The 117,928-nt window shown below is 43.4% G+C and overlaps 3 protein-coding genes across 4 annotated transcripts; 2 read left to right on the top strand and 1 right to left on the bottom strand.

The window, feature by feature from the left end:
* Positions 1–14,024: 14,024 nt before the first annotated feature.
* Positions 14,025–28,111, top strand: AQP7 (aquaporin 7). 2 transcript variants are annotated; one of them, XM_039247012.1, is made up of 8 exons: positions 14,025–14,302; positions 15,396–15,446; positions 19,208–19,325; positions 25,997–26,120; positions 26,550–26,687; positions 26,899–27,017; positions 27,197–27,414; positions 27,775–28,111. In XM_039247012.1, exons 2-8 carry the CDS (start codon positions 15,421–15,423, stop codon positions 28,049–28,051), a joined length of 1,020 nt encoding a protein of 339 aa, XP_039102943.1. In that variant the 5' UTR covers positions 14,025–14,302; positions 15,396–15,420; the 3' UTR covers positions 28,052–28,111. The 2 variants fall into 2 exon arrangements, with proteins under 2 accessions (XP_039102943.1, XP_039102944.1); XM_039247013.1 differs by having other exon boundaries at positions 26,902–27,017.
* An 11,529-nt stretch (positions 28,112–39,640) lies between these two features.
* Positions 39,641–113,216, bottom strand: NFX1 (nuclear transcription factor, X-box binding 1). The gene is made up of 24 exons (XM_039247047.1): positions 113,128–113,216; positions 107,660–108,658; positions 95,599–95,757; positions 93,751–93,828; positions 89,195–89,300; positions 84,830–84,901; positions 82,969–83,108; positions 78,760–78,859; positions 78,459–78,676; positions 73,218–73,315; positions 69,839–69,869; positions 63,508–63,587; positions 62,261–62,369; positions 58,411–58,530; positions 56,151–56,230; positions 51,694–51,924; positions 50,565–50,638; positions 49,644–49,745; positions 49,114–49,155; positions 43,929–44,027; positions 43,049–43,115; positions 42,026–42,171; positions 41,184–41,288; positions 39,641–39,956 (listed from the first exon to the last, which is right to left on the bottom strand). Exons 1-24 carry the CDS (start codon positions 113,150–113,152, stop codon positions 39,884–39,886), a joined length of 3,354 nt encoding a protein of 1,117 aa, XP_039102978.1. The 5' UTR covers positions 113,153–113,216; the 3' UTR covers positions 39,641–39,883.
* LOC120241725 (cyclin-dependent kinases regulatory subunit 2-like) lies at positions 100,661–101,253 on the top strand. Its single transcript, XM_039247048.1, has one exon. It carries the CDS (start codon positions 100,737–100,739, stop codon positions 100,974–100,976), a length of 240 nt encoding a protein of 79 aa, XP_039102979.1. The 5' UTR covers positions 100,661–100,736; the 3' UTR covers positions 100,977–101,253.
* Positions 113,217–117,928: the final 4,712 nt, after the last annotated feature.

A 117,928-nucleotide genomic window follows, 5' to 3' on the forward strand; every position in this document is an offset into this window, starting at 1 on the left:
CTAAGGAAGGGATGTCAGCCATAGGCATGATGGGAAGTTGTCCCCTGAGGCTTTCTCTTTCTCTTCCTCTCTGACCTGAGTGAGACATTCTACCACAAAGGACTCACTGGGTTGGGTGTGTCAGCCAGCAGGACAGCAGGCAAGTCTGGACAGGTGGACAGTGGAGCTTGGGCACCAGGATGTGGTGTGTGCATGTGCCGTGGAAAGTGGGTAGATGAGGTGTATTCCAGGCAAAGGTCAAGGATGGGAGCGGTGGCTCCAGCAGGCTGGCTGCCCTCACTTGGTGACAGCCTTCAGGAACTGCAGAGACAGAGCTAGGTTGGGCTAGGTTCCTAGCTCTGTCATGGGGCTGGGGAGGGGCTGGGGAGTAGAGAACAGCCCTTTGGTGAGTTCACTTCTAGGGTGGGAGCCAAAGTCCCTTTCTGGGAAGGAAAGGAGGTATCATGAAAGCAGGAGGGATTCAGGTAAGACTGTAGGAGGGGCAGGTGATGGTGAATCAGGGAGATGAGGTGCCTTGTTATTTGAGATGCTTCCCAGGAAGGAGGGGAAGAGGTGTTCCACTCGGCCCCTCCATGGGAGCGAGGACTGTCTTGTTAGTAGGCAGAGCAGATGGACAGGATGAGCTGGGGAACAAGGTAGCCTGCAGCCTGCAGCCAGAGTTGGGGCAATTCATAACTGAAGAGGAAGCCCTGGGACATTTAACCCTTGGGTCAGATACCCGCCAGCCCTGGAACTCAGTTGTTTCTCAGTGAAATGGGGAGAATCTCTTCAGGCCTTGCCTATCAAAGACAAAGTGTCCCCTAACCCGGTCACTGAGGACTAGGGAGTCTCTGTTGTAACTTGTCCTGGAAGCTAAGAGAAAACTCAGCTGAAATTTGGGCTGAGTGGGGTCCAGATGGGGAGTCTGGACCTTTTGGGGGCAGAGTGGTGCATTAGCGTGAACAGACATGCAGACATCCTCGCCTAAAAGCTCCCAAGACAACTAGGGAACATTCTCACCCTACTTTCCCAGACATTCTGAGTTCCTGGACTCAAGACCCTCTCATCACACCCCAACTTCCCTAATCTTGTCTCTTTTCCCCTGTGTCCCTCTGCAAGGCTCCTCAGCTCCTCTCTGTTTCATTCCGCGAGTATTTATCAAGTGCCTTCTATCTGCCAGGCATTTTCTAAGCCCCAGAGATTCAGAGGTGAATAAGATTGTTGGTCCAGGTGCTCATTCCCTCCCACCCCCATGCAGAGGGAAAACAAGCTTGAAAATAAGTGAGGTACCTTGATCTTCACAGGCCATGAAAGAGAGAAGCACACATGGCTGTGGGGACCCACGAGGCCCCACATCCAGCCTGGGGAAGGTCAGGGCAGAGTAACGGGACCCTGATTCTAGAAGGGCCAGTTGGTGTTTTCCAAGGAGGCTGTGGGAAGAGGTTTTGGAGCTCCCCCTCTCACAGGTTCACAAGAGCTAATTTTTAAGTTTGCAGATATTTTGCAAAGTGCTTACCACACACAGCCATTATTAATAATTAAACTAGGGGAGCCTTAGGGCGCCTGGGTGGCTCAGTCGGCTAAGCATCTGACTTCGGCTCAGGTCATGATCTCACAGTTCGTGGGTTCGAGCCCCACGTCGGGTTCTGTGCTGACAGTTCAGAGCCTGGAGCCTGCTTCGGATTCTGTGTCTCCCTCTCTCTCTGACTCTCCCCTGCTCACACTGCCTCTCTCTCTCTCAGAAATAAATAAAACATTTTAAAAAATTAAAAAAAAAAAAACTAGGGGGTCCTGGCTCATTCAATTAAGTGTTTGACTCAGTTTCAACTCAGGTCATGATCTCATGGTTTGTGGGTTGGAGCTCTATGTCAGGCTCTGTGCTGGCAGCATGGAGCCAGCTTGGGACTTTCTCTCTCTCCCTGTCTCTCTGCCTCTCCCTCACTGTGCTCTGTCTCCCTCAAAATAAATAAATAAAGCTTTAAAAATTAAATTATATAAATGTATAATTATGTAAACTTTTAAAATGTTTATTTATTTTGAGAGAGAGAGAGAGAGAGACAGAGGGTACACAAGTGGGAGGGGGCAGAGAGAAGGGGAGACACAGAATCCGAAGCAGGCTCTAGGCTCTGAGCTGTCAGCACAGAGCCCAATGCAAGGCTCGAACCCAAGAACCGTGAGATCATGACCTGAGCCGAACACTTAACTGACTGAGTCACCCAGGTGACCTGTAATTACGTAAATTATTAAAAAACAAAGGTAATAAATTCATCATGTTCTAATTGTTACTGCATTTTACTATTGTGTATATTCTTGAAGTTATTTATATCAATTGTATCATTTATTTTTAAAAAATGTTTACTTATTTTTGAGAGAGAGAGGAATCAAGGGAGGGGCAGAGAGACAGGGAGACAGAATCCCAAGCAGGGATCTTTCGGCTCAGGTTATGATCTCACAGTTCGTGTCATCGAGCTCCACATCAGGCTCTGCGCTGTTAGCGGAGCTTGCTTGAAATTCTCTCTTCCTCTTTCTCTGCCCCTCCCCGGTGCACACGCTCTCTCTCTCTCAAAATGAATAAAAAATAAACTTCAAAAAAAAAGTTTGTCATGTCTGTAGCCACTACATTGTGAATAACACAAAACCTTGAGGAAACATTCTTCCAATATTTGAGAACTATCATTCAATTCAGCAAAAAAGGTCACTTATATCATTGGCAAGTAAGTAAAGTTTCAACACATATCTTTGTTCTTTTACTTTTGTCTTACCCTTTAATATAAATAAAAATATCAACCAACATTTACATCAGAACTATACTCATTAGTCAAGGATGTGAAGACTTTTTTTGGAATCAGATAGTAGTCAGACATTTGTTCATAGTCTGATTTTGTCAAATCGTGGATGAACTGCAACCGAATTAACTACAGATATGAGAGTGGGCAAAAATTAAAGAAAGTATTAAATAAAGTAATTGGCATTGTAGAATTTACCATAAAGGTCACTGTATATTTTAGTGTTATTTGTAAAATGTGTTATTTTACAGCTTTGTACCAATAACATTTATAATAAACTCCTGTATGTAGATAGATGCACACATTTTTTCTCAGAGAGCCAGTTGTTAAGCATTTATCAGCACGTCATGGGACAGATGGTCCTAGGAAGAGAGGGCCCAAGGGAGTCCAGGTGTTCAAGACAAGGTGAGAGGGGAGATGGAGAGGCTGGAGCACTGGGTGGATGTGAGGGGCCTTTTGAGCAGGGCTAGGGAACCACACACCATCCTGAAGGCCATGGGAGCCATGCAAAGATTTTGAGTACAGGAGAGACCTCATCAGATTTGTGTTTAGATCATGTTGACAGCTATGTGAAGACTCCATTGTTAGAGACAGATGATAAGATGCTGAATTCAAGGAGGGAGAGAGAATAATAGGAGCAAACTCTTAGCACTTATTTTAGGCCAGCTCCTCTACTAAGCATTTCTTGTGAGTTATTCAGTCATTTAATAGATTGCAACAACTTCATGTGGTAGACACTAGTGTCTCCTTTTTACAGATGAGGTGACTGGGACATAGAGAGATGAAATAACTAGCAAGCAACAGACCTGGGATTTGAACCCAGGAATCTGGCTTCAGAGGCCATGCTCTCAACCATTATATGCCACAGTTTCAGACTAGAAAGATAGTGAGGCCTAGAGTGATGTCTCTTAATCTTGATGCACACGCAAAGTTGACTGTATGTTTATAGACACACCTGGAATATAGTAGGAGCTTGGTGACAGTCTTCAGATCAACAGGATTTGAGTCAGTGATAATAGATTACAAGGAGCCAAGGGAGGCAGGCTTTCCCAGCTTCCTCCATTTCCTGGGTGATACACTCACCCAAGAGGTGAGAATCATCCAGTTCTCTGTGGACTGCCCTATATCTTCAGAGAGCTCCTGTTCTCAAGAATAGACCCCTGAGCAGGTGGGAGAGGGCAATGGGGGACAGGGATTTCCCAGGCCCAGAGTTTGGCTCTTGGCTCAAGCTTATGCAAGCCTAGAGGAGTGAGAGGTGTGAACTATCACTGATAGGGAGGGCATAGAGACAGGCCTTGGGTTTGGACAGGGGAGAGGAGAGAGGCTAGATCCTGCTACCATCCTGGTTTTTCCCACAGGGCATCTGTATTTAATAGCAGAAATTTGATTGTAGCCCTTGAGGCACAGTGACAGGCAGCTCAGCTGCAGATACATATAAATTAAAAAATTATTTATGGGGAGCCAGGCTGGCTCAGTCGGTTAAGCGTCCAACTCTTTTTTTTTTTTAATTTTTTAAATGTTTTATTTATTTCTAGGAGAGAGAGAGAGAGACAGCGTGAGCAGGGGAGGGTCAGAGAGAGAGGGAGTCACAGACTCTGAAACAGGCTCCAGGCTCTGAGCGGGCAGTCAGCACAGAGCCCGACGCGGGGCCCAAACCCACGAACCGCGAGATCATGACCTAAGCGAAAGTCGGACGCTTAACCGACTAAGCCACCCAGCCACCCCTAGCGTCCAACTCTTAACTTGGGCTCAGGTCATGATCTCATGGTTCGTGAGCTTGAGGCTCGTGTCAGGCTCTGTGCTGCTGGTGTGGAGCCTGTTTGGAATTCTCTCTCTCTCTGCCCTTCTCCTGCTCTCTCTCCCTCTCTCTCAAAATATATATACATTATATATGTTTATATAATTGAACTTTGAAGGAGTAGAGGTGTCTTTCTGTGGAAGTGGAGGACTGGGGGTTGCTGGAGGTTGGTGGCAGGGCAGGCCTCACATCAGGTGTTGGTTCCCTGAGGCCACATCTGTCAGCTTGGGGCTTCCCATCCTACTGGCTCAGCAGGTCCCACAGGTTGGCAGGTGACTCATCCCCTTACCCTCATATGACCCTGGTCCAGGAAGGGGTAGGGGGAGTACAGAGTGGAACACCTGTGTGTTCATCTGTGTAGGGTATATGCTGTGTTACATGCTTGAGTCTGAGATGTGTGCCCATGTACATGTAGGCCGGTAGGTACCTGGGCACAAACAGCCCATGTGGGTTATGCAAAGCTGTGGGCCATAGGTGTGGAGGGTGGGTGCAGTATGAGGCAGGGGTGATGGGTGAACTCAGAGCTCTTCCCAGAACACATGTGCATGGGTGCAGGTGGCTCCCTGAAAGAAGAATGCAGCTTCAGAACCTGGTGAGCCATCAGAGGAGGCCTGGGTGGGTGGCAGGTGAGAAGGCTTCTCTGATGACAGCTTATCCTCCCCGAGGAGGGCTTGGCTGGACCAGCTGGCAGCACCGGGCATTCTAAGCCCATGGTGACAGCAGTGGTTTTCCCTAAGCTTATCCCTTAAGCCCCTGGCTGCAGGCCAGGGTAGCTCCCTCATGCTAACCCTGAGAGGGCATGTACACCCCACACTCCACATAGGTAGGTCAGGAGAAGTGAGTGTGACAGGTGGGCATCAAGCCAGAGCTTTTTCTCATCCCCTCTGCAGGCAGGAAGGCAAGAATTCTGGGTCTCAGTGGTGTATACTCTGTATGGATAGGAGGAAAGCATGTCAATCCCAGGTTGCCCATGCCCTCGGTGAGGGTGGTATTGTGTGTGCTGGCATGCAGTGTGCGTGCATATCCACGTCTGGGTGTGCTGGCCCCTGCCCCAGCGCCCGGGGCCTGGTGCCGCCTTTCCATCATGCCCCATGATCCAAGAGGTGCTTGAAGTGGGACAAAGAGCTTGGGCTAGCAGCCAGGAAGCCTCAGTTCTACTCCACGCTTTCTCTTAGTGACTTTGGAGTGGTCCCTTTACCCTCTCTGGGGCTCAGTTTTCTCACTGTAAAATGTGGAGAGGCAATAATCCCTGCAGGGCCACCCCTCAAGGCTGTTGGGTAACAAGCTTCTGGAGGTGTTTGAAAAGTTTGCAAGGCTTGGTCCTGGGGGCTTCACAAGGGGAAGGGTGCCATTCCCTGTGTTGTTCAGCTGAAGGACTAGGGGTTGAAAGCAGGTACCTCCGGGGGACTTGCATTCTGCCCTAGAAGGGGTGTTCAAACCTCCTGGAGAAGTGAGGTGTTCAGAGTTTTGGGGCTGAGCTTCAAAACCAATTAACACCACAGGCCAAGACCTGCCCTTGGTGAGGCTGGGAAAGTCTGTCCACCCATCCCTGCACCTCCCAGCCCTGCTTGCCTCCTGGAGGTGAACAGCAGTGCCCTTAGACTAAGGTTGGGAACAAGCTCACAGAATGCCCTCTCTCATTCTCCACACCCCCAATCCCCTCTCTGTCCTTACCCCCAACTTGCTGTCTTTCAGGCTCACACTTCCTGAGCTCACAGTTTCCATGCTGGGGCTGTAGGCTTAGCCAGAGCAAACAGACAGCACTAATGTCAACAAAACAAGGAAGCTGCAACAGATGATGTGGAAAAGAAAACTTGGAAGCCACAATGAAGGTGTGTGGGCTGGGCAGGATGGAGCAATGTGTCGCCCCTCAGAGCAGCACCCTAGTGCTAAGGCTGGTCCTGCCAATCTCTTCTGGGGTGTCTGAGGAGGGGGCTCGTGGTGGTGCCTCCAGTGGATTCTGGTCAAAGGAGTGAAGTTAATCATCAGCAGGGAATGCTAGTGCCCAGACTAATGAGTGTTGTAAAAAGGATGTGGTGGTTAGGGAGAGGGGGTGCTTCTGATCCTCCACCCCACGGTTGCTACTGCTGATTCACAAAGCAAGTGAGAGGCTACCTGGGGCCAGGGTTGTGGGTGGAAATAGGCAGGGAAGGAGTAAACAATCTGGAACAGGAGCAGCATTGAAAAGTTCATGGCTCTCTGCCTTGCTCAAGCTGCTTGCCCCAGGACTCAGGATTTTGGAGCCACAAATTCTGGGATTCCCAAAACACATCCCCTTGCCCCACCCACAGGTATAGTCGTTCTCCCTGACAACCTATTTCTCTCCCACTGAGGGCAAGTGGAGCTCAGCTCTCTTAACATATATCTGTTGTGCACCTATGCATACTTTGCTATGCAAGCTGGGGAATCCCTAGGAGGCTGCCTGCCCCAGGCCCTGTCACGCCTGAATCCCCCAGATAACTTTGTGAGCTGACTGCTTGTTTGATGGAATTAGTGATTGCAGGGTGCCTGGGGCAGCCCCGCCTCCAGACCCAAGGGGGCGACCAGGGAGTCAAGTCCAGATTGTTGAGCGGCCAGGCTGCAATGGGAAGGGCCAAGAGACCAGACACACCTGGCTGGAGCAGCCTGAAATCTGGGTGAGGGGCACCTGGGTGGCTCAGTCAGTTAAAGTGTCCAGCTTTTTTTTTTTTTTTAAATATTTTTATTTGTTTCTAGGAGAGAGAGAGAGAGAGACAGCGTGAGCGGGGGAGGGTCAGAGAGAGAGGGAGATACAGACTCTGAAATAGGCTCCAGGCTCTGAGCTGGCAGTCAGCACAGAGCCCGACGCGGGGCTCAAACCCACGAACCGCGAGATCATGACCTAAGCAAAAGTCGGACGCTTAACCGACTAAGCCACCCAGGCGCCCCAACTTTTTTTTTTAATGTGTTTTTTTTTTTTTTTTTTTATTTCTGAGAGAGAGAGAGAGAGAGAGAGACAGCGTGAGCAGGGAAGGGTCAGAGACAGAGGGAGCCATAGAACCTGAGACAAGCCCCAGGCTCTGAGCTAGCTGTCAGCACTGAGCCTGACGCGAGGCTCGAACCCATGAACCGTGAGGTCATGACCTGAGCCAAAGTCAGATGCTTAACCGACTAAGCCACCCAGGAGCCCCTAAAGTGTCCAACTTTTGATCTCGGCTTGGGTCATGAACTCACAGTTTGTGAGTTTGAGCCCCAAGTCCAGCTCTGTACTAATGGCCTGGAGCTTTCTTGGGATTCTGTCTCTCCCTCTCTCTGCCCCTCCCACAGTGCTCTCTCTCTCTTTCTCTCAAAATAAATAAACTTTGAAAAAATTGAAAAAAGAAAAATAAAGGGAGCCTGGGTGGCTCAGTCATTAAGTTTCTGACTTTGGCTCATGATCTCATGATTTGTGAGTTCGAGTCCCACATTGGGTGAGCTCGAGCCCTGTTTCAGGTAAAACACGAGTCCTGGGTGACCCTGCTTCTCTCTCTCTCCTTCTCTTTGTCTCTGTCTTTGTCTCTCTTTCTCTGCCCCTTGCTTACTTGCGCCCTTTGTATCTCTCAAAAAAAAAAAATCTGGGCAGAAGACCATTGGCTTTGGTCTTGCTGTCTGTGGAATGAGCACAATATACTCTGCCGTCAGACCTTCTAGCTTGGACCTGGAGTAAGACAAGAGTCGGTCAGGGCAGATGGGGTGGGGTGCAGGTCCTTTTCCACAAACAGGCATCCTCCCCACAAAGTGTTTAGTCTCTACCAGACACTTGCCTTGTCGCATATCAACTCAATCTATTCTCCTAACGACCCTGCAAAATGAAGATTAGTATATCTCCATCATACAGATGAAGACGTGCAATTAAATATCTTGCCCAAAGTCACCCAGCACCAGGTAAGAAGCTGAACTGATGGGAGATGGACTAGATGGGTAATGGGCATTAAGGAGAGCACTTGTTGTTGGGCTCCTGGGTATTGTATGGAAGTGATGAATCACTGAATTCATCTCCTGAAACCAGTACTGCACTGTATGTTAACTAAAATTTAAATTAAAAAGAAGCTGAACTGGATTTAAGCTCAGGTCTGCCTAGTTATAAAGCCTGAGCTATGAATACCATAGCACACCACCTGGATGGGGGAGCCCCTCCCTGTGAATAGCCTAACCCCAAACCAGCCCAAGACTCAGGCTCCAGGACAGGAGGTTCCTGGGTTTTCCACTGCTCTTTTCTGTCACCACCTAAGTCTTTGAACCTTCTCATAAAGCCTCCCCGATCCTGACTCCTGTGTTTGCTCTAATTAAGCTGGTACCTGACATCCCACCATTATCCAACCCCTTCTTTTCTAGTGTGGAAGGTTTTTGAAGTTGAGATTTAGGCAGAAATCAAAGAATGAAACCAAAAGGTGAATGGCTGACTGGGAACTTGACAATGGAGGGATCAGGCTGCCACTCTCTGGACCCATTGTTTGGTCAGCATCACTAAGGAACTGAATATTATCTCTGGATAGGACACAAAAGGAAGGCACATAGCACTGTCTATAAAGGATCCTCTGCCCGCCCCTCCCCCACCCGAACCTAAATAAAATCACACCATGAATGCTAACTTCCTGAATATTCTAAAAAATATAGGGGATGGAGGAAAAGTTAAATGGCACCACAAGAAGCAAACAGACAAATCCAGAACATGGACTTCCCACAGAACCATACTTACAAAACAAGTCAGTGACATGAACAGATAGATCCGAGGGAGAAAGAGGCACAGTTCATGCTTAAGAGAGGACTTACCCCAAAGTAATGTGTGACCTTGTTTGGATCCTGACTCAAATTAATGCAAAAAGATGTTTTGAAATAATGATGGGTACTCACTAATTCCATGGAATTGTTCATATTGTTGGGTCTGCCATCGTGATTAAGAAAATATTCATACATTGTATAGAAGAATTATTAAAGAATATAGGAGTGAAATGACATAATGCTGGAATTTGTTTTAAAATACTCAATAAAGGGGCACCTGGGTGGCTCAGTTGTTTAGGGATCCAACTCTTGATGTTGGCTCAGGTTGTGATCTTACAGTTGTGGGACGGAGCCCCGAGTTGGGCCTCTGCTCAGAGCATGGAGACTGCTTGGGATTCTCTTCCTCTCTCTCTGCTCCTTTCCTGCTTGCTGTCTCACTCAAAATAAATAAACTTTAAAATACTTCATAAAAAGAAGACTGATGAAGTTAGAGTGGGCAGATTTGGGAGAAGTTCTGATGAGGTTGGATTGAAACAGGGAAAGGTAGACATGTTTGTTAGATGAAGGAGAGAGAGAGAGAGAGGACAAGAGAAGAATGTTGGCTCATTTGTTCTGGAGCAGTGGGGTGCCACGTGGGCAGGCCTGGGGAGATGGCAGCTTTTTTGCGGTGGGATAGGATGCTGAGGATGTGTGGGGCTGACTTCTCCACTGGAAATGGAAGGTGCCATGTCTGCCAAGATGTTCTATTTAAGGGCCCACAAAAAGATGTTTTGTTTCATGAACTTGTTGGTTGAAGAAATTCTTTTAATACACAACATTGATATAGCTGTCTTTAGAACAACATGGTTACATAATTTTAATTTGATTTTTTTTTAACGGAGGAAGGGACCCACAAAGGCAAAAGTGGCAAGGGCCATGAATATCAGAATGTGCTAATAGGGTGGCGAGGAGACTGCCCAGAGATGGAGCCTGAGGGAGGCGGGAAGCCTCAAAATCTGCACCGTGGGGAACCACTGCCGCCCTGGTGGTCCTCCTCCTCCTGGGGGTCGTCCTTCTCCCTCTGTGCTCCATATTTGGATCTCCCAAACAAAGGTGTATTAGGGCATCCTCACACTGGGCTAGGTGCCAGGACATCTGGGTTTGAATCACCCTGGATCTTAGGCTGTGTCCAGGGGACCAGTTTAGGCAAGGGAAGACCCTCCATTGACACTGGGAGAGGCTTGGGAACTGGGAAGGCTCCACCTTGCCTGGGCTCTCTGTGTTTCCCTGAGCCTTCCTGGCTGAGGCTCAACACCTGTGGGTGCCTGCATCTCAGTCCCTCTCCACAGAGACCTCTCTACAGGCTCTACATACAATCACTGTGTTCCTGGAAAGCTATAAATTAAATCCCACCTTCGCTGGCCCAGTCATATCAAAGCTGCTTTCCTGCTGAAGCGGGGCACCCTGTGAGCATTTCCTCAGGTTCTGTGTGCGGGGAGGCCTCAGGATTCAGGCAAAGATGAGGGAGGTGGGAGGTACTTGGGGAGCGGCTGGTTTTACCCTTCTGGAAGCAGGCAAGGAGGTTGCCCCCCGCCTCGGGAGCCCCAGTATGCATTGGGAGAAGGAAAGAGGCATCACACTGGGGCTGCCTGGCCTCTGGGCCTGCTTCCTTTCTCAGGCGGAACAGGAGAATCAAGAGAGAGCAGCCTTCTCTGGGGGAGCTGAGATGGGCTCCCTGCCCACTCAAGCCCCCTGTGCCAGGTCCACAGCCCCTGACCAGATCAGATAGGGCACGTTCCTGCAGTGAGCTGCCCGCTGACTGGGACTAGGCTGACGCAGGCAGGAAAATATTAACCCAGTGGAATGGGCACATGTTCATGTGTGCATGACTCTGTGTGTGTGTGTGTGTGTGCGTGTGTACACCCACACACCCACAGAGAGGTTTTCACATGCAAGATCAGACACAGATAGGTAGGTGCACACACACAACTGCCCATTCACACATATACATATAGACATACACAGACACACAAATGCTTCTTCTTCTCTTCTTTTTTAGAGAGGGACAACTGGGGAGAGGAGCAGAGGGAGATGGAGAGGGAGATGGAGAGGGAGAGAGAGAGAGAGAGAGAGAATATCTTAAGCAAGACCCATGCTCAGTGCAGAGCCTGACATGGGGCTTGATCCCATGACCCTGGGATCATGACCTGAGCTGAAATCAATTCAGATGCTCAACTGACTGAGGCACCCAGGCACCCTCAAATACTTCTCACATGTGCAAATCTCTTCAGTATCATCTTCCAACTTCTGCCAATGAGATTGGCTCCTCTAAGAAGCCTTCCCTGATAACTCTAGCTCATACTGGAAAGTGGCAGGCTTGAACTCTACGCCTGGTTTCTTTCTTTCTTTTTTTTAAATTTTTAAAATTTTTTGATGTTTATTTTTGAGAGAGACAGAGTATGAGTGGGGGAGGGGCAGAGAGAGAGGGAGACAGAATCTGAAGCAGGCTCCAGACTCTGAGCTGTCAGTACAGAGCCCAACGTGGGGCTCGAACCCATGAACCATGTGATCATGACCTGAAGTTGGATGCTTATCCCACTGAGACACTCAGGCATCCCTCTTTTTTTATTTTTTTTTTATTTTTTTGATGTTTATTTATTATTGAGACAGAGAGAAACAGAGCATGAATAGGGAAGGGGCAGAGAGAGAGGGAGACACAGAATCCGAAGCAGGCTCCAGGCTCTGAGCTGTCAGCACAGAGCCCGACACGGGGCTCAAACCCACAAACCGTGAGATCATGACCTGAGCTGAAGTTGGATGCCTAATTGACTGAGCCACCCAGGCAACCCCTCTTTTTTTTTTTTTTTAATATTATGTTTGAAAGAGAGTGTATGTGCAAGTGGAGGAGGGGCAGAGAGAGAGGGGGACAGAGGATCTCAAATACGCTCTGTGCTAACAGCAGACAGCCTGATGTGGGGCTTGAATCCATGAACCCTGAGATCATGACCTGAGCTGAAGATTGACATTTAACGCACTAAGCCACCCAGGTGCCCCTACCAATTCTTTTTCAACCAATTTATCATTTCTACCAAATAAGATTTTGATTTACTGGGCTGCTGTGCCTTCATAAGCCTTTTCCTGGGCCTTGTCTGGATGCCAAAAGTAGTTGGGTCAGAAGACCTCATATCCTCCAACCCCATTTCACAGATGAGGAAACAGAGGCCCAGGGTCAGGACTGAGCCACTTCTCTAGTCTTCTGCAAGCCATTCACAGAATGTGTTTTGTTTTCTCACAAGCCCACTGGGTTTCAAATGGCTCCGAATAACCACCACTTTCCCACATTCTCTCGCTAACCTTGAAGGACTCAGCTTCCCTGTCATCTCTTCTAGATGATTCTTGCCCTGTTCCAGGTTAGCTTAGTTACTGCCTATATACCATCTACCCTATCACAGTGTATACTAAGTCATCTGCTGTTTATCTCTCCCAAGAGATAGATAGGATTGTGTCTTCTCTACATGTGAGTCTCCAGTGCCCAGCCTAGTAAATGAGCTCTGACTCTGATATGGATCCCAATTCTATCCCTCACTAACCTGATCCCAGCCCAATCCAACTGTACCCAAACTCTGACCTCATCCCAGACCCCAGCTTCGCTTTTGATTCTTACCTCATCCTGACCTTGACAGTACACACAGGAAAGGAATTAAGGCAGGTGTCTCCAATGTCCAGGGGTACATCTCATCTCTCTCTTCCTGAGGGAAGGACTCATTACACTGAGTACACTCACTGCAGAGTGACCTGCAGGCAGTTTGGGGCACGGACTGGAAAATGCGCGTCTAGACTGGCTTGGTCTATTGGCACCCTCTAGAGGACAGTTCTATTAACAGAGCTAGTTTTGGGCAACCAAATCCTATGTGGTGTCCCCACAGCCCAGGGGCTGCCCAGCTCCAGATGGTCCCAGGACTGACTGCCCACCATCCACCTGGCAGGTCTCCTCATAGTCTGACGATCAGTAACCACTCCCTGTGTCTCAGCACCAGGTCACTGGCTCAAATACCACACTGCCCCCAGCTTGGATGCCCAGCAGTTCCCTGGCTCCAGAAGTCTTCTCAGATGGCAGCTGATCCCTGGTTCACTCCTGACTCCACCTCAGTCACTAAGTTTCTGCAGCCCTGGGCCAGTGCCCCACATTCTGGTTCAGCTTTGGCTCCTTCATAGACGCCTCGCTTGCCATTCCCAAGGGAGATGTTTTGCTGATGATAGGACATAGGTGTCCCTTTTCCACTCAGACAGGGGCTCCCAAAGGATGAGGCCCATGCTTCTTCTCTCTCTCCTTCAGATTAGGGACCCCAGAGGACCAGGCTTGGCTTTCTCTCTCCCTTGTCAGATTGGTGTTTCCTGTAAATATGACTTATGTGTTCTCCTTCCCCTGAGACTGGGAGGGCCCTGTATTTCCCTTTCCTCCTTCAGAATTGGGGTTCCTTGAGGACTGAACTAGGGTCTTCTCCCAAACCACTCCATCTGGCTGTTGATCTTCTGATCTTCCCACCTCTGTTCCCCATTCTGCGCGGCTTTTCCCAGAACCAGGGGCTCTGGAGCCTCTGGAGCCTTCCCCAAGCCTGGGTCCCTGAAGTGTTTCCTCTGGCTTTGGGCTGGACACCTGCCTTGGAGGGTAGGCCCTTCCTCTGGGACCCACTCTGAGCTCTACCTCTGACCTCACAAGGGCTGCCTCAGAACCTGGTCTCCGTGGCGCTGCTGGCCAGAGAAGGGATGCTATTTTGGGCAGTGTGTTTGGACTTGGCCCAAGTGGCTTGGGCCAAACCCCTGCCCCACTGACTTCTCCCTTGGAGAAGCAGAACAAAGCGGTACGTGGGGCCGCCTGAGAAAGGCTGAGAGGCACACTCTAGACTTCGGACACAGGGCAGTGGAGCCCCAGCTAGGGGTGCAGCCAGAGCCTGGGACAGTCATGGAGAAACAAGACTAAGACTTGCTATAACTGAGAAGCCCCCAACGTGGACGCTGAGAAACAAGGCACTTTACCAGAGTGAGTCAGGCTCCAAGCAGGGCTGGGACAGGGGACCTCCCCTGGGGCCCAGGCCTCAGAGTGCCACTTCCAGGGGACCATATGGAGAGGAGGTGACCATGGGACTGTCTGGGGAAGGAGCTTCAGTTGGGAGTTGAAAGCCAGGATATTTGTTCTGGCTTAGTTCTGAGGTGCTATGTGACACAGACATGTCACATACTCTCTCTGGGCTTTTGCTTCCTTAACAGTAAATTGACTGTTGGGTGGACTGGCAGCGCAGCAGAGATTGGGAGGGTGTGTAAGGGCTGGGCTGTCAGTAGAGTACTGGCCAGGGGTTGAGGAGTGTGTGGAGAGTAGACACTGGACCAAAGAAGAAGAGAGAAGATCAGAGATATGGCTTGATTGCTGGCTTTGTGGAGTGGTTTCTCCCCTGGGAGTTCCCTCTTGAGAAGCTGGGGCTGGGGCTGGAGGGTGTCTGCAGTCAGGGCTAGGGACGTGAACTTGTGCGGTTGCTAGAAGGAATTTGGCTAGAGAACAAGGGGGACTTCCAGGATGGGGAAATTCAAGGGTTACATTTGTGTGGTGATTTGGGTGGAAAATGGGAATACACAGGGGAATTTTCAGAAAAGTAAGAGGGTAGACTTTGTTCTGAGTTAGAAGAATGGACTAAATGAATTCTTAGCACCTCATTTTGTGTGTGTGTGTGTGTGTGTGTGTAAAAAGGAAAAGGCCCTGGAAAATCGGAATCTTTCCTCAGCAGCAAGAAGTCAGACTAAAAGCAATAATACCCACATATGTGAGGGCGGAGCCGCTGAGAGGAGGCTGTGGGCATCTCCACTTTGGACAGTGGAGAAAGTCAGGAAGACCTGTGAGGGCCTGATCCAGGGGTCCCTGAGGCCAGCATGAGGACAAGGGGTGGGACTGCACGGCCTTTCTCCATTGGCTGAGGCACATCCACACCCCTCCTTGTCAGCTTCGCTGAGTTGAGAGATCGGAACTGGCAGGACCTGTCCCTGTGGCTTCTTCCCTGGGAAGCTGAGGTCTGATGGGAATGTGGGGCCAAGTTCTGTGCCCTCTGCCCCCCAGCCCTAATGACCTCTCTCTGGCTCTGCAGGATCTAAAAATCTCAAAGACAAGACATGGCTCAATCAGATAGGAAAAGGCGGTAAGCACCCCACCCATCTTCCTCCTCCAGCCACCCATCCTCCTACCCCTCCCAACACACCCCTGTGCCCTTCCTGCCCTACTCTCAGCCTCTCCCTCAAGGCAGCTGAGCCCTCCCCCCACTCTTTCCCATCCCTTTCCCCCAGGTCATGAGGCCCAAAAGGACCTCTCCCTGCTGGACCCTGGGCTGGGCCCTTGGGTGAGGGAGGCTCAGAAAGACCTGGGTGAGGGCCAAGGGGCTGGTGAGTGGGTTCCAACTGCCTTTATGTAGGTGGTGCTCAACTGAACTGAACTTACCGCCTCTCACTCTCACAGGCTCAGATCTTTAGGGTAAAATGAAAGCCAAGTCCTTGCAGTGGCCAAGGCCCTGCCTACCTACTTCCAGTTTCCTCTCTGACCTTCCACCACCCCATCCCTGCTCTCCTCCACCCTAGTCACACTGACCTCCTTTCCTTTCCTTCAAAGATGCTCAGAGTCCTTCTGGAATTTTCCCTCTGGCTGAAATGCTCTTCCCTCATGTCTGCTATCTTCTCTGGGAGGCTTACCCCACCTCCTTTCCCTTGTTGTTTTCCCCCATAGGCCATAGTACCTTCTAATATGCAAATGTACTTACTTACTACATTTCATTGCTGCCCACCAGCTCCACAAGAGCAGGGATATTTGTACACCTTTGGATAGAGAGAATGAATGACTCCCCTTTATGCCAGATTCTCTCTGGGGCTTCAGATTCTGTTTCCAAGTGAGTTCCACAGGCATCTCAGGCCCAGTTGAAAACTACCTCCATATCCCAAGGCTACTCTTCCTGTGGTCTCAGCTCAGCCAAGGATCCCCTTCGCCACTGCTCAAGCCAGAAGTCAAGACCTTGTTTGTCCTTGACACTTCTGCCTCCCCCATAGCTCTCATCTAATCACATCTCCTAATATCTAGAATGTTCTCACAGGCACTTTAGGCCACCACCTATCCATTCCTCAAAAGTCTCTGTAGGCCTCACCTCCCACCCTGGGCTCCCTGCCTCTGATGGTTCTGCTATCAGTTATCCATCAGAACCACTAGATGGAGGGATCCAAGGGTGGAGGCGGGGTTTGTATACTGTACCACTGGGACCCAGATGGTTTATAAATTTTTGGTTGACAGATAATTAAATGAGCTGGTGAACAGGACAGTTAGTTGGCTAAGTTGCTAGATTAATTAGTAAGTTGAAGGGTTGGTTGGTGAGTTGTTAGCTAATTAGCTCCTTGGTTGGCAGATATTACTTAGGTAATTATCTGGTTTGCCATTAGCTTCTTGGTTTGTAGGCCAGTTTTCTTAGATGCCCTTTTCTCATTCTACATCCTCTCCTTGGCCACATCTATGGCCAGCTATCAAATGCCCACCTATGATTCAGTGGCCTCTCGATGTGTATCTCTAAACAAGGCTACATGACCAACTGCCTCTTACAGGCTGTTTCCACCTAAATGTCTCGCAGGCTCTTCAAAGTCAACATGGCCCGAACGGACTCCTCATGCTCCTGACTAAGCCTGCAGCTTCTCTCCTGCACCTTGCTTGTCATTCTGCTGCTCTTCCTGAACCCGAAGGTCATCTCTTCTGTCTCCATTCTCCTCTTCAGTCAAACACTAACTGTGTCATTTTGACTGTCTTCTAATCTCCACAGCACCTTCTTGGCTCAGGCTGCCATCTCTGCTCAGGCTGTCTGTGGCAGAAGCTTCTTGATTGCTCACACCCCTACTCCGGCTCCCTCATCTCAGCCTCCATAGAGGAGTCAGTGCTCTCGTTTAAATCTTCCACCAAACCCCACAGCTCTTTGGGTTGAGTTCAGACTCCCTAACATGAACCATGAGCCCTTCTGCCATCTGGCCCTGTGCCCCTCTCTGACCACCTCATGCCACTTTCTCTCCTCTCTCTGGCCAGCCCATCCTTGGGGAGTTCATCTTTATATCACACACTGTCCTTCGCTGCAAGCCTCTGCCAAGCCATTCTGATGCCTTGAACTTTCCCCTGCTTCCCCTGATGCTCCTTCATCTGGCCAGCCTTCCATTCTCGACCTGTTTCCTTTCCTGTGGGAAACCCTCCTCCCCCTGCCTCTGGGTTGTTTCCTCTCTGCATTCCAGTAATGCTCCCCCTCACCTGTGGCAACAGTCCTCACACTTTATAGCAATTACTTGTTTTTCTTCTTGAGAGCAGGGATCATGACAATGTTCTTTACTACAGTGCTTGAGCATAGTAGGCATTTGGTAGATCTCTGGGTTAGTAGCTGGTTGGTGGTGATTTATTTATTGCTTGCTGTGCCTGCCGTGTGGTGGGAAAGATGTGGCCAGGGTTTGAAAATTCTCTTGGTGCTCTTGGCTTCCTGCTCTGTCATCTCTCCACTACTTTTGTGGTTCTTTCCCAGGACCCTCTTGGGTCCCCGTCTGCCTCAGGCTACCCACAGGCACTTCTTCAGGGCAGAGAGGCTGGTCATAGGGACAAGGAGACTCCCAAATAATGCTGCATGGAAGCTGGGGTGTGATAGGAGCCAGTAAATTGTCCAGGCAACTCTACATCTCCCTCCATATGCTCAGCCCTTGATTTTGTCTCCCTGGGTAGGGACAGAACAAGGACTGAGGTGGGTAAGATTAAACATAGGGTCTCAGCCAGAAAAATGGAAGTTGTTTCATCCATGCCTGACTTACATTTCTTACTTCCTCCACTTAATCTGTGCTGCTCACTGTGAGGGCAGGGGAATTTCAGGAAGCCTGGGGAGGAGGAGGGGGTGATGTTGTTATCCTTGCAGGATGAGGTAGTTGAGGGGCTGGTGTCAGCTTCAGGCGTTCAGCAGGGGGAGGGTCAGCAGTCTGAACAAGCACTAAAGCCACACTTAAAAGTAGCTGTACCCTTCCTCTTCTTCTTTAGCCTCTAGACCTCGTCTCCTTCCCCAAACCCCCACACCCCCAACGGATGATGGGGCCTATAACTCACTTTTTTGTCTGTCTATCCATCCAAACATGCATTTATTAAGGAAATACTTATCAAGCATCTATCATGTGCTGAGCATTGTAGGAAGTTCTGAGGATCTAGTGGAGAGTAAGACAGATGGATTCCCCAGTTGTCATTCATTTGACAATATATATTGCATACCTGCTCTGCATTTGGCACTGTCCTAGGCACTGAACATACAACAGGGGAGAAGATCCTGTCCCTCCTTTTCTCTCTCCTCTCTTTCATTTGTTTATTCATTCACTCACTCACTGTGTTGGCCCGGTTGCAGGGCCCTGTGCACTCGCAGATACTTTCACATCTGGCAGAACCCGTTGTATGTTTCAGGCCTCAGGGGTGTTTATAGAGCTCTGAGCAGACTTTGCTATACCCTGTGTTGTTTGTGGAGTGCTTCCCTATTGACAGGTCTTGCCTGCTGCCTGGCCTATGTTCCCAAAGATTTGGCCCCTGCACAGTCAGACAGACAGATAGATGGGACAGCTGGGCTTGACTTTTCTGCCTGCTCTCTCCCATCTGCTTCTCCTCTGAGACTCACTGGCAACACAGATGGCACTTTTTGGCTCCCCACTGCCCTCTCTGCAAAATGGCCTAGTGGGTGCACCTTTCCCAGGCTACAACCCTGTGGCTCTCAGTTGTTTCTGATCCCAGCTGTACCAGATGCCCCGGGAGATGAGGTGTGTGTGGCTAACCTCTGGGTTATGCATTAACTCAGCTATGAGTTGAAGGGCCCGTGGGCAGTGAGTGCACTTGAGCCTCTTTCCTGCCAACGGGCTTGGGCTGCTGCTCCAGGTCTACCCACAACTCCAAGATGGTCTCGTCACCCATGGTAACAAGGATGCAAGCAATAATGCAGAAGGAGATGGTGCGAGAGTTCCTGGGCGAGTTCATGAGCACATATGTTATGATGGTGAGTAGGTGGGTGGGACAGGGTGGGTGGGCTCCGAGGAAGGGACATGAACCCCAGGACCTCAGGAGGGTGAGGCTCAGTGAAGGCAATCCATGGCCCACTCCCCACCACTGACCCTTAGGTCACATATTCTGTTCTCCAGCCTCAGAGCTGGGAGCTGAAGGAGAAGGATAGGAAAGTAAGGAGAGAGCTCTGTCTTTCTCACTGTCTTCTTGAGAAAGAAAGGGATCATAATATGTGGGGGCAGAACAAAACTATGGGCTGGGGGACAGGTGTCAGGGGGCATGGCTGGAAATGGGGAGAAGGGAAACTAAGAGCACAGAGATTGGAGAGAAGTGTTATTGAGTGTCATCATGCTATGAGAATTAATCCTGAGGGCAGTGAGGATACACTGCAGGTTCTCAAGCAGGGGCGTGATGTGTTCAGATTTAGATTTTAGAAGATGGTTTGGTGTGCAGTGTAGCGTCTCAGCAGAACGGGCGAAACTGGTGGGAGGGGAAGCAGTTAGGAGGCTGTTGCCCTTGGATAGAGAGACGGTGGTGACCAGTCCAGGGATGAAGAAGAAAGCACACGCTTGAGGGAGCTGCAAAAGAATCGAGACTTTGCAAGTAGCAGATGAGGGTAAGTGCCAAGCGTGTGTGTGTGTGTGTGTGTGTGTGTGTGTGTCTGTCATTCTGGAGCCGAGGGCCTACTGTAGGGCAAAAAGTGAGGTCAGTTTGGATGCGATCAGGTGAGGTGCCTATGGAGACATCTGGGGGGTGGTTGGATATAGAGGTCTGGAGCTCAAAAGAGGGACTTGAGCTGAAGTAAGGAGTTAGAGCTCATCAGAATATGGGTGGTGGTTATAGAATTGTCCAGTGAGAGTATATATAGAAAGAGAAAAAAAATAAGTGTTTTCAACTGCTCTTCCCTGCCTCCTGTCCTCTTCCCTTCCCCCATTACCACTCTCCTGCTTTGACTTCTGAGCTGTGAGGACAGCAGCTGGATGGTGTCCAGCCTTAATCCAGGACAAAGTCATTTATTTATGACCAAACATTCCAGCCTCATGAGGGCTGTTAAACCTTGGAACCAGGGAGGTAGGAGGTTGTCTCCTCAGAGATCTCTTAGGAGAAGCAAGCACTACCCACATGCACTGGTGCCTTCCCGCATCCCTGTTTTTCTTCCCTTTGTTGAGATTATTATTGAGTACCTACTGCATGCCAGGCATGATGATGCCAAGCCCCTTACATACAGTATCTTCTTAAATCCTCACAGCAACCCTGTGAGGGAAGTTCTATTATTATCCCTATTTAACAAATGGTAAAACTGAGGCTCTGAGACTAAGTTACTTGTCCAAAGTCACATTTTAAGTTAGAATTAAATCCAATGCAACCTAATATCACAGTTTGACCCTTAATCTCTATTTACTCTCTTCCCCATAGCTTACTAAGGCAAGATTTCTAGTACCCTGGTTTGTTAATTCCCCCCAGCTGAGGCAAGGCCCTCACTTTCAGGCTTTTTGTAGTCTCTGGGCCTCAGTTTCCCCATTTGTAGAATGAGAGCCGAAACATTTGCCAGGCAGATTTGCTGTGAGGATTGAAGGGAAATAGCATATATAAAAGAACTCTTGAGGTTTAAGCTCATATAGGACATTGTGTTGTTATTTTCAGTGGTTGGGCCTGTGCCAAGAAGTGGGGGGCTTTTTCAGTTATAGGAAGCTCAGTGAGTCATCAGGGCAAAGGTTTTGCCAGAAAAGCTAGTGTGACCTTGGGCCCCATTTATTGCAGCCAGGATAAGGGAGGTGGACCGTTCCACTCTGTTCCACTCTATAGCCTCTGGGGATGTGCTCAGGGCTGGCCTTGAATGGGCTGGGCTACATTCACTGACCAGGGAGAAGAGGCGCTGGGCCATTAGAGCCCTGGAAAAGCAGCTGTCGACATGAGCCATAAGGCAGGAGTTGCAACTTACAGGCTATGGGGCCAGAGAGTCACCGCAGAGTGGCAGGAGCTGTGGCTAACTGCAGAGTGCTGACCTGTGCAAAGGCGTGGCTGCCACTACTACAGCTGACCGCTGCCACGCAGGATGGGATGCAGGCCAGCGCTGCCTGAGCTTCTGATTTTTCTGGTCGTCAAATCCAAGTCACCCAGACAAAACATGTGTTCTGGATGGACTGGTCCATGGGCTGCCAGTTGACAACCCTGACGCAGGAAATCATGTGGGGTTTATTCACTCATTCATTATTTTTAGCAAATGGTTTTGAGCTCCTACTTGGAAACGTGGACCCTCAGGCTTCAGACTCTTCATGCTTGCTCCAGTCCGTGTACCTCCTGACCCTCCTCAAGCCTGTCAGCCTGTCCTGGCCTCACTCCCCACCCCCATGCCCCATCTGTTCCTGCCCTCTCCTGCCTCATCCTGCCCTTGGTCCTGAGTCAGCCTGCTCCTGGGCTCCTCTGCATCTGTCATGGAGCTCTTGAGGGACCCACATGGCTCAACTGACTCTTCGCTATCCTACCCAGGCTATTTCATTTTTTGAAAGTTTATTTATTTAACTTAAGAGAGAGAGAGCATGAGCACATGCACAAGTGGGGGATGGATAGACATAGGGAGAATCCCAAGCTGGCTCCACACTGTCAGTGGAGAGCCTGATGTGGCACTCGAACTCAGAAACCATGAGCTGAAATCAAGAATTGGATGCTCAGCTGACTGAACCACCCAGGCGCCCTGGGCTATTTCACTTTTTCTCAGACTTTCCCAATTCTGCTTTGTACTCTGCCTTTTTTTTTTTTTTTTTTTTTAATCAGCAAATGGCTTGATTTCTAGCTTGACAGAGAAAACCACCAGGCAAATTTCCTGTGTCTGGCTCCTCACCCACCTGTCCTGGAGCACCAGACTCCACTTACCTGTGCATGCACATATCCCCCCCTTGACGATGGCGGGCCCTTCCTTCATGGAGAACCCTCTACTCCTGCACAAGTCCCACCCTCCAGTCTACTCAGGTACTTTGCTCCATCCTTTTCCTTCTCTTCCACCTTCAGCCTCTCCCTCTCTCACCCTTAACATACTGAAGTCTCTCTCCCTAAACCGGCATGACACAAAACATTCCTCCCTTCCCCTCTGTGAGCCCCTTCAATTATCATGCTCTCCCTCTCTCCCTTCTCAGGCAGGTTCTCAAAGAGATGTCTACACGGGTAACCCCCTTCAACTCTTCTTCATCACCTACTTACCTCTCAATCTCTGGGACCCAGTTTCTGTTTCCGTGGCCTGATGAGGCAGTGCTCACTACGTTACTACCGACTGTTGAACTGTCACCTCCAAAGGGATGCTTTTCAGGCTTTCATGCACTTGACCCGGAAGCTGCATGTGACCATGGGGACCACACCCTCCTTGGGAAATTTGGCTTCTCACTGGTGTCTAGGGCACATTCTCCCTTTGTTCTCCTCCCATTTTGACACCTGCTCTAATTGGGGTTTCTAACACCATCCCGTGTGCAGCTCTAGGTTCAGCCCTCAACTGACGTCTCACCTTCATCCTCCCTGGTGGCTTCCACTATAGCCTTCATGTCCACAGTTCTCCAGGTTTTCTTTTTTGAAAACTCTAGAACAGAATTGTGCAAGGGAAATACAGTATGAGCCATATATGTAATTTAAGATTTTCTAGTAGCCACATTAAAGAGGTAAAATGCAATAGATGAAATTTATTTGAATAATTAATGTATTTAATCCAGATATACAAAATGTTACCAGTTCAACATGTAATCAATATAATTTTTTTAAAAAATTTTGTTCAGGGGTGCCTGGGTGGCTCAGTTGGTTAAGCATCCGACTTCAGCTCAGGTCATGATCTCATGGTTCATGAGTTCGAGCCCCACACTGGGCTCTGTGCTGACAGCTCAGAGCCTGGAGTTGCTTCAGATTCTGTGTCTCCCTTTCTCTCTGTCCCTCCCCTGCTTATGCTCTGTCTCTCTCTCTCTCAAAACTAAATAATAAAACATTAGAATAATTTAAAAATGTTTGTTCGCTTTTGAGAGAGAGAGTAGGAGAGTGCAAGGAGGGGAGGGGCAGAGAGAGAGGGGAACAGAGGATCCATAGCATGCTCTACACTGATAGCAGTGAGCCAGAAGCAGGGTTTGAACTCAAGAACCATGAGATCATGGCCTGAGCTGAAGTCAGATGCTCAACCAACTGACCCACCCAGGCGCCCCAATATAAAATTATTAATAAGATATTCTACATTCTCTTTTTCCTAGTAAGTCTTTGAAATCTAGTATGTACTTTACATTTAGAGCAGATCTCATTTTAAACTAGTCACATGTTAAGTGCTTAATAGCCACATGTGGCTGGTGGTCATCATGTTGGATGACACAGATCTAGACTCCCATTCCCAGCAGCCTGGATAGCTATAGGTCCCTCAGAGACAACGTGTCTAAAATACATGGAATTGTCAAAGGAGGTGCCATCTGAATGTGGCTTTAGAGTATCGATTTTTCAGAATCTGGGATCAGGTATTTCAGGCAGAGGAAAGAGCACACACAAAAATACAGAGGCATGAGAAAGCAAAGCATGCAGGGAGCAGTGCGGTTGTTTGGTTTGAGGCTGTTTGGCAAAGCTGACTGTCTAGATTCAAATCCTGACTCATTCTGTGCAGAATGTGTACCTTTGATGGTCCACTCAACTTCTTTAGGATTTGATTGGCAATCTGTCAAATGGGGAGAATAAGAGCACCTAACATTTAAGTTAGTGTAAGGGTTAAAGGAGGTGATAGATATAACTTGCTTACAAGTGCCTGACACATGTAAGTACTCAATATACGGTTATTCTTTAGTGGTTATATTATTGGTGAACATAGAGAACACTGGAGCATATATGAAAGTGAGAGCCAGAAGGGATAAATTATACAGGGTCTTAAATGGCGGCCTATTGAGTTTGGACTTTATCCTTGAAATGGAGGGGAGACAGTGAATGTTTGAAGAAGAGGCAGACATGATCAGATTTTTTTTTCTGTTAGAAAGGTCACTCTGGCTGCAAGGAAGAGGCTGGGTAAGATTTGGATAGAAGGTAAGCAGAGCTGATTGGTTGTCGGGAATGAGAGAAAGGAAGCTCTCATTCGTGACCTCCAAGTTTCTGGCTTGGCCGACTGAGATGGGGAGCATAGGATGAGGATCACATTTTCTGAGAGATGGTGAGCTTTCAACACAGAGCCTGAGATGCCTTTGAAAAACTCAGACTCCCACTGGGTATTTGAAGATAAGGATCTAGCTAGGTGGAAGTTTTAGGAGTTTTAGGCATATCTGAAGCCACAGGGCTAGTGAGAAGACCTAGGAAGAGTGACTGGGGAGACATGTGAAAGGCGCCATGGATAGAGCTCTGGGGTTATCCATATTCATGAGGCAGATGAAAGAAGAATGTGGGGAGGAACTGTAGAGAGGGAGGCTGTGTAGGTAAGAGGAAACCAGGAGAGAAGAGGAGAGGACAGGAGTGGGGGGAGAAGGAGAGAGAGAAAGGAGAGAGAAAGAGATAGGGATGGATAGATAGATAAATAGATAGATAGATTAGATTAGATTAGAGAGAGGGAGAGAGATTGTTGTAGAACCAAAAAGGAGGGACTTTCCGGATGCACAGAATGGTTAAGAGGGTCAAAGTTAGGAAAGTCCAGTAAGATAATGACTGAAGGGACCTTTAGGAAATCAGGAGACTAGAGTCCTCAGAGAGAGCTTTGTCACAGACATGTGCAGGAGCCAGTTTGAAGAGGGAGAGCAAGGGAAGGCATAAAGGAGCCAGCCAATGGGTTCTTTCCCAGAGCCTGGCCCACATAGGGTGAGGGTGTCCAGGAGTCTATAGGTAGACAGTGAGGCTGGGCTGAGGCAGGATGGTTTACTTTTAGGAAGGAAGAGACCCAAGTCTGTGGGAGCTAGTCAAGGGGATGGTGGAAGATACAGGCAAGAAGGAGGTATCTGCAAAGCGACAGAGAGGCTGGGCATGGGATCTAGAGCTGAAGGGGAAGGCAAATATAGATTCTGGTGGGAACTGCAGGAGGTTGAGTGAGGGCCTAGCTTTAGCCTCTAATCTCCTCGTGAAGGGGGAGGGTCAAAGGGGTGTATCTTCTGAGGTGATCCAGCAGTTATAGATGGGAAAGAGCAAGAAGTTCAGAAATGACACCTGAGGGCAATGGAAATGTTGCTGGAGGCAAGAGGAATAGAACCCCACTGGCTTCCAGAGCTGATACAGGTGTTGGGGGGGGGGGTGTTGTAGCAGAGAACAGGCATGAAGTATGGAAATCTCTTGAAGAAACTCTTGCAGTTTAGGCTGAAGTGTGAGAAGTGTGAAGTGTGAAGTGTGAAATGTGAGGGGTTCAATCCAGACCAGCCATGCCTTCCTTGAAGCCCTGCCCCCTTCCTTGAACTTTGGGTGGTCTGGGGGCCCAGGGGCCAGGGTGTATCGTTAAGAGCCCCTGACATTGCCACTGCCCTCCCATCTTACATCTTTTACATCCCATCTTTTACAGCCCCACCCATCTCTCACTGGTCAGGTCTTAAAGGGGAGTCAGGGAAGGAAATTTCCAGAGGAAGGGGGCATGGCAAAGGGTCTCCAAAGGCAATGCAGGGGGCATGGGAGTGAGGAGCCCAAACAGCCTGAGCCCTCTTGTAAGGTTGGGACTTCTGGGTAGGTGGTCCCCTCAGAGGCCCTACTTCGCAGGTGTTTGGCCTTGGCTCTGTGGCCCATATGGTTCTAGGAGACAAATTTGGGAGCTACCTCAGTGTCAACTTGGGTTTTGGCTTCGGAGTCACCATGGGAGTGCACATGGCAGGGAACATCTCTGGTGAGTGAGCCTGGGCCCCCTCTGATCAGCAAGGCCAGGTGTCCCCCGAACACTGTTCCTGCCCTCCTCCAGCCAGTCCCTTCCCCAAGTCTGCTAGAACCCATCCTCACTGGCCCCCAGGAGGGAGAATACCCTGAACCCCTTTCTTCTGACCCTCTCTGCCCAGACTCTTCATAAGCTCCCCCCTGGGCCCCCATTTTTACCAGTTGGGTCAACTTAGGTAAGTTATTTAACTCCTCTGTCTCTCACTTTCCTTAATGGTGAAATGGAGATGGTGGTCCCTGCCTCATAGGGTCCTTGTGAGGATTAAATTAGTACACTCCATAGATAACTAGCTATTATGATTATTGTTACTGTTGCTCTCATATTATTTGTTATTATTGTTTCTTTCTACTCTCACACCTTCGACATTTCTGCCCCTCCCCGCAGGGGCCCACATGAATGCGGCCATAACCTTCACCAGCTGTGCACTAGGCCGCATGTCCTGGAAGAAGTTTCCTGTATACATCCTGGGTCAGTTTCTGGGTTCCTTCCTGGCTTCTGCCACCATCTACTGCCTCTTCTACTGTGAGTGTCTTGCCCTATGTTGTCCACCCCTGGCCTCAGCCTCCTCCTCTGAAAAATGGGTAGACCCAGCCCCTGTGTCCTGGCCTGTAAACATGTCTAGGAGAGAAAGCCTTGGAGGTTCTCCCCGCCCCCTCCATCCTACAGCCTTATTCCTGGGACTCCAGTGGAGTTTAGCTGGAGGAAGGTTCACACTCAGTCTGTGTTTCCACAGCAGCCATTATCCAATTCTCGGGCGGACATCTGACAGTGACCGGTCCCACAGCTACCGCTGGCATTTTTGCCACCTATCTTCCTGAGTACATGACGTTGTGGAGGGGCTTTCTGGATGAGGTCAGTGGTTCAGTGTGGGTTCCCCTCCTTAAGTCCTCCCCACCTAAGGAAGCCCTCACAACAGAAAGGACAAGAACTCTGGGTGGGGTCTCTGCCAGTGGGTTGTGGCTAGGGGCACTGCTGAAGCTCTGTGGCTTGGCTAGGGGCCCCGGGTGACTGTCACAGTGTCTGCTCACCAGGTGCTAGTCACAGGGATGCTCCAGCTATGTCTCTTAGCCATCACGGACAAGGAGAACAATCCAGCACTGCAAGGGACACAGGCCCTGGTGATTGGCATCCTCATTGTTGTCATTGGATTGTCCCTGGGCATGAACACAGGATATGCCATAAACCCATCCCGGGACCTGCCTCCCCGCTTCTTCACTTTCATTGCCGGCTGGGGTGTACAGGTTTTCAGGTACTTCCCTCACCAGCCCATCCCTGTCAGTCTTCTGTGGGTTCCCTGATGTGAGGAGCAGCACAGGAGAGACCTGCAGAGCTTCCAGGTGGCCTGGGGAGAAGGGAGCGGGTCCCTGCTTTCCCCCAGACCAGCACTGATACAGATCCTGCTCCTGGACTGAATGTCAATGCTGTCCCAGACCAGCTCAGTCCCTGAATCAGGCTGAAGCCGACCAGGGCCCCAGGCTCAGGGGCAACTCTTGGGCTAGAATAGAAGTCACTCCTCTACTCTCAGCCCCTACTCCCTGTCTCAACCTGAATGGATGTAGGTGCTGTCCTGGGCGTCAGCCCCCTCAGCAGGCCCGTCTCTTGCCTGCAGGGCCAGGGACTGGTGGTGGGTGCCAGTGGTGGCGCCGCTGCTGGGTGCCTACTTAGGTGCCATCGTCTACGTGGTCTTCGTTGGCTCCACCATCGCACAGAGGCCCCAGGTATTGGAGGACTCCACCATATATGAAGACCGCAGAGTACCTGTGCTGCCCAAGACCATGCCGGACCCACCCACGACCCTCAGCCCTGTCTCTGTGTCTCCCAGCAACAGACCTTCAGTCCGGACTGTCCCACCCTTAAGTGACCCCATCCACTTAGAGCACTTCTAAGTAAGATGATTTGTGACCCTATCCCCACCCCAATAAAGAGAGCCTTGTCCCACAGCGGCACCCCTGCGTCCTGGGTGCCTCCTGTGGTTGGGCTTTCCTCCTGGATTCTTCCAGGAACTCCAGGGTTATGCCACAGCCCAAGGCTGCAGTATAGAGCTGAGAGGCCTCTGTTGAGCCTTAGGAGCTGGGGCACCGACCCCACACCCCAGGGGATGACGGGGGAAGGGCCAACCTATGGCCCCAGTAGGAACAGGAGGAGATTAAAGGGTGCCAGACACCAAATGGTGGACTTTCAGGCATAGGGCAGGGACGGGATGATTTTGGGGAAAGGACAAGAGCTCTGGGGATACTCTGATCTGTCCTGGGAAGGACTCTAAGACTATCTCTCAGTTCTGGCTAGTCCTTGGACCAGACAAAGCAAGGTCCAAGCAAGTAGATCAGTTTCTCTTTTTTTTTTTTCCTCTCTTTTTTTCAGACCGTTTTTTTTCCATTATTGCTCCCCTCAGACGCCTTTTAGACATTTTCTTTCTTAATCACATGATATTTTAATACCACAGATATACTAGATATTGGTTTAAGTACTATATATCGGTTTATATATATCTGTGCTTTATAAAAAAAAAAAAGAGTAAGATTTTTCTTCATCTTCCCCTTCCAAGAATCAATGTTCTTGCCCTTGGAGGCGAAATCAGCCCCTACCTTGAAAATGCCTAATGTAGATTGAAAGTAGGTAAGGGGTTGGATTACTCTTTTTTCTCCTGGTGCCAGAACTCTCCTACACGAAGGAATTCCGGAGTCAGAAGGAAGATGCAGAGAAGGAAGTTCTTCCAAAAGGCGCAGAGACAGGAGATGGTCTTGCAGAATGGGATTCAGAGGGACAGGCAGAGAAGTTGGGTGGAGGTGCGGCATCCCCACCCACTCTGGGATCAAGCAACTATCACCCTGCTTTCTGGGACCCAGGAGTAGCATCACCCATGGTTCCTGTCATTGTTTGCACATTCAGCCTTTCAACAATTATTGAGCACCTCCTGTGTGCAGGTCCTGCATAGGCACTGGAAATGCTGACGTGGATGAGGCTGGGTCTCTGTCTTCAAGGAGCACAGTCTAATGAGGATGTTTATCGTGAGGAAGGAGATAAGCAGTGGAGAGGGGACTGTGGGGCTCAGAAGGGGCCTCACAGCCCAGCGTCAGGGTGGAGGCCAGGGATGGCTTCCCAGAGGAGGAGGCAGAGCAGAGTGGGGGACAAGAGTTGTCCCTTCTGGGGTTGGTTGCTGCACTTTGTAGTTGGAAAAAATGTAGTCAGCGAGGCTGGGCTTTCTTCTGGACGTGGGGACATGGTGAGATGAGGTTTAGCAAGCCTGCCTGAGCTGCAGGGAACAAACTGCTGGGAAAGGGGGAGATCAGAGCCTGCAAGGGAGTCTGGTGAGAGGCAATAACCCAGGAGGAGCAGCAGATGGGAGACAGGGGGTTTGCAAAATACTGAGGTAAAGCCCACAAGACCTTGGGCTGGCATTGGGAGGAGTGGGTAAGGATGGCAGGAGTCAGGGCTGACTTCAGGGGCATTGGAGATGTGCCCTCTGTGAGTGCGCAGGGGAGACAGACTGGTTTGGAGAGGAAGATAAGTTACATCGCGGACATGTTGAGTTTGAGTTGCCTATGAGACCTGGTGGCAAGAATTGTGTATCTTGAGCAAGTTACTCAACCTCTCTGGCCTGTTTTCTCCTTTGTAAAATGGGTCTAATCTTACTTACCATTTGTGTTGCTGTAAATATTCAATGAAATAAAACATGTACATTGCTGAAAATAGTGCTCAGCACAGAGTAAGTGCTCAATAAACAGGTATGCCCTTAATATGGTCTGGAGATCAGAAGACAGTTGAAGACAGAGATGGGGAAGTCGTGATTGTGTGGATATCATGGGGGCCCATGGAATAGTGAAAGGAGGGTCAGTGAACAGTGTCCAGAGAGCACGGCTAGGAGGTGTGGAGTGGGCACCTCAAGAGGTCTGACTGAGGAGGGGTGCAATGTGCGTGATCAGGGGGCCCTGGAAACAAACCCCTCCATCAGTAGGGGAGCATACCCTTACCTTGCCGTACAGTCACATACAACAGAACATGATACATCAGCAAAAACTGAGGCACAACAGCTTCCTGTAACAACACGGAAAAAGTGGGGAGGCATAAAAAGCAATACAGTAGACTGTATACAGTATGATACCAGTTATATCACTGAAAAACAAGCAAAAAGGAATATATTCTTTGGGCATACATATGTGATAAAACTACTTTAAAAAAAAGAAGGGATGGGGACACCTGGCTGGCTTAGTCGGTGGAGTATGCACCATTCTGAATCTTGGGGTAGTGAGTTTGAGCCCCATGGTGGGTGTAGAGATTACTTAAATAAAATCTTAAAAAAAATTCTTTAAGAAAAGTGGGGGATGGTTGCTCCAGGGAGAAAGGGATGGAGATGAGAGACAGCACAGCAAAGAGCAGGGACCCATAAGGCACTGTGATGTCCACCCCATCCCATGTTTACTTCCAACATCCATAACTCTTTTCTAGTTCTGGATGTTGGAGTTAAATTTATGGGTTTGTTATATGATTGTGCTTTATAACATATAACTGTGATATATATTCATTTGTAGCCATCATATATTTTAAAAGTTGAATAGCCACAGGTGATGGGAAATGATAGGTATGGAATGTGCTGATGACAGGGTGACCAGGGAGGAAGGAGAGAGGCTTGACTATGTCTGACATCCCACAGTGGGAGGAACTGAGCCAGGGAACCAGGCCTGGAAGTGACCAGGGAAGGGACCATATCAGGAAGTCCCAGCCAGCTGCCTCCCTCTGTGACCCTGGATAAGCCTCTTACCCTTAGTGGGCTTGTGAACATGGGGAGACTAGTCTTTCTCATTCCTAGTATTCCAGAGCAGAGTGACCCTAAGGCCTCAGTCACAGGTGAGAGAGGCATATACGGGCCCCAGGCTTCTGGCTCCCACTCTGCTATGGTCCTCGCTGACCACTTCAGCTTTGTGTCATCCTTATGTACGTCCCTGGGAGGTGGCCTTGGAGGAGGGCAGTCAGTGGGTCCATCAAGAACCTGCCTGGTGTCTACTGCTCTGCCATAGACATAACTAGGCCCATTGCCCATTAAATCCTGCAGATTCTGATCTCAATGTCAGGCTTACATGAGCTCTGACCATGATTACAGCATTTCTGTGCACACACCCCTTTCATTCTCTTGGCAGAAGTTGTTTGAAATTCTACAACATGCCAGATACCATTTTGGTGCAGAGGATAGAGGCACAAAAAATAAACAAGTTCTTGTTCTCAAAGAGCTGACATGCTGGGCAAAACATGTGGAATGTTAGTGATACATACTAAGGAGGAAAAGCAGGAAAGAGGGATAGGAAGTGTGTGGGGAATGAAAGACAAAAGGCCTCCCTGAGGAGGTGACTTTGAGTAAAGACCTGAAGGGGGAGAGGGTGTGAGCTGTGTGGATATCCGGGAGAAGAGCATGCCAGGCTGAGGAAATAGCCACGGAAAGACCCTAAGGTGGGAGTGTCGAGGGCCACTGCTGAACTGGAGTGGAGAAAGGAAGGGAAGAAGGGAGGCAGATAAGATCAGACAAGTAGGTAAGGTAAGCTGAGGCAGGTCCAGGAGAGAGGTAAGGCCAAGACTTGGGGCAGAAGCAAGGGATGTCTCTGGAAGAGAAAGGCAGGTCTCACTGCAGGGTAGGATGGGATGGGGGTGAGTGTCACAGTGCCTTGTGAATCTCGGCTCTTCACTCTGCTGTCTCTCTCTCTTTCTGTCTGTCTCTCTCTCTCTCTCTCATACACACACACACACACACACACACACACACACACACACACACACACACAAAGAGAGAGACAGTCTCTCCTGTATTGGCTGTATGCAAGAGACACATCTGTTTAACTCTAGGAGGCAGGCTGGGATAGGAGTCATGGAAGCCCTGTCTCCTCTCGCAGGCCCTGGCCCAACAATGACTTGCTGTGTGGCCTGGACAGGACCCTTCCCCTCTCTGGGTCTCAATTTCCCTATTTGTGCATTAAGGCATGGATTTGTTGGTGCCTGGAGAGTGTCTCAGCTCTGTCTTCTTCTAGAACTTTGAAGTCTCATGTCATGATCCCACTTGGCTTCTCCCCACCCCAACTGAGGCTGTGGTTGAAATGGGGAAAGAGTAAGACAGGAAGAACTCTCAGCCCCAGGCCAGGCCATTCCAGGGCTTTCCAGGTAAAGGTTTGGTCCTCAGCCTGGTGGGCCTGGCTTTAGGAGAGCCCCTTACTCCGTCTCCTTGCCTGCTCTCCCACTCCCACTCCCACGCACAGCCCCTAAGGGACAGGCACCTACAGGCAGCACCCCAGTCTGGCTAGCCTGTCTCACCTCCCTCAGACGGGATCCTGCAGTCCAGATAGAGAAGGGAGCAGCTATCTTGGGTCAGGCTTGGGTGCTGATGCCCTGAGTGGGAAGAGGCTATGGCTACTCAGAGCTATGCAGCCCGACTGTGGCGAGGCACCTACCTCTGTGCTGAACCTGAAGTGGGAAAGAGGTATTACCCAGCCTTCTTGGATGCTGCAGGGCCTATACTGTGGAACCTAAGAGCATAATGAGGGCAGCCAGGCTGGATGCTGGCTCTACCAGTCACGAGCTGTATAACTTTAGGTAAGACAGGATAATAATAGCTCCCACCTCACAAGGCTGCTGGGATAATAAAACGAGCTATGCCTGGTATGTGGGCAATGTGTTTGCTATTTTCATTCTACATTCTCTTGTGGTCCTCACATCACCATGCCCATCTTACATCCAAGGAAACTGAGGCTGGTAAGGGATAGACAGTAGGGATTCTAGTCCTTACCAATATGACTCTGGCTAGTTTTTTTGTTTGGTTTCTGAGTTGTGAAATATATCCTACAAGCATGCATATATAACATATGGGTACAGTTAAAATAACAAAACACTCAAAAAACAAAGACCCCAAATGAACAAATAACCCCAAACACTCAAGTGCCCGCCACTGAGCTTGGGCATGTTATTGAACCTCTCTGGGCCCTGCTTTCTACATCTGTAAAATGGGGATAATGAGGGTCAGAGGAGTGAGGTGCTTCAGATTTCAGTTTTGCCATTGGCATTTTGCTGTGATGAAGCAAGGTGAGGAAGAGTTTGCCAGAACTCATGGTCTCCCCTTACGTCTGTGCTCAGGAGTCAAGGGGGTGGGTGGGTGCTGGAGGGTGTGTACAGGGGTTTCTGGAAGGGATGCTCTATGCTCTGGGCCCATTAGGGGGTCTAGAAATTCAGGGGCTGGGTGAGGAGCAGAGAGAGAAGATACACAGCTCAGAGCGAGGTACACCCAGGCACATGGATGAGGCCATAAATCTGGGACTGAGCTTTTGAGTCCTCCAGGGACCCAAGCAACCCCCCACTGGCTGATATGGATTCTTCAGATGGAGGTCAAAACAGGCCCTTGGAACAGCCCAGCTAGGGCCAGGAAGAATGTGTTCTTGTCCTCCCCACTCCTCCGGATTCCCTACCTCCATCCTGGTCAAGGTCAAGGACATTAGGCAGAAGATGAACTCCAAGGTCAAGGACATTAGGGAGACTCAGTGTTGGGGCAGGGGAAATTGGAAGGTGGTGGATATATCAGGACAGTTTGGAGGTTGGACATTCTGAACTGGAGGTACTTGTGGGACATCCAGGGATAGACACAGGCCTGGGCTAGAGATCGAGCTTTTAAGCTCAGGGTGGTATGTGATGGTTTGCAGATGGATTAAGTGGCCCAGGGAGAGATGATAGAGTCCTGGAAGGCACCTATGTTTAAGAGATGGCTAGAAGGGAGGAGACAGCCAAGGCCCATGATCTCCCCAGGCCTGAGGAATCCAAATACTCTGGGTATTAACTGACGTCTACTCTGGGTTCCAGTCCCTTCTTTCAGAAGGTTCAAATGGGCCAGGGCAAACAAGAGACACCCAGACTCTCCTAGGCAACTAGGAGGAAAACTCCAGAGACCTCCATCACACAGGACTTCCCTGTAGCTCTGAGTCCTGCAACTTCAACTCCCTGCTCTGGCTCTGGTAATGTCTGATTCCTGCCCTCTCCTCAGTTCCCTGTCCACTAGATGACAGAATGCCCAGGGCACAGTTCCTGGACCTCTTCTCTTTCACCTTCTCTTCCAATATCTTACCAGCCTGTAAATACCATTATATGCCAACAACAGCTCCCCAAATTAGATCTCCTGTCCAATCCCATGTACAACCACCCACTGGACAGATTTTCATCCCTCAAGGCTGTTTCTCCCACACTCTTTCCTATCTTAGTAAATACCAAATTCAATCTCCCCAATGCTCAGGCCAAAATCTTTGAAGTCATCCTTGAGTCCCTTCTCTCTCACATCCCACCCACACCCCAGCTGTTAGCAAACCCTATTGGTGTTACCTGCAAAATATATCTAGAATCCAACCACTTTTCATCACTCCACCACCATCACCCAGGTTTGAGCCACTGTCACCTCTCTTGGATTACAGAAGTGGTCTTCCGATCATGTCCCAGCCTGTCTTTTTGCTCTGAGTCACCCCTATAGTCTAGTCTCAATACAGCAGCTGGAGTGATCATTTCAAAAAATAAGCCAAATTGTATCATTCACTCTGCCTAAAGCCTTCCAATGCTCCCCAGGCCCCTACTTCTCTCTCCCCATTCATTCTCCCACAGCTGATGGCTTTGCTGCTCCTTCAAGATACATGGCATGTTTCCACCACCAAGCCCTTGCAATGGCTGTTTCCTCTGCCAGGGATGTTTTTCTTTCAGATATCTGCATGACTTAGATTTCCCCCTTGTGCTTACATTGTGTATGCATACAAACAGAAAACTGTATTAAAAAACCAACTGGAAAGGTGATTAAGTTTTAAATACTGATTATGGGGCGGCTGGATGGCTCAGTCAGTTAAGTGTGGGACTCTTGCTTTCAGCTCAGGTCCTGATCCCATGGTTTGTGAATTGGAGCCCCACGTCGGACTCTGCTCTGACAATGTGGAGCCTAGTTAGGATTCTCCGTCTCTCTCTGCCCCTCCCTGGCACGATCTCTCTCTCAAAATAAATAAATACACTTTAAAAAATAAAGATACTGGTTATAAACTACTAACAAGTTTTATGTAAGAGTTTTTTTGAGGTAAAGTGTAAGCACTGTCCTACCCCAGCCCCAGGCTCCTGGTTCGGGGGGGGGGGGGGGGGTTACACACTGCCCCCTGGTGGCCATTCCAGGAAAAAGTCCCATCATCTGGGGGTTGTGGGTGTTCTCCACTTTGGGACAGAGTATAAACTTTCCTCCCACCTGTCCTGACCTGCCAGACAATGCAGTCCCAGGGACTCCAAGGTAATATGTGTGAACTGTCCCTGTTCTGTGTGTGTAGTAGAGGACACAGGGTTTGGAGTCTGACTTTATAGGAATTTCAGATCAATGATTCATTGAGTGATCCTGGGCAACTGATCTAATTTTAACCTTTAGTTTCTCCATTGGCAAAATAGAGATAGATAGTAAGAATATATGCTTCAAGGGGCTTCGAGGAATAAAAGAGATGAGCACAGTGCTTGTTGCATATTAAGTGCTCAAAAGCTGTTCTCTACTATCCTAAGACTTGGGAAGTAGTGGGTGCATGAGTACTTGACTTCCTCACGCTTGTGTCAAGCCTGGGGTGGGCAGGGGAGGGGTAGGTGACTGAAAGACCCAGCCGCTGCCAGAGCAGCTTCACAACTGCTCTGTTCCGCCCCTCCTCCCAAGTGAGTTATCCTCTGAGGAACGGTCCTGAGATGGGCTCGAGGCTCACCTGCCGAGATGCCACATGATACTGAGAGAACATCCTAGCCTCTCAGATCCTGTCTACCCACCACCCTTCCAATGGCTTCAGATAGCACGTGGGCTGAAACTATTACTGAACTGACAGATGGGGAAACCAGTGCCCAGACACTGGAAGCAAACTGCCCAGGGTTCACAGAGCGAGTTGAGGCAGCCAATTGGGCGTCCCAGCAGTTTAGACAGGTTCTATGTAGACTCCCACAAGGCTGTGCCTTAGAATGACCACATGAAGCCTGGGGCCAAGGGCAGCTTGGGCCACCGGGAAGGTTCCAAGAGAATTCTGTTTGCGGAAGACAGTTGTCTTTTCCTTGAAGACTCAAACCCCTCCTGGCCTAGGGGCAGTTCTAGGCTGGGAAACCCAAAGCCTGAATTACAGTCTCGGCCTGGCTCACATTGTGACACAGAGAGCCTTTCCCCTCTGAGGTAGGCCTTTGTAGACTGAGGAGTTAGGCTAGCTTAGAGCTTTCCCTGGAGATTTGTGAGCTCTAAAAGGCCATGAGAGATATAGTAAAGGACATCTGTGCTGAGGCCACGTAGAGAACTTGGGAGGGAGAAATTTCTCAATGGGTATGGCAGGACATAGGAGGGGACAGATAAGGTAGGCAGGTCTGGGAATGTGGCCAGGAATTCCCTAATTTTAGAAGGGAAGGCACACTTGTTCTTATTAAGAGAACAAGGTCCCTAGGCTTTCAGGCATGAAGCAAGAAGGCTGACACCATGCAGCCTCCCCCTCACCTCCCAAACCTAAATCACAGGGCCCACTGTTTGAGATTCTGAACCTCTTACATACGGACATTCCTTCTTCCCCTCCCCTGGTCTGCTTTCTGGCCTGTCTGGGACAGGATCCAGAGCTGCTTCACACAGACCCTGCAATCAGGAGGGCTGCTTTCATCTCCAATCCGGGATACAAACCTCCCACTGCACATCAGGCAGTCACCACTGCTGAAAGGAGCCAGCCCTGCCAGATAAGCCAGAAGGAATTCCAGAGATAAGAACTTGGGTCTCTGAAAAGCTCTGGCCCCATAAAGAATCTCTTGCTGAAGGAGAGGGTAGGGCTGGAAGGGGGAGGAATGAGATCACCAGATTCTAAGGGAGCAATGGTATGGGGTCGTGGTGCCCACAGGATTTAGTCTATGCTCACGACCAAGGCTGCTGCTCAGTGGAGAATCCACCAAACTCATAAGAAGCAGCTTCCCTTTGCTGCGGTGGTCAGGGGTCCCTTTGGTGATCTGAGGGGCACTAGCTCCCTGCTGACCCCCAGCATCCTATCTGACCTCCTGAATCTCTTCCCTTTGCAGCACCATCCCCCAGCATCCTCATCTCACGTGGATAACTCCTATAGATTTTGGCTGGGCCTCTTGCCTCAAAGTTAAACTTCCAATCCCTTCTCTACACACTGCCTGAGACACTGCTCTAGAACAGAGTGTGGGCAAACTAAGGTCCTTAGGCAAATCCATCCTGCTGCCTGTTTTTGTACAACTCGTGAGCTAAGAATGGGTTTCTAATTTTTAAATAGCTGGAAAAAAATAACAGTATTATTTTGTGATAGGTAAAAATTATATGAAATTCTGATTTCAGTGTCTATAAAATAAGGTGTTACTAGAACAGAGTCAGGCTCATTCACTTACGTATTGTTTGCGGCTACTTTCACATCACAATGGCAGAGCTGGGTAGCTGCAACAGAAACTCTCATAAGACTCACAAAGCCTAAAATATTTCCTATCTGGACCTTTACTGTCACTCTCTGCTTAGGACCCTCCGGTGGCTCCTTGTGGCTCTCCACAGCTGATCCCTTTCTTCCTACCTCTCCAGCCTCATCACCTGTGCTTTCAGCTGACTGCTCACTCTGGACAACTCACCCTTCCTCACCCCCACCGCAAACCACATCCCTGGGCTTGTCTCATGCCATTTACTTTCGCTTGGCACGCCTCTCTTCTCCAAATGACAGTCTACCATCTTAACACTCAGTCCAAAAACTTCCTCCCGTTTCCCTTCTCCCAAGCACGAAAGTTAACCCATTCCTACTTCAATGTCACGGGAGCCTCTTATGGCTCCCAACTTTTAATAACAGAATAATGACCTGTTTGTGCCAGACCAAACAATTCCATTATTAATATGTGTTCAGGGATGTGATCCCTGCTGCATTACTAACTGAAACAGTAGGCCACAGCCCCGGCACAGGGCTGCATGGGGTACGACTTAAGCATTCACCAGAAGAGGCCTGTTTAGCATTCTATACTTTTTACTTGGCTAATAGTATGGAGGAAGAAGCTTATATATTTTCCAGATACCAAGTATTTTTTTTTTTTTAAAGTAAACTCTACACCCAACATGGGGCTGGAACTCATGACCCCAAGATTAAGAGTCAGATGCTCTACCAACTGAGAAAGCCAGGAGCCCCCAAGTATCATTTTTATAAACTTCCAGCACCTATGATAGATCAGGCACTTCCATGTATCTTATTTAATCTTCACCACAACCCTGGTAAGGCAGGTGATACCTCCATTCCACCAAGCAGCAAGTTATGTGGCAGAGCTGGTGTCTAAAATCAGGTCTCCTGCCTCCTGAATTCTGAGATGCTCTCCATATGCAGCTCACCCAATGAACCACTGCTTCAGAGATGTAACAGGTGCTCGTGGGCTTCTTGTTGTGTTTGGGGCTACTGACCCTGTGCTAAGTGGGTCCAGATAGAGGTGGTTTTGTAGCTTTCCATCTCTTCCCTCCAGTTGCTTCTTCTGCTCCTGTACTTGCTGCCTCTCAAGGCAGATTGTCTAGGTCAGGCCCAAAGGGTGACCCTGCTCTTCCTATGAAAACTAAGTGCCAGTTCTGTGACGTCACTTTTGAAATCTTCTGTTGCTCTGGGGCTCGTGGCTTGCTCTGGAGAAAGTTGTTGGAAGTCTGGCCTCCAAGCTGGAGGGGTGCCAAGGCCAGAGAGGGCCAAACTAATGTAACTGTCAATGCACCTGCCTTAATGGAGACTCAAGAATGCCTCCAGAGGGCTGCTGGGATAAGCCCTGGACTGTCCACACACTTTTGTGAATATTCAAACAGAAGTCCAGAGCTCAGAGACAAGGAGAGCCAATATAGCTGCTGCAGACCTGGGAGAAAGCAACACAGGAAAGGTAAATCCACCTGAGACTCTTTCTCAACCAGAGAGGAATTAGGGCTATACTGCTCAGTACACACATGCCACACTGTGAACTCAACAGGAGGAGCTTGCTCTACACGCCCTTTCCCTTCATGGCGGATATAGCTAAACTGTCACCAGACAGGCTCAGGGGTGTGGTATGAGCCACAGCCCCGGATTTTAGGAAATGGAGTTCTGTAAAGCACCCTGACCCCTCTCCTAGGTCTAGAACTGATGGCATTGAGAATCCCAAAGATCAGTTTAGCCAGATAGACCTATGAGAGTTTTTGGCAGAAGACTCAGATAAGATAGCTGGATTTAACACAATATGTGTGATTCTGGATATGGTGTATCAACTCAATGTTTGGTATTTTGGACTGAGAAGTTCACTTGTGTCTTTCCAAAGATTGTGATCAGTTTGGATTAATCCAAAATGTGAGGTGCAGTTGACATTTTTAGGAGGATGAAGAATAACTGGGACAACTGAGTCTATGACTAAGTGCCGGTTTCACGCTAAAATTCTGGTTTGTCCAAATCAAACCCAATGTTCCCCAGTCTTCCGAGCAATGACAGTGATGGTGGAGCCTCTGCAAATACACGACTGCATCACTAGTGACCATCTATTCAGAGGGCTGGCTGTACCAAAACACTTTATACAGACGGAATAGAGGACAAGGGGATTTCTGATACACTCATGCTTTGGACGTATCAGTACAAGACAGTATGTGAGGCTGTGTGTGAGTCCACCAGGCAGTTGGGAACAAGCATGATTTTCTGCTGGCAAATGAGTCTCCATCACACCTAATCATTCTTTTATCTAAGTGCATCTTGATCTTCTCAGTCCTGGACATCAAAGTAGTCAATTACTGGTTCCTTGGCTATTTTCTGTAAATTACTGCTCCCAGGATTCCTGAAAAGCAAACAAAGAATGATCAATCTTCTTGTTTGGGGGAAGTGGACTGAGGTCTTCAGAAAGTTAAGGATCAGCTGATTTATCATTTGCAAAGCTCTGATAAGATAGTGGGGCCCATATGAGTTGGGAACTGTTGCAATTTGGTGATGGGCATGTAGTGGTTCAGTGTATTAACAGTCTCTCTACTCTAAAAGTTTTCCACAATAAAATTTTATACAAAATTAAAGCAAACAAAAGGAACAAAAGATAGCATGGTGTAAACAGGCCAAAGACTCCACACAGTCATGTTCAGGTGGTACTGGACATGTTGAGGCACTGGACACGGCTGTGAAATAACATGTAGACTACCTCACATTTCCAAAACCACTGTCCATGTGGACATGCAGCTGGGCTGACTGGAATCCAGGCCACCTGCTTTACAGGGGTGAAGCAGGGCTGGTCCCAAGGAGCCACAATGACCCAGACAGTCTTTGCCAAGGCTGTGCCCAATGGGCAACACCTAGCTGTCCTGTCCAGTCCCAAGGAACACCGATTGCTATGGCCCTCATGGTGACCTTGTAAATTGCCCCTCCCACCCTCCCAGAAGGTCTGTATAAGAAGTTCTGGTAGGGCTTCTGTGTGGAATGGCAGAACAGCGTTAGGGAGTCTACTGGGTTTCAGCAATGCTGCCTCAGTCACAATAAAGTAGCCAGCTTCCTTTCTGGCAAAGGAGAGGAAGGGAAAAGGAGATGGTTCTTCTTCCCTGCTTCTATCTGAGACTTGCTGCTTGCCAATGCGGTTTTCTTATCTCTTTAAATCATGAGTATATGTTTTTGTCGTAAAAATGATACAAACTATATGGAGCTCAATAGAGCAAAACACTAAAGTCCCCACCTTCACTGCAACCACCATTCCACATCCATCTGCAGAATAACTGTTGTGAACCATGCGTCGTTCCTAAATCATCCACCATGACACACTGAATCCATTTCCTGGTGTCACCATCTATACCATGGAAGTTATATCCAGTGACTCTTCCCCAGAGGGGAAGTGGGCATTACAAACATCAGACCTGGGACCCCTCTGGCATGAACAAATGCATCTGACATCCCAGTCAAACCTTACTTATTTGAACAAAGCTGCCCGTGACCAGGCCTCAGAGGCTGCCAATGGCTGGAAAGTTTAGCCCCTGCTGGCGTTTCTGAATAGATGAGGCCCTTTGGAAAGCAACTGAAGGATCCTTACTTGTCTGTCTGATGTCTGTGATGAGGAATTGGTGGTGGAGGCCGTGACTGCATTTCCCTTTCAAGGACACTCATCAGCGTGTTAGGAGGACAAATGGATTTCCCTCTGATAAAAGTCAGAACACAAAGCATTGAAAAGTGAGAAGTGTTTGTGGAGACAGGCAGATTGCTGGAAATCCAGTCATGATTTTTCACTGTGCTACTGCTGAGTGCTCCAATGTGATCCATCTCCTCTCAGGCATGGTCACCTTCATTTAACCCTCATCCCTTTCACTCACCTCAGTTGGGCCTGTTACCTGCCCTGTCATCCCATACACAAGTTTTCTTCTTCTGGAAGTCCCTCCTACTCTCTCAGGTTCTGACAGTGAGCCTAGATCCTGTCACTTCCCTGCTCACAATAGAGCCATAGTCTCCTATAATGGCAAACACTGTTTAGGGGGGATGCCTTGAATCAGAGTCTATCATCTTGTTTTCATCACGTCAGGAGGACAAGGGAAAAAGGGACAGATGTGATGGGCAGGCCCCCAACCCAGGCCCTCAGGGTCTGCTCTCTGTGTTTGAGGAAATGATGTCTCCAGTGTCACTCATAGATCGGGGCAGATTAAACAGCCTTGCATGTCTTTAGGTGTGTCTGTCCTGTGGACTGAGGCATGGGCTTTGCTCTCTGGTTCAGATCTTTGTATTGAACTTTTTGATTGTGCCAGAATGGTTATCCCAGAAGCAAGTTTTCTATTTATTCTTCTAAGAGAGGAAGCAAGGAAAGCAAATATCGACAGACCCTGCTTTCTGAGGTTCAGCCTGCCCCAGTGAGCAGTTCCTCCTGTGATGACAAGATCAACCCACCTGACTGCAGTGACCACGACGTTGCGCTTTGGTTCACTGTCATAGCTCACGCTCTCCAGGCCGTATACTTGGGCCAGGTCGTGGATGATCCGTCGGTGGTCTCTGTTCATGGGAGGGAAGCAGTGGCTCTTCTTACTATTCTTTCCCTGTATTGAGGGTAAAGATGTTTGATTGATAAAATGACTAAATAAAGACCTAAAACAAGACAATTTCATTTCTTATAAAAATGTTTTACACTAAAAATCATGAGCATCCAGATACAGACACACTAGCAGAGAAATACACTTGTGCAGGTTTCCTAGTTAGGAGAGGAACAATGATTCCATTTTCTTCATCATGTTAGTGTCCTGCTGGGAACTGGGAACAGTAGGGAGGAAGGGAAGAAAGGGAGGGGCTGGTGGTAGGAAGGAAATTCCTCTCCATTAGATGTGGAACTAATATAGGTATCTTGTCCTCACTCACAGTCTGCAAATAAAGAGGGAGTCACCATGGGATAGGCTGCTTCTGACTAAATTAAAGTCTTTTTCCCTTAAAGGTACCTCCAGAACAACAGCTTCACTCTCTTGAGTGGGAATCTATCCCATTACTCTTTAGCTCTAGTCATTCAACTTTTCATTTTTACCCAAGGGTTTCTGCACTGCCTTGGGGGTAATAAAGAATCAGTGTGACCTATCATATAATAGCCCTTCAGATATCATGTCTTCCTAAGTATCCCACACAGTCATTCAACCATCACTACAGAATGCCTCCGGTTGTCCAGAGTTTCTTCACTCAATCTTAGGCACTAAACTAAGATTTTTTTATTTATAATGAACTTGATTGAAAGATTGAGATCTTTTTTGACCCAGGACAAGGCTTCCATGGATGTCATAATGGCTAGGATTTTGGGAAAGATAACGATTGTTAAGAAATTGTGACTTTTTCTTAAAACTACTCTATACTGATGGTGTTTCTAGGACTTGGGTTTTTTTTTTAATCAAGCTGGCCTTGGAGACATGTCCAGTTGGATGTTTTGACTTCAACCTTATTCACGGCTTCCACAAGCGCTTCCATTTCTTTCTCAATGTCACTGACAAACTTTAAGTCCTTCCTGAAATGAGAAATCACCACAGTTAATTTCATCTGTCCTACTCTTCTGAGAATCCCTTCCACCCACCCTCTCTGTCCGTAAACTGCAGACAATGAACAACATGGGCAGAAAAATGGCAGAGGTCAGATAACAGAGATTGACTGTGACTGAACAAAGGAAAAGAAAAAGAGAAAACAAATATGAGAAAGGAGAAGATGGAAGGAGAAAGAGCATTCTGGAGGGCCAGGAGATAGGAGGAAAATAAGAGCTATTACTGCCCAAGTGAGGACACAAGTGAGGGGGCCAGAAGTGGAATTCAGGCTAGTCAAGCCCTAGGGAGGCCCACACTTCTACCACAGGGTTCTCTCTCTCCCCCCTACACACACACACACACGCACACACACACCCCTAAACCCCATGCTCAATTCTTCAAGAGGAAAATTTTGAGAAACCAAGAAAAGGATTTTTATTAAACATCATATAATCTCTTATAATAGATATATAAACTTTAACTGGCTCAATCACAGAAGAGTACATATTAATTATTACATCTTAAAAGACCAAACAGTCTTGGGGTGCCTGGGTGGCTCAGTTGGTTAAGTGTCCGACTTTGGCTAAGGTCATCATCTCACTGTTCGTGAGTTCAAGCCCCACATTGGGCTGTGTTGACAGCTCAGAGCCTGGAGCCTGCTTTGGATTCTGTGTCTCCTTCTCTCTTTCTGCTCCTCCCCCACTTACACTCTGTCTCTCTCAAAAATGAATGTTAAAAAAAATAAAGACCAAAGAGTCTTGTAAGCCATAATTAAGAAAGTTGGTACCAAGTTACATACATACCTGGCATCTTCTTTTAAACTGTCACTGAATTTTGACCCTGAAGAACGTATATTGAAAGGATCGGAATCCTCGCTGATATGAAATGCTTCTGCTAATCTCCTGAAAGTTAAGAGAGATATAAGTAAATAAAAGGAAAGGAAGGAGAAGAAAACTTCTTATAGTAACACAAAGTGCCCACCAAGTCCTAACTTCTTTATATGTTAATGATGTCATTTCGGTAAACCCAATTATTTTTTATTAAAAAAAATTTTTAATTGTTTATTTATTTTTGAGAGACAGAGAGATAGAGCATGAGTTGGGGAGGGGCAGAGAGAGAAACACAGAATCCAAAGCAGGCTCCAGACTTTGCCTGTCAGCACAGAGCCTGACGTGGGGCCTGAACCCACAAACCGTGAGATCATGACCTGAGCCAAAGTTTGACACTTAACCAATTGAGCCACCCAGGCTCAGTAAAGCCAATTATTAAGGAAGGAATAACAACAACTTGGGACAAGATATGATTTTGTCTCCCTAGAAGAACATAAACAAGACAGATCTACATGGGTCTGAGCCAACCACCTGGCTGACGCTGGCAGCGTGGGTTATCAGGGATGAAAAGGGGAATGACTGCCTCTGAGATTTCACCTAAACATCAGACACATTAACTAGACATGTAATGACTAAAATTAGTATTATCTTATCGAAAATTTGGAAAATAAAGGGAAGAATTCCATTAACAACACAAATATTGCATTTTAATACACTTTCTTTCAGATTTTTTTTTTCTCTTTAAGTAGCTGCAATTAGTGTATTTAAAACTACGCACCTGGGGCACCCTGACTGGCTCAGTTGGGGGAGCATGTGACTCTTGATCTCGGGGTTGTAAGTTTGAGCCCCATGGTGGATGTAAAGCACAGAGTCTGCTTGGGATTCTCTCTCCCTCTCTCTTTGCCCCTCCCCCACTCATACTTTTTTTTTTTATGTTTTATTTATTTTTGAGAGAGAGAGAGAGAGACAGCATGAGCAAGGGAGGGTCATAGAGAGAGGGAGACACAGAATCTGAAACAGGCCCTACGCTCTGAACTAGCTGTCAGCACAGAGTCCGACGCAGGGCTTGAACCCATGAACCGTGAGATCATGACCTTAGCCGAAATCGGATGCTTAACCGACTGAGCCACCCAGGCGTCCCTCATACTTGCTCACTCTCCCTCTCTCTCAAAAATAAACTTAAGAAAAACAAAACAAAACAAAACAAAACATTAGGAGCGCCTGAGTGGCTCAGTTAAGTGTCCGACTTTGGCTCAGGTCATGATCTCGCCGCTCGTGGGTTCGAGCCCCACACTGGGCTCTGTGCTGACAGCTCAGAGCCTGGAGCCTGCTTCCAATTCTGTGTCTCCCTTTCTCTCTGCCCCTCCCCTACTCACACTCTGTCTCTCTCTCAAAAATGAATAAATGTTAAAAAAAAAAAAACAGTATTGGAAAGTCAAACTTCAAGATAAAATAGGATTATACTTTGCCTGCATTTGTCTGGTTTTGTTTAACTATTTATTTTGAGAAATATTCAAACAAAGTAACAAGAATATTACAATGATAAAACCGTCATAACTTCAAAATATTATAAGTCAAAAATGCATTTAATACATCTAACCTATCAAATATCATAGCTTGGCCTAGTCTACCTTAAAATGTGCTCAGAACGCTTACATTAGCCTACAGCTGGGCAAAATTACCTAACACAAAGCCTATTTTACAATAAAGTGTTGACTATGTCATGGAATTTACTGAATAGTGTACTGACAGTGACAAACAGAATGGTTGTGAGTGTGCTGGTTGCTGACCCTCGTGACTGGATGGCCGCCCGGGAGCTGCAGCTTGTTGCCGCTACCCAGTGTCAGAAGAGAGCATTATACTGCATATTGCTAGGCTGAGGAAAGATCAAAATTCAAAATCTGAAGTATGGTTTCTACTAAATGTGAATTGCTTTTGCACCACTGTGAAGTTGGAAACTGTAAGTCAAATTATTCTAAGTTGGGGACTGTGTATTGTTCACTTAAATTCTCCAATTGTTAACATTTTTACAGGGCTATACGTTTTAACCAATCTATGTTAGAACCAAGAAGTCTGGCAGGCAAATGCCTCCTAATCTGATAAAGAGTATTCTCAAATTAACAGAAAACGTAGTTAGTGGTGAAATATTTAAAGCTGTCTGGTGTCAGGAATACCTATTATCACCACCTTCTATTCAACACTGGAGGCTCTAGCTAGTGTAATAAGGCAAGAAAAAGAAAACAGATAAGAATTGGAAAGAAATAAAACTACTATTATTAGAAAAGGACATGAAATAAGAAATAAGTGAATTTAGCAAGTCTGCAAATACAGGTCAACAAACACCAATTATATTCCTATATACCAGCAAAAGCAATTAGAAAATTAAATTTATTTTGTTCTGCTTTATTAGAAAATAACACTTTTAAAGTGATACAGGAGGGGAGAGGAAAGGCAGTGGCTGAGCAAAAAAAAAATGTGATTAAAAAAGTTGCCACTCAAAAAAACAGCAAAACCATAAAACAGCAAGGGACAAATCTACCAAAAGATGTACAAAATCTATATATAGAAAACTATAGTATCACTGAGAGAAATCAAAGACAGGAATAAATGGAAGGTATACCTTGTTCATGGATTAGAAGACTCAATATTATAAAAATGTCATATCTCCCCGAATTGATCTATAAATTGAACACCAATTCAATCAAAATCTTAGATTTTTAAGCAGATATTGATAAGCTAACTCTAAAGTTTAAATGAAAATGCAAATACCCAAGAAGATCAAGTTAATCTTGAAGAACCATGCTTGAAGAGATAAACCATCAGATATTAAGACCTTTATTGTTATAAAGGTACAATTAAGAGAGTGTGATACTACTGTGATGAAACAGAATGAAGTCAGAAATAGACCCGCACATAATATGAATACCTGATTTAAGACAAAGGAAGCATTAGAGAAACTGGGGGAAATGGCACCTTTTTAAAAAAAAATTTTTTTTAGTGTTTTTTACTTATTTCTGAGAGAGAGAGAGAGTGCGAGCAGGGGAGGGTCAGAGAGAGAGAGAGAGACACAGAATCTGAAGCAGGCTCCAGGCTCTGAGCTAGCTTTCAGCACAAAGCCCAATGCAGGGCTTGAACCTACGAACTGCGAGATCATGACCTGAGCCGAAGCCGGAGACTTAACTGACTGAGTCACCCAGGTTCCCTGACATCTTGATAATAGTACTGGTCGCATAAATATTCACATGGAAAAAACCTGAATTGTGAACTCTCCTTAAACCATGTTCAAAAAGAAATCAGTCCAGGGGTGCCTGGGTGGCTCAGTTGGTTAAGCGTCTGAATTCGGCTCAGGTCATGATTTTGTGGTTCCTGAGTTCAAGCCCCACATCAGGCTCTGTGCTGACAGCTCAGAGCCTGGAACTTGCTTCCAGTTCTTTGTCTCCCTTTCTCTCTGCCCCTCCTTGCTTGTGCTCTGTCTCTCTGTCTCAAAAATAAATAAATATTAAAAAAAAAAAAAAAAAAAGAGTATCATCATGACCAAGATAGACAAATACTTCTTAAATAGGACATAAAAAATATTAGTATATAAGGAGAAGACTGATAAACTAGACTACATTAAAATCAGAAACTTCTGCTTATCAAAAGATACCATTAGAGAGTGAAAACTGAAGGCACTAAGTGCAGGAAATGCAATACTGAAAACCAAGAAAGGGTTCACATCCAAAATATATAAAGAATTCCTACTAACAAATATGAAAAGGACAATACAATTACAAAATAAAAGACTTGAAGAGGCTTTACAAAAGGGGATATCCAAATTGCTGATAAACTTATAAAAAGCATTCAACCTCACTAGTCATCAGAGAAATATAAACTAAAAGCTCAATGACATCCAGTTACAAATTCATAAGAATAGATTAAAATTAAAAAGATCAACAATTCTAAGTGCTAATAAAAATGTAGAGAAAAAAAGAAGAAAAAAGTAGAGCAATGGGGAACTATTACCCTGCTGCTGGGAGTGTAATGTGGTACAACTATTTTGGATACTGCTGCGGAGAACTGACTAATGCTGAACAGATATGAAAATACTATTAACTATCAATCAGTAATTCTACTCCTAAGTTTGTAAGTAACAGAAATGAGTATGTATACATTGCATAAGAAATATATGCATGTTCTCAACAGAGAATTATTAATTTTTTAAATTTTAAATGTTTATTTACTTTTGAGAGAGCGCAAGCACAGGAGGGGCAGAGAGAGGGAGACAACAGAATTAAAAGCAGGCTCCAGGCTCTGAGCTGTCAGCACAGAGCCCAATGTGAGGCTTGAACCCACAAACCATGAGATCATGACCTGAGCCAAAATTAAAAGACTCCCAACCAACTGAGCCACCCAGGTGCCCCATAAACAGAGCATTATTTGTAATAGTCCAATACTGATAACCACACACATACCTATTAATGGTTGAATGATAAATTATAATATCTTAATATACATTAAGAAATATTATTAAAATAAATGCCTTAAAATATTCAGGAATGCAAATGAACCAAGTACTGGTATATGCAACAACAGGATGAATATCACAAATGTAATAAAAGAAGCCAGACAAAAATAATACAAACTACAAGATTTCACTATTTATATAAAGTTAAAAAACAGGCAAAACTAATCTAAAGTGTTAGAAGTCAGGATAGATGTTTATCTTTATGAAGGATATGAAAGTGTTCTGGTAATTTTTCTATTTCTTGACCTGGGTGTGGATTACACCACTGTATTTACTTTGTGCTGACTCACTAATCTGTACACTTCTGATCTATATGTATGTTATACTTCAACATAAAAGGTCATTAAAAAAAATTTTAAGCCTCTTATCTCCACTGGAATCAGGAAGACTGCAGTCAGTGAATAAGTATGCTGTAGCATGTGATGTTTACACCATGCCCAAAACCAATAAGCTCATGTTTCGGAAATGTGCTAAAATCACCTGAGTGGTTTATCCTCAGACATTACAATTCTTGATGACTGAATTTCTCTTGCTCTCTAAGAGCAGCAAAAGACTCAGAGCAGGTGCTGAATGAATGCTTCAACAGTTGCTCCCTCCCACTAACTTCACGAGAGCTCAAGGACAAGAAGATAAACAGCAGTTGAAATGACTTACTTTTTCCTTTCCAAGGCTAAACACTCCTCATCACACTCCAGCCTTGAGAAACAAATGAAAAATATAAAGTCAGGGCACAGATTTCACAGCTTCTGCCCAACAATAAGTTCTTATTCAACCTGGAAACAGAGCAGATTCTGGCCAAAACATGGCTACATGAGGTTCCTCTCAAGGACACATGAGTGGACCTCTGGGTTACAGCAATCTAGGAGTTCTCAGAAGGGCCTCAAAGTGTCACCAAAATGTTTCCAATGACCCTCTCACAGTGCCACCTCCTTCTCTGTTCTCTGTGGGTTGGTCTGGACACATCTAGGTCTCTGCTTCCCCTATCTACTGTTTGAAGAGAGGCCTGTAAAAGTCTCCTCTGGTCATAGCTATATCCTGAATAAGATTCGCTGGATTGGAGCCAGTATGATCTGTTAGAACACCTACTGTGTGTGCAAGGGTTCACTGTGGGGGACTGAGATAAATGAATGGTTCCTACCCTTTGGAAATTAATTCTAACAGAAGATATACATCTAAAAAAATACCTGGCTTGGTGAATTTCCTTCTTAGTAATTAACTTGCTGATTTCCACCGAATCTCCAAGCTGCATGTCTGTTATTTTAGAGGCCATGGAAATAGCAGCTATTCTGAAGTAAAAAAAGAAAGGGAAGAAAAGGCACTGCAGTTTCACAGGAATGTCCTAATACTAGGTACAGAGAAGACTTCCTTCAAGTCAAATCTACCACTGGACAATTCATGTGGCCTTGGAAACCCATCTATTATGAACTACCCACACATTTATGTCATATCTCCTCGATCAGATTATAAGCAGCTCTACAGGAAGCAATGAGATAGTCTATTTAATCGTCCCTAAATATCCAGGCCAATGGCTGGCATTCAGTCAGCATTCAAAACCCACTATTGTCAAAGCCACTTTGATGTCTTTATACTCCAAAAATCCTCTATGACACATCTCTGCACCTAATCGGAGACACACACACATCCCTAACACCTTCACCTTACTCAGATCCCTTTATGACCACCTGGTCCTAGGATTTCAGGAGGCTGCAAAGACAATTCACAGAACAGTCAGAAACCCCCTCTACAGGGGAGGAGCACAGGACTTGGTCCTGGCTATGCCACCACAAGTGGTGGGACATTAAAGCAATTCACGTAACTTCAGGACATCATCCCTTCTGATCTCAGGGTATAACAAGACCAGAAGGGAGAGAAAGAGGAAGAAAGAGGAGAAAAATAAAAAGGTTATTTTACAAATGAAAGTTAAGGAAGGAAAGGGACACAGAGCAGTACTTTTTCTTTGAACCATAAAAACTAGACTGAGGAAAATTTATTTAAACAACTTTCCACAACAGAAGTTGCAAGGATTCTACAATAAACACACATATACACATATATACTCTCTGTATACTGAGATCCACCACTGTTAACATTTGAGCAGCACCAACCTTTGATAAGTACTGGATGCTTCAGAGCAAATCATCATCTCTTTTCTTCGTCCACATTCACACTGTAGCTCTATCTGAAATAAGATTAACATGGAGCAACTTTCAGCATACAGAAACCATGTGAATAGGCAGGTTTCATACTTTTTTTTTTTTTTTTAATGTTTTATTTATTTCTAGGGGGGAGAGAGAGAGAGAGAGACAGCATGAGCAGGGGAGGGTCAGAGAGAGAGGGAGTCACAGACTCTGAAACAGGCTCCAGGCTCTGAGCTGGCAGTTAGCACAGAGCCTGACGTGGGGCTCGAACCCACGAACTGCGAGATCATGACCTGAGCGAAAGTCGCTTAACCGACTAAGCCACCTGGGCGCCCCGCAGGTTTCATACTTTTAAAGTCTCTCTCAAATCAAACCATGGCAGAGGATATAGACAGTGAGTGAATTACCTTCACGATGGAGGAAGCTAACCATGCATGCAAATAGACAATGTGGAAGTTGACACACAAGGAAAGAACCGTTCACCTTACAGTGACCCTTTATGGGAACTACTCCTATCCTTAATCCCACCTGAAGGGTCAGGCCTAAAATGAAGCTTTTACCACTGAACCTAACCCAGGACCATCCAAGGCCTAATCAGGTCCACCGTTTGGTTTCACCTCCTCAGGGAGGTCCTGCTTAGATCCCTCAGACCAGGCTAAAGTCGCCCACTCACATGCACTCAAAGCACCTTCTACAAGGGTGTAACCTCTTATTCACCACAGTCATAATTCAGTATCTGAGTAATTAGTATCTGTCCCATCTAACTGAAAGGATCACGTGTCTCCTGTTCACTGGTAGAGCCCTAGCACCTAGCAAGACGTCTTGTACAATACAGACACATATATTTATTGAATAAATGGAGTGGGCAATTAGTCTCTCTTAAGAATTTGCTCTAAGGGAGAGAGACAGACTGTGGTCAAGCTGAGCAGACAGGAATCTGTACAATGTACCCCACCTTTTTCTTGCTCCACCTTAGCCTGCAGTTCCTTGCAACCAATGATCTCTGATTAGACTATGTGCCTGGGAGCCTCAGCTCTGGACATACGAGCACCCCCACAACATAGTCAATGCCCTATCTGGAGCCAGGAATACTCACCTTGGCTTTACAAGCAGTCGTGGGGCAGGGTGAGCTGGGGTGGCAGGGTGCCATACACGGGTGGCCACAGTCAGCTCTAGGGGTGCTGCAGGGCTGCTTGCAGGCCTCATCCACAAGACACTCTCCTTTGTGACAGAGTCTCTGACACTTATGCATTCCACATGGTAGCATGGCACTGCAGGGTAATCCGCAAGAGATATCAGCCAGGTGACAAGGGATGTTGCTTCGTAACTAGGAGAGATAGAAGTAGCCAGATTCTTATATCCTTGTGGGATGTAGGGTGACTTTTAACTTTCTATTCAAACATTTCTGAATTTTCAAAAAGTTATTTTTATCTGGAAAAAATTAGGCTGATTTTCAAAATCTGAAAATAATTTACTTGAAAATAAACAAATCTGGAACTTATTCAATAATCCTTGTTATGATCCAAAAGAATTTGTGCTAGCAATCAAGTGTGACTTAAGATATACGCTTCCCAGGGTGGGTAATAAGGACATGAAACCAGGTAACTTAGGGAGTATTTGAAATGCTCTGACCAACTAGGAGGATCAGATGATTTTTTCCTCCCTTTACAAACAGCTTAGGGCACTGAGAGTTGGAGGACACCCTTGGCCCATGGTTTTAAGACTGCTGGCAGGGCTGTTTCACAAAAATAATTAAATAATCAAATAATCAACTCCCCTCACATCTCCCAACTCATGGTCTCTTTAGCTTTAGGTAGCTTTATCATTTAAAAAATTAAAGAGGCAGGGGTGCCTGGGTGGTTCAGTCAATTAAGCATCCAACTTTGGCTCGGGTCATGATCTCGTCATTCGTGGACTCGACCCCCGCATCAGGCTCCATGCTGACAATGCAGAGTCCACTTGGGATTCTTTGTCCTTCCCTCTTCCTCTGACCCTTCCCTGGTAATTCTCTCTCTCAAAATAAATTTTAAAAATTAAAAAAAAAATTAAAAGGTGGGCGCCTGAGTGGCTTATTTGGCTGTGTGTCTGACTTCAGTTCAGGTCATGATCTTGCAGTTTGTGAGTTTGAGCCCCACATCAGGCATGTGGCTGTCAGCCTATCAGTGCAGAGCCTACTTCAGATCCTCCGTTCTGTTCCTCCAACCCTTGACCTTCTCCTGCTTGCGCTCTCCCATAAATAAATAAATAAATAAGTAAGTAAATAAATGGGAGAGGGGGAGACTCTGGGTGGCTTAGTTGGCTGGGTGTCTGACTGTTGATTTTGGCTTGGGTCATGGTCCCAAGCCCCACGACAGGCTCTGTGCTGAGTGTGGAATCTGCTTAAGATTCCCTTTCTCTCTCTCTCCCTCTGCCCCTCTCCTCAGCTCAAGCACTCTCTCTCCCTCTTAAAAAAAAAAAAAAAAAAATTTAAAGGGCAACAGGCCATGAAACCCCAATCTTAATTTTTAGAAATCACCTTCTTTCATAATTCCTTACTCCTGGAAAAAAATGCTGGAATTTTATTCCAGTGGGAACAAAGTTTACTCTTATATATTGACTTAAATTCTCTTGAGAACACTCAAAAGGAAGGGGCGCCTGGGTGGCTTAGTCGGTTAAGCGTCCGACTTTCGCTTAGGTCATGATCTCGCGGTTCGTGGGTTCGGGCCCCGCGTCAGGCTCTGTGCTGACTGCCAGCTCAGAGCCTGGAGCCTGTTTCAGTCTGTGAACTCCCTCTCTCTCTGACCCTCCCCTGCTCACACTGTCTCTCTCTCTCCTAGAAATAAATAAAACATTAAAAAAAAAAATTAAAAAAAAAAAAATGAAGAATATACTTTGACTCTAGTGGCATCTAACTTTTACTCTTGAAAAGGCCTCCAAAGTCTAGTACACAAACGCTTCTAATTGCTTTAGAATTGCTTTAGAGTGGTATGTGGGCGGCTCAGTCAGTTAAATGTCTTGATTTTGGCATAGGTCATGATCTCATGGTTTGTGAGATTAAGCCCTGTGTCAGGCTCTTCTCTGACAGCAGGGAGCCTGCTTGGGATTCTCTCTCTGCCTATCCTCTGCTCACATGCATGCTCTCTCTAAATAAACAAACATAAAAAATAAACATAAAAACTGCTTTAGAAGAACTTTGGTAGAATGTAGTTCCCAATCATTAAAAACTTACCTACACTACTACTAGGATTTGCACACAGTGTGTCCTGTTTCCCCTCCCCTCATTACTTGCCTACTGTCTCATTATCCTTTAGAAGTTACTTCCTCTACAAGCACCTTCTTTGGGTGGAAGCTCCTTTGATCCAGCTCAGTACTTTGTACTTCCCCTGCTACTGCACTGTTTAAACTGTTATTGCACTGTTTAAATGCTTGCCTCCTGCCCCAGAGTAAAAGCTCCACGAAGGCAGCAATCATGACTCTCCTGTTCTCTTCCGAACCACATGAATTTAGCCTGTTACCTAGCACACAGTAGGTATGTAAAAAAATATTTGTTGAATGAAGTCCAAATAAACCATCAACACAAAGATGATACATGGATATCTTAGAATCGTTACTCTCAGAGGAAATCAGATTTATAGAGGAAGAATAAATACTAATAAAGACAAATGACTTGAGAACCACCCACAGGAAATAAGTGAAGAAAAATATGTCCATCAAGATGAAGATACTGAAAGCATGTTGTCATAGATGTCAAGAGTTTCCAAAATCATTGTTTAATGTGTTATGAAATAAAAGGCATATTACACAATAGTATAATCTTAAGAGTATGATAAAGTGTGTATCACATATGCCTTATAGTCTATACACAAGAATGTGAAGAGTATTTATTTCTGGGTTGCAGAATGTATGTTCTTAATTGTTTACAATGAATATACAGTTTTTAAAATAAAGAATTTTTAAAAGTGTTTAAAGGGGCGCCTGGGTGCTCAGTCGGTTGAGCGTCTGACTTTGGCTCAGGTCATGATATGGCAGTTTGTGGGTTTGAGCCCCGCATCAGGTTCTGTGCTGGCAGCTCAGAGCCTGGAGCCTGTTTCGAATTCTGTGTATCCCTCTCTCTCCGTCCCTCCCCCACTCATGCTCTGTCTCTGTCTCAAAAATAAATAAACTATAAAAAAAAATTAAAAAAAAAAGTGTTTCAAAGGATCTATAGTTAATGGTGCCATATGAGCTTACAAGTTGAGAATGAGGATGAATATCCTTCATTGTAATGGCATTGCAGAGGTACAGGTGAGCCTGGAGGAAGATGTCTTGACCTAGTGGCCAGGATAGGAAGCTGCACAGGACACAGAGGAAGGAAGAGTGGCAGCTAGTGGAGAGACACCACCACTCTTGGGATGCTCTTAATATAACACCTTTATGCAGGCTAGCAGCCTTTCCCATGCTGGTGAACCTAGAAGTTGTCTCTGAAACACAGCCCATGTTCTCAAGGCCAATTGACTGAGTTTAAGTTAATTGCAACCAGAGTAAAAATCAAAGCAAAAGAGACTCAATATAGTACCTATTGTATGACTTCACTTATGTGACATTTTGGAAAAGGCAAAACTGCTGGGACAGATAATAGATCATTGACTGCTGAGGCCTGGAGATAGAGGGCAAAATAACTATAGAGAGGCATTGAAGGAGGGGTGCCTAGCTGGCTCAATCAGTAGAGTATGTGACTCTTGATCTCAAGGTCATGAGTTCAAGCCCCACATTGGGTGTAGATATCATAAATAAATTTCAAAAAAAAAGGGGGGCATGAAGGAATATTTGGGGGTGAATGAACTATTCTACATCTTGATTATGGGAGCAGTTACATGACTGATTGAATGTTTTTGCAAAGCTCAAGGACCTGTACACTTAAAAGGGTAAACTTTTATTTTAAGCAAATTATACCTTAATTATTTAATTATAATGTTTATTTTATTTATTAAAAAAATTTTTTTAAGGTGTTATTTATTTCTGAGAGAGAGAGAGAGAGACAGTGTGAGCATGGGACGATCAGAGAGAGAGGGAGATACAGAATCTGAAACAGGCTCCAGGCTCTGAGCTGTCAGCACTGAGCCTGACGCAGGGCTCGAACCCACGAACCGTGAGATGATGACCTGAGCCAAAGTCAGACGCTTGACCGACTGAGCCACCCAGGTGCCCCTATTTTATTATTTTTGAGAGAGAGGGAGGGAGGGAGGGAGGGGGAGAGACAGAGAGCACATGAGTAGGGGAGGGGCAGAGAGAGGGATAAAGAGAATCTGAAGTAGGATCGGTGCTCTCAGCACAGAGACCAACATGGGGCTTGAACCCACGTGCTTTCTGAGGTCATGACCTGAGCCGAAGTCAGTCACTTAACCAACTGAGCCATGAAGGCACCCCAAATTATACCTTAATTTAAAAAAAAGAAAAGAAAAAAGTGGCAACAGGAAACCTCTGCTTGGAGTATATTTTTACTTTGAGAAACAATAAGACTAACAACCCTAAAAGTAATTCAATCATAAATCTCTAGCTGGAACAATGAATACTTGGGAGAGAGAGAAAACTTACCTCATGTTTGCCCATGCACCACTTCTGAGTTAGGAAAGTACAAGGGGGACACTTCTCTTCACTATGACAAGAATGATACACTGTTGAGAGAGAGGAAATTAGGAATTATGTCTAATTAGGCATAACGTTTAAATAAAGCCACAAAAAATTATTATACATGTTTTAATGGCATAGGACATGGAACTTTTTTAAGTTTAGAAGCTGGGAATACTTTCTAAAATGGACATAGGAAAGTAAAAGGTAAGTGGCTTTATTTTAAAGTGCTGAAGGGTGAGCATGCGTAAGTAAAAGAAACCCCACTAAGGTGGGACAGACACACCAAACACAGAAGCAGAGGAGGGAGCTTTTCCACTCATCTCCTGCAGCACAGCCCCTGGTCTGTCCATTCTACTCATTCTTTCGGCCCTATCTTACACAGCTCAGATATCTCTCTGCTGCTCATTCCATCTGACATATTCCTCTGATTCCTTTCAATTTCCTTGCTGCCTTTAAGAGGCAGTTAATTCTAACTCATCTACTCCAACAAAGCCTTCTTTGACTGACCATACCCTGCCCAGAGCTGTCTTACACTCCCTAATGTCGATGGCTTGCTACCATGTTATTTGGCCCATCTTCACGAAATGGTTGGTTGTGTTATGTGCATATAACTACCATTCTCTTCCTCTTGGGAAGAAGAGAAGAATCTCAAGATCATGGGCTACTTTTTTCTTCCTCTGAATCTCTCTCTGTGTCTGATACCATGGCAGGTATACAACTGACTTTCAAGAAAAGTTAAAAGAATGCTGAATAAAAGCAGGCTAAAACAACACACCTAATCAATGGTTAAGGTCTTACTATGGACATTAGCCACCAGGATTTGGATTTCATCTGTGACATTTGCAAGTGACTGTGAAGGACGGAGTGGGTGAGTATTGGCTTGGGAATTTACTTCATCTGGTGTGAACACTGAACTAAACTGAGAGGGCCTGCCAAAGGTCCCCAGGAAAGGAGGGACGTTTTACTTCATGAGGAATTTACTTCTCTTTCACTCTATTAAAATACTCAAAAAACTGAAAACCATTGTCTATTTGTCAGTCTGACTCATATGGCTTACTGTAAGTATCAAATCTGGTGACTTCAGTCATTTCAGGTTTGCCTCTGAGACTTGGTAAAATGAAATGATGAGCCTACTATGGTCCTAGAGGAAAGCTAGTGACTAAGCTGGACGGAGAATGGGTGGTATTAAGTAGCTATTGGCTGGATGTCTACAGCAGTTTATGAGAGAAGAATTAGAAATAATTGTCCAGCAACATGAGACTAAGTTATGGCCCATTCATATAACAGCACACTCCATTAACCACTACAAATTTCTTTCTTTCCTTTTTTTTTTTTTTTTTTTACAAATAGTTTATTGTCAAATTTAACCACTACAAATTTCTATTGTAGAAACATATTGATTCATAACAAGAGAGATTAAAATTACAATAAGAGGGAAAATTCCAGTTAAAATAAATTAGGATCACACTTTTATTTTATGGAAAAAAAATGCAAATATCTATTTTGCCCAGTAAAAAGCCCAAGAATACATACTAAGGTGTAAAAAGGTGACATATGGATAAACTGTAGTCTTTTGACTTCATTTCTTTTTTTCTTTTTTAATGTTGATTTATTTATTCTGAGAAAGAGAGAACATGCATGTGAGTAGGGGAAAGGCAGAGAGAGAGGGAGAAGGAGAGAGGAAAAGAGAGAGAGAATCTTAAGCAGGCTCTGTATTGTCAATGCAGAGTCCCTACACACGGAGCTCAAACTCACAACTATGAGATCATGATCTGAGCCGAAATCAAGAGTTGGATGCTTAACCAACTGAGCCACCCAGACGCCCCTCTTTCTTTTTATACAGTAAACATATATTACTTCTCTAACAACAGCAACAACAAAAAACAAGTTATTTTCAATTTTGCAAAAAGATGTTCAACTTTGAAATATAAATCAAAACTGAAGGCAACAAGAAAAAAAGTCCCTGAAAGACAAGATAAACTGGAAATTCTCCCAGCCTTTCAGGTGTGTTTGATATCCATAGAGTAAAGAAATGGAGGGCACTGCTGATTCCCAGCTATGGCCCAGATCACAGACCCACCTTCACAGAAGCAGCCCCTGAGAACAGGGAACAGGGGTGGCCATCGCCACATGACCTCAGAGCAGTAAAGACTGTTATGCAACATTCTAAATGACAGAGTGTGAGACAGGCTGTGAGGTGGAGAGGCAAGGAGTTGGGACCCACCTGGATGGTCACATTCATGGACTCTGGCGCAGGTCTGGGTACATTCAGGCGGTCTGGTGCCACAGGGAACTGGGGGGTAGATCACTGACGCACCACAATGGCAGGTTAATTCATCAAAACCTGGTGGAGCAGCAATGAAACAAAACAACCTTTCATGATGAACACATATGTATTTACATAGATAACATATATATGTATGTGTGTGTGTGTGTATATATATATATAGCTTTTTAGTTTTTCAAACTCCTTTAGTTAGGAAAATGGATACAGACTATGAAAGCTACAGGTAATTAACAAGCATACAAAAATATGTATTTGAATATAAATCTCAGAGAGCCACTGAAGCCATTCAAAAAAATTCTTATAGGTATAATCAATACTTATCATACGAGAAATGTGAAGTTGAAATGAAGCACAGAGCTACATTTGAGTTCATTACACACAGTTCAGAAGCCAAATCAAAATGAGGGCTCACACTGGACAGCTCTAACAAGTAGCCCACCTTGTCAAGAGCTCTCCTAACTCTTAAATCCCAAGAGGAGTCAGTTTTCCAACTCTGAGTTATAGTAGACAGAGGGCAGGCCTTTGGCCATGGTTCTCAACAAGGTCACCAAGAGTCAGGAAGCCAAGAGCTCTCAAGATTCTTCTACCTACGGCTCTTCTCCAGTCAGTACTCTCTTCAACAAACCCTCCAGAGGCTATACAATGTGGTGGAAAGAGTCCTATAAATACAGTCAGGAGACTTAGGTTTCCTACTACTTACTGGTTCAGTGACTGTGGGCTGGTAATTTAATACCGCTAAGCTTCTTACTCATTCAGTGAGGAAACCAAACTTTGACCTGTCCATTTAACAAGCTAATATATGTGAAACGGCTTGGTAAAGGGCAAGGGGCTATGTAAGTTGCTATCATGGAATCCACATGTGTGATTTATACCAAAGCACTGACTCAACTCCTTTCTGAAATGAAGTAGGCCTAGCATTTTATCAAAGACATTTTGGGAAATCTTGATCTAGGTCAATCTTTTAATGTAGCAATTCTCAAAGTGTACTCTGTTGACCTTTAGGGGTCCCTGAGATCTTCAGGAAGTCCATAAAGCCAAAATTATTTTCATTATCAGACTAAGATATTATTTTTTGCCCCACTATGTTGACATTTGCACTAATGGTGCAAAACCAAGAGCTGGTAAAACTGCCAGGGTCATAGTGCAAATCAAGGCAATAGAACCAAACTGTAATCACTGTAGTTTTCATTGCCACAATAAAAAAGTCCTTGATGAAGCAGTAAAGAAAAAAAACCTTGATCCTTAAATACATGTCTTTTCCATAATCTGTGAAATAAAGCACTTTTGCTGTACACTAAAATACAGGTTGGTTGTTTTAAAAATCTGTTTGTTTTTATGGTGAGCCTGGGTGACTCAGTTGGTTAAGCATCCGACTTCAGCTCAAGTCATGGTCTCGCGGTTCATGAGATCGAGCCTCGCACTGGGCTGTCTGCTACCACTGAGTCTGCTTCAGATCCTCTGTTCCCCCCTCCCTGCCTCTCCTTCATGCTCACTTGCTCTCTCAAAAATAAACATTTTTTTAAAAATCTGGTTATTAAAAATAAACTAATATGCATGTGTGCTTCGGCAGCACATATACTAAAAAAACAAACTAATATGGGATAAGAAACCATCAAAATCCTAGAGGAGATCATAGGCAGCACCCTCTTTGACCTTGGCCAGGCAATTTTTTTTCTAGACATGTCACCAAAGGCAAGGGAAATGAAAGCAAACATAAACTATTGAGACTTCATCAAGATAAAAAGCTTCTGCACAGCAAAAGAAACACTCAACAAAACTAAAAGGCAACCGATGGAATGGGAGAAGGTATTTGCAAATGACATACCTGATAAATGGTTAGTATCCAAAATCCATAAAGAACTTATCAAATTCAACACCCAAAAAACAAATAACCTAATTAAGAAATGGACAGAAGACACAGACATTTTTCCAGAGAAGACATCCAGATGACTAACAGACACATGAAAGGATGCTCAGTATTACTCATTGTCTGGGAAATACAAATCAAAACCACAATGAAATACCACCTCACACTTGTTAGAATGGCTAAATTAATAACACAGGAAAGAACAGGTATGGGCAAAGGATTCAGAGAAAGGGGAATTCTCTTGCACTGTTGGTGGGGATGCAAACTGGTGCAGCCACTCTAGAGAAACAGTGTGGAGGTTCTCACAAAACTAGAAACAGAACTATGCTCCCAGGTTACTGGAGGGGTTGTGGGAGGGGGGATGGGCTAAATGGGTAAGGGGCATTAAAGAATCTACTCCTGAAATCACTGTTGCACTATATGCTAACTTGGATGTAAATTTTAAAAAAATTAAATAAAATTTTTTAAAAAGTCACTGTCAATTAAAAAAACAAAACAAAAAAACCTGCCCTACTATCCAGCAATTGCACTAGTAGGTATTAACCCAAAGAATATAAAAATACAGATTTGTATGGGGTACACACACCCCAATATTTATAGCAGTATTATCAACAATAGCCAAACTATGGAGAGCACCCAAATGTCCACTGACTGATGAATGGATTATATATACAATGGAATGTTACTCAGCTATCAAAAGGAATGAAATCTTGCCATTTGCAATGACATGGATGGAGCTAGAATGTATATACTAGTTGAGTTCAGTCAATCAGACAAAGACAAATACCCTATGATTACACTTGTATATGGAATTTAAGAAACAAGACAGGTGAACATATGGAAAGGGACGTGAGGGAAAGGGAGAACGAAAGAAAACCACAAGAGACTCTTAAAGACAGAGAACAAACTAAGAGCTGATGGAGGGATGTGGGTGGGAGATGGGCTAGATGGTTGATGGTTATTAAGGAGGACACTTGTGATGAGCACTGGGTGTTGTATGTAAGTGATGAATCATTGAATTCTACTCGTGAAACTGATACCGTACTGTATGTTAACTAAAATTTAAATTAAAAAAAAACTCTAACAAATATTTTTTTAAATTCCTCATTTTAATTTCTAATATGATAAATATAGATATAATTCACATAAATAGAGCTCGTTGAGGGTCCTTGATAATTTGTAAGAATGTAAGTAAATCTTAAGATGAAAAAGTTTACAAATTGCTGCTAATAATACAGAGAAGGAAGACTGCTGAGGACAGAATTTGGGTCAGTGATATTTAAGAGTAATCCATTAATGAACTTGGTTTCATTTTAGAATTGTTGCATACATCCCAAGTTTTGTACATTCAGGGATGACAATGCAGGATGAGAATAACTTTTTTTTTTTTTTAAAGGCACAATGTATCTGAAATACTTAGGCTTAGTTGAGTAACCCATCCCAAACTAAGCAAATCAGTCCCTCAAAATATATTATGCCTGAACTTCTAGAAAACTCTAGAAAAAGAGTTCTTTTAAAAATTAATTTATTTTGAGAGAGAGAGAGAAAGAGAATTCCAAGCAAGCTCAGAGCTATCAGTACAGAACCTGACGTGGGGCTCAATCCCACCCACCGCAAGAATATGACCTGAGCCAAAATCAAGAATTGGATGCTTAAAGGACTGAATCACTCAGGCGCTCCTAGAAAATTCTTTAATCAATCAATCAGTTGATTAATTAATTTCTGAGACACACAGAGCCAAGTGCAGAGAGGGCGAGTGAATCTTAAGCAGGATCCACACCCATCACAGAGCCCAACATGGCGCTCACAACTGTGAGATCATGACCTGAGGCGAAATCAAGAGTTGGACACTTAACCAACTGAGCCACCCAAAGGTCCCTAGAAAACTCTTTAATAAAAGTATACAGTGAAGACACTCACTAGCTTGCCAGCATGACTGGCAGTTCCCACGATGACAGGGTTCTTCACATCTATGAAGGCCACAACGGAGTTTCCTCCCACAAATCAAAGGACACTTGTGCTCCTTATCCTGGGAAAAGATTCATATTTGTTTGCAAAATTATCTACATTTTATATTTTCCACAAACAACAAGAAGATTAATAAAAAAAACTTTCCATAGTTATGGATGAAATGATGTCTGAGATTAGCTTCAAAAAAATCAGAGGGAGTAGGTGGGGATGTGGATGAAAGAAGATTAGTCATGAACTAATGACTACTGAAGCTGGACACTGCATACGTGGGACTCATACTAATCTTTCTGCTTCTGTATATGTTTGAAATTTTCAATAATAGGAAGAAGTCTTTATGTCTTCAAATACTGACTTATAAATAAGTCTTTTTTTTAAATGTTTATTTTTGAGAGAGAGAGAGTGAGCAGGGGAGGGGCAGAGAGAGGAGACAGAGGATCTGAAATGGGGTCTTTGTAACAGTCTGATAGAGGGCTTGAACTCATGGACCGTGAGATCAGAACCTGAAGTCAGATGCTAAACTGACTGAGCCACCCAGGTGCCCCTAAAAATAAGTCTTAATATGTTGTACAATTTTATCATTCTTCATCTTATCAATATGTAAACTTCAAAAATAACAGTTATGTATATGATATGCATACATAAGCATGTTACATGCACTACTTTGCTAACAGCACCATGTGATCTTGTTTGTATACACAAACACACACACGCAGGACATGGTAAAACATTACTGTCAGGTAGTACTGTCTTTATTTAGTTTCATTTAAGTGAATACTTCAGATAACTGAAAACTGCTTTCAAAAATGCCCCACTCATTTTGCCTACTGACTTGATCCAAGTTGTATATGAAACCCAAAGCCCGAAATGCTAAGACCAGACTAGTCAGTCTGTGTGTTGGGACAGCACACAATCTCCTGCAGAGGACTGTATGCTCATCTGATGGTCTTGGGCTCTGGAGCCTGAGGGCTTCTGTCTTTCTTCTTTCTCTTCCCCCATACTTCTACTGGCTTACTTCTTGACTTGGCTAAGGCCTAAAAAGGCTCAGGTCTGTCTCTCTGGGCAGCTCTCTCACTGCTGCTCAGGGGCCTTTCCTAGTGATTTCTGAATCTGGGCTGCATTCCAGATAGCTGAGGTTTCTAGATGCTCAGCCCCTGGATGAATGCAATCTGACTGTACCTAATGACAGGTCCACTTACCACACAGCATATCTCATTACATTTATGTCGTCCACACAACCGTTTCTTGTTACATCGCTTATCACACATAAATGTAGCATCTGTTATGGCCGATTAAAAAGAAAAAAAAAAGGCAAAGGAGATGAACATTCATTCAATAAATATTTGAATGACTATAAGCTGAAGAAACACATATGTAATAATATAAATAAATTAGTCACGGTAAAAATACATATTAAAATAAGATATGCTAAAATTTTTTTACCTGTCAGATTGTTAAAAAAAAAAAAAGACAATATGGTATGGGTGAAGGTGTAGAGAACAAGGGACACTCAGTGGATGGGAGTATAAACTTTTGGTTCACATATGTATCTATCAAAAATTTAAATGGTAATTCTGTTTTAGGTAATCATTCCTACACATATACTTTTGAAAATATATTTTTATATATTTTGTTGCACAAACAACAAGAAGAAACACAAATTGGGCTTGATCAAAACTGAAAGATTTTGTGCGCCAAGGACACCATTAAGAAAGTGAAAAGATAGCCCACATAATGGGAGAAAATATTTGCAAATGATCAATCTATAAAGGTCTAGGAACCAAAATACATAAAGAATTCTTACAACTCAGCAAGAGAACCCAATTAAAAGATAGACAAAGGACTTAAACAGAGCTCTTTTCCAAAGAAGATTACAAATGGCAAAGTACATTTAAGAATGTTCAACATCTGTTTAACATAGTGCTGGAAGTCCTAGCATCAGCCATCAGACAACAAAAGGAAATCAAAGGCATCAGAATTGGCAAAGAGGAAGTCAAACTTTCACCCTTCGCAGATGACATGATACTCTACATCGAAAACCCAACAGACTCCACCAGAAGACTACTAGAACTGATCCAAGAATTCAGCCAAGTTGCAGGGTACAAAATCAACATACAGAAATTGGTGGCATTTTTATACACCAACAATGAAGCAACAGAAAGAGAAATCAAGAAACTGATCCCATTCACAATTGCACAAAAAACCATAAAATACCTCGAATAAACCTAACCAAGGATACAAGAGATCTGTATGATGAAAACTATAGAAAACTTATGAAGGAAATTGAAGAAGACACAAAGAAATGGAAAAACATTCCATGCTCATGGATAGGAAGAATAAATATAATTAAGATGTCATTACTACCTAAAGCACTCTACACATTCAATGCAATTCCAATCAAAATTGCACCAGCATACTTCTCAAAGCTAGAACAAACGATCCAAAAATTTGTATGGAACCACAAAAGACCCCGAATAGCCAAAGTAATACTGAAAAATAAAACCAAAACGGGAGAGATCACCATCCCAGACTTTAGCCTCTACTACAAAGCTGTCATCATCAAGACAGTATGGTATTGGCACAAAAACAGACACATAGACCAATGGAACAGAATTGAGAACTCAGAAGTGGACCCAAAAGTATACAGCCAACTGATCTTTGACAAAGCAGGAAAGAATATCCAATGGAAAAAAGACAGCCTTTTTAACAGATGGTGTTGGGAGAATTGGACAGCAACATGCAGAAGAATGAAAGTAGATCATTTTCTCACACCGTGCACAAAAATAAACTCAAAATGGATAAAGGACCTGAACGTGAGACAGGAAACTATCAACACCCTAGAGGAGAAAGCAGGAAACAACCTCCTTGACCTCCACCGCAGCAACTTCTTACTTGACACATCCCCAAAAGCAAGGGAATCAAGAGCAAAAATAAATGATTGGGACCTCATCAAGATTAAAAGCTTCTGCACAGCCAAGGAAACAACCCAGAAAATTAATAGGCAACCAACAGAATGGGAAAAGATAGTTGCAAATGACATATCAGATAAAGGGTTAATATCCAGAATCTATAAGGAACTCACCAAACTACACGCCAGAAAAACAAACTATCCAGTGAAGAAATGGGCAGAAGATATGAACAGACACTTCTCCAAAGAGGACATCCAGATGGCCAACAGACACATGAAACGATGCTCAGCATCCCACCTCATCAGGGAAATACAAATCAAAACCACACTGAGATACTACCTCATGCCAGTCAGAGTGGCTAAAATGAGCAAATCAGAGGACTCTAGATGCTGGCGAGGATGTGGAGAAACGGGCACCCTCCTACACTGTTGGTGGGAATGTAAACTGGTACAGCCCCTCTGGAAAACAGTGTGGAGGTTCCTCAGGAAACTAACAATAGAACTCCTCTATGACCCAGCAATAGCACTGCTAGGAATTTACCCAAGGGATACAGAAATGCTGAGGCATAGGAGCACATGTACCCCAATGTTCATAGCAGCACTCTCCACAATAGCTAAAACATGGAAAGAGCCTAAGTGTCCATCAACAGATGAATGGATCAAGAAGATGTGGTTTATCTATACCATGGAATACTACATGGCAATGAGAAACAATGAAATCTGGCCATGTGTAGCAACATGGTTGGACCTTGAGGGTGTTATGCTCAGCGAAATAAGTCAGGCAGAGAAAGACAAATATCATATGTTTGCATGTATAGGAGGATTAGGAGGAACTTGATGGAGGAACAAGGGGGAGAAGAAGGGGGGAAATGGTGGGGGAAAGGGAGAGAGGCAAACCATGAGAGACTCTTGAATGCTGACAAAAACTGAGGACTGATGGATGTGGGGGGGAGGAGGGATGGGCATGGAGGAGGGCACTTGTGGGGATGAGCACTGAGTGTTATGTGGAAACTAATTTGACAATAAACTATTTGTAAAAAAAAAAAAAAAAAGACAAAAAAAAAAAGAATGCTCAACATCACTAGGGAAATGCAAATCAAAACCATAATGACATATCACTTCATATCTACTTAGGATAGCTGTAAGAAAAAAAACGTAAGAGACAAAAGCAAAAACAAACAAAAAATAAGTGTCAGAGAGGATGTGGAAAAAGCAAAACTCTCATACACTGATGGGAATGTAAAATGATGTAGGTGCTATGGAAAACTGTTGTGGCAGTTCTTCAAAAAAGTACGCACAATTACCACATGATCCCAGCAATTTTACTTGTAGGTATGTATCCAAAAAAAATTTTAAACAGGTATTTAAACAAAAACTTGTGCATAAATGTTCACAGTAGCAATAATCCAAATAGCCAAAAGACTGAAACAATCCAAATGTCCACCAACAGATGAATAGACAAGCTGCGATATATCCAAACAATGAAATATTATTCAGTCATAAAGAGGAATGAAGTACCGATACATACTTCCCATGGATGAATATTGCAAACATGCTTAAGTGAAAAAAGCTAGGCATAAAAAGGTTACATATTATATGATTCCATTTATATGAAATACTCAGAATAGGTAAATCCATAGCAGATTAGTGGTTCCTCAGGGCTTGAGGGAGGAGTGAGTGGGTAGTGAAAAGTTAATGTATACAGGGTTTCTCTCTTAGGTGATGAAAATGTTTTAGAACTAGATAGAGGTGATGGCTGCATATCACTGTGAATCTGCTACATGACAATGAACTGTACACTTTAAATACATGTTTGAGAGAGAGAGTGCATGTGAAAGTGAGCAGGAGAGGGGCAGTGAGAGAGGGAGAGAACTTCAAGCAGGTTCCGCACTGTCAGCGCAAAGGCTGACATGGGGCTTGATCTCATGAACCATGGAATCATGACCTGAGACGAAATCAAGAGTAGGATGTTTAACCGACTGACTACCCCTGAATTGTACACTTTAAAACGGCCCATTCTATGTTACGTGATTTTTACCTCAAATTTTAAAAATAGGCTAGGTGCTGAAGTGTTTATAAGTAAAATGATGTTTAAGATTTATTTTCAAAGTACTTCAGTGAAAATAAAAAGGAGGGAAGGGAGGGATGAATGAAACAAGATAAGCAAAATGCTGATTACTGATGATAGGTGACAGGTACATAGGGGTTTGTTATACTAATCTTTCTACTCTCACATATGGTTAAAATTTTTCATCATGAAGTTTTAAAAAGTGGGACAAGATGGATACTGCATTATTCATAATGGGGAAAAAATGGAGACAAACTGAATGGCCACCAAAAGGGCAACAGTGAACTACATTGTGGCATACCCACATACCAAATACTGTGCAAGAGGGAGAGCTATATACATGGACATAGAAAAATGTCTTTGATATATTACTGGGAGAAAACAAAAATCCCAAATTGCAAACAGTATGTTTAGTATAAACCTAAGTTTAGGAGAAAAAAATAAAACTAACAGAAAAAGATCTGGACCCAAACCCAACAAACTAGTAACATTTCCATCAGGGAAGGGGAACTAGGAGGGGAAAATCAGGTTAGGGTGTATTTTCACTTATTCCTTTATATTGTTTTTATTCCTTTTTTTTTTTACTTTAAAAGTGTATTAATGTAATTTTTTCAAATTATATATATATTTTAAAAGTTTTTTTCATGTTCATTTATTCTTGAGATAGACCGCACATGAGCAGGGGAGGGGCAGAGAGAGAGAGGGAGACACAAAATCTGAAACAGACTCCGAGCTCTGAGCTGTCAGCACAGAGCCCTACACGGGGCTTGAACCCATGAGCCGTGAGATCATGACCTGAGCTGAAGTTAACTGACTGAGCCACCCAGGCGCCCCTCAAATTATATTTTTAATAACCAAAATTCTGACTGTGGTTGTAAGGCAGATATTTCTGGTTACCTCCCAAACAACCACTCATCACCTTCTTAAGGCTAACAGAGCCTTAATTTTGTTAAAAAACTAGGTACCTGTGTGCTCCTCAGTTTCAGGGGTGAATGTAGCATAGTCTAGCTTGTTAATTCCAATACCCTTGCTAATGGTGGGTTTAGGCAGGAACATGTGATACAAAGTGTAGTGAGGTCTTCTAAGGACAGTTTTCCTTGCTTTTAAGAAGAGAAGGAAACTTAAGAATCTCCTTCTTTCCTTTAGATATTGCTGGGTAAGATGCTAATGTGTGGACTTGTTGTAGCTAACTTTTAGCCATGAGGGGAAAACCAAGAAAATCAGAGAAGCTGAACTGGAGTCCTGGAATCAGGTTGGAATTAACCAACCCTGGAAATGTTTGCCTCCTTACTTCCTATTACGGAGACAGTAAAGCCCCTGATTGCTGAAGTTACTTTTCCTTGGGTTTTTGATACCTACAAACAAAAGCATCCTAACCTAAACAGCTTTCTTCCTGGCCAGAATAAAAGCTTTTTGTTTTGGATACATTTAACTTCTACCACTTTTCCAAAAAGGTTTTAAGGTGGCTTAAACAAAAGACTAAGTTAGCAAAGGACAGAATCATAATAGTGTGGGATGCCAGGATCAAGGACAAAGGAAGAAACAATATTGTAGGCCTCAAGGTTAAGAAGGCTTGCTGGCTGTTCCAGGTATCCAACAGTCACACCAAGCCTTAAGGGGATCTAGCATCAGAGTCAGTATGTAAGAAGTTTGCTGCATTAGGTATTATTCTCCTTCACCCCCACAACCACTATTTTATTATGAAAAAAAAATTTTTTTTAATTTTTTTTAATGTTTTATTTATTTCTAGGAGAGAGAGAGAGAGAGAGACAGCGTGAGCAGGCGAGGGTCAGAGAGAGAGGGAGTCACAGACTCTGAAACAGGCTCCAGGCTCTGAGCTGGCAGTCAGCACAGAGCCCGACGCGGGGCTCGAACCCACGAACTGCGAGATCATGACCTAAGCGAAAGTCGGATGCTTAACTGACTAAGCCACCCAGGCGCCCCTGAAAATTTTCAAACATATAAAAATTGAAACCACTTTACAGTGAATATCCATATGCCCATTACTGAGATTCTACCATTACTTTTTCACCTTTCTATCCACCTATCAATTTATCTTGATATCTGATGCATTTTAAAGTAAGCTTCAGAGGGGCGCCTGGGTGGCTTAGTCGGTTAAGCGTCCGACTTTCGCTTAGGTCATGATCTCGCGGTTCGTGGGTTCAAGCCCCGCGTCGGGCTCTGTGCTGACTGCCAGGTCAGAGCCTGGAGCCTGTTTCAGAGTCTGTGACTCCCTCTCTCTCTGACCCTCCCCTGCTCACGCTGTCTCTCTCTCTCTCTGCTAGAAATAAATAAAACATTTAAAAAAAAAATAAAGTAAGCTTCAGATATGACTACACTTATCCCCTTTTTGTTTGCACTTCATTAACTAAAATTCAATTTATGATTTTTACTTTCCTTTTGAGGTAAAAGAAAATGAAATATGTAAAATGAAATAAATAAATCTTAAGTGTGCCTTTGCTGAATTATGACAAATATATAACACAAACCCCCACCAAGAAACAGAACAATTACTTTTACCCCAGAGTTCCCTCATGCCCCTTCCCAGTCATACCTTCACTTTTGAGATTGGTGCATGGAAGCTCCTATGGAAAAAGGAAAAAAACAAACAAAAAAACCAACAGTAACTCTTTTAGGAACAAATGAAACAACACAACTATAGAATAATGCTATATATAACATGTACATCCTAAATATCCTATGCTTCTCTGGTCGTCACTTACCAGCTTCACCTGTCTGGAGCTAGGTTAGCCCTGTCTCTTTTAATATGCTTCACTCACAATGGGGCTCCCAGTTTACTGACACTTCATGCAAATATAACTGTAACAATCTTTGTGGTCTGGCCTCCTAATTTTTTTTTTTTTTAATTTATTTCTGAGAGAGAGAGAGAGACAGCGTGAGCAGGGGAGGGTCAGAGAGAGAGGGAGACAGAATCTGAAGCAGGCTCCAGGCTCTGAGCTAGCTGTCAGCATAGAGCCCGACGCGGGGCTCGAACCCATGAACCATGAAATCATGACCTGAGCCGAAGTCGGACATCCAACTGACTGAGCCACCCAGGCGCCCCTCTGGCCTCCTAATTTAAAGTAGAGTATAGGAATTATAAAATCTGAATGGAAAGAGAGGTTGCTAAAAGTGTATATATAAAACAAAGAAAAATAATTGCCTGGCAAAGGTAGACAGAAAAAGTCACAAAAAGCAGAAAAATTGAAAACATTTAATAATCTGGTACCAGAGGCAAACAGCTCAACACACTTAAGAGCAGCCTGACACCGCAGAAATGCAGCTAAGTAGGATATAGTAGTCCTCTGGCATTCAGTTTTATTACTTTGGTAATTATGCATGAATGACCCCTAAGATCTATCACATGTAACTTGCTGAGGCATGATCCCAAATAACATGTGTGGAGAGGATGCTGTGTGGGGAACAAGTCAGTCACCTGGGGGAGGGTGAGCCTGACTGCCCAGCATCTACATCTGAATTTGGCTTTGATGTCATTTACAGGTTGCTAGGTATTTAGAAACTAGCAAAATGCTAAAAATACTCTTTCTTAGAGAAAATAACTCTGAAAAAAAAAGGGCAGTTACTAGAGTTGATAACAGAAGTAAAAAAGTCTAAGAAATGGAAGATTCTTGGCTACAAAGATGTCTTAGACACATTAGTTGGCTGGGTTGGATGATAAGAAAAAGTTCCCCATACGTTCTCTAGAGATATAAAGCAAAGGTGACTCATGAAATTGCTTGAGTGAGTGCTTCAGTTAATGCAAACACTGGAATGCAGAGACAAAATGACACACTGGAGTGGTTATCTATAGCTGCGGGTAAAGGCAGAGCACACCTATCCCAACAATCAATATGAATTACCAATAAAAACTTAAATACAATATTCTTTTTTAAGAGGTAATAAAATAACAGCATACATTTTTCAAAGATTCCCACCAAAGTGATTAAAAGAAAACCACCTCTGAAGCTTTAAGAAATGTTTTATTTATCTAGAAAACTCACTTCCAATGGAAAAGCCCATTCCATTACAAAGACATTACCTGAAAAATCTGGCTAAAGAATGAGGTGATGATCATCAGTTTCAAAGCGATTTTTCACTCTGTCAAACGTTTCAACAGAATTCATACTGATAGTGAGTGCCTCCAGCAACTTTAGAATAAAACTTTTATTTGTAAAAATTCACTTCATACACAGCTTTTCATGAATACACTCACTGCCATGGGATCTACCATTAGAGGGAGTGAGGACAGACAGTGAATGAGAATCAAAAAAGCACAGAGGGAGAAGAGGATTGTTGGGGAGAAAGAAGCAAACCAATAGTAGCCATTTCTAGCTCACACATCCCAACCCTGCTTGTGCTTCTAGGTCACAAATGGCACCTCTGGGCATCACTTAATTTGTGATTACTAAATCACAGTATTTCACAGTCTTCAAGGTCCTATATCTGACATTCAAAATATCTCTACTGCCCCCTGTATTCTGGTTTCTTTCAGGGAAAACAACTGTCCGCAGACATACATACACACACCTTTTGCCACACGTAAATTACATTATTTTTACATTTTAACTCTAAAGCTTACCCAGTAAGCTAGCTGCCAATTTCTGGACTATATCCTCAAAATCATTTGCAAGTCAGCTGCTACCCAGACCTTGGGCTTGGTAGCAGCTGAATATGCACTGAAAGTGGGTCAGAGAGGACAGATCTATAGTTGCTATGTTCCCCAAGTTGGATTTCCCAAAGACTTCCACAGCAAGGCTCTTGTCTCTGGTTACAAACATAGGAATGAGCATGAATTCCAAAATGGTAAGATGCCCTTTTCATAACAAAAAAATCCAATCAAAACTGCCCAGGGCAGAAAGTAGAAATTGACAAAAATAGTTGCATAGTGAAGAATTAACCTTACCGAAAGGGTGGTCTGGCATTTGCCATTGGCTTCTGGGAGGTAATCTCTAAGCTCCTGTAATATCATGTCTGAAAGGAGTGTCATTATTTGCCTGGGGCCTTGGGGCATCAGATAGTCTAACATGATTTAGGGTACAGGCTGGTCATACTGAAAAGTCTTAGGGTGGGGACTGGCTATACCACAAAGACCAATAATAAGCTTTAGGGTGGGGAGTTTGCGTTACACAGTAATGGCAGACCTCCAGTGACACTGGAGATTGAGATCAGCTACATGGGCAGTCAACCATGTCTACACAGTGGAGCCTCAGTAAAAACTGAACACCAGACTTGGGTGGCCTTTCTTGGTTGGCAATATTCCATGCATATTATCACAAAATAATGTTGAGAAAGTAACGCTGTTCCAGCTCTACAGGGAGAGGAGAATTAGAGGCTTCTTATTTGGTACTTTCTTGGGATTCTGCCCGGCATGTTTCTTCCTTTGGCTGATATTAATCTGTATCCTTCCCCTGTAATAAACTGTAACCATGAACATAACAGCTTTCTATGAGTTCTGTTGAGTTCTAGTGAATTATCAAACCATGAGAGTGGTCTTAGGGACACTGGACTTGCAGTTGGTACCAGAAGTTAGGGTGGTCTTGTGGACTACTCTAATTTAGCAGTTGTCTAAACTCTTGCAATGAGTGTCAGAAATGAGGGTGATCTTACGGACTATGTTCTCTCCAACTTCTTAGTTAGCAACAGTGCACTTGTTCTCTCCTAGCATCTAGCATTATCACACTTGTATTTGGTAGAGCTATCTGGATACTTGCCTCAGCCCTATTACTGGCCTCTGAGCCTAGAGTGCTACCCACCCCCCGGCCCATACCTACCCTACAACTGATCCATGGTTGCTGTCAGCATATACTGGCTGGGTTGAATTAATCATACATAGTATGACAGGAATAAAACAAGTTACTTTGATTCTTCCCATCCCGTAATCACTAATTTAAAAGGTACTGGCGATAACAACGCTAACATTGTTTAGGATTTACCTTTGTTTTGAAAGAGCATCTGCAGGAAATAACTGATGTACGAGAGCATGGTCCACAGTCTCCTTCATGGCAGAGCTTTTCGCAGGTATGAATGAAATCTTTAATAAAAATGAAAAGAGCTAGGAATGAACACTGCAAGTACTCATTTTCAGCCTCCCAAGTTCACTTAGCCACACTGGTCTTCTACTTCTATTTCCTCTAACTCCAGAATCAGAGTTGAGGGAAGAAGGATGTAGTCAATGCCTCTTCCCCTATCTTCCCTTCATCTGGCAGGCTGGGCCTTTTCTGGCACAGACAAGGCCCAGAATCAGTCACTGGCATATCCTTTGGCGTGCATGATGATTTTGCTTAAGTCAAAAAACAGATCTTCTGACTTCTTTCTTTAGGCCTCAGGTCTCGAGTTAGACTTGAACAAGTCTCCTTAAAACTGTAGCCATGGATGACTTTACTGAAGTACTCCTGACTCTGAAAATAATCTGGGGTTCATAAACAATCAGAAATCATGATCCATAGTCTCAATGACTCAAGCTCTGGGACCATCTGGTGATAAGAGGCCTATCATTCATTCTGCTAAATACGTTTAGTACAACTTCTGTTTCAAGGACCACTCAGAAATTGGCCACAAGTCTCTTATCTGCTGTTGAAATGATGTATTTTTTCCATCCTTTTATTTTCAGCCTAATTTTATCTTTAATGTCTGTTTCCTGAAGATACCACATAGTTGAATCTTGTGTTTTTTAAAAAAATTTGGTTGGACAATCTCTGCTTTTAAGAGTTTAATCCATTCACATTAATGTTATTATTGATACAGCTGGATTGTATCTGATGCCTCATGACCTTGTTAATCTAATCTTCCTTTACTGCTTTGTTTTGCATTAAGCGAACAGTTTCTAATTTAACATTTTTTCCTTTAATCGAAATTTTCACTATATATTTTTAATGTGTTTTTTTTTCTTTTTTGGGAGAGTGTGGGTGTATAAGTGCGAACAGGGGAGGGGCAGAAAAGGAGGGAGAGAGAATCTCAAGCAGGGGCTCAATCCCATGAACAGGAGACCACTGACCTGAACTGAAATCAAGAGTCAGAAGCTCAACTGATGGAGCCACCCAGGTACCCCATTTCACTGTATTTATAATTTTTGGTTATTTTCTTAATAGATGCTCTAGGGCTTACAATACACATCTTATCAGAATCCACTTCAGATTTATACTAACCTAATTCCAGTGAGATATAGAAGCCTTACTCCTGTGTAGCTTTATTCTCTCTTCTCTTTTATGCTATTATTGTTATACATATTACATCTATGTGTTACAAGCCCAACAATATGTTATTATATAACGTTAAGTCTATTAAAACTGAGAAAAGAGCAAGCATACATAGTTTTACCATTTCCGGTTTTCTTCATTTGTTCCTGCAGGTCTGAGTTACCTCGTGCTATCACTTCATTACTTTAGTACAACTTTGATCCCACCCACCTCCTTTGTGCTCTTATTGTCAGATGTATTTCCACATGTTACAAGCCTAACAATACAATACATATTTCTTATACAACTGCTTTTTAAGTCAGCTGCAAAAAGAATATGCTTTTATACTGTCTTTTATAATTTTGCAATTACATTTACTTTTTCTTTCTTTTTTTTTTTAATTTCTAGGAGAGAGAGAGACAGCGTGAGCAGGGGAGGGTCAGAGAGAGAGGCAGTCACAGACCGAAACAGGCTCCAGGTTCTGAGCTGGCAATCAGCACAGAGCCCGACGCGGGGCTCGAACCCACGAACCGAGAGATCATGACCTAAGCGAAAGTCGGACACTTAACCGACTAAGCCGCCCAGGCGCCCCTACTCTTTGATTTTGCAAATGGATTTGAATTTACATCTGGGTTTACTTGCTTTCAGTCTGAAGAACTTCCTTTGGTATTTATTGTGAAGTAGATCTGCTGGCAATAAATTGTTTCCCTTTCTTTCTTTCCTTCCTTTCTTCTTTTCTCTTTCCTTTTCTTTAAAGTAGGCTTCATGCCCAGTGCAGAGCCAAAGAGGGTCTTGAACTCATGACCCTGAGATCAAGGCCTGAGATGAGATTGAATCAGATGTTTAACTGACTCAGCCACCAGGTGCCCTTTTATTTTCATTTCTGAAAGGTAGTTTTGATGAATAGAAGGTTCTTGGTTGGTAGCTGTTTTTCCCCCAGGACTTTGAATAGGTCATCTCAGTATCTTCTTGTTATCATGTAGTATTCTCTATTGTTTCTGATGAGAAGTCTGCTGCTAATCTTATAGGGGTTCCCTTGTATGTGAGGAGTCATATTTCTCTTGCTACTTTCAATATTTTCTCCTTGTCTGTGGCTTCCAGCTTTTTACTTGTGTCTAGGTGTAGAACTCTTTGAATTTATCCTATTGGGAGTTGAGCTTCTCGGATGTATAGATTAAAGATTTTCAATAAATTTAAAAAATTTTCAGTTATTCAAAATAATTTTCTGTTTTCCACTATTCTGGCATTCTCATTACAGATGTTTGTGTACTTAAAAGTACCCTCATTTCTTTGAAGTGCTGTTCACTTTTCTTCATTCTTTCTCTCTGTTGGTCATAAATTGCTTAGCAGTCTGATCCAATGAAATTGGATGAGGGCAGTTTTTGAGGCAAGTCTGTGAAATCTGTTTTGACTCCAGAAGGACTCCTCTTAGCTATCTCTTTCCCTGGCTCTTTCTACTGAACTAGCTGGCTTACAGTTTAGCTACATGCCCTTTATTAAAAAGAGCTATTATTTTCTGAAGGGTCTTTAGGCCTGAACTTCTCCACATTGTTTAAAATTGAAGTCCTTTCCTTCGGGGAGTACTCTGGAGCTCTTTTTTTTTTTTTTTTTTAAATAGATTACCTTTCTCCCCGGGAGAAGTCTCAGTTACGTACTTTTGGTGCTAAGTGGGACAGGAGCCTCTGGTTTTCTTGGCTTGTTTCTCCCAGTGTGGATCCTCTGCTCTACAAGTGAGCTGGGGTGAAGATGACTGGGGCCCCAACATTCTAATCTATTGTGACTGGAGTAAAACTTCTGACTTATGGGTGGGGCTGTATGGAAGGGAGCCCCCAACCTCTCAGCTGTGTTTACCAGAAATTTAGCCTCTTCAATTTGGAGTTAGAGGGGATGAAAAATGCTGGCAGTGTGCTCCTCCCAGTGAGACTTGGTAACCCCTGCCTGGGATCTTAGGGTAGAGGAAGCCTCATCTTCTTGGCACACCTATCTTGAGGGGAACTTTTGTTAAGCTGAGCTGGGAGTGGAAGGGAGGGTATGGATTTTGACTTAAACAACACAGATTCTTCCTGTTCTTACTGAGTTTTAGTAGTAATACTTCTTCATTTGATGTACGGCCATTGGACAATTTCCAGAGACTTTAAATGATTGCTTTTCTCCAGTGTTATTTGTTTTGCTGGGGAGTGAGTCCATGTAGCTCCTCACGTTCCCATCCTGAAAGCAGAACTCTCCCTAATGTCTTATACTAAAGCTATTTATCTAGGATAGAAATTCCTACTGAGTGAGATACTAAAAGACCTCAGCAAACTTTCTAAAGATAAGCCAGATCTGAATAAACTTGAGAGTCACTGTTTGTTTTCACATGGGCTTGTCTTTGAGCTTCTCAATCCAAGTCAGCCTAATTCCTTACAAATTTTCCATGATGAAAAACCTGATGAGGTATAGTGGTTACCCTCAAATCCCTTGATCTGTTCTTATCCTACTCCTGGGGCCGGTTTATACTGATAATTACTATCCTTCTCTTGCTCAAGCCCCCTGCATTACCTATTTCACATTTCCTCTTTCTCTCATTGCCAACATATCTTAGCCCCATGGTAGGATTTCTTCTGGTCATCATATATAAAATTGTTATAAAACTGATCCATGAGTTTTCTGAAAAGGGAAGACCTTCACCATTCTTCTTGATTTCGAAGTCATTTAATCTCTACAGAGTTTATCCGAAGATACGTTTTCATAGTTGGCAAAGAGAACCAACAGACAATTGATTTTTCTAACGCAGTTGAACTGTGTATTAAAATATGAGAAAAGAACATTCCTCCTTCTCTATACACAATTTTAAAGTTAGACTGTAAAAAATAGAGTAGGATATACCTACTGGTTCCTGCTGGTGTTTGGAAGAAATGTGAAATCTCTCTTTTTGATAAACATGGAAACCAAACCTGAAGATTCTAGTTTTGCCACAGTTATAGGAACACCTCTCCTATACAAACTCAGTTGCCTATCTCCATTCTTCTAAACACACGGCCTTTGAACACTCACCCAGGAGGGAAGGTGCCAAGCCATTGCAAAACTATACCAGTACATCCCCCAAGGAATGCTTCAGAACGTCTCAGAACTCAGACTATTACTTGATAGCTAATTCCAACAAATTTTTTTCTGTTTTCCACATCCAAGTAATCAGAAGCCACAAGTCAGAAGAAAGGGAGAGTCACTAATGGTAGGCACAAAGGCATGCTAAAAGCATTGACAAGAAAATAAACAACCAAAAGCTTTAACAAGTAGATAAACAATTCAAACTGCACACTGGTGTAGGGAAATTGCCTGAGAAGCCTCAGCCGGCCCTGAGGGCAGCAATGTATCCAGCATAATACGATAACTGAGGTTCAGGAAAATGATGACTCTGGGTCAAACAAAGGGGAAAGACTTATCTTCAGTAAGCTCTATTTAAAGAAAGAAGAAAATATGAATTTTAGAAAACTGTCCATCCAAAGTGATGCTCAGGGGGTCTTATCCCTCAACCAGATGGGAAAATCAGCTATAGAAAATGTATTTCTTGAGTGGTCCAAATGGCTAAAGTTTTATTATACTTAGAATTTTAGTTCTTAAAACATCTCACCCAGTTATTTAACATGTTCCTACCATATGAAAATGCCTTTAAACACTCAATGAACCCTGGATTAGTAAAACGATAGATTGTGTTCAAATTAGTGTAGGCTACTAAGAGAAATTATAATACCCTCATGGGATAGTATCTCACCACAACTGTCCTGAGTTAGCAATAAAATACCTGAAGCAAAAGAGATCACTTGGGCAAATGTGAGTTTTCACAAGTATATTGTAAGGAGGAAAGAAAAAGTGCCCACACAAATTTGATTAATATTTCATTAATATTCTTAAAAGCCTCTGATATTATAACTAAAATTTAACGTTATTCGGCTTATGAAGTCACTGCTGGCAAACGTTTCCATTCATATTTTTAAAGACAACCTTATGCCTACTAGTTACCTAAGGAACCACATGGCAGAGGCTTGCCGCACACTTTTCCACATGAAGGGACAGGATCCATGCATGTTTTCCGACCACTACTTCCAAGTTCTAGTAATTGGCTGAGAGGAGTTTGGCCACAAGGGCAACAGCGCACCAGCTGGGGGAGCCTGGGGCATGGCTGGCAGGGCTGAGGGTGGCACACTTGAGAACATGTATGGTTCCCACATTTCAAGACCCTGTTAAGAAAAACAACAGACTATTATGTAATTGTTGCATAAAATACAGCTTTATTCTAACTGAGAAAAACATAAAACCTTACTTGCCACATATCTTTAAACAACCAAAGTCGCCAAATCCATCAGACTTTCCGACATCTGTTCCACATAACACGTCTCGGGAAGTGTTGCCACAGTAGCATACTTGAGGACACAATTTCAGAAACAAAGGTTAGTAACCTGTATGGGTTCTTAAAATATTCCAAACAATCTATAAGAAAGCACAAAATGCTATTCATTAATGTTGATCAGACCTGATGCAGAAATAAATGTGGTATATACAGCAGTTCTAAGACCCACCCGAAAGGCTTAATCATAGAAGAAGTGAAAAAGGCTTTGTAAGACTGTTGATATCTCATGGTGCCTCTGCAGCACATCCCCAAAGCAGCATTAAAGTGAAGCAATCCTCTAAATTAATAGGCTACTATCTGGCACATGAGGCCATGGCTGAAAGCTATTCATTGTGCGGCTCCCTGGGGTCCTCTGGAGATGTTACAGAAGATGGGAGTAGAGTCGTGGAGGAGTTGATGACTAAATCCTTCCCATCTTCATGTCAACCCAACCAGCAGAGATTTAGTACTTTATATACTGGGGTTCACAGAAAATGCCTGGAAAAACTCTATTGCTAAAAAGGAATCAAAAAATTTGTACAGTATAAAATCCTTAATAATTTGTATTCTACTGTTGAATTTGAAGTAATCATGTTTGACTATTGAAACTCAGTATAAAGTTCAAACAACTCAAGACTTATTTGCTAGATAAAGAACCTGGTCCAACTTCCATAGACTTCCCTAAGGGTTTAAGAAATAACGAGTAATAACATGCCTACATTGGTAAAAGTAGAGGGTGAACCCACCCATAAAGTCATGACAAACTTCAGGCCATAACTCTATTGCTGCTTTAAATGACTTCCAAGGTCAGGAGATGCTCTTTCCAGTCAATTTTGTGGGATTTTAGACATGTTTCTTATTAATTATTATTAATATCTTACAAAATCTAGATCTCTTTATTATTTCTTTAAGGGCAAGAACATCATATATAAAAAAGAATATTTTAGTGATAGCTTCCATCTTATGTCCATCGCTCTTTGTGGTGTTAGCAAAAAGCATTTATTGGGACTGTAAAAATTGTAAACATTTTGAAATAAAAGTGTGTTTTTAGATACAATGAGAAACTTTCTTCAGTAATGGTTCTTTCAAATTAGAAATGGAATGTTCCTTGAGGAAAAAGTAGAATCACTAATTACAGACTTAATAAAATGCTGCTAATAGGCAGAATACTGAGCTTTGAAAAGAAACTATCAGCAGTGAGAAAATATGAGAGAACGTATTGGACTCTGTGTCTCTGTCTCCCTCAAATATAAACTAAAAACATAAAAAAATTAAAAAACAAGAAAACCCCAAAAAACCAAAATGGAGCCCCAGATCTATCAGGGAATAATCTAAGTACAATACTAAAAAGCCCTGCTATGCTTAGGCACAAGAGACAGCAATATTGAGCTGGTGACAGAAGACTTGGATAGAGTCATTGCTGGTTGAAGAGTATGGAACTAGAGGAGTCTGGGAGAAGGTCTCTGCTGCCAGCTTTAGCCTATTCAGCATTTTTATCAACACATGAATGAACCCCTAGAAGGAATGCTTATTAAATCTCTAGATAAGGCTAAAAGGGATCTTAGGAGAATTACAAATAAAGAAGAGAAACCAACTATACTCATGGCCATAACAGTCTCCTAGATATTTACTGTGGACAAACAAAAAGTCTTCCACTGGGTTTGAAAAATCAACTACACAGAAACAGAAAGGGAGACTGGGATCCACACAGATTTGTATAAAAAAGACCTAGCTGAATTAGCTAAAGAAGCACAGTTATGAATCCAGAACTAAAAACGGTCAGCATCAAAGGGACTCTCATACCACAGTCTTTACTGTGAAGACCAAACTGCCAGTATATACTTAACTCCTGCCTCATCTCAAAAAGGATTTGAGGTAGTATGTAAGGATATATGAAATATAACAAAAGAACATAAGAATTAAAAAAAAATTTTTTTTAATTTATTTCTGAGAGAGAGAGAGACAGCGTGAGCAGGGGAGGTTCAGAGAGAGAGAGGGAGACAAAGAATCTGAAGCAGGCTCCAGGTTCTGAACTAGCTCTCAGCACAGAGCCCGACACAGGGCCCGAACCCACGAACTGTGAGATCATAACCTGAGCCAAAGTCGGACACTTAACTGACTGAGGTACCCAGGTGCCCCCAAAAAACATAAAATTAAAGATGTGAAAAGTAAAACTTTGGTAGAGATACAGAGTAAACCATAGCTTAAAAAAAAAGTACACTATAAAGACAAACGTTAGGGCAGTTATACAAAGCTGCTAAGATAAAAAGATCAATAGTCTTTAAGGAAAAACAACTAGTCTTGGAACTAAGGCCAGACAGGGATTTCTCCCAAGACAACCCATAAAGAGAACATTGAGTATTACATGGTACAGTTCCTTATATGAAATCCTTATAGCACACAACACAAAACATCTCATAGGGCTGTTACTTATCTTAGGTGCCAACACAGATCAATAGCATCACACCAAGGTGAAATTTAATAAAATAAAACTCTATAGGGTATCAATATATTATAGCCCAGAATCTCTGCAGATCAGGGGCTACTGTAAAAACAGAGGAATCATATAGTATGTACTTCTTTGTGACTTGGTCCTTCACTTAAGTATAATGTTTGGGAGGTTCATCTACTTCATAGCACGTATTGATACTACATTCGTTTTCATGGATGAATAATAATCCAATATATGGCCATACCACATTTGTTTATCCATTCATCAGGTGACAGTCATTTAAATTGTTTCCACGGTTTGACTATGATGACCAGTACTGCTATGAACAAACATTTACAAGTTTTTTTGTACATATACTTCCATCTCTTTTGGTTATGTGCAGAGGAGTGGAATTACTGGGTCCTATGGTAAAATTCTATATTTAACTTTTTAAGGAATTGCCAGACTGTTTTCTAAAATGGTTATACTATATTACTGTGGTTTTAACTTACATTTCCTTAGTATTTAAAGGTGTTAAGCACCTTTTGTGTGTTTGTTGGCTATTTATAGGTTTTCTTTTGTGAAGTATCTGTTCAAGTCTTTTGCTCATTGTTAAAGTTGTTCATCTTTTTTAGTTACTCTGTAAGAGTACTTTAAATCTTAATGGTATCTTCTGATGGACAGAAAGTTTTTAATTTTGATAAAGTCCAATGTATCAATTTTTTTCTTTTATGGTTAGTATTTTCGTTGCTTTGTCCAAGAAATCTTTATCTAACCCCTAAGTCATGAAAATATCCTCTTATAGTTTATACTGGAAGCTTTATGTTTCTGGGTTTTACATTTAAGTCTGTGATCCATGAAGAATTAGTTTTGTGAAAAGAGTAAGATAGGGGTTGAGGTTTGTTTTTTTCCTTATGTACACATCCAGTTGTTCTAGCAAGATCTGTAAAAAGACTTCTTTCTCGGGGCGCCTGGGTGGCTTAGTCGGTTAAGCGTCCGACTTTCGCTTAGGTCATGATCTCGCGGTTCGTGGGTTCGAGCCCCGCGTCGGGCTCTGTGCTGACTGCCCGCTCAGAGCCTGGAGCCTGTTTCAGTCTTGGACTCCCTCTCTCTCTGACCCTCCCCTGCTCACGCTCTCTCTCTCTCTCTCTCCTAGAAATAAATAAAAGATTAAAAAAAAAAAAAAAAAAAAAGACTTCTTTCTCATTGAATTAGCTTAACACTGTGGTTGAAAATCAACTAACTGTAGGTTTGTGGGTCTATTTTTGGACTTCAGTCTCTTCCATGCATCTAGTAACCTACCTTTAACAGCAACAACTGCAATGTCATCATTACTGGAACTTGAAAAGTCTTGAAATCAGACAGTTTAAGTCTTCCGAGTTCATTCTTTTTCAAGATTTTTTTTGGCCTTTCTATATCCTTTACAAATAGTTACTTTTTATTTATTTTTAATTTCCCAAATAGTTACTTTTAAACAGCATTTAAAAATCTACTGTTCAAATTCTATAGGACAATGCACTATACTGATATCATGTAATTAAAATAATGAAAACCATCTAAGCATTAATTTATCTCTAATTCTTTCTACCCAAGGTACAGAGCTACAAAGGCCTTCTGACTATAGACTTGAACCAATCCATGTCATCAAAACAACTATAAATAAGGTTCCAGAAAAGTAGGCAAGTATTGCTGGTTGGCTGCCCACCACTTACCCTGGTTCAATATGATCCGACAAGGCTGGCATTGACCCCCATGGCATAGCTCAGCACAGTGGTGCTGACCACAATTCAAAAGATTCTCACATGGATTGGAACAGTGGACGGAAACAGCCTGACCACAGCGAACTGTGTGCCTGGAAAGAAAACAGATGTAAAGACAGAATTAGTCTAACATTGGACAAGTTTCTGTTGGATAGCTAAACAATGAAGCCCAAACTTTCTCCCCCCAAACTATCAAATCTTTCTCTTGGCCCCATTTCCTCACTTTTCTATTTCCTTCCTCCAGTCTTTATTTCCTCAGTTACTCTCCTCTTCTCCACTCTTTCTTTTTTCTTCTGCTTTGCTTTCCTTATTTCCCACCCTGCCTTTCTTTCTCCCCTATATTCTGACCAGTGAAAAAGTGAAGTTCCTCTCTATGGATTTCTTCTGCGTTCCCACAGGTTGTGGAACTCCCCCTCTCAGGCAGGAGGGAAAAGAGCCTGGAGCTCCCACAATATCTTAGAGATGGAGGTAGGAAAGCTGTAGGGGGGTGGGGTAGTTATAATACACATACTCAGACTGGAAGTATAATGGTATTCTCCTGGAACCCAGTACTTTGGCACTTTATGCAGTTATAATACTTAAGAACATACTGTATGTGACTTTGATTTTGGATGGGAATATCATTCCGGCTTTGTTCCAGTGAGTACCCTAATTTTGCTGACTTAATTGGCTAGATAAGGAAATGAGGTCAGTGTTTTTGGACAGCTGTCTTCAGGTCTCTTCCAGGGTAATGGTTTAGAGCTTGGAGTCTACTCTCCCACAAGGAGTCTGTATTTATTTTGAGAGAGAGAGAGAGTGAGAGAGAGAGGGGCAGAGAGAGGGAGAGAGAGAACCCCATGCAGGCTCCATATGTCAGTGCAGAGCTTGACACAGGGCTCAATCCCATGAACCGTGAGATCACGACTTGAGCCAAGAAGCAGACACTTAACCAACTGAGGCACCCAGGTGCTCCAGCAAAAAGAGTTTTATTCTATCCCCTACTTTGTTTTAAAAAGTCACTGTTATATACACAAAAATGAGTTTCCTGGGCTCAGCATCATGTCTAATATCAACTCCTGGAAGTGAACACTACTATTTCTATTTTATGATAAGAAAAATGAGGCTCAAGCAACTTGCCCATGTCAGTAACCAATTAGTGGTAGAGCCTAGATCTAACCTGGTCTTTCTAACCCAGAGCCCTTGCATGTGACTTTCAGGTCACACTATTATCCTTTTAAGTTCAGTAAATACTAAACAAATGAGATTCACTGAAAATTGTCTCAATCTCATTTTGTCTTGTGGTTCCAAAATCATTTCAGGGTCTTACTAGGCCTCAGAGATCTTCCAAAACTACCACTGATGCTTGCACTGATGATGGAAAACTTGTTATGATAATGAAAAGAGGGTGGACTCTGGGATCACTTATTCTTTCATTCAACAATATTCACTGAAAACCTCCTAGATGTCTGATATTATGCTAGGTACAGGTAAATCAGGTAAGTGGACCCTGTGTCCTGAACCTTAACAAGCCTGGGTTCAATCCTGGTTCTTTCATCCACTAGAGAGGTTAAGAAAAAAGTCATTGTCATCTTGGCATTTCACTTGAAATGGGTAATCTCACCATGCATACAACTTCTTAATCACTTATAAGACTGCAAAACAGGATTCGGCCAGTAGAACAAACTACTATTTACGGAAAAGCACTATTTATGCTTACCACTTATTTATATCTACCAACTAATTCTCATTTTAGAAATTCACAGATAAATCATCAATGTAGAAAGTGAAGTCTTTAGAGTGCAATTCTAACGTTAGAGTACAGTTCTAACTTTACCTGGTCCGTCCACATTCACATGTTTTAGTCATAAAGGCAGGGCACGGTGGGCAAGGTCCTGGATGGCAGAGACTGAAAGAGAAGGGCTTAGATGAATAAAGCATACTCATATATCCAAACCTGAACAGAGCTGCCCCTACTGGGTCTTATTGTGAATGTGGAAACAAATAAACCTACTACAAAATGTTTTAGCCTTTGTCTAAAGTTGATTAAACTATTTAAACAAAGATATCAACAATGTTTTCATAGAGAAAGAACTGATGGCATTATCATCTTAGAATATTTAACCAGGAAAGTAAGGCCCAAGTCAAAATACTGGTTTTATTTGGGTCTGACAAAGATGACATTTCCATATATGGTCTTAGTCCACCTAGTGAGATGTGTAGGGGAAAAAACAGCTTGCCACTCAGATGAATGGTAGGATAGGCACTGGAATCTTTTAGAAGATCAGAACCTGAGTGAAGCAATAAAGTGTAAATCTAATAGGTCCATGGGAAGTACAGACATTTATTATCAGCCAGTACATAATCAGGTGATGGGCTAACAATGGGAACAGCGAAAAGAAGGCTGACATGAGGGAAGGCACTAAGAGAGAACAAAGGGGAAAGGGATTCATGGAAAGAATTCGACTTAGAGATATGTGACAGGTCAGAATTAGACTTCTGAACAGAATGCTTCTTCTAGGAGTGATAATATAAAGATACCAAAAAAAATTACAAAATAGAATTTATATATTCAAATAGATACTATTCTGTTCAAAGCAGATACCGTGTGGTAACTGAAACACTAGTTTAGAAATACAACCACTTAAAAAATATTTTAGGAACTTCTTGAAAATGTTTGCAGGGGGCATTCTATGTGATGGCAAATCACAATCTTTAGGGAATTATTGGCCATTACAACCAAGTTTAATTAATCAAGCCAGTAAAAGAATCTGGTACAAAAAACCAGGTGTGCCTATACATCCAGGTGTGGTCTGGATGGATTTTTTTTAATATGACTCCTAAACCAGCTCTGATAATTCTTAAATAAGTTTTAAACACTAAAAACAATCCAGGAATAAGTGCCTAGTCTGCTAGGGTGACCTATTTTGACAGACAGAATCCATATGAGACTGAAGTTTAAGCATTTCTTTAAAGATGACTGTTATCATTCAATAGTTATATTGCACATGATATGCTGCAACCCTTTCAGGTGAAACAATGTTCATGGTTGCAGATTTAAATAACTTTAAACTGACATATACATTGCAGATACAAATATCCCCCAGACCTAGAATCAATCCCAGGTGTGTACGTGTGTGTATGTGTGTGTGTATTTATAGTTCATTCATTTTTGGGAGAGAGAGAGAGAGAGAGAGAGCGAGCAGGGGAGGGACAGAGAGAGAGAGGGAGAGGGAGAGAGAGAATCCCAAGCTGGCTCCACAATGCCAGTGCAGAGCCTAACTTGGGGATTGAGCCCACAAACCACAAGATCATGAGCTAAGCTGAAATCGAGAGTCAGACACCTAACCAAATGAGCTACCCAGGTGCCCCTCAATCCCAGTTTTTTTTTTTTTTAATATTTTTTATTTATTTCTGAGAGAGAGAGAAAGAAATAGCGTGAATAGGGGAGGGTCAGAGAGGGGGAGACACAGAATCGGAAGCAGGCTCCAGGATCTGAGCTAGCTGTCAGCACAGAGCCGGATGCAGGGCTCGAACCCACAAACCATGTGATCATGACCTGAGCCTAAGTCAGACGCCTAACCGACTGAGCCACCCAGGAGCCCCAATCCCAGGTTTTTATAACCTTTAGAGCAGTGGTTCACAACACTGGCTCTATATTAGAATCATAGAGAAAGAGCCACCCCCAGAGACTGATTCAATTGCTCCAAGAGACAGGGCACTGGTGTTTTAAAATGCTCCTTAACGGGGGCGCCTGGGTGGCTTAGTCGGTTAAGCGTCCGACTTTCGCTTAGGTCATGATCTCGCGGTTCGTGGGTTCGAGCCCCGCGTCGGGCTCTGTGCTGACTGCCAGCTCAGAGCCTGGAGCCTGTTTCAGTCTGTGACTCCCTCTCTCTCTGACCCTCCCCTGCTCACACTGTCTCTCTCTCTCCTAGAAATAAATAAAACATTAAAAAAAAAATTAAAAAAAAAAAAATGCTCCTTAACGATTCTAATGTGTAAAGAGGGTTGAGAATAATTGCTCCAGAGAATTTTCTAATCTATGAAACAACCCAAAATAGAGACCCAAAGGGGCCAACTGCGGCTTCTGAGTCCTGATACATATAACTGAGAAATTCAAGGTTTTCTTTTGAAAGGGTATTGTCAGGGAATAGGATTCAGCAACCTCTGGGGGCTGCTGACAGGAGTTACAGGGCAGCTGCCAGGAAAAGGGTTTCCAGAGCCACAAAGGAACAAGTTTTAGGGCCTCCTTTCCCTTCAGACGTGGTGTTAACCACCTAATCTGCACCACTTTTGATGTTTTCTGGTAGCCATGATGGGGCCATTTCTGCTAAAGACTTCAGAATGATAGTTTATGCAGAGGGTTAACATTATTATCGAATTGACTTAAAATGCCAACTGAGGGAAGGAACAGTTTAAATAGAGGAGTCCCTGGGTTCTAAGAAGGACCTATGGAAGCAGTGAAAGAAGAGGAGGGGCTGACCACCTGGCAGGTAGCAGGTCAGGCTGCGCAGCCCCACCTGGACAGCTCTCCCACCACAGACAAGTCTCCAGCACCACTCCCAATCTTGACAACAATGCCTCTGGCCCAACATTTACCCCAGCTCCATGCAGCAGAAGCAAAAGCACCAAGATAACAGTTTCATGTCTGTTTTACTCTTAAATTTGGGTAATAAAAGCAAGTTACCATTACTTAACCATTTACCATTTTCCAGACTGTGTACCAAGCCTCTTAGATGCATTCATTAATATTGATCGATGTGTATAAGCGTTGTTGCTCATATTATTATTTTACAGATGCAAAAAAATGAGGCTTAAAGAAGTAACTTGTCACAATAAACTATTTGTAAAAAAAAAAAAAAAAAAAAAAAAGAAGTAACTTGTCCAAGGTCATACCACTGTTGAGTGACTTGAACCCAGGAATTAAACATTGTCTGAAGTTAAAGCTGTAGAATTTTGTCATTTGTAACTGATCAACTGTTACTATTAGGTATTCCTCTTGTTATTTATTTAAGATTTTTTAAAACGTTTATTTATTTTGAGAGAGAGAGAAAGAGAACACACATGAGCATGGGAGGGGCAGAAAAAGAGGGAGAAAGAGAGAATCCCAAGCAGGCTCTGTGCTGTCAGCACAGAGGCCAACGTGGGGCTCTATCTCATGAACCGTGAGACCATGACCTGAGCCGAAATCAAGAGTTGGACACTTAACCAACTGAGCCACAGAGGCGCACTTATTTCTCTTATTATTAAAAAAAATTTTTTTTAATGTTTTATTTATTTCTAGGAGAGAGAGAGAGACAGCATGAGCAGGGGAGGGTCAGAGAGAGAGGGAGACACAGACTCTGAAACAGGCTCCAGGCTCTGAGCTGGCAGTCAGCACAGAGCCCGACGCGGGGCTCGAACCCACGAACCACGAGATCATGACCCAAGCGAAAGTCGGACGCTTAACCGACTAAGCCACCCAGGCGCCCCAATTATTAAAAAAAATTTTTAAATGTTTTATTTATTCTTGAGAAAAAGAGACAGAGCATGAGCGAGGGAGGGTCAGAGAGAGAGGGAGACACAGAATCCAAAGCCGACTCCAGGCTCTAAGCTGTCAGCCCAGAGCCCAACGGAGGCTTGAACCCATAAGGAGGCTCGAACCCACAAGCCGTGAGATCATGACCTGAGCCGAAGTCCGACTCTCAAATGACTGAGCCACCCACACACCTGCTCTTATTATTTAGAAGCTGACTGGATACATTGTCAAGCTGGCTACTTATTGTACAAAAGGGATTCACATCCTAAATACACTGTGTAACAGGACTCTACAGACAGAATTTTGTCCTATATGCTCTTCTGGACCTGGATATCATGGGGGGATATTTCTTCTTAGAAGTCAGCAGTATAATGTAGTGGTAGGAGCACTGACTTTGGAAATCCCAGCTCCACCACGTCTTAGCACTATATGACCTTGGACAAGATGCTCGGCCTTTCTGAGCCTCATCAGTAAAATGAAGATGATAAATATCTACACATCAACAGACTGTTGTAAGGATTTGATGAGTTAACTCTTGCAGAGTGTCTGGCACAGTGTGAGTGCTCAGCAAATGGTATCATATTGCCCTTCACCCCACCCTGTTACATGCTAACCACTAGATACATGTTCTCAGAGCCAGGAGAAAAGTGTATCTACCCCCAGGGGTCTAGTGTTCCAACTTACAGGTTACAGGAATGTGGACAGTCCTGGCCGGGCTGTTTCCTTCTACAAACCTCACCACAACTATGTGGAATTTCATTTCTGCTCCATTCCGGATTCTTTACCTTACCTAAAACATATCAGATCAGAGAGTCAATGGTATAAACTTCAAGTGCATCCTAGAGTTTAATGAAACAGTACAATATAGCTAGACAGCATGGAACTTCAGTGTGGTTTCCATTAGTCTGACAGACATATTATCCCCCTAAAATTTAAAAAAATGACTGTAATGCTACTCATCAAAAGCTTCACTGAGTATGATAAATCCTAAATTCTGGATTAGCTGGAAAAGAGAAATAAAAAGTCATTTTTACTCATGAAAATGCCACTTTGAATAATGGACACATTTAACCTAAGATTAATCTTTTTGTAAATGGGCCCTTGAATGGATATGAGAATATCCTGCTGTAAGAATCAGAAAGAAGATATAAGGGACGAGAACAATGGGTTGACAGATGGGGAAGGGGCAGGAAGAGATAGAAAGGACATAAATCCCCTGTACAGTTGGAAATTGCCAATTCTAAAGCTATGAAGTAGGCATAAAAGGGCTATAATTTTATAATTAGTGTCACTTTGCAAATTTTTAGTGAATATCTTCCATGAACTTAGCACAGAGGCAGGAAGAGTAAAATTGAGGCATAGGACTCCTCCATGCCCTTGAAGAACTTATCCTAGCTTGGGCAACTTACACCCTTAATTGATGGCATGTTACCAGTCTTTGGCCTCTGCTTTTCTATCTTGTTTCTTTCAGAAATCTTATTCATGTTCAGGTTCAATACACCTAAAGGCCCATGATTCCCAATACTACATTTTTCTTCTTCTTCTTTTTTCCCCCAAGTCTATATTTTCTGCATTGTCCTGAATCCTTAGTTCCAGCCCTCCCTGTCCAACTGTCTGCCAAGCATTTCTGCTTGGGGTGCCAAGGTCACCCCAAACTGTCTCCATTTACAGCCAAAGTTAGCATCCTCCTTCGTAAGCCCCTCCTCCTTCTTCAGTGTTCCTATTTCTATCAACCACACCATCACCACTGGAGTCAAACTCAAAAACTAGAGTCATCCCTTACTCCTCTTTTTCCATCCATATTCTTTTTTTTTAATGTTTATTTATTTTTGAGAGACAGAGAGAGGTGCAGAGTACAAGTGGGAGAGGACCAGAGAGAAGAGGGAGACACAGAATCTGAAGCAGGCTCCAGGTTCTGAGCTGTCAGCACAGAGCCCGATGTGTGGCTCAAACTCATCAATCAAGAGATCATGACCTGAGCCAAAGTTGGATGCTTAACCGGCTGAGACACCAAGGTGCCTCCTTTTCCATGTTCTACTTAATCACCAAATCTTTTCAATTTCCTTACACAGTGTACCTCACCTCCTCTCCCCTGCTACTTCTACTCTTGCTCTCTATTGGCCAGAACCTCATCTCCAGACTATTAGAAAATCTTCCCTGCCTCTGTACTTTTTTGCTCCAATACAGTGGTCTGGTTTCCCCCACCATCTTTCAATGGCTCCACCTTTTTTCCTTCACTCTAAATGATGTGTTATTTTTCTTCTTCCTGCCAGGGTTCTGCGTTACACATTTTTTTTTACCCCTTGCTCTTTCATCTAGTAGGGTCTCATCTACTCTCTCAAATGCAACTATCATCCCCAAGTACTCATCTCTCTTCATTCTTTTTTTTTTTTTTTAATTTAAAAACTGTTTATTTTTGAGTGAGAAAGACAGAGGGTGAGCAGGGAAGGGGCAGAGAGAGACAGAGAGACAGACAGACAGAATCCAAAGCAGGCTCCAGACTCTGAGCTGTTAACACAGAGTCCAACACTGGGCCTCGAACTCATGAACCACAAGATCATGACCTGAGCCGAAGTTGGCTGCTTAACCAACAGCCACCCAGCCACCCTTTAAATATTCTTAACTTCCAGCTGGACACTTCTCACTGGATGTGTTGTTCGCTCCTCCAACTCCACATTTCTAAACTGAATTCACTGTCCCCATCAGTCCTCGTTCTCTTAACCTGCCCTTTTCTGTCCTTGGTATCATCATTTTAAAAATGGTACTCTGGAGCTATATTTGGGTTCTTCCTTTTCCCACTGCTTTTCCCATTCCCATTTCCTTTCCCATAGCTGTTAATTCCTATTTACTTTGAAATCCTCCTTTCTACCCCACTCTAATACCCACTGTAGACCTTTATTATTCTTCATTTGGGTTCTTACAAGTACTCAAAATGTTTACGCTCCCAAATTCTCTATTCATTCCCTCCAGACTAATCTTCATAAAGAATCACATTGACGCCTTTCCAGTCCATTCCTACATCTCTGCCTTCACAGATCCTGCTCCATAACCAATGACTCTCCCTTCTCAAAATTCTTCTTATTGTTAAACTTCTGCTTAAGCTATTCTCTTCAACAAATCTTTTCTCCTACCAAGATTTTACCTAGTTTTCAAGCCTAGTTGAAGTCTACCTTCTTTTTAAGGATTCCCTTAATCATCTAGCCCAACATCATAATTCACCCCAAAGATCTCCCACAGCACCTTGAACTTATAGAACATCAAGTTAATTAGGTCTTAGCTCTTAGACTGTAAGCTCTGGGAAGTTAATAAATGGTCTTATTCCCCCCTGTTTCTTCACAGTGCTTGCTACATTAATAAGTTCTCAATAAAGTATGTTAATGGTCTCCTGAAAGAATAAAGTGAGGCAAAGTCATTAGGTAAAATAAGGCCATTATTTGCATTCCCACACCATTTTACCTTGCTCAGATCATCCTGACCTTCACCCCACATTCTTCTATTTTCTAAGGGTCTCATATCTAATTTGTCAGTGAAGGTAAAGATTTTTCATTCCACTGTGGTGCATTATGTTTAAAAATCCTTTAGGAACACCTGGGTGGCTAAGTAGGTTAAGCCTTTGATTTTGGCTTTGGTCATGACCTCACAGTTCATGAGTTCGAGCCCCATGTTGGGCTCTGCTGACAGTTCCAAGCCTGGAGCCTGCTTCAGGTTCTGTGTCTCCCTCTTTCTCTGCCCCTCCCCCACTCGTGCTCTGTCTCTGTTTATCTCTCAAAAATAAACATTAAAAAAAATTTTTTTTAATCCTTTAAAATAAGGTAAGTAAACCTTGGCATTGATCCTATTTGTATAGTTTTACATGAATCCTTTGCTTCCAGTTTCATGTAGCCTTTCTTTTTTTTAATTTTTAAGTAGACTCCATGCCCAACATGGGGCTTGAACTCATAACTCTGAGATCAAGAGTTGCACGTTCTACTGACTGAGCCAGCTAGGCACCCCTCATGTTGCTTTTCCAGTACATTCCAAAATATTCATTCCTTCAACACATACTATTGTATTATCTCTTAAGGCTCAAATTTTGCCAATAAAACATATAAGACTGGTAGATTCCAAATAAAAGAATGGCCAAAGTGAAGAAGGCATAAGAAAGGGAGGCTTCCTTTGGAAGAGAATGAGGTCAGAACTTGAATGGATGAGGAGTCATTGATGAAGATTTAAAGAAAAGATGAGGAAGAACATTCTAGACAGGTGAGTTCACCAAAAGATTTAGTCTAGAAGTTGAAGAGCTGATAGTCAATGACCAACTCTTGGTGAAAGTTGTTATTTAAGTAATGAGGAAACAAGAAATATCAACAAATTAAAGCATGCAGAAATAAAGAGGGAGTACTAGTCATTTCAAAAATGGAATGGTCAAAACAAGGGCTGTTGTGCTACCAAAAAGGCTAAGAACTTCTAAATCAGCCCTGGATTTGGTCAGGAAGGGGTCAGTGATAACTTCTGAATATAGTTTCAGCAAGATGACAAGGAAAGAAGCAAAAATGTAACGGTTCAAGAAGGGAGACAGATGGTTAAGAAGCAAAATTTGAAAAATCAATAACCAAATGAAGATTAGCCATTAAAAGATAGGTAGGAAAGAAAAAAAAATTTTAAAGACATGCAGAAAATAGACTAGCAGTGGAATGGCATCTGGATTGCAGAAAGTTTTTTACTAACACATAGGGGAATTGAGCTATTCAAAAACAGGAAGAAGTATTCCACAAAGAGGGAGAATAGAGTTTGTACTGCTGGTTTATAGAAAATCTTTCTTTACGATAAAGACCCCAATGACTGATTTCTTATATTAAAATAAATTACATTTCAACACTACTCTTTTCTCAGAGTCCTCAAATCTAGAATATCAAAGCTGTTACCGTTAAGGGTGAGAAGGAGTCCATGGCTACACCTGCCTCTGCCATCTGGTCGGCTAACATCAAGGAGACCAGCGCTACAGCTCAGAAATAGCATGTGCCTGGTGGGCACAATGAGAAGGCCTGTGTCCAGAATAGTCTGCCAAGAGTGCAAAGGCCTGGGACTCTAGCTGTGTGATGGACCACATGCATACGATGTGTTTACGCTCCTGTAACTTTGAAGTCTTATTAGTATTCGTAACTTCTAAAACATGTCCAGTACCTCACTTCTTCTGGGCTGGAAAATGAATTACAAAGCATGAAGTCAAAGAGACTCAAGTGAAAGCAAAAAAAACTCACCACAGAAACAGGTGTAAGTATTAGGAACATGTGCAGAAACATTCTGACAGGCAGGGCACCTCCAACCACTCTGGCCATCTGTTAAGAAAAATAAGAGGAAACCAAAATAACTTCCTTACAAAAACACATGCAATTTTTAAAAATTTAAATCTAAAGGAAGCTGTAATATTGAAGCAGCAGTAGTCATTTCATGTTATGCCTACCACAGGCATTTGAGAAACAAAATCAGGGGTCTGGGTGGCTCAGTCAGTTGAGCATCCAACTTCAGCTCAGGTCATGTGATCTCACAGCTTGTGAATTTGAGCCCCACAGGGGGCTTGCTACTGTCAGCATGGAGCCCACTTTGGATCCTCTGTCCCCTTGCTCCTCTCTGCCCCTCCCTTGCTCATGCTCTCTCTCTCAAAAATGAATAAACATTGGGGCGCCTGGGTGGCTCAGTCGGTTAAACATCCGACTTCGGCTTAGGTCATGATCTCGTGGTTTGTTGGTTCCAGCTCCACATCGGGCTCTGTGTTGGCAGCTTGCTCAGAGCCTGGAGACTGCTTCAGATTCTCTGTGTGTGTCTCTCTCTGACCCTCCCCCGCTCACTCTGTCTCTCTCTCTCTCAGAAATAAATTTAAAAAAAAAACATTAAAAAAATGAATAAACGTTAAAAAAAAGAAACAAAATCACAATACTGAGTGCTTTGCTTAAATACTGCATTTGGGCTTATATTAATAAGGACTTTAGATATAGTAATCAAATGGGTATCCATTTTTTTTAATGTCAATTGCAGTATAAATGACATACAGCCTGTTTAATTTTAAGATCTACAACATGTTGATTTGGTAAGTTTATATACTACAATATGATTATCATCACAGCATTGTTAACACCTCCATCATTTCACATAATTATCATTTCATTATGTGGTGAAAATGTTGCATTATTTCTAATATTAGGGTAAACATTATCTAAATCTTGGCTTGAGAAAAAAGATGATAAAATATTTGAGTACATGCAGGAAAACCCAGATGTCTTACACTACATGGGGCTTGAACCCATAACCTCAAGATCAAGAGTTGCATGGTCTACCAACTAAGCCAGTCAGGAACCCTGAGATATCTTAAATTAGAAGAGTCACAGATCAGAAAACATGTTTTTAACAATATTTGCAATATCCATAAATACCAGTATACTTCGGGAAAAACCCACAAAATACTATGGAGAAGATCTGTTAAAGGCAAAGCAACTTTAACATCCTAAGGGAAAACTAAACAATTGCTTCCAAAACAAAACAAAACAAAACAAAACCCAACAACTGCTTTCTATACATTTTCTAAAGCAAACTATACAGGAAATGTTTTCTATAGTTGCTACTTGGATAAAAGCTACCATTTTCAGCAAATGTGACTGATTTTGTTCTGTCCCAAATATATTTTAATATTGTTATGTTAGCTGGTTTTAAAATTTTTCCTTTTTTAAAATTTTATTTTTATTCTTTAAGTGAGCTCTCTGCCCAACACTGGGTTTGAACTCATGACCTCAGGATCAAGAGTTGTATGCTCTACCAACTATGCCAGCCAAGCACCCAGTGGTATTTATTTAAGATCTATAGCTTAATACTGATCATCTGAAACATGTTTAAGGCAACATAGCAGATAAAATATTCAAAAAGAATTAAATAGCTAGGTTTAAGGGGTGCCTGGCTGGCTCAGTTGGTGGAGCATATGACTCTTGATATTAGGGATGTAAGTTGGAGCCTCATGTTGGGTGTACTTAAAAATAAAATCTTTAAAAAAAATAGCTAAGTTTTAAACCTGAATATATCAAATGAGTGAGAATATTCAGAAGAGAGAAATGACTGACCTGCTTGAGAGGCTGGAGACCTTGCCCATTTCTTTATGCAGTTCAAATGAAATACATGATAACAGCTCTGACAACTCCACACTGGCGCTGTGACACGAACCAATTCACAGCACACCATACACTCATATTTTTCTGTAGTCAGCTGTTCAATTAGAGAACCTGTTTAAAAAACCAAAAGAATTAATTCAAACACAGAAAAACATTCCTTACTTTTGTCAACCAAGGACCAGAAAGGCATTTGAGAGAAGAATCCAAACACAAAGGTTTTAAATATCTTGTCTGATTCTTAGTAAGGTGGCTGTTCAGTGTTTGAGGCCAAGAAGGAATAGGAATATACTGAGGGAGAAGACTTAGGAAGTAGACATTCAGGTGGGGATTCCCACAATTTAGGAAACATTCCCAAGCAATTGCCCAGCAACCGAATGGAGTAACCAAATGTCCCTCATAACACAGCTTAAGCATCCTCAGAAGCCAATGCATTGCAGCACCTTGCCTTGCCTCTTCTTCTTCTTTTTCTTTCTTAAATAGTTTATTGTCTTGCCTTGCCTCTTCTGAATCTGATCCAGATCCATGGATTCAGGCCAGGAAGGGGCTCATGAAGCTACAGTGGTCAGCTGAAAGCAACCTAAGTCTGCACAGATTCCAACAACCCAGGGTGGTAACATCTCTTCTAGTAGTTGCCATGAAAGTCTTCAGGTGATCTATTCAACAAAGGTATTATCGGTGTTTACCACAACCCCATGGTAGGGTTACTAAAGGAGAAATAGAACCTGGCTTCAGAAGCCCAGCATCTGCTGAGAGAGAGCAGTATCATGGAATCCTCTCACATGTTTTGCTTAATACTGTCACTCACTCCCAGACTTTTCCTCAAACATGATCTCAGCAAAGCCTTTCTAGATCCCTAGTAAGGTGCTCTTAGAGGTAGGTAGAAGGGTGTGTGTGTGTGTGTAAGAGAGAGAGAGAAAAAGAGATTTCTTTCTTCAGGCCATATTTTTAGCATTTACTTCATAACCCTATTTTATTTGTTATCAGGTCCAAATAGGTTATAAGAATAAAATAACTAACCTTGAATGTATCATGCCAAGTGTTGTGCTAAAGCACTTAATATATAAAGTGCTCAAGCAGGAGAGGGACAGAGGGAAAGAGAGTGAATCCCAAGCAGGCTCCATGCTCAGCGTAGAGCTCAATGTAGGGCTCAATCCCACGACCCTGGGATCATGACCTGAGCTGAAACCAAGAGTCTGACACTCAACTAACTGAGTCACCAGGCACCCCACAAATTTGCATTTTAATCATTCCATAATATTTGTTCTCCTTGGATTACTTTGTCCAATTTAATGCCAAAAGAAATACAGAACATGGGGACTATACATGGGTGTCTGTAAGGCAGGGCCAGGGTCTTGCTCAGTGTTGTATTTCCAGTGTCTGGCCTTTAGCACATGCTGAGTAAATATTTATTAAATGAATGGATGAATATATAAATGAATATCACCTACTCTGTTCTACAACTTCTCTCCCTTGAAAGTTTCAGTTAAGTTTCTGGGATAGTGCTTTTGCTGTCAGGAAAGCCCAGAATAAAGATTTTATGTAGCTGATAAAGGCATTCTACTTGTTTTAAATAACAGATAAACATAACACAAAATTGAATTGTAGTATAAAAACTAAGGAACCAGACTTAAATTTTCTTAAAAGTAGGAATACCCTACCCTGCATAGGTTAACATCTCTGAATAACAAAGTTAATAATATTTCCTACCAGTTAGCACAATATGTGTGGATGATTCTTAAGGGGTAAGTTAAGTAAGAGCTCATTAGACAGTAAGATTACATTTGAGTCAACCAGATACAAGAGCCTGACTGGGGCAGAGGAATAGTTTGTAAAAATTACATTTAGGATACTTTTTGTAGAAAATGCCCATTGACTCTTCCAGAATAGAACTGAGTTACAAGTAAAGGATACAAGGGCGCTCGGGTGGCTCAGTTGGTTGAACATCCAAATTTTGATTTCAGCTCAGGTGAGTGCAGAGCCTGCTTGGGTTTCTCTCTCTCTGCCCCTCCCCTGCTCGTGCTCTCTCTCTCAAAATAAATAAACTTAAAAAAAAAAAAAAAGAAGTAGTAAAGGACACAAAAAAGTAAGTGAAGTTTGGAAAAGACATGAGAACCCTATGATAGACTGTTGTTTTGCATTTCACCCTGAAGGTTGTCTTTTTATTTTACCATTTCTCTTATTCAATAAGATTATGGCTTGTTAATATTGTTTTATGTGTGATGTTTCTAAATTTAATCACAGGAAAACTGACCACCAGGATGCACACACATATAGTGATGTGGGAACAACTGTGAACTTTGAGTAACCCACAAAGCTCTTCCAAGCCCTTTCCAAAGGCTGTCTCTCTCATATCCTATGTTCAATCTGAAAGTAAATCCTACTGGCTCTACTTTCAAAATATATCCAGAATCCAACCCTTTATTAGTATGGCCCAAACCACTATCCATTCACCTGGATTATTAAAATGGCCTCCTAACTAGTCTTTGCTACTTCTGTCCTTGCTCTACTCATCTATTCTCAACAGCCAGAGGGAGCCTGTTAAAATGCAAATTAGATGATGCCACTAATGCCCAGAACTTGTCAACGGTTCCTACGTCATAAGCTTATAAAAGCCAAAATCTTTACAATGTCCTTCATCACTTCTGGGTCACTACTCTGATACTCTGTACTCTGATGTAAACTTCTGGGTTACTACTCTTAAGAACACACTGGCCACCTTCCTAGCCTGACTGGCAGGCAGATTTCTGCCTGAGGGTCTTTACAGTTTGTTGTTCGCTCTGCCTAGAACTCTTCCCTAGACATCGGCATAGCTCAGTTCCTTAGCACCTTCAGGTGTTTACTCAAAATGTGATCTTCACAATGAGGTAGTCCCTAGCCATAATTTAAAAATATGAAACCCACTTCTTCAACATTCCTTATCTCTTTTCCATACTATATATTTTTTCTCCACACCATTTGAACTTTACATATCATATATTTTACTTATTTCACCTTATTTCCTAACTCTGTACATAGAATGTACACACCTTGAGGACTGAAGTTTTTACCTATAGTGCTGCCTAGGACATAGTGAGCACTCAATAATACTTGTATGAATGAATGAAATTAATATATATTTGCTATTAATATAGCAAAAAATTCCAGAAAGACCTAGGAAGAGAAACAGTATAATCCTTTCACTAACAATACTTCAGTTTTATCCAAACATGTTTAACATACATAAACATGGAGCCGCTCTGTGCTGATCAACTATCACATTTCAGGTCCAAGACTCTTACCTGCTGGATGCCAGTCCTGGTCTGACCACTGGCTCTTTTTCAATCCTAAACTCTCTCCCACTAGGGCTTCCCCATAATTTCTCAGTTATAACCAGGTCTACTGGTTACTCCTACTTTGATAGCATATCAGTAAAGAGGGTGATATACCCACTGAAATAATCGGAAGAACAAAGAGACCTGATTGAAGAGTTAACTGACTATAAACTTTCAGATGCACCAGTAAATAACTATTTTAAAAAAAAAAGAAAGCCTACAACAATCCTAATTTGAAAAATCCAGGGGCACCTGTGTGGCTCAGTTGGTTGGGCATCCAACTTCAGCTCAGGTCATGATCTCACAGGTTGTGAGTTCAAGCCCCAGACTGGGCTCTATGAAGGCAGCCTGGAGCCTGATTCGAATTCTGAATCTCCTTCTCTCTCTGCCCCTACCCTGCTCACACTGTCTCTCATAAATGAATGTTAAAAAAAAATTAAAGAAAAATCCAAGAATACACTGTGATTATAAAATGTATATATATGGTATTTAAAAAAATGGAGGCACAGTGAAAATACATAGGGGTAAAATAATATCTGGCATTTACTTTAAAAAATATCTGCAAAAATAAAAAAGAATAGATAAAACAAATGGGAGGGGTGCCTGTGTGGCTCAGGTGGTTGAGTGTCCAACTCTTGATCTCGGCTCAGGTCATGATCTCCGGGTCACTGGATAGAGCCCCACATCTTGCCTCTGCACTGATCATGGAGCCTGCCTGAGATTCTCTCTCTCTCTCTCTCTCTCTCTCTCTCTCCACCCCTTTCCCCACTCACACACTCTCTCTCTCAAAATAAAGAAGGAAAGAAAGAAAAGAAAAGAAAAGAAGGGAAAAGAAAAGAAGGAAGGAGGAAAGGAAAATGGAACAAAAGTTTAAAGCTGATTAAATCTAGATCTTCAGACTAAAGGTGAGTTACCTACTAAAGCAACTTTATAAAGTTACCTCATTAAATGTGAGGCAGCTGTTTCTAAAACACTAATACAATATAAGCATGGTCAACAAGGCAGTTTTGCTGAGTCTGAAGCATATGTCAGATACCATGTTTATTTATGTGAATCTGAAGCTTATGGCAGAGCTTAGGATCCAGAGGTAAGAGTTTAGAAGTCAGCACAGCACAGAGGCAGTGGTTTTAAAGAGCAGTTGTAATCTCCCAATGAGATCTTATCAAGTAAGAACAGAGGGCTGAAACAAAGTCCTAGGAAACACCAACATTTAAGAAAGGTGGAGGAAGAGAAACTTAAAGGGTGCACATAGAACAAGGAGGACCAGAAATTTGTGGAATCAAGGAAGTAACATTTCAACAAAGACTCCTTCACTTCAAACTCAAACGGAAGCCCAGGATAATGAGGACTGAAATACATCTATGTGCTGGCTGTGGCAAACAGGAGGGCATTAACGACCGTACCAGTAGCTCTCTGAGTCAAGTGGTGATGATGGCAGAGGACTCAGAAGTGAGTCAAAATAGAGAAAAGAAAACAGAGCAGTGACTCTTGACTAGTCTGGAATGGAAGGAAAGGAAACACTACCAGGAGTACTGGGAGTTTTTCTTTCACGGCACAGGACAGACTTGAGAAGAGCTTCAGGCTGAGAACTTGGACTAACGGATGTGAAAAGGCTGGTGGAAGGAAAGAAAAGGAGAATAGGCACAGATTTCTCTGAGTTTGCCTAAAGGGAGCAAACATTTAAGAAAATTTTGCCTGAGTCGTTGGCTTGGCTTGACGAGGACGTGTGGTCTTGCTACGCCCGCTCTTCGAGCCCCGTCGCTCCCGCCCGACCGCAGGATGGCTCACAAGCAGATCTATTACTCGGACAAGTACTTCGACGAGCACTACGAGTATCAGCATGTCATGTTACCCAGAGAACTTTCCAAACAAGTACCGAAAACCCATCTGATGTCTGAAGAGGAGTGGAGGAGACTTGGTGTCCAACAGAGTCTAGGCTGGGTTCACTACATGATTCATGAGCCGGAACCACATATTCTTCTCTTTAGACGACCTCTTCCAAAAGAGCAACAAAAATGAAGTCTATCTGGGGATCATCGTAAATCTTTTTCAAATTTAATGTATATGTGTATATAAGGTAGTATTCAGTGAATACTTGAAAAATGTACAAATCGTTCATCCATATCTGTGCATAAGCTGTATTCTTCACAGCAACAGAGCTCAGTTAAATGCAACTGCAAGTAGGTTACTGTAAGCTGTTCAAGATACAATTTTTCCTAGTCAGTTTTTCTCTTAATATAAGTGCCTGTTTGACTTTGCCTGTTATTTTTGTTAAATAAAGTTTCTATGTTGCATTAAAAAAAAAAAAAAAAAAAGAAAATTTTGCCTGATGATCTCCCCTTTTTCTCTATGAAGTAGAAGGCAAGGAGGCCCAATGAGACTGAGGGAGATGAATGGCAGGAAGGTCTGAACACGACCAGAAAAGATTCAGGGTAGTCTTAGATGAAAATGGGAAGGAGAGCTGACCAAGGTCGTCTAAGGGGAAAACAGGCAGTACTGAAAGTCAACTGAAATTGGAGAAATCAGTTAACAAAAATATTTACTGAGAACCTACTATGTTCTTGGTTAAACACTAAGGATATACAGTGAACAAAACAGACAAAAGTTTTCTGCTCTTAAGAAGTTATTATGTAGTAGAGGAATATGATAAACGATGGAAAAAAAGCATCATCATCAAATAGTGGGAAGTGCTTTGGAGAAAAATAAACCGGAAAGGGATGAGGAATGCTAGTAGTGGGGGGAGTATTACAGATCTAAACAGGATGATGAGGAAGACTTCCCTGAGAAGGTGAGTGAATCTGCTGCAGCACCAAATCTGTACTACTGTTATCATTTTCTGGAACAGTATCCTGTTACCCAGATGGAGCAGAGAAGGTAGACTGCAGCATCAATCCAGGGTGGGGATTCTGCCAAATGGCTTCACAGAAGGATAATACTTCAAAACTACAATAAGGCCCAGCCTCAAAAGGGAATAAAGAAAGACAGATGGCTGACGATACAGTCAGTGGGTGAAAAAGACTGAGAGAACCAGAAGGACAGGAGGTTAGGGTCAGAAAGTAGTAGTGGGTGTAGAGGTATAATAAAGGCAAAGGTCACTGTGGTTGAGAAGATCAAAGAACGTGAAGATGGTATAATCCCTATGATCACTAACGTCACTAACAGCAGGATTCATGATAAATCAGTAGTTCTCAAATCAGAGTTACCAGGAGGCTTGTTAAAAAATAAGGTTGCTGGGTTATCTGGGTGGCTCAGTCAGTTAAGTGTCCAACTTCAGCTCAGGTTATGATCTCACGATCTGTGAGTTCGACCCCCGTGTCAGGCTCTGAGCTGTCAGCTGTCAGCTCAGAGCCTGGAACCTGCTTCAGATTCTGTGTCTCCCTCTCTCTCTGCCCCTCTCCCACTCACGCTCTGTCTCTCTCAAACTAAATTTAAAAAAAAAAAAAAAAACTAAAAAAAAACAACCACATAAGATTGTTGGTTCCTATTCCCAGAACTTCTCTTTGGTAGGTCTGAGGTGAGGCCAAGGAATATGCTTTTCTAACAAGTTCCCTGGCGTTGCTGAGGGCTGCTCCTCTGGAACTGCCCTTTGAGAACCACTGGGGAAGAGGGGAGATAGAGGCTGGAGGCATTAATAAGTGAGGGCTGGGGCTGGGATATTTGAAAGTTAATACATGACAAAGATAGAGAGAGCTGGATCGTGATGTAGCCAGAAGGTGATGTAGCATTAAGTTCAAAGGAGCAGGGATTTTGATACAAAGGTAGAAGAATAACGGCTCAGAAACAACACTGAGAGAGGAGCATGCTCTTCCCATCTTCCAGAAACTAAGGCAAGTGGGATAAAAGGAAAAAGAGCAGGCTCTGAAAGGCTGTGAGAAAAAGTGGTGAACTTAGAGAAGGCCACAGATTATGAGGAGCAGCAGAAACTTACTAAGGATATAGAGGACCTTGTTACCACAGAATGAGGGATGCAGACAGCCTGGAAGAACAGAAGCAGTACTAGTTTCTCTCAGTACAGAATGAGAGTTAGCAAAGACCACTCTCGAGCAGCCATGGAGACTTATATTTGGGGTAATCCTCTCTTTCCATTCCAATCAAGTTTTTATATCCATGACTCTACCACAACTGCTCGTATCAAGACCAATAACTCTCAGTGCCAAACCCACCAGTCAACATGCAGTTGTCATCTTTCTGGACCCAATCAGTAACATTTAGCACAATTGGTCACTCCCTCCTTGAATTCCTTTTTTAGTTTGACATTTAAAACATGGTTCACTTCCTAGTTCAATTGCTACCTATTTTCCACCTCCTTTGCTGGGTCCTCATCTTCCAACCTTTAAACGCTGAGTTATAGGAAGGCTCCACCCTCAAACTTCTTTAACTACACTGAAACACTTAGATGACCTCCTCTAGTCTGTTAGAGAACTCCATGCTGAAAGTTCCCAAGTTTAAATCTCCAGTCCAGATCTCTTCTTGAATTTTTAACTCCCTACTTAACCAAATTCTCTACCTTTTCTGAACAAGGAGTACACAAAACAAAACATATCCAAACTTTTCTAAAAAGAAAGACCACCAAGGGTGCCTGGGTGGCTCAGTCGGTTAAGTATCCGACTTCGGCTCAGGTCATGATCTCACGGTTCATGGGTTCGAGCTCCACGTTGGGCTCTATGCTGACAGCCAGCTCAGAGCCTGGAGCCTGTTTCAGATTCTGTATCTCCCTCTCTCTCTGACCCTAGCCTGCTCACGCTGTCTTTCTCTCAGAAATAAATGTTTTTGTTTAAATAAATAAATAAAAAGAAAGACCAAGAAAACTTTTCCAACAAGAAGACTAAGACTAAAAGGAGACTAAGGAGACATGATGACTAAATGCAGCGTGGTATCCTGGATTGGTACCTGGAACAAAAAAAGGATGTTAATGGGGAAAAAATGGTGAAATCCAAATAAAGTCTACAGTTTAGTTTATACTATTATACCAGTGTTAATTTCTTAGTTTTGACAAAGGACCAGAGTTGGTTATGTAAGATACATTAGACAAAGCTGAGTGAAGGATATATGGGTATTCTCTGTACTACTTTGCAACTTTTCTATAAATCTAAAATTATCTCTAACTAAAAAGTTTTAAAAACAAACAACACCCTTTCCTCTCCCAGGCTCATACGCCAGTACATGGCAATTCTCTTTTTTTAAAAGATTTTATTTTTTAAGTAATCTCTATACCCAATATGGGGCTCAAACCTACAATCCAGAGATCAAGCGTCACATACTCCACTGAATGAGCCAGCCAGACACTAAAGCATTGCCTTCATCTCTTGGAGCCAACATCTAGTCTATCTGCAAATCCTATCAGTTTTATCTTCCAAATATGCAAAGTCTAACACTCTTACCTCTTCCAACACTACCACCTCTAGTCCAAGTCTCCATCATCAAGTAAGTCAATTACTGCAACAACTTCCTAATTTCTCTGCTTGCTTCCTTACAGCTGATTCTCCACATAGCTGCTAGTAAGATCATGTCATTCCTTTTCCCAAAACCTTCCACCTGCTTCTGATCTTCTTAATCAGAACCAAATCCAAGGGCCTCACATAATCCAGCCCCTGTGATTTCTCTGACCTCCTCTGCTGCCTGCTTCTCTGTTGTTCAAAAAGTCCTCCTCATACCCTAATCTAAACTTGCTTCTTCCTCTGCTCGGTATACTCTTCAGAGAGCCACATGGTACACTTTTGCATTTCCTTCTAGTCTCCATTCAAATGTCTCATCAAACAGACCAATATATCTAAACTAGTGCCCCTCTTATTCTGTCCTCTTAACCTGCTTTATATTTTTTAGCTCTTACCCACAATCTGACATTAAATATTGGTTTAAGTGATTTCTACCTGCCTTCCCTACTACAATTAGAATGTAAATCCCACCAGTACTGTATTTCCAGTACCTAGAACAGTGCTTGGTACATAGTATTGACTCAATAAATATGAATAAAGTGTTCTCAAGAATATGTGGGGATGTGAGACCAAAAGAGATTTGTTAGGCAGAACTCTAAGATGGCCTCTAAGATTGCCACATATAGGTGTGCATGCCCTATATAATCTCCTCCCCTTGAGTCTGTGTGGGCCTGATATAATCTGGTGAACCCTTTAAAAAGAGTCTAGGGATCAGAGAAAGAAGTCAGAGACATTTGAAGAATTTCTAGCAGATGCTTTCCTTGAAGAAGAAAAGTACCATGTTGTGTAGAGGGCCATGTGGTGGGGAAATGCAGGTGACTTCTAAGAGCTGAGAGTGACCCCCAGCCAATAATTAGCAAGAACAGGGGACCTTACCCCTATAACCATAAAAAACTAAATCCTACCAACAACCAGTGAGCATGAAAGAAGACCTCATGCCTCAGATGAGATTGCCTCCCTGGCCAAACTTTAGTCCTGTGAGGCTCTGAGTAGAGAACTAGGCTAAGGGATACCCAGACTCTTGACCCAAAGAAACTGTGACATAATAAAAGAACTATAAGCCAGCATAAAAACAGTCCTGGGCAGGTGGTGACTTCATGTGTTGAGCTGGGCTATGTACATTTAACTGGAAGGAGACCAGTTGGTGAAGGTCCACAAGGAACAGCTATAAAAATGAAACTGTTTACCTGGACAAAATATATACACTCAGTGCAAAATGAGAGGTGTCTTCAAATACTGCAAAAGAGTTGATTTGCAATGAGGAGGTGGGAAACTAGTGAGAGAGACTGGTTGCTGTGCTGCTTCAAAGGACAGAACCTGAACCAGGGAATAGGAAGTATTTACTGGAAAGAAGTTTTTAGTTAAACGTAAGGAAGAACTTTCCAACAGAGTGGAATATCTATTATGTTCTAAGAGCTATGTTAAGCAATAGGGATATAAAAAAATAGCCTTTGCTTTCAGGAAGCTTACAGACTAGTGGAGGGCACTGACACATAAACAATGATGGCTTCCAGCAGTAACTGCTATTAACTGAAACCTGTACATTTAAGGGAAAGACATTATAGGGCTATTTAACACTAATGGCATTTGTGGAGGTGAGAAAGGTTTCCCAGACATGCGGCCAAACTAGCTATTGAAAAATGAGTAAGAGGAGCACCTGGGTTGCTCAGTCAGTTGAGCATCCAATTTCTGATTTCTGCTCAGGTCATGATCCCAGGTTGTGGAATCAAGCACTATGTCAGGCTTTGCGCTGAGCGTGGAGTCTGCTTGGGATTTTCTCTTCCCCTCCTTCTGCTCTCCCACGCTCACGCATGCACTCTCTTACTCTCAAAACAATAAATATTTTTTAAAAAAGCAATTTAAAAAAATGAGTAAAGATTCATTAGTGAACCAAATGGCAGACATTCTAGAAAAAGAGAGCCACATATGCAACAGCAGGGAAAGGTGAAACAACACAGAGTACAGACAATACAATGTGGTGGGGAGCTGATGCAGCATAAGATGGGGTGGCTGGGTAAGAAAGAAGCCAGAATCTGCATGTGGTGAACAGTGAACAGAAATAAACAGGGGAGTGACACAGTTTAATATGTACTTTACAATTTTTTTTATAGCTTATTTATTTTTGAGACAGAGCATGAATGGGGGAGGGGCAGAGAGAGAGGGAGACACAGAATCCGAAACAGGCTCCAGGCTCTGAGCTGTCAGCACAGAGCCTGATGCGGGGCTTGAACCCACGAACCATGAGATCTGACCTGAGCCGAAGTCAGACACTTAACTGACTGAGCCACCCAGGTGCCCGTAATATGTACTTTAGAAAGATCATTCTCTGATACTGGTCTAAGAGATGGACTGAAAGAGAGAAAATGAAGATGGCAAGAATGGTTAGGACATTTTGCAGATGAGCAGACAAGAGACCATGCAGGCTGGAACAAGGAGAGGCAGTGGAGATGCTACCATTCTTTAGTGTACTTTTACAACTAAAAAAAAAAAAAAATCTTGTAACAAAGCATCTATAAGACCCATGTCTGCATTTTAAAAATCCCTTACTAAATTTGTTGTTAAGAAAAAAAGTTCCTTGGGGCGCCTGGGTGGCTCAGTCAGTCAAGCATCCGACTTCAGCTCAGGTCACGATCTCGCGGTTCGTGGGTTCGAGCCCCACGTTGGACTCTGTGCTGACAGCCAACTCAGAGCCAGGAGCCTGTTTCAGATTCTGTGTCTTCCTCTCTCTCTAAACCTCCCCTGCTCATGCTGTCTCTCTGTCTCTCAGAAATAAAGAAAACATTAAAAATTAAAAAAAAAGAAAAAAGTTCCTTATTTGCATTTGCTTATAATATATAAAAACTAAGTAAGTGGTTACCTACTGGGGGGGGGGAGCAAGCGGTGGCAAGACCCAGGCAGGCAGATGATGAACAAGGATAGAAAGAGATGTTTCGTTGCATACCTTTTTTTTTTTTTTTAAGTTTATTTATTTTGAGAGAGAGAAAGTATATGTGGGGGGGGGGGGGGTGGAGAAAGAGAGGGGTGGCGTAAAGAGAGAATCGCAACCAGACTCCACACTGTTAGCTTGGAGCCCGATGCAAGGCTCAAAGTCACAAACTGTGAGATCAGGACCTGAGCCGAAGAGTCAGACACTTTAATTGACTGAGCTATCCAGGCACCCCTCATTATATACGTTTTTACACTTTCTAGTTCCCAAATTGTATGAACTTATTATTTATCAAAACAAAACAACAAAACAAAACATTTCCATCATCTAGGTAGATTTACCTGTGTGAGTTTCCACATTCTTTAGCACATGGTTCTGTTTACCTCGGGGGAAAGATGCTACTTGAGGATCCTGCCTTCTTACGGTGCATTTCTCTGGGTCAACCCTTCTGGAAGACTTGTTGACAACTGCCAAATTCCCATTGTCACAGGCAGATTTTGCTGGCCTTTCATTAAGATTATCCTTTGGAATGGGTGCCATGTTGTTTCTGGGTCCGGCATTTGTATGTCGTTGGCCCTCTTGTTTTAGTGGATTCCTGCCTGGTCGTGGCCTAGCCCCCTCCACTTCCCAGGGAGGCCTTTTCTGTGGGTATCTCCTTTGCTCACTGCGTCTGGCCCCATACCCATCCAATACTCCTTTCCTAAAGGATGTATCCAAAGATTCAGGGTGGATAACCCCCACAGGTTTGGTATTTTCAAGTCCAGCATCCTCAGATTTTGGAGTCATTCTGTTACCCCACTCACATTTGAGTTTTGCCTTGACTTTTGGTCCTCTACCATAGCTGTATGCAAATTGGGCTGCTTTTTTGGGTTTTGCTCCTCTGGGATCAGCACCAACAATTTCCTTCTCACTCTCAGAAGGGCTGTGCTCTCTGGGGTTTGTCCCACTCTCTGACCTGGCCACATTTTCTAAGCTAGCTGCATCTGAGGTATGGTCAGTGAGATTCTGTACTTTCTTGACCTTGATATGTTGCTTTTCACTCCTCAGTTTCTGCCAGGGTTGATTCTGAAGGCCATGGCTCTTGAGTAATTTGTTAGAAGTAGAGGACTGGAAAGAAGTCTGTTGACTCTTAGGTTTGCTTCCCAAAGGATAATTGTGCTGAACACCAGAGATGTCATCATAAGAGACTTGCCTGGAAAGGTGACAAGGAGGTGGTGAACTGTAATTTCTTCTACTAATCCTGTTAGAATCTAGTCTCCTTTGACTCCCACAATTTAGACCAGGATTTTTTCTCTCCTGAGGAATGAACTCAGCAGCATCCGTATTGAATTTAAAAGTACCTAGGACGTAAGAAAATAGACATGCCAGTAAAGAAATTGTCAACCATGAGGCCTGAAGTCTCTAGGCCATATCTAAAAGTTATTTTCCTAAGGACTGTATAAAACAGGCCCTTAATAAGGCCTACTTTTCCTGTGAATGTGACAGGTTCAAGGTGCTTGTGGAAGATTGACCATTCATGTCCAGCAGCTTCACTATTAGGCACTACTAAGAATTGCTAAGTAAAACTGCTCATCTGAGTGGTCAGGCATTATTATTATTATTATTTTTTTTTTTTTTGAAAGAGAGAGAGAGAAAATGAGTGCACACACAAGAGGGGAAGGACAGAGGGAGAGAGAGAATCTTAAGCAGGTTCCACAGATGTGGAGCTCAATCCACAACTGTGAGATCATGACCGAAACCAAAAGTTAGATGCTTAACTGAATGAGCCACCCAGGTACCCCTATTATTTTTATTTTTATTTTTTTACATTTATTTATTTTTGAGAGACAGAGTGAGAGAGGGTGTGAGGGGAGGAGGGGCAGAGAGAGAAGGAGACACAGTATCTAAAACAGGCTCCAGGCTCTGAGCTGTCAGCACAGAGCCTGATGTGGGGCTCAAACCCATGAACCGTGAGATCATGACCTGAGCCGAAGTTGGACACTTAACCGACTGAGCCACCAGGCACCCCTATTATTATTTTTTAAATGTAAGCTCTCTGCCTTATGTGGGGCTTGAATTCTCACCCCAAGATCAAGAGTTGCATGTTGTGCTGACTGTGCCAGCCAGACACCCCGATAGGCATTATTTATACATGTGTTTGTTTTATAAAAAAATTTCAGGTCAGCATACAGTTCAGGGGTGAGAACCAATCAGCAGGTTCCACGTGGTCTTTCGAAACTCTAAGATAGCATTGTGTAATATCAAGTAAACAGGCTTTGGAATCAGCCAAAATCAGTTTGAAGTCTGGTCCTCCAATTGATGGTATAAGTTTAGGGATATTGCTTTTAGCCTTTATTTCTTCATCCATGACAAAAGATGATAGTACTATTTCAAAGGGCTACTGTGAAATTTAAGCAAGATTTCATATTGATAGTACTTAACATAGTGAGTACATTAGTTGCCATCTCTTCCCTCCAGGAATATATTTTAGGTTTTGCATACATAACCTTTATAATATGGTCCAGAATCTGAGTCTCAACAATTAAGCATATGTCTCTTTAACCCATTGATTTTTCCCCCCTCAAGATGCTTCTTTGTCCCTGAAGTCCAAAGACTAAATGATCTGCCTAAAGATACAAAACTAGTTAGTAGAAAAGCCAGAATGAGGGGCGCCTAGGTGGCTCAGTCGGTTGAGCATCTGACGCTGGCTCAGGTCAGGATCTTACAATTTGTGGGTTTGAGTGCCATGTCAGGCTTTGTGCTCATAGCTCAGAGCCTGGAGCCTGTTTCAGATTCTGTCTCCCTCTCTCTCTACCCCTCCCCCACTCACACTCTGTCTTCTCTCTCTCTCAAAAATAAACATAAAAAAAAGCCAGAATGATGTGTAGCATATAAATCATACAGTTGACCCTTGAACAACAGTTTTGAACTACAGAAGTCCACTTACATGTGAATTGTTTACAGTAAAGTACTGTAGATGTATTTTCTCTTCCTCATTTTCTTTATTGTAAGAGTATGTAAGAGTAAATAATACATATATCATGCAAAATCTGTGTTAATTAAATGTTTATGTCATTGGTAAGGTTTCTGGTCAACAGTAGGCTGTTAGAAGTTCAGTTTCTGGGGAGTCATAAGATATATGTGAATTTTCCAATGTGCAGGGGGACGGGGGGTTGCCATCCCTATCCGCTACATAGTTCAAGGGTCAACTGTACTATGAATCAACAAGACCTGGAAGACATGGGTTTATGTACCTGCCCATCACTTATGTCTGTATGCAAGTAACTTAATCCCAATTTTCTTATAAGGAATGGAGACAGTAATAATTCCTACATCCAAGAGTTGCTATGAAGAGTAAAGCAAGTTAGTAACATATACATAGTGGCTAGAATAGTGCTTTATTGTTGCTTTTAGGGCTACAGATTCTAAAACACACAGACCTGACCACAGATGGGTGCACTACAGAGCCTGTGGGTTTCAGGTTTAATAACATACCCTAACATTAATTAGGTAATTAACATGTGCCAGGCACTATTCTAAGCACTTTGCATCTGTTGACTCATTTAATCCTTACATTCTTGATGAGAAAACTGAGACTGAGGAAGTTACTTGCCAAAGGCCACAGAGGTATTCCAAACCAGATCAAGATTCTACCCGTGGCTATATGGCCCTAGAGATTACACCCTTACACTACACTGTCAGAGTTTGGGCAGCAGGTACCATAGAAACATATACTCAAGAACTGAATGAGATCATAAAGGTCATAGGGTAATCTTTCACTCAATCCAGGATTTGTCCTGATGGCTTTCACACAGCCAATTCTGGGGGTGGGGTGGAGGGCCTTACAACACAAAGAGAGGATCAGACAAATTCATAAGGTGGCAAAGGAGATGTTCCACAAAAAAGAGAAAACATAAAGGTGAGAATGGGAAGATTAGACCAAATGGGTATGGTACAGTCCTCGCCTTCTTGAAGAAATAAAGTGGGAGAGGGGCAGAAGAAAAGTCAGTAAAGTTGTCCAGAACAGCTTGGTAAAGGATGGGAAGAAGGTGTTCCATGTTAAGCTGTAAGGAACTGATGCAACTACAGAGTCTAGATAGGGCAGTACGTATTCACAAACATATGTGTTCCATTAGACATAAGGTAATGTCTCAGACCCTTCAGAGACAGGAGGAAGGGAAAAAGGGCACAGGAATCAGTAAACTGCACTCAAGACACAATGAACTGAGAACCCCACCTCCCTTTTTTCCTCAGTACTTTAAGTAGCTAGAAGTTAGTTGGTAAATAGGATACAAGTGGTACCTTACATTCCAAGATAACATAGCAGAATACTAACTGTCCAGCAGATGAGTGGAGAAGAGTAAGGGGAAAATCCAATAGATTATGAAGTCCAGAAACAAAGTTGGCATTGGAGAGTCTTCTAATGGGCAGAAATATATTCCCTAACTGTTCTGCTATTTGAGGGCAGAAGTGGGCAAGAGAACTAAATGCTGAGTGGAGATGGGGGTGTGGGCTAGAGATGATGCTAAAATAAGAACATGGAATAGTTCTTTGGACTATACCATAGTAGGTGTGGAGGAGGTGGTAACCTGGGGCACAATACAGGAGGCCAAAACTGTAACTCAACAAATCCCACCCATTCTTGCCTCAAACACTGAAGGGTGTACAAATGGGCCAGAAGTGAGCCTGAGGATGGGAAGATCAATGGATCCAGTTGAGGATCTGGGGGAAAAAGCGTGTGGGAGAATAACAAAACACCAGCCTAAAATGGTCCCCACCCTCCAAGATGACTCAATACCTAAATCAGGACTAGGATTTGGAAAATAACATTTTTTTTTTTTTTTACCAAGACCCACAGTAACAAGTACATTTTACCTGCCACCCAGTACACAAATACATACATTTTCCTCCTTGTGCCCCAACATTGGTTAAGTGGCAGAACCAAGACTCAAATCAGTTGAGTCTTGAACTAAGACTCCAAACCACATGCTGCGAATTGCTGTCCTGTTTTTCATTAAGAGTGGGTCCTGAAATCAAATTAATGTAGTGACTTATGACAAGTATTTTTTCAAGTAAAACAGAAAATAGAGCATACTGCAGATAGTAAGGAAAAACATTACTTTCTAAAACTTTTGGTTCGCTTTTGTATTTACACATGTGTGCATTGAGTCGCGATGTAAAGTTTGGACAACAAAGACCTAAAGTAAACCTTGACGGAAATGGATGTTACATTAACAACCAAATGAGGGTGTTTTACACATACAGCTAACTCCAGGAGAAGCGAGCTAACAATTACCGAACAGGTACAGTACAGAGCGGAAGCCTTCACAGGAATTAACATATTCACTCCCAACTGATAGATGAGGAAACGGAGACTCAGTCACACTGCGAATTCATATCAGTCTCAGATTGGAAACCACTGAAGTCCGGCTCTAGCCCGCTCTGCTGCCCCAGGAAGGGCCAACCCGCCACGCATGGAGAGCCCGCCATCGTCACGGGCGGTGACTTGGCCGCCGCCCGCCTGTTGGAGATCAGTGCGGCCTCTGCCGCAGTAGGGCCGGGCTGAAGGTGGGACGCCCACAGAGTTTCGCTCGGCGCGGGGACAAACCCGCTCTCCCTGGAGACCCAGCTGTGGGGACTTCACAACCCAGTTGGGAACCAGCAAGGTCTCAGTACCCACGACACGCGTGGCTTGGCCCTTACGAGCCACTATCCCCAACCCTAGTACGCGCCACTCTCGCGATATGAATGGCCGGAGCCCTAGGACTCGTCACTGACCCAATTTCCGCTCCCTGAGAGGGGCCACGTCCCACGCGGGCCGGGACAGTACCTGAGACAGGAGGCGCCTCCGCCATCCTGTGCCGCAACACCTAAAGCGAGCCCTGCAACCTAGAGAGGGCTGTCACCCGGTCACGTGCCCTCAACTTCCGCCGCCGCAAGACTATTCGCATCTGCGCGCCGGGTGGACAGCCACGGAGGTTGCGCTGCCTGAGTGAACTGTGCGGTACGTCCGTGACGTCAGACACAAGCGCCGGGCGCCGGCCTACTGGCCTGGGTGTAGGTAGCCGGGATCGCGCCGGGTGTGGGAGGGGGAAGAATTTGCGTAGTCATTGTTTTTCTTGTTGAGATTCGCGGTGCTCTCTTGCCACCATGCTCTGTTGCCCTGGCACCCAACCAACTTCACGTTGCCTGCTGGAGTTTACTCAGACGTCACCTTCTTACCTAGAGTAGTTCAGGTTTGGAGTTAAAAAAGCAAACCCTGCTAAGTAGTTGCAAGGGTATGTACGGGGAAATAGGTGCAAAACAAACGATAACAAGGCTAATATACAGAGAACTCTTACAAAGCAGAGAGCGATAAGCCAAAAAAAAGATAAACCATGTGTTAGAAATGGTAAAGGACTTGAACCGGCAGGTGACAATAAAACAAATACAGATGATACTGAACATGAGGGGGAAAGTTTGGAGGCGCTGATAATTTGTAAAGTGATAGCATTAAAAGTTTTTTAATGTTTATTTTTGATAGACGAGGCGGCCGGGGGGTGGGGGGGGCAGGGAGAGAGATAGAGAATTGAAGCCAAAAGGACAAGAAACGATTTTTAAATGTTATGTTAGAGAGGGAGTGCGCTAGCGGGGGAGAGGAACAGAGGGAAAGAGAGGGTCTTAACCAGTGTGGAGCTGACCCTGGGATCATGACCTTAGCTGAAATCAAGAGTGGGGCTCTAAACCCACTAAGCTATCCAGGAGCCCTATTCATGTGTTTTAATGCATACTTTCAGGCAGTGCTTTAAGTGCTGAAGGTAAATGGTGAAAAAGACAAACATGGTCCCCACCGTCATGAAGTGCATTGTCTAGAAGAGGAGTTTAGAAACGAAATAATTTATAAATTAATAATTTGTAAAATAATTTTAAATTATGTTAGCATTATGAAAGAAATAAGCATGGTAACAGTGATAGAGACTTAATGGGATCTGCTACAGAAAAGGTGGCCAGCCTTCTTTGAGTAGAAGGAAAGATAAGGAGCTAGTTAGCTATATGAAGATTCAGAGAGAAGGAATAGTATGTGCAAAGGCTATGAAGAAATGTTCAAGATGTTGAAGTATCTGCTGGAGAAGAGTAAGCAGGGAGAGTGGCACAGCATGAAATTGAAGAGTTAGGTAAGGAGATCACTCAGATCACCTGCAGGCCGTGATAATTGATTTTATTCCAAGCGCAGTAGGAAGTTATTGAAGGGTTCTAAGCAAAGAAGTGGGATCTACACTTAGATTTCTACACTTAGATTTCTCTTCCACCCAAGGAAAGAGTGAATTGTGGGGGGAGCAAGAATAGAAGTGGGCAGATCAGTTACATTTTTGTATTACACTAATGTAGAAGATGATGGTGGCCTTGGGCTACAGTGACAGCAAATGAGATGGAGAGGACAGATCTGAGGTATATTTGAAATATAACCAGTGTCCAGCTTCCAAACTTTTTCCATACCGACAGGTGTGACGTGATATCTTATTGTAGTTTTAACTTGGATTTCTGATTACTAGTGAGTCTAAACATATCTTAATGATCTTTTGAGTTTCTTCTTTTTCAACGTACATCCATTGCCCGTCTTTTTTTTTTTTTTGGAAAGATAGAGAATGCAAGTGGGGGAGGAGCAGAAAGAGAGGTACAGACTGAAGCAGGCTCCACACTGGCAGCAGCTAGCCTGAGTCAGGGCTCGAACTCACTAACCCGGAGCTCATGACCTGAGCTGAAGTTGGACATTTAACCAACTGAGCCACCCAGGCACCCCCACTGCCAATTTTTCTATTGGGGTTGCTCTATTTTTCTTGCTGGCGTTTCTTGTATATTATAGATATCAATTCCTTATCAGTTTTAGACATTTCCGTTGTTTTCTCTTCTATTAATTTTGTACTTTACTGAACACAAATCCTTAATTTTGACACATCAGCTCACCAAACAAACCATATTGTCACCTTTGGAAATTACATGATGTTTCAGTCTGGGTCCAGTTCAGAGAGGAATCACACAGTCATTTGAACAGAGAAGGTTTTATTTATTTAAAGACTTATCAACTCTGCCAGAAGATTGGAGTAATAAGGAACAGACTAATAAAGAAGTGAAGAGAACTCTAAAATAAATCCTGTGGCTTACTAGATGGCAAGCAAGCGGTGTGGGGCTACAATGGTAGAAGCTGCTAGAAATTTACCTTGTAGGATGCTAGGGAAAGTCAATCATGGGGAGGTGTCTCAGAAGAGGCACTCTACTACAAACCACCTGAGGCGATGCCAAGAGCAGTTTCTGGCTGTTGGCCATCATAAACTGAAAAGGCTAGGGGCTGAAGAAGCCCTGTAAGTTGCAGGAACCAAAACACTGGAGACGCTGCCTATAGCACAGAAGCCTAACTCAAACTCTAGAAACGGAAAAAAACCTTTTCCTCCTGCAGTGTCTCTCTGGTGCCCTCTACTGACAAATCTAATACCTGCCAGCTGATAAAGGATATATTTTTTTAATGTTTATTTTTTTAGAGAGCACAGCAGGGGGTGGGGGCAGAGAGAGGGGGACAGAGGATCCCAAGTGGGTTCTGAATTGAAAGCAGTGAGACTGATGTCAGGCTTAAACTCACGAACCACGAGATCATGACCTAAGCCAAAGTTGGATGCTCAACTGACTGAGCCATCTGGGCACCCCTTGGATAAATATTTATTTATTTTTTTAAATGTTCTTTTTTTTTTAATTTTTTTTTTTAATTTTTGAGAGTTAGAGAGAGACAGAGTGTGATTAGGGGTGGGGCAGAAGAGAGAGGGAGACACAGAATCGGAAGCAGGCTCCATCTTGACGTGGGGCTTGAGCTCATGAAACACGAGATCATGACCTGAGGTGAAATCAGATGCTTAACTGACTGAGCCACCCAGACGCCCCTGGATAAATATTTAAAAAGGTCCAAATCATTTCACAGAGCAGGCAAAAAGGATAAATTTGGAACTGAACGGCAATAATTCACAACTGGCATACTAGGGAAAATGTTCATTATTTTCAAAACTTGTAAATGAAGTAAATAAGCAAACAATTATCCTGCCTTCCTATACAAACTATTTCATACAACATACCAAAACGTATGACAATAAAAGCAGTACTCAGGTGGAAATTTATAGCTATCAGTACTTGCATTAAAAAAAAAGTCCAGAGGTGGGGCGCCTGGGTGGCTAAGTCTGTTAAGCATCTGACTTTGACTCAGGGCATGATCTCACAGTTCGTGGGTTCAAGCCCCACATCAGGCTCTGTGTGGACAGCTTAAAACCATGGAACCTGCTTCAGATTCTTTGTCTCCTCTCTCTCTCTGCTCCTCCCCTGTTCTCTCTCTCTCTCTCTCTCTCTCAAAAATAAACATTAAAAAGTGCATATCTTGTTAAAAGAAAAAAAAAAGTCCTGAGGCATCTGTGTGGCTCAGTTGGTTAAGTGAGTTTGTTTCCACTCAGGTCATGATCTCACGGTTCATGGGTTCAAGCCCCATGTAAGGAAGGCCTCCTTGGGATTCTCTATCTGCCCCTTTCCTGCTTGCTTGCTCTCTCTCTGAAAACATTAAAAAAAAAAAAGTCCAGACACTGGAATATTACTCCATATTAACAAGAAATGAGGTGTCAAGCCATGAATAACACATGGAGGAAACATAAATGCATATCACTAACTGACAGAAACCAATCTGAAAGGCTATATTCTGTATGATTGCAACTGTACGACATTTTGGAAAACACAAAACTGGGGACAGTTGCTAGGGCTTAGGGGACGGGAGAGAAGAACAGGCAGAAACAGAGAACTTTTAGGGCAGTGCAACTATTCTCTATGATACAAAAGTGGATACACTGTCAAAACCCATAGAATGTTCACCAAAAGTAAACTCTATGTAAACTATGGACCTTGAGTGATACTAATGTGTCAATGTAGGTTCATAGATTGTAACAAATATACCACTTTGGTACAGAATGTCAATAATCAGGGAGACTGTGCATGTGTGGGAATTCTCTGTACCTTCTCAATTCTGCTGTGAATCTAAAACTGTGCCAAAAAATAAAGTTTATTAATAAAAAAAGAGACAGATCTCAAATCACTAGCTTAATCTTCTACCTTAAGAAACTAGAAAAACAAGTAGAAGGAAACAAACTAAACCAAAACAAGTAGAAGGAAACAATAAAGGTTAGAGCAGAAAGAAAATAAAATAGGAAAATAAAAAAACCCACAACAAAGCGATTCACTAAACAAAATGAAAAAAATTGTCTTTTAACCAGACTGACAAGAAAAAAGAAAAAACTTAGAATTATTATAATTAGGAACCAAAGAGGGAACATTACTATCAACCTTAAAGAAATAAAAAGTGAGGTGCCTGGGTGGCTCAGTTGATTGAGCGTCCAACTTCGGCTCAAGTAATGATCTCACAGTTGGTGAGTTCGAGCCCCACATCAGGGTCTCTGGTGCCAGCACAGAGCCTGCTTCATACCCTCTTGTCTCCTCTCTCTCTCAAAAAAGAATAAACATTAAAAAAAAAATTCTCTCCTTCTCCGTCTGCTCCATCCCTACCCCCGCCCCCTGCCCCAAGAAAAAGAAAGAAAAAGAATTACAAGGGAATACTATGAACAGCTTTGTAC

The sequence above is a fragment of the Hyaena hyaena genome, unplaced genomic scaffold, assembly GCF_003009895.1.
Source record: "Hyaena hyaena isolate Hyena2069 unplaced genomic scaffold, ASM300989v1 scaffold_289, whole genome shotgun sequence".
Lineage (NCBI taxonomy): Eukaryota > Metazoa > Chordata > Mammalia > Carnivora > Hyaenidae > Hyaena > Hyaena hyaena.

Bases quoted from the DNA above. Each gene is read 5' to 3' on its own strand.
- LOC120241725 (XM_039247048.1), top strand. From the start codon at position 100,737: ATGGCTCACAAGCAGATCTATTACTCGGACAAGTACTTCGACGAGCAC.
- AQP7 (XM_039247012.1), top strand. From the start codon at position 15,421: ATGGCTCAATCAGATAGGAAAAGGCG. The intron at 26,121-26,549 runs GTGAGTGAGCCT...CCCTCCCCGCAG, and splicing joins CATGGCAGGGAACATCTCTG to GGGCCCACATGAATGCGGCC. The intron at 27,018-27,196 runs GTCAGTGGTTCA...TCTGCTCACCAG, and splicing joins GGAGGGGCTTTCTGGATGAG to GTGCTAGTCACAGGGATGCT.
- NFX1 (XM_039247047.1), bottom strand. From the start codon at position 113,152: ATGGCGGAGGCGCCTCCTGTCTCAG. The intron at 78,860-82,968 runs GTAAGTGGTGGG...TGTGTCCTCAAG, and splicing joins TCGGATCATATTGAACCAGG to TATGCTACTGTGGCAACACT. The intron at 51,925-56,150 runs GTAAGTTTTCTC...TATCTCTCCTAG, and splicing joins GGTGCATGGGCAAACATGAG to TTACGAAGCAACATCCCTTG.